Below are 138,732 nucleotides of genomic sequence, written 5' to 3' on the forward strand. Positions count from 1 at the left end.
AAAAAATCAGATAAAAATCATTGTTAATTTGCCTAGCATTCAAATTTAGTCCACAGGAAGTTTCTGATCAAACACACATCACCGGCTCTATTAAGCATTTGTCTAATGTATCTAAAGAGTGTGTTGAGGATGTTTAAGCATGCTTTGTTTATTTCTGTGCAGGTGAGTTGGTTAAGGAGCCAGTTCCCGTCATTAGACATTGAAGTGGACGGAGGAGTCGGCCCTGACACCATTCACAAGTGTGCAGAGGTGAGGGCCATAAGCACACCCATCTGAAATTCAAATTCATTTTTGTGTTTCTTTTTTAAAGTAAATTTACATTTTTGGTCACAGGCAGGAGCCAACATGATCGTGTCGGGCAGCGCCGTGATAGGCAGCGAGGACCCTCGCTCTGTCATCGCCATGCTGCGCACCGTGGTCGCTGAAGCCATCCAGAAACGCTCGCTGGACCGCTGAGATGTCGACACAGCAACACGACACAAAACCAGTGGAACAGACTCGGCGTGGACACTTTTGGGCTGGAGGTCAGGGGTCAGCAGGGCATTTATGGCCAAATGTCTGTTGATGTGAGCGAAGCTGCACCGTGCCGCCACAAAACATTTTGAGTTGTGTCTTTGAACTTTGAACAGTTAAATGAAATCGAGTCTCATCTCGGCTTTGGAAGAACCATTTCAAGACCGACGCTGAGCTCGTGCTTATTTCACATATATTAACAATCCTGAATATTGTTTGACTGTTTAACGTTTATATTGGTTATGGAAATAAAATGGTCCAAGGCACTGTGATTAGTACAGTGTTTTATATATACTGTCTCTTTGCTGTTGGGTTGATACCACCCATTCATAACTTGCTAATGTTTAAAAGTAAAACCAGAAGATTCGATTGTATTCATGAAGCATAAATAGATTTTTTGAGAAACACTTTATTTAAATGTCTCAATTTTTCCGTATTTTCCATCTAATCCTTTTTCATACACTAGATGGCAAGTCTGGACAAAAAGTATATTTGCTGGAGGGAGAGAGGGGGGGATCTCCGTCAGTGAAAGAAACCATTTAAAATGATCATTTGATTAAATTGTAAGCTTTTATTTTTTATTTGTGAGCATGGGCAAATATTTTTACACAATTCAAGATTAGAAAGGCAGCGCTGTAATCTATAACACATTAAATCCTGTGGTGTGAGCGGCGGCACTAACTGAGTTGCAGAGAATGGGCTACAGAACGATTTCCACTGTTGAGTAGTTTGGAAAAACAACCTAATGTATTTCAAGCTGTATTTTTCGACTTCAACTTTTCTCAATTCAAAAATAATTACAAGTTTTTGAAGTCACTCATGTGCAGTAGCGGCGACCCCGACCGTTTGATTGGAATATAATTAATTTAAGTTACGCGCAGGGTGCGTTCCCAGCAGTAAATGTGCAACGTCTGATTCGCTGATCCGGACTGCGTTTCCCTGAGGACGTCCCACAGCCACTAAAGACGTGTGTGCAGCATCCTCATCGCTTAAGAGCGCTGAACGGGTTCCTCCTGTCGCTGAGGATCACCCGTGACATACTTCCAACTGCAACCGGCTCGCTCTTAATAATGCAGCAAATGTCTTGGAGGCAATTCAAGGACCAGTTGAAATATTGATGCCTGAAATCAGTATTTTCAATCCAACATTGCACACGATGGCAGATAACGTCGTCACCTTTGTTCATCCGGTCACGTGTTTCGGGGGTCCGTGCCTTTGTGCGTCATGAGGGAAGGTCCCGTGACGGACTTGTGTTCCAATGGGTGACGACAGGCGTTTTGTATGCCGGTGTCACGCTCCTTAACACAGCCCCGTCGTCTGTATATAACTATGTGACTCACATGCTGGGCCCTAACTTATACATCAAAGTCATTCACGAGAGACCGTGGCGCCATGGCAACCACATCTGCAGGTACGTACATTCGCGTATGACTCGGTAATAGCTTCGGGGAGTCAGAGGTAACGGGAAGAATGGTCTAGATAATCGTCAGCACTTGGCGGTTCTCGCCGATCACGCGTGCGAATCGCCCACGTCTTTCGCAGCGCGGACACGCTCTCTCCCACGGAGAGCCGTTATTGCAAGTTCAGAAAACATTTTACGCCGAAGAACGAGCGGTACGGCCATCACGTAGAGCTTTTGATCCCCGGAGCGGCGCTGTGCCGACTTTGACAGAGTGCCACAGGTTGAGCGGCCACACGGCGAGGCCACTCCAATCACCAAACAGCAGGGACACTAACCGCTACGTCTGGCTTGAGGAAGGTGTCAAATCCGCAGCAAGACATTTTACACCAGCATTCGGATACCAGAATATTCACAAGCACGAGTGTTAAATCACCGAAAAGGGGAAACCTTGTATGTAACAAGCTGTCAAATATTCAATGGCTCGTCCAAAGATACTCTTCTCGTGCCCTTTCTGCTGCCATTCATATCGTAGCTTTTATTCCCATCTGTATTCTCTTGTGTTCCATGAGTCACCCATCCCCCTCTTCGGGATCATTATATAGTAGAATTAAAGCTTGTCTACTTTTCTCCTGATCCTCAGCACTCAATACACATTAGTGAGGTTGCTTTGGCTTCTCATGCTCATTCATAATTACTCGGCTTCCCACAGGAGACCTAGATGCATATTGCTGATTAGCTCACAGTTGTTAGAACCTTTACTTATGCATAAAGGCCTCACCCCATTGAGTGTGCATAGCCTTATGAAACATTAAAAAAACAACTTGCTTAGAATAACATTACAGGAGATGGCTTTGCCCTGCAGCAAGGAGGGCTACTGTACCGAGGACGAATACGTGAACTTTGTAGGAAACGGGCCAGAGGCTTTAGTCAGAGGGCAGCCCCGCTGCAGCCCCCCAGCACCCGTTTCCTTCACCGCTGTGCCAAATGCCTCCAGGCAAATACTACAAGGCTGTGAACGTATCTTTTCCTACTGATTGTAATTATTACAATTTGCTTGTATAGATTTTACTCCGCATTGGGTCCTGGGTGGATTCGAGGAAATGAAAGCCCACACTGTGCCCTTACATGCACAATAGATCAAAGCCGGGCTTTTAACAGAACAGGGATGTCGCTCGGTCCGCCACTCTGTTCCAGACTTAAATATCCTGATAACTATGAAGACATGAATGAAACCATAGATGTTCATTTGGTTGATTCTTTGGATCCTCCTCTAGCACCACAAAAAGCATTCGATTGATTGCTTCGGTGTCTTGTACTGACATTCACGTATATGTACAATTTTTATGTAGCTTTGTCACCTTGTTCATTAAATGGTCATTTATTCCCACTAAAACAAATAAATACAACGAATGCTTGGAACAGTCCTCGGAGAATAGAGAGACTAACTGTGGGTCCCGGGGGAGCGTTAACCTCTGCATCAGTGTACTGCATCGTAGGCGGAGGCACACACATCGGAGTGTTTATCAATAATGGATAAACAGCATTCCAGTGCGTATCTCAGTTTGTGTGTTTGTTATGTGTGATGTTTTTGATCCATAATGCATGATGGGAGTATTTTTATTGTTTTCATGTCAGTAGGAGTCCCGTGTGTTTTGTGCTCTGCGTAAGCATTAGAAATCAACACCAAACGCGTTTCCCGATGAACAGTCTTAACTAAAAGGCCCATAATTCAACTATTGATTATTTTCCCGCCCTGCGTAACTCACACAGATCACACACCCCTTGAGATCACTGACTGCTGCTGGTACATCGAGGGCCAAATGCAGTTCCACACTTGCATGTACCTGCATCGGTGCAGGTGGTACATCGGTTTCTCGGCTTTATCTAAATCCCGTAGAGGCAAACCAGCGCGTTACTCAAGAGGCCACGTTGCAGTTTGTGCATTGAACAAGATTCCTCGCTGTTCTTGTTGACTCACACGGTGAGTCACACCACACCAAGCAACGTGGAATCATACGAAGGTGAATGCAACGAGCTCCACAGGCCTGCACAGGCCTCCACAGAGTAGCCCCCCCCCCCCGGCCACATGCTGTTCATGGTGTAGCTGCGCCTCCCTCATCGCCAGAACAGAACGCACCCTGATGATACGTACGGGTAGCTGACAACTTGTTTCCCCCACGCAAGCCCTTATGGTGTTCCCCCCCCTCCCCGTTATTGATATTGATATCAGAGTGAGAGCGGGAGACGACGTGTCCTGTCCTTTCACCGCTTCCTCTCTCAATGGCAATAAATCCTAATCTATTTGTCTGACGGCCGCCCTGCTGCTCTGGATCGTTAAGTACAGTCTGCCCACGCGTGCCCTCTGGCGTCTGCATCGCCATAGATTGGTCAGTTCAGGGGGGTTTCTTTTATCAAGTTTTGACTGAGCTGACTGACAAAAACATCAGCAGTATCAGTGTTCCCGCCATCAGCGGCGGCAGCATCGATACGTCTGCCGGTGCGGCGACTCTTTCAGTCAGGAATCGACCGAAAAGGGAAAACCTGCATGCGTCACACCCCAGAAAACTCCTCAAGCACACTTTTCTTCCAGTGGAGTCCGTTCTCCCTCCGTGGCACCCTGATTAATTGAATGCTAGGGCGCATTTGTTCTTGGCTTCATTGGGCATGCGTGCATCAATATGAGTTAACAGCAGTTCACGGGAGAAGGAGTCAGAAAGCAGTTCATGAATGCCTCGGACTGCTGCTTAATGCTGCAGAATTATGTCGGTATGTGTGTGTGTGTGTGTCGTAGAGAAAAAGCAGAGTGAGCAAAGTCCATCGGCATCGGGTGAGTTATGAGTGGCGAGATGTGATTTGCTGAGGCTGTCAAAAAAGTGCCAGGTTAACTTGCAGGAGGCCTTCTAAGCATTATTTATCGCTTGACATGCTGACCCGATCCTTTTCTCTCCCACACAATCACACGCGCCACGCAGACCAAACCGAACATGGGGAATAAATAAACCCTTGAGTTGAGGCGCTCAGAAGTCCAAATACACTGTAGATTCAATAAGCCTGCTGCCTGCTGGGAATTAACCTCCAGTTTATGGTTAAAGCAGAACTAGATGATTGGGGAGAGTGCTGAAAGTGATTTAAGGTTATTTTGAGAAAACCCGATCGATCTGTTGTTTTTAATCACGAATTTCAAAGTTGGTTTTCCAATTGATCCTTAAATACAAATGCAAAATGCATAAAGTTGGAAGGAAAAAATAAGATGCACTGAATGCGTTTTATTGAAATAGACTGAAATTAGCAAAGTGCCTTTTTAATGGCCACGATGGCAAATATTTGATAGAATAACAAATGAAAAAATGAACAAACCATGATCATATATAAAAATACATCACTGAAAATAAAGCACCGCTGGCTGAACTGAAAACACCACCACAAACTACGTTACACCGACGCCTAGTTCCCGCACACAGCCGATACATGCAGCCCTCTAAACGCAGCTTCCACACGGTCACTTTCGGAGGAATGTTGGGAGGCAGCTGTGGATATTTATACATCGTCACAACCCAACAAAAAACACCATTCAGAGTTCAACTTCACAGCCCCAATGACGGCGGCAGCGCTGTGCGCTTTTCATTATTTAGGTGTACAAGATTATGTAATTTCAAACACTGAGGCCTAAGCAGCTGTTCAGTGGCACCATTTCCCAACCTGCTTCTCTGGGAATGTTCAAGATTTATGTAAATGCAAACCATTCAGCCAATAAACACGCTCCTGATTTAGCTTTTATTATAAATAACTGAAATGATGTTCTTGTTAGCATTCACTGCCAACGCAAATGATAAGATATGCAACCGTTACCGTCGAATGACAGAAGAGCTTTCTATCGGCTCCATTAATTATTCCTTCTGATACTCGGGACAGAAAAATGCACAGAACGACTTCCCTGCAGTTTGGATAATACACATTTTCACTTGCGGTTGCATCACGTAAAATAGCAGGAGGCTGCACGCTGTGCAGCCTCCTGTTGCACAGCGTGCAAGTGTGTGGACTTTCTACAATAGAAAGTCCACACACTGAGCATTGTCACCTAATGAGGCAACATTTTGACCAAAGAAGACGCAAAGGACGACTCCACCTCTAATGACGACTTCACGACATACGATCAAACCTTTTTTTATCTCACACACTAACAATTTAATTGTCAAAAATGTGTATTTTACAGAATATAATAACGGTCTTTAGCATAGTTGCTGGGTTACGCACAGTGGATCACTTCTTGCCAAATTATTTTAAGCATCATGCGTAAGTGTAGCTGGAGTTGTCATTTTACATTTTTTTTATCCTCTGGATGCTCGACAAAGAAAGACAGATTGTGGAGACTTTGCCTCATTAGGAGCGGACGATACGAAGCGTGTGCCGCACTCGTCTTCGGTCTCCCCTTGAAGACACGTGTAAAACACACAGCTGATAATGAGTTTGACCAACAGCTAATTCACGGCCATTTGCTTTGAAGACCGAAATTTGCTGCACGTGCGCACCATTTCAAACTCCCCGTGGCTAAACGGCACCAGCCTTACTCAGCGGAGAAGTGGGAGGTCCACTCGAAATTGACAGGTTATCTTGAAAAACAGTGAAAGAAAGTCTCGGAAATTGGTGGTTTGTGTCATGATGTGGACATTTTTTTGTTGACATAAATCTGTTTAATGAAGTGCCGCATAAAAGCAAACATTAAAAAGACAAATATGAGCTATAATATTAAACACAATCTCCACAACAGCCATTCTTGAAACGGGTTACTTCACAGGTTTCAAAGGGCATCTGGAATCGGCAGTTAAATGTCGTAGATGACAGGGACCGGGCTTTTGTGTTGACTCTTGGCTCAGGAAGTCGGTGTGGAGGAGGGAGGGGGGGGGGGGGGGAGGGGGGGCACGGCTTTGTCACACATACACATTGCTGAAAGAGCTCAAAGTTTACAAAACATCAAAATTCCTCCTGCAGTATTGTCATGCAATATACATGTCGACACGATCATTGAGAGCTTTTATGTCCAGTCTGGCAGTGAACGGGTTAGGCCCGGGTTGGGTAGAGGACTTCACGCCTCTCCTGGCTCATATATTCCAGGAAAGGTGGCACAGATTTTCAAAACCGTCTGCCTCGCATCGGGGGAGCCGACGCCGTCAGCGACAATCCGTGATTAGAAAACGTAACAGTTCGCCTTCATCAAACGTCCCACCTCGGTCTTACATCACATTTCACTAAATAAACGTGACTCAAGCAAAAAGCATTAAGTGAATTAGTTTTTCGTGACTTGTCTGTTCAACTATTGTAACACATGTACAGCCACAGTAATTTGCATTATAGGTATAGATATACAGTGTTTTGACACTGACCAAACTTGACAATCTGGTATGAAATGCTACAGACTGCAATGCGCCGGACAAATCTAGCATTTCTACATCTATCACATCGCCAACACACAGGCTATTGACATAATCTGCTTGGTGCAGTTGCCTGGCAACACAAGCAGCAGAGTTCTTAGAGAATATCAAAGCATAAAGAATTGTTTTCAAAGCTAGGCAAAGTATTAAAAAAACAACAAAAAAACAATAAATAGAAAAGTCTTTAAAATAAACACAAGTCAAGTCAAATCTTTGCCCCCAGTCGTCATTTTGTCTTATGTGCAAGTTACATTTTTAAGTGTTTCACTACACATTAACTTACACATATACCTATCCAGTGTGGCTCTAAACAAATCAAAGTCCTTTTAAAATACAACTAGCATCTTCTGATGTCTTTAAGGACCAGACGTATGGGTCATACTGGGAGACCTAAAGAGATGTGCAGTAACTTTAATTCTAGTCAACAACCCCCTCGTGTAACACAAGCAGGACAATTCAATTGATTCAACATGGGGCCTTTTGGCCTTCAAGGTCCATAAACCCACAGCGGGAGATGCGCACACATATTTACAAACTCCTTCCAAACCAAAATCAGCTTTCCGACTCGCTTCAAAACTTCACACATCAGCTGCAGAAAGCGCATTGGAAATAAGGAGGTCCTGGCACTGAAAAAACCCAACATAAAATAAAAAGCACATATTTCCCCAGCAGGCTGTTCATTTACACCCCACCTTCAGAGACGTCCCTCCCTCTCTTTCTATCGCCGTCTCCTGTGGGAGGGGGAGGAGGGTAGAGAGGAAGAGTCTCTCACTAAGGCCGGAGTGCCTGGCAGTGTTTAAGTGGCGCAGGAGGACCGGTTCCTGTCTGCCAAGGCAAATTCATTGTGGAGGCAGGTGGGCCGACGCACACCCTCACTTAGGACACAGACTTGTGTGTGTCCTTGCTTTTGTCTCTATGCAGGCTGGCAACCAAGTCGTCGGCCACGGACGGAGTCAGTGGGCGCAGGGAATCACCATGGCAACCAACGAGGTGGGCCAGGCTGCGGCTGCTCCCGGATCAGTGCAGAGACTTTTCTCTCAGTGCCAGAGTCGATTATAGAGTTCCTTCTCTTATATGTTCTTCCCGGATCGGACAACGACCTCCGGTGCACCGTTTTCTTTCTCGCTTGAAAAATAGACACTTATTCAGAGTAATAAAAACAAAACGCAGCTATGAGTTTCACAGAAAACTAAAACGAGAGAGGCTGCTGATACTTGCTTGTCCTTCAATTTGCACCTGCAGAGTTAATCGTGCTAACATGGCACACCCATTCTAGTACACGCACATGCACGCACACACGCGCACACATACAAACACGCACGCACGCACACGCACGCACGCACAGACAACGTAAGACAGACAGCCACCTGGGTAGGGATTTTTAAACAGACTAATTCAACACATCAGTGAACGACAGTACGGTCTGAAGGTGGAGTCCAGATACGCTTCCTCACGTTGTGTTGGTTGGATCCTCGATGTGCGAGAGGCGCGGGGGGGTGAGGGTGGTGGAGGGAGGGGTGGGGGGGTGGGGGGGCTCCCTTAGTCGACCGAGCCGGGGTGCAGGCTGAGTGCGGGTGGGTCCAGACAAGTGGGGGAGTAACTGAGGTGAGGTTCTTTAATCCACAGGAGGGGGGCGCCGTTCTTGCCTTCTTGGCTCTTGCTGTTGTTGCGGCCCTTGTAGCGCACAAGCAGCACGGCGATGAGGAGGATGGCGAAGATGGGGAAGGGGTAGAAGAAGACAAAGTAGAAGAGGGAGTCGTTGGAGCACACCACTGACTGCAGGGTGGACACTGTCGGCAGAGCAAAGACCAGGGTTAGGGTTTCCACGGATGCAAAAGAGGTACTTGGCAAACTAAAGAATTTGTGTATTCATTTTTTCCCGACTCATTGAACACGCGGAACGCACGTCTTTCACATCCTACGGACACCGGTGAAGGAATCTGTTGGGCATCTTTGGATCAGAGCGCTACTTCTGACGCCATTATTCACTCGGCTTCAATGCTTAACAGTACCTAGTCATCTCTGGCTCGGCTTTTAAAACACATGCTGCAAGTGGGGAAGTCATATCATCTGAAGATGACTCAGAGTACCTGAGAGCTCCCTAATTAGCCCATAATATTCTCTAGTTATGTACACCGCAACGCAGAGGACCCATTAGGATTGAGCAGTATGACAATAACAGACAAAACATCCAAAGACGCAGCAGTTAATTACATCTCGTGCTGTCTTTGAAGCTCCCCGCTCTTAAATGGCCTGTTCAATATTAGAAAGACACTGTTCATTTCTCTCCTGCACTCAGACGAGCTTTAAGGATTTGGCCAGTCAAGGACTTACCTTGTTGAATTACATTGACGATGGTGAAGCCGGAGTTGTTGGTGGCAAGGCGGTACCATGCCTTGCGGGGGTTGAGTAGCCACTCCTCTACATGGCAGTAGTATCGGCCCGCGTCCGTCGGCCGGGCCCCTTGGATGGTCAGGCTGTACTGGTCGGAGGTCATCCTTTCGAACTGCAGGCGGGAGTTTGGCCCCGGCTCCTCCCTGGGGCTGCAGTTTCCGTTTCCGAACACGGCATCGTGGCCGATGGAGAACACGCACTCCCTCTCTTCGTCGCCGGGCCGTTCCCCATCCTCCTCCTCCTCCTCCTCCTCCTCGTCGGAGCGCTCCACGTACCAGGACACGGAGAAGCGGGAGTCTCGGGACGACTGGGAGGGAATGCTGCAGCCCAGCCGGATGGAGGAAGACTCTTCCACGGTCATGTTTGACTCCGATTCCTGCACCTGTAGTCGAATCTCTGCAAGACGGAGAAACAAAAGGGGAGGGGGATGTGAGGGAGGGGGGGGTTGTGTTTAGTATTTGTAGGTGGTCCAGCAGTATCGCACCAAATCCCAACGTCCAGTCTAATTTACATTAATTGAGACCTTTTGTGAGCTAAGACGGGTGGTTGATTAACGGATTAGGGAGACAATTAAAAATTCCGCGGCATCTATTTTGATGAGCAATTAATTTAATACTAATTATGGCAAATGCCAAACATTTAACAGGTCGAACTTCTCCAGTTGGAAGTTTTCCTGTTTGTAATGAACCGCTCGTGAACGTCTCTGTGTTTTGGACCGTTGATCAGACAGAACAAGTGGTTTAAAGGGGTCATCTCGGGCTCTGGGGAATTGCAGCAGGCACTTTCACTTTAAACTTCACCAACACAAACAAGCGGAAAGCGCTTCAGCAAACAGAGACACCAAACCGCCAAAACATGTAAACAGGGGACACAAATAAATAAATCACACACTGATTCCCACAGATATCGACAGTTTTTCAGCTTCCAAGGTTAGACCCTACCCTGAGGCCAGTCTGTCTGTCTGCCTGCCTGTCCGTCTGCACGGGCATGCTACAACCCTTTAGGGCACAATGCCCCAGTTCTAATGCGGTAAAAAAGAAAATGAAAAAAAATGGCAGTGAAGACCTGGCTTTGCCTGGAATGCTGACAAGCACACAGTTTGGAATGATCCTCCTCAGAAAGGACAGCAGGAGGGCTGGCAGAGATCTCTGCCCATCACTCCTCCCAACAGGCAGATTTCTGGACAGCTTCCAGGCTGAATGCATTTTTTTGCACCTTTATAAATAGCTGTGATATTTATGCATCATTAAAAGTGGAAACCTGCATGTATACTGTACAAGTGATAAATATTAACCCAGACCCCTGGTGAGCTTCCACAAAAAAACAAAAAAAAGCACATGTTAACTTTTGATGTGAAATTAAACAAGCAGAGTCTCACAGAGAAATGTCTAATATACGGTGCACATATTTCCAAATCTATGCATTCGTATTGGTGCTGTAGCTCCGTTCATTGTTCAAGCAGTGACAGCTTCATCGTCTGCGCAAAACGCTGGCCTTTTCCTCGCCCTGCTGGCTTGTGAGCAGATGTTTTGCTCCTCACACTAGTTGGACAGATGCCCGAACAGAGATTTCACTCTGCATCGGAAACACGACACCTGAAACGGATGATCGATGCTCTCACAGCCGATGTGATAACGCAGCCGTAGCTGTGGAATAGACGTATATCTACCTACATTTGGGCTTGTTGGGTCGTAGTTTTTTAAATTATTAATATCAGATAATATGTGCTGTGGGGAAACTCAGCAGGCGTGTGCTTAAGACCATTGTCATGAGGTCAGACATCAGGGTTTGTGTGGCAGTAAGTAGATCATGCCTTTGAGCGCTCTGAACCTTTTTTGAGTACACAAGAGGATTAGGTTCTCCGCCCGAGTCAGCCTCCGTTCTTTGACGAGGCATATGAACTGGCGTGACTTTTTGCCACCCGAGTTCTGCCCAGGACAAAGCGAGTCGGCCTTGAGGAGCACATCTGGGGACTGTGAGAGCTAAGCAATTTGGAGGGGGGCGGGATTAGTTGACAACGTCTCGCTGATCTAAAGCAAGACTTTAGAATGTGGGGCTCAGGGGGAAGCTGCTGCTGCTGCTTCCCCGAAGACGGAACGAATAAACATTCAGAGTTGTGAAGCTTGCTCACCGGGCTGCGTGACCGTAACCTGCGTGTACCCGGAGGACTCCCGGGAGAGTCGATACCAGGCCCCGTCCGGGTCGCTCAGCCACTCCTCCACCAGGCAGTAGTACGTCCCGGAATCGCTGCTCTCCGCCCTGTTTAACGTCAGCACGTAGAGGCGGGCGGACGTCCTCTCGGCCTGGACTCGCCGCCGCAGTCGCTCCTCCTCCGCGTAAGCGCCGTACTCAAAGGCCCCCGAGCGCTCAATCCTCAGCAGGAGCTCGTCCGCCTCCGACCCGGCCGCGCGCCTCACGTACCACATCACGGCGTGCTGGGAGTCCTGGCTGGTCTGGGAGCTGATGGAGCAATTGATCCGGACGCGACTGTCCTCCAGGTGCACCTGAGACTGGTTGGTCTTTTGCACCCGCAGCTTGCTCTCTGCGAAGAATTAAGAGACGGAGGAAGCAGACGGTCATTCCTATGGAGGCAGGATAATGTGAGCAATGGGAACAGGTACACAATGCAATTTCTTATTTTGTGACGACGGGTTTATTCCTGCTCACAGCGGGGCAGGAAAAAGATAGTGGTGCGGGGGAGAAAAAAGGAAATAGGAGGGGAAAGGGGGAGGAAATGTTGAGTAAATCAAAGCTGGATGGTAGTTATGTGGGTATCAAAGGCGAAATGAAAGCTATGATGCTGAATAGCTGAGAAAACAAGTGTGAAGGAGGCGGGGGGGGGGTGGATTGTAATGTTCGGCTGTGGATATTATTAAGTAAGATACCAGAAAGAAAAGTGCAGGAGGTGTGATAGTCTGCCAGAATCAGAAGGAACCCATTCATATGAAGTCATGCAAGGACGGGAGGAGAGCAGATAGGAGCGGGAGGAGATGCTGTGACTGAGATGTCGGGCAGAAGCTGAGGTTGCCCCGAGTGCTGTGACGGGATTGGTTACAGCGACATCGGTTGTGGGATAGGATTAGCTGCAGGTACATCGGGTGTGACCGCGGACGGGGGCCTCGCCGTCAAATGGTTGGGAGGAGGATTAGCTCGGCACACAGAGGGTAGAAAACACACACACAGCCGCAAAAAAAGAAGAAGAAAAAAACATATTGTACAATCCTCAAACGAGAGAATGATATATGGTTTTACATGAACAGATAGGATTTCTTTCAAACAACTATAAACTTGTGTATTCACTTGCATATCTGACAGCACGTTTTGATTTGTAGTATTTGCACACCGGCAGTCTGTTGGCTGATGTACATTTGGGGAATCAAATTCCCTTAATTGATGGTCAATGCAGATTGTCATTCTTTAAAAATGAGACTTACAATACCTAATTTATGTCGGCCCCGATTGCTGAAATAAAACACACATTTCCCCAAAAACATATGCAGAGCAACCTATTAACTGTTTTCTTCTACCTTTGCACAGGAAACTCATCAAATGCAGCATATGATACAATTAATGTTATATAAATCAGTATAAACATACTTGGGATATTTCAAGTCCCAAAAGCTTTCACCAAAAGCTTCCTCATGAATTTACTCTGATTCACTCAATCGTGTATTCTTTTATCCAACTTTGAATTGTGATGAAATACAGTAAAATGTGAATGTATTTGAATTTGACAGCATTGCTGTTTCCTGTTTGTGTTTAGACAATGTTGGCTTCTCTCGCCGAATGAATGAAACATTGGCTTAACGTTGCTCGATGTAAGGCATCGCAGAAAAAGAAAAAAAAAAGTATTGTTTGGAGGAACAAAATCCCGTTGCTTAGGTTGTCTGACTAATTTCAAAGGGTATTTCAGCTTCGATCAGGAATACGTAAATGCGTAAAAGGTTTTCCCATTGATTAACTGGCACAAATATGACCCAATAAAAAGATGTACATTTATTTTCTCCGCATTTTAAACCCCCCCCTCCCCCCCCATCTCCGGATTTCATGTTCGCCACTCGCTCGCGGTAAGCTTTGCTACGACTGACTGCCTGCCTGCCTTTGGTCACAGCCATCTGCCCTGGAAACCCCACTTTCAAATGGTAGTGGTTTGTGATTCCGCATATTTGCACTGTGCAGACAGTATGTACACATTTAGTTTAGCCTTCAGAAGATGCACGGCTGCAAGGCATCGCCGGACCACCCAGTTTGAGCAAGCGTCTCAAATGAGCCATTAACATTGCCTCGGTACCCACTGACGACTTGGTAGGAAGCCCGACAATCTTCCCCCCATCCGGAATTACTGCCGAGCCTGCGGAATCCTGGCAGTGTTTTATTTTATTTTTCTACAGGAGAATTACCTCTGAACCTCCTGAAGTGGAACCATGCAGGATTGGATTGGCACGGGACAAAGCAATTCTCTGCCGCTTCCATTTGAAGTTTGAATCCGCAGCCAGGAGAAAAAACTGGAGAGCATGTTGCCGTACATCAGTGTTTACAAAAATAGTCTAATTATTCAAGCCCTATTATGTAGCTTGATGAGCCATTACCAGTTATCATAACCAAGCACTCACTCAAGCGGAGTAAGTGGCAGAAATAAAAGGGAAATACTGAAATGTTTTTACGTCTCCACTCCCTCCTCACTACTCTTACTCTGAAATGCCTCAATGAGAAAGAGAGCAGCGCCTTCACAAGCCAGCCTGTCGCACCCTCTGACGCGCCTCCGTTCCCTCAGAGAGGGAGATTTTCTTTTTTCTTCCTTCGGCTACAGCTGAGCAATCGTCCGCGGTCGCATCGAGTTGAAAAACGTCTGAAAGTCCCTTGTGGTGTGCAGAAATTTGAACACGAGGAACTGACGAGGGCCGATTGACGGAAGAGCTAGTTGAGTCCACGTCGCTCAGAAGGCCGTTCATCACGTGTGTGAATTCCCTAAACAGCAGGAGAAGTATTGTGCATGTGGTGCTTCACGCTGTCGGTAGCTGTTTATAGTGTCCTCACATGTTCTTTGTTATTGTGGTTTTTTTAATGAGCCTCAAGGGTGCATCCGCAGAGAAAGATGAATCCCTAATTGGAAACGGTATTTTGACTGCTTAGCCTTAGTTCATGTGACAGTCAAAACTTGGCTTTGGTGCAAATTAAAGTCTATTCCTATTTTATAAGCACCAACGTTTAATTCCTCCTCTTCAGTGTTGGTCAGTTTATTTGCTCCACAAAGAAAAGGGGGCAAATCCCATTCAGAATTGAGCAATTTTTAGATTACCCTTGAGGAGAAACATAGACAGCTTGTCAAAAAACCTCACATGCCTCTGGTTTCCACGGCAACCTTGTCTCCAAGAACAACGTGGTATGGCTGCGATGAGTCTTTTAAGGACCTTATTGGTTTAGTGAGAAAGAGCAGACAAAACAGAGCCTTTTGTTTTCACCTCAGAGAACGATTACACACAATTTAATTAAGTCACATTATTGGTCTGCATAATACAAAAGAATTACAATAACAACAAAGATATGATCATTAATAATATTACTGATAATAAAAACAATAACAATGAGCAATGGTATGAGGTGTATCCAGAAAGAGGGCCTCTTTCCCACCTTAAGAGTCTAAGCTCCGGCGGCCGTACTTGTGTTTCAGCAGTTTCCTGGACACGTAGTATCAATAAAGTACACACAGCCTCACACACATACACACACACGGACAAATCCACACAGTAAAGCCACTAATTGGCTCATTGAACCCTCGTCTCACCCCTTCCCATACGAGCCCAATTTGTCTTGTTTAATAGCCACAGGAACTGCGTAGTGGAGACAAAACTATCTTTATTCCTTTTATCAATCAGTGGAAGTAAGTACACAAAGGCTACAAACGGCGGCCCCGTTTTAATAAGGAAGACGGATAGCAAAGTACACCCCGAATGCCGAAAGCTGCCCCGGTAGCACACAACCGTTCGTCAAGCAGCGCAGATGAAAACAAGTTGGAGTCCGGGGAGAGAAGGAGTACACAGTGGAAGATGCTACTGCGGCATGTCAGCGCACACTAAGCACAGCTCACGCACGCACACACACGATTGTCACAAAATGGTAGGACTTCAAAGGAGCTGGTACACTGCTTGATCTTCTCTTATGTCAAGAGAATAGAGGCCAAGATTGTAAATCAAAGAACGTTATCCTTTATTCTCTGCATAGTGGACTTAATGACTTTTCCCGCTGTGTCTTATGCTGCTGATCCAGGTGAAGTCTTTTAACACAAGCTATAAACGTTGAGGTTGAAATGTCCACTCCACCCTTATCAACCCTCCTCCATCTCCTCCTTTGTCTTGGCTCTTTCCTCCCTCCTTTGTTCGAATGATCCGTGTCTCTCCTGATCTCAATCCGTCTAATTGCCTGACACTAACATGAATATTCAGCAGACTCACCTGTGGGTAGATGAATATGTATGAGGCCTAAATGAAGTGTGAACACTAGAGGTGCTGGCGGGGTCTCTGCCTAACATTTTGACTTAAATATATATTTTTTTAAAGCTCTAATTTGTACTTAATGACCACTGAGATGACATCCTGGCCGCCGGGCCACAGATGCAAAGCTCCCACTTAGTTAGAAGAGGCCAGAGTGGGCAACAGAGAGGGAGAAAGAGACAGAAAAGGAAGGTGATTCATTAAAAGGAGAACGGTGGACACGAGAGAGAGAGAGAGGGATGATAGTCAACAACACACGGTGGGAGAAAAACAGGATAATTGGGGGACATTTAACCACAGCGAATGGATATTCACAAGCACCTACCGACGGGGGAGCTGAGGAGTGAGAGCGAGTGTGCAGAGGGGGAGAGAAAGACGCCGGGGATGAGATGAGAGAGATGTAAAAGACAGAAAGTGAGAACACGCGGGCGAGAGGGGGGAGGGGGGATTTAGGGAAAGCAGCAGGAGCCGCTCCGGCTCCACTCCAGAGGACTTATAGTCTTAATGGCTGCCTGGTCCGCCTTTAGCGTTAGCATTAGCACAGACATGGGCTAATCCAGGGGCAGGACCGCAGCATGTCAGGACTGAGAGCTTTAGGCGCGCCCTGATTCCCTCCAGAAGAAGCTTACTTTGGGATCGCTGCTCCTTGCCAAACCCTCTTCAAGCACAAACGCTATGAAAACACACTCGCAACACGCCGGACGACCCCGGCACATCTGGACCGGAGTGATGGACAAAATAGATGGCGGCGAGTCGGAGACGTTGACGGATGGGGTCCCCCCCCCCTGAGTGAAAAGTGGCTCCTCTGCCAAACTGGGAGCCTAATTCCTTTGCTAATGAGCCCCATGTATCTATGATCCCATTGTGTCAGAGGGATATTGGAGTCCACATCCATTTCCAACTCCTACTACAATATCATTAAGGCGCCTCTAATTACGGGGATCCGCGCACGTAGCGGCAGCCTGGAACCCACCGAGGCAGAGCCACGGACACACACTTTTCTCTACAATCAGTTCTTACGCACTAATGCACTGACTGCCCTTTCCTTCTTCCTGCCGCTCCGTCCGTCTTGTGATTGCTGAGGAGATGCACCGGAGAGGGTGAGACAGGGGGTCAGGACGAGGGGAACTCTCGGAGATTAATGGCCCAAAAGAAGAGTGGCGTGGTGAGCAGAGAATAAAGACAAATCAGATCGAGCGAGAGTCGAGCATCTGAATGCATGCGTGTGTGCGTGTGTGTTTAAGGGGTCTGCCAATAGGCATAAAAGAAAATGATGCTCTTAAAAACTACAGAGCATAGCGTTCATTCAGTTAGTGCAGGCAGGATTCTGGTGTGTGTTGGTGCCTTTGTGTGTATTCAGGAGGCGGCACCGCTGAGCCTCTTCAGCACTGCTCCCACTGTTTAGCCACCGATTTACATGGAGACAGCAGCACTGTAGCAAGCGCTGAGTTACGACTTCAATTACAGCAGCAGCGAGACACACAAGCGAGCGTGTGCACACAGAGAATCGCATCGTGTCTTCTGCTCGGGCCGAAGGAGGAAATGAGGCCCGGATTGGATTGGATTTGACAGAAATATGTGCCCGTGTTCTTGCATCACAGAGAGGCTGTTAGCGGGTTGCCCTTGTGAGGAAGACGACACGGGGAAAAAAGGAGCCTGACCTTGAATGTCTGAGTGATTAATCAAAGATCTCTTCATGAAATTATTTTCTGTTTCACTGCGCCCCTTAAAGGCTCTCCCTTTATCTCCCACCGCGCCCCGGTGTGGTCGTGTGCAACAGACAAAAACCCGGCGAGTGAGCGCTTGTGTACGCGTGTAGAGAGGCGGGGGTTGCGTGTTGCAGGCGTACATGCGGCCCGCGCGCACAGCGCTGCCTCGGGGGCCGGCCTGTGGGCAAACGCAAACTATACATCAGCTGGAGCGGAGCGCGGCCAAGATTTACAACCCGAACACGGGCACCAACACTGTGATGAAGCCGCTTTTTGTGTGCAAAAAAGCGCAGCTTCCCTGCCCTTATTATTGACAGAATACCGATGATGGTGCAGGAGCTGTTTGACGAAAAATTAAAAAAAAAAAAAATTAATGGAGACAATTATGAGGAGAATGAGGGAGGCAGGGAATTATGAAATATTCAGAAACAAATCACTCAAGTGAGAAAGAAGCTGGGGGCGTGCGCGTAGGGAAACATGCAGATGACTGAGGGTGAAGGGGAAAGACGACATTACGAACAGACTCACGAGGGAGGGGGAGGGCCGAGTGTAGGAGGGCAGAGATGGAGCGGGAGGCGAGCACATGTGATAAGACGGGTCCTAATGAAGACAGGCAGCTCCCGTCCCGATGAGGCAGGAAACCTCCAATCAGCCGAGTGACGCCGGCGCTAACGACAACGGCCGGGTGGCAAGTACTTCCCCAGCCACGAACGCAGAGCACATGCGGCATCTGCTCGTGCCAGCTCGTATTAAATGGAAAGATACCCTCAAGAACTATCAGGGGAGGGGGAGAGAAAGGGGGAGAGAAAGGGGGAGAGAGAGAGAGAGAGAGAGAGAAGAATTTGAGGCTGGACAAGATAAAGAGGGGAAAGTAGGAGGCAAACATCCTCTAAGTCAAGATGGGGGGGGGGGGGGGGGGGGGAGGAATTTGCGAGAAAGTGGCGTGATGTTTGATCGTGTGACTGAAAGGACGCCAGGCGAGCGTAGGTGTGTGAGGAGAGATGAAGAGAAATTCTAAGTGGGACACCCCTCTCCTCTCCCCTCCCCACCGCTATCATCATTCCAGCTCAGCCAACAACCAGACGGTCCTAATATCCCACTCCTCGTGCCAGATGCACGCGCACAAATGTGCACGTGCACAAACTCAAATGATGAGAAAAATGTCTTGAAGTCCCAAAACAATCATTAATCTAAGCTCTGGTTCCATTAGGGGAAGATTTGGCATAATTAGTTTTGCGTGTTTTCTGTGAATGTGCGTGCGTGCGTGTCTGTGTGTGTGTGCAGTTTGAGTTATGAGTAAATTATATTACATTGTGTCGTAGAGACTGAGGTTTCCCTGGTGATCTGCCACGCTGAACAGTTTGCCATGATTGTATTTCAGACGGAGACAAAGAGAAAACTCAATCAGGTGGAATCTAATATCACTGTTCCTGTATGTGGAACGGAATAACGCATGTTTATGGGGGGGGGTTCTGTGGGCTTGAGGAGCTCCTATGCTGTGGGGGCTAATATTGAATTGAGTTCTACCTAAAAGATAATTACACTTTTGCTCTGCCAGGGATCCCTCCCCCCTCCACTGGAACATGAAGTAGAGCTGGACGTGCTGCAGGTACCTCACTAGTTTGGCTAAAAGTGTCGCTGACCTGCTCCCACTCCCTCTGTGCTTTTATCTCCGTCCAACAACTGTTCTACTCCTAATTCAAAGGAGGCCTGGACGTTGGATCAAGGGCTCCATTTCTGATGCTGGTACTCAATCTGCTCTTAAGAAGTTCTAACTTAATGAGGAGGGTCACTCCGCATTTGCAAACCTTACGTTGGGCGTGTATTCCTTCGGAATCAAGATGGCGGTGTTAATGGATGATCAGAAAAGCCGAGAGAAAGGGTTCTGGTTGCTGGTTTTCACGGGGGAGGTGAGCTCGCCTTATACATTGCATTGTAAGCATATGGAAGCTCTCAGAGGAACATCACAAGAAACACGGCTGCAGCGGGATTCATGCAGGAACTCGGGACACGTGTGTACGTGCGCGCATAATGCTGGTGAGGCAGCTCATACATATTGAGCAGGTACCTCTGGAAGCACGACTTAAAGCCTCTCAATTATGAATGTGGTCCGATGCGGTGTTCGCTCACACCTCATTACACACACGCTCCCATTTATCCCACTTGTTTGAGAAAACGGCTGAAAATGCTAGTTGCTAATTTAGCCAGAAGAAGGTATTCAGAACAACAGCGAGGAGAAAAAAGCAGATGGGGAGGAGAGGCGGGAGGCAGAGGGAGACGTCCTACACGCTGACATATGAATCATCCGGCTAAATGAAGGTCTGACAGCACCACTAAAAGAAAAAAAAAGAGAAAAAAACAGGGGAGGTGGAGGAGAACACAACATGATGGCGACAGGTCTCTGTGCTCCCCTGCGAGGTGCAGCCTTTGCACAGAGTGATAGCACTGTTATGGTTAGTGATTGGCTTTAAGTCGGCAACCGATGGCATCGTCACGGTTACTGATGGGATTACCAAGGTAACTGATCACTTTGTCATGCAGACCCGGGAGGAGGACCCAGTATTTATTCCCCTGCAAATTGTGTGTGTGTGTGTGTGTTTGTGCGTGTGCCCTTTTCCCAGGTTAGGGATAAACAATGTCAACGGCACAAGGAGGGAGGTAAATGAGCATTCAGGGTGATAAGTTGATCTCCAAATACGTCCTGAAGGGCCGGGGCGACTGTTTTCCCTGACCTCAACCATGCGCTCAGAATACACAGTCAGTCGAGCAAGTAAAAGCACTGTGTGAACTTAAGCACTTCTGTATGAGAATGTGTGTGAGAGTCAATATAGCGGCATAAGAGACTGATTAAAAGACTCTACTGTACTTGTGACTGCTTTCCACTGGCTCACTTCTAAAGTGTTATTGATCACCACAGTTTGCCTCTGGAGTGAATAGGGCATCTCACTTATCCTCACCTGAACACGGAAGGGACACGCAGACTTGCACAAACACAAGCTAGCACGTATCTATTGCCGCATTACTTATGGTTACCAAAATAAGGTTCCAGAAAAAGAATCATTTCAGGAGTTGAAAACCTTCTCGTTCTGCCCACACACCTTGCTCATATTCCTCCTCACCAGATATGGACTCTATTGGCATCTCAGGGACCATAATGCTTTGCTGCACTGCTTTCGCTGGACTTTTTTATTCATTTGCAGGATGAGTATTTGCCTCAAGCAGATTCACCTGAATAAATCAAGGATCATAGCGTTGTGGCACCCCAGACTGGGCTAAATTGGGGCCAGATGTGTGTTTGTGTGTGTTGTTGTTCAGCCACTAATTGGGCTGTGTCTGAATGGTTTTTTTTTTTACCCGTGTATGTGTGGAGCAGAGGGCCAATGAGGGTGGTGTCGACAGTTTAATGCCTCCACTGAGAGAAAAAAAAAAAAAAAAAAAGGTTCAAGGACAGCCTGCTCTCCCCTGATCACACTTTCTCTCTTTCGCTGTGTCCGTCCTTTGCTTCCCTCCCGTCTACCATTTTCACCCACTTTTTCTTTTTCCTCCTGTGGGATATTTAGCAATGCATTCACTGCGCTCCATTAGGAGATTCCACCCAACACACACACACACACACACACACTCCAATTAGTGTCTAAACCAGAGCCTAAGAGCAATTAGAGCAGGCAGACATCCTCTAAGCTCTTCTGAATTCCTTCAATGTGTGTGTGCGCGTGCGTGTGTGTGTCTGGCACACGGTGTTTATCCCCGTTTGTGTGCCGGTCTGTGTCCGTTCCAATTAGGTGCAGCTTTACCTGGCTGCAGGACACTGATGCCCAGCAGGTTGGACGTGCGGTTGGCTACTTTGCTCCAGCTGTTGTCGTAGTTCTTCCTCCACAGGACAGCGGTGCACTGGTACTTGCCCGCCTCGCGGCGCCCCGCCCGCGTCACCGACAAGCGGAAGTTGGTGTTGGAGTGGGAGCGGTCCACTGTGGTGCGGGTACCCAGCCCCAGCAGCTGCTCCCCCCACTGCAGCGTGCCCTCGCGGGTGAAAGTCACCAGGTCTTTGAACTCTCCCCGACCCTCGTCGCCAGCGTCCGGGCCGGCCGGCATGAAGCGCCAGGTGACGGAGGTGGGGACGCGGGGGTTGTGACGAGGCTTCACCAGGCAGAGGAGGTCAAAGGAGTCTCCGAAGGTGACGGACGGCGTACGGGACGAGGCCGACACCATGAAGGAGGACTCTGGATGGGGGGGGGGGGGGGGGGGGGAGTGGTGGAGACAGAACGTGAGGAAAACGGCATTTCTGATTGTATGTAATTAGAAAACACAGTGTGTGTGTGTGTGTGTGAGAGAGAGATAAGAGTCTGTTCTTTTGAATCCGGAAGGAAACAAATACAGAAAGACTTTACCCAAAGCGCACTGACTCTCAACAAGCAACATTTTTCTCTGATCGCATCTCAAGACAGACATGTAGCTTATGCACATGCATGTCGTACCTTGCGCTTCTGTCTCAGTCGCTGCAAAATGCAAAATGAAATGAGAGGGGGGGATTTCCTCTAAGCGCCGGTGTTCGATCTACGTCCTGCTCCTTGCCAAGTTTTAACCACTCTCATTAAACTAAAAACGTTCAGCCCAACACTGTATGTTTTTGCCAAGAGAAACTACACGGGACAGCGCCGAGGTCGGGTCCGTAACCCTGCTGTGACTGATTCAGGGCATTTCCCTGAATGCGAATGATTGAGCTTGAAAGTGAGCAGTACGCCTTCACACGGATAAAACAAAAGACAGAGGGAGGAGAGACGGAGATGTCGGAATTTTTGAATTTTTGCCCGATCAGATAATTTATTCCCGTGAGAATTCTGCAGATTTCTCCATTATATTCTTGTCAACACCCACTGCGCTTTGTCTCCGTCGCTCGCCCCTCTCTCTTCGCCCTCCACCACCCCCGGTGTCCTTCAGGGGGTATAATCAATGGCTTTCTGTCCAGACTTGGCTACTGATGGGACAGCTGCCTGGGGACATCATTCTCAAACAGACAATAACTCTCCCTGCGCGCCGCATCCATCCATCCATCCCTTCATCCATCCCTTCATCCATCCATCCCTTTCCCTCACTCTCTGTCTGTGACAGAAGTGATCCATTTAGACCATTTGCGTGAATAACTACGAATAGCTTTGTTTGGTCCACTGTACAAGGTTGAGACTACATGGACTCGTGCGTTGCACGCACTTCTCGCCACAGACACCCTCAGGGTCCCTTCAGCTGCACACGTGACTCTCTAGCAAGCATCTTTGTCTTCACCGTAGCAACAAAAAAAACACCATTCCCAAAGGATATCTCTCCCTCCCAGGCCCTCCAAGTCGTGTGAGCGAGCACAAGCAGTCCAGAAAGCAGGCTGTGATCTAAATTAAGGTGCAGCGGCTATATATAATATCTTTAGCTCAAGCCGGTTGAAGCACAATCTCAGAAGGAAACTGGAGAACCACTTTTTTCTTTTGCCCATTAAGTGCGAGGTCTAAAGAGGAAAGACAAAAGTGGCAGAAAACGAAGAGCTGAAACAGAAGGAAAATAGTTGCACGCGTCGACCAGAAATGAGGTCGGAAGCTTGAGTGAGAAAAACGATGACCAAAATCGGAGCCGAAGTAAAACCCACACATTGACCGTCACACGACAGCAGGCGTTAGGAGGATCCTTTGATCAGCCAGCACGGAGGAGATGTTGAGGAGTGTAACTGAAGAGAGACAAGCTGCTTTGCATAACGCGGCCCTTGTTCTTCAAACTAATGTTTCTGTTGTCGCCCAACTTAACAAATGGCCCAAAAAAAACACGACATCTCTTCTCTGCAGCACCGCTGTGTGCTGCTACGAGTTAATCCGTTGGTTGCGCGCGCGTGTGTGTGTGTGTGCGTGCGTGCGCGTAGTGAGTCCCGTGCTCCTGGTCTGCCAGCTTCTCACTGCTCCGCTCCAGTGACTTCCTCAGCCGGTACCGAGGATGTTCAGCTTAACTCGGCGCTGACAGAGGAGACCCACAGACTGTGAAAACACACGACCGCCGCATTTCCAATTCGAATACGCTTAACTAATCCACACACGTGTGTGCGTGCATCTATGACGGGTGCCGCGAAAGCGCTGCTCTCGACGTGTGACCAGGTAGTGTGAGAGTATGTGTGTGTTTGCATGTGTTCATTCACGCACCCGTGTTGCACTAACTTACCAACAGTCCTGACGGTGATCGTCTTGGTGGCCGACTTCTCCCCGATCTTCTCCCAGCTCGCCTCCGGTCCGGCGCCCGTCTGAAGCCACTCCGTCACTTGGCAGCGGTACTGTCCCTCGTCCCCGGGGAGGGCGTTGTACAGGGACAGCGAGAAGGTGTCGGCCCGCGCCTTCTCCGCGCGCACCTCCCCGTAGCTGGAGCGCTCTCGGTAGGAGGGACTGTGCCACACAGTGCCGTCCCGATCGATGGAGGCCAGCTGCAGGGGCGCTTCGGTCGCCTGCGTGTCTGTCCACTGCCAGGCGACGGACAAGGGGCCCGAAGTGGATTGGACGGAGCACGTCAACTGGATCACGTCGCCCTCGAGGACCTCGGAGGAGTTGCTCGATAGCGACGCGGTGATGTTGCTCTCTGGGAGGGAAGACGGGAAAGAGAGAGAAGGAGGTCAGCCTGAGTGGAGAAAGGACACATGAAACGAGACATTAAAAGTTCCTCAAAATCGCGAGTTGAATCCGGGGGACAAGAGCCATACTATCTGTGTTTTAAAACATCAACAGGGGGCAATAAAACGAACTACTGAGCCTGTTCCCCTGGAGTGGAGTGTCACACAGTACTGAGTGCGAAATGCGTATGCGAGTCCTCGCGCCACATCAAAGTGAGAGCCAGGGAGGAGGCCCTCGTGGGTTTCTGAGGGTTCAGGAAAGATCACATGACTCAGGATAAAATACATGGCCGGCTCTACTCAGATTCTCTGCTTTTATCACGTCAATGTCTCGTTGGCCACAAGAGCTCTCTTCGCCCTGCAGGGCCAGTGCTGCTGTCTCTTAAAGATGCGGTTTCTAACTCCCCCCCCCCGGCCAAGCTCTGCTGCTTCTCTGTGTCAGCCTGCCGGCCCTCTTAATAAGCGTTAGCTCTCTGTGAACATATGGAATAGTCTGGCTTTTTACTTCACACTTTTTTCTTACCTTTCATAGCAGTAAAATAGCTCGGGAGCAAAACGCTTTCCTTCTTTTTTACACAGATGTGAAGAAAAGATTGCTGGACAGTTTTACGAGTACATGTATATATATATATATATATATACTCCCTCATTCCTATAAAACTGTCTGGTTCTTGGACCGCTTTTCCATTCGGCACTTTTCTTCACCTTGAACTTTCTTCTAATTTTCACATTTCCCCGCAACAGCTCCTTCCTCTTGTATCTTTTGAACTGACGGATGTCATTTCCTCAGCGCATCCTCTCTCTACGTCCCCCTGCCCTTGCGCTCGTCCTTTCCATCTGCATGACAGAGATTTAGTGCGGCACACAAGCTCGCTCTCCCGCGCTCTCATTGCAAAAGTAAAATCATCCATCAACCCTGATTTGTCAGGAGGTGTTTACCTCTTCTCGCGGTCACCTTTGCCCGCCGCCGACTCATCAACTTTAACCCCCATGTCGCACCGCATTACCAATTCTCACCCAATTAGGGCGACGCAGCTTATCTTGAACGTGCGTGTTTGGCAGCGTGTGCGTGTCCGTTGTGTGGGAGAGATAGCCGGCATGAGGGAACCGTTTGTGCATCAAACACATGCCCGCCTGGCCCCTTCTGCTGTGTGTCATGGAAGTTCACGTACAATAACCACGGCCATTATCCTGTGCAAACCTCATAAACATTCTTTATGGGGCATTACAGGCTTTTGTTGGAAAAACAAAACCTCCCATACAGATCGGTTCCCCGGAGACTTCTGCAGGCTCATTGTTTTAGGTTGATTTAGAAGAGGAGGGGGGGGGGGGTGGGGGGCAGAGCGGTCAGGATAAGGTGGCTCTGGCTGCGTGAGAGGAGATGCTTCTCTGTGCTTATTATGTTTTATTATGCCGGTAGTATCTGCCTCCGCTCACTGTTCCAGTCCGAAGGGACGGGACACACTGTACGTACAGAGAAAAAAAATTCTCAGCAACAGATAAATGGACTGTGAGAAGGTTTTTGGAGTGTTTGATGGTATATTTCGATCAATCAGCTGCGAGCCTTAGCCCACCTGAAGGGGTCCGCCCCAGCTGCACGCATTCATTTAGCCCGGGGAACCACTAAGATGGCACTTAGGGAGCAGGGCGCCTTTCTCTGCTCCTTTTCTTTTTCCACGCATTCATTTCACGGCTGTTAGCTCAGCCTTCTTCAGTCCGGACTCCTCTCCTCTCCATTATCCTACTATAGTGCCCCCCCCCCCCCCATCCCCCCCCGACAAACAGACACACACAGCTCAGCCGAGGAAATGGGAAGGGCCGCGATGCCGCATTACCATCCCTTAGCAATCCACTCAAACAGGAAACACATCAGCATTATCCTTTCCCCCGCTTACTCTCAGTTAACAATAGCGACTATGCAGCTATCTGTTATAGGCCACCTTGGAGGGGGTGGGGGGGGCAGATAGGGGAAAATAGAGAGCAAGGCTGTGGAGGAGCACAGCCTACATGAAGATAAAACCGTTATTACGAGAAGCTCATCGTTCTTAGCGTAATTCACAACTAAGGAGGGGACGGCTAAGCCAGTGGCCTCGCCAACAGATTATTACTCACTGAGCGGCTGGACTGTGATCTGGACATTGCGGGACCTCTTGCCGCGCTCGATGAAGTCCCCCGTGGGCGTCTTCTCCCGCTCGATCACGCGGCAGATGTACTTGCCGGCGTCTTCCGGGCGGAGGTGCTGCAGCTTGAGCAGGTACACGTTGGCGCTCTCTTTGCGCACGGTCATGTGTCCGGCGGCCTCGCGGGAGACGTAGTCGGGGCCCAGGACGGGCACGGCGCTGGGGCCCACCACGGCCACCGGTGAGCTGCTGAAGACCCACGACACCGAGAAGAAGCGCTCGGGGACGTTCTGTGCCTCGATGGTGCAGTGAAGCTCCAGCGGCTCACCGGCCGTGAAGGACCGTCTCTCCGTGCTCACCTGGATGCTGAAGTCCCGATCTGAGTGGGGAGAGAGAGGTGGGAGAGGGGGGTGAGGGAGCCATCGCGATTAGCAAAAAACTGAAAAGAAATCCATGTTGCACACCATTGTGGCTTAGTAAGATAATCGGTTTGTCCAACAACCGGATGCACAACACCATTAAATACAGGGCTTGATTTCAAAGATCGCTTCGATTAGTTTGTCATCTTCTAGAGACGCTTTTCTCTAATGTTTAAAACAAGATTGATGTCTAAATGCAGGCTACATTGATGCCTTTTCTGAAAATTCAATATTCAAAGCTCAGAGAGAGAGAGAGGAAGAGAGAGAGAGAGAGAGAGAGAGAGAGAAACTAGGAAAGCTGGAGGTCACAGAGTGCATCGCTCCGGTAAAACGCTGATCTTTCAGAGATCTCTCCCCTCCCTTGGTTTCACCTCTGCAATAAAAAATCTAATTAAAATTCTCTTTAGCAGTCTGAGTCGGGCGCTATCCTCCTCTTCCTCCTCTTCCTCCTCTTCCTGCACAGTTAGAACATTCATTGCTAACACTGCTAGTGCAATTTCCTCCACTAGGCCACATTGCGTGGGTTGTCTGCGCATGTGTGCTTGTACGCATGCGCACGTGTGCGTGTGTGTTCAGCTTTATTTGCTGTATTAATTTCCAAAAAGCACAGCGTGTATCAGAGACTGCCGCTTTGCCTCTCAGTGATTTGGTCGCCCCGAGCTGTAATTATAAAGACTTTAAACAGACTCACGTGGACGAGTTCAAAGCCCGCCGTTGCTAAAGCGCTTGCTATGCAGAGGAATATAGCGGTGGGAGGGAGAAGGATATTGTTTACACACACACACACACACACACACACACACACACACACACACACACCACGTGAGGTGGAATACTCAGGGCACAAACAGCATATACTGTCAATCACAGCAGGAGATGTGTAATTGTTGCTGAACAATCATCAATAATACTGTATTGTTTTTTAATGGCGATCACCGTTAGCGCACTACATGGATTTATAACTATTCACTAGGATGCTTGATTGAATCCGTCCAGCAGCAGTGCACACGTAGATGTCCGTAAGGTGAAGGGAAAGGTCCATATTGCTTGCTCTACATACGAGGACAGCAAGACCTTGCGTTATAGGATTAATTGTGAAAGAATAACAGTAACAAGTCTAAAAGGGCTGTGACCTGATCCGACAAGGATTGGTTAGCACTCAGCATCGCGTTCTGTCCAGGCCGTTTTCAAGGGGAGGGTTCAGCTTAGAGGATGAAGAGAGGAAGGAAAAAGGCCCTACAGGTCATGCATGTGTGAGGGTTTAAAGGTGGAAACAAACTAGGAGAAGGACTAAGGAGGAAGTGGGCAATGGAGACAGTCGGCGAGGAGAAAGGAAAATGCCATGATGAGACATGCCAGAAAATGAGAGGTGATGTGAGAGAGAGAGGGGAGAGGAATGAGTGAGAGAGCGAAGGGTACATTAGGATTCCGTCCGTCGCTCCTCTCTCTGACGCTGGCTGGGGGTTATTAGCGAGTGACGGGGCCGTCTTGAGATCCACCATCTTTTATAATAGGAGCCTAATGGAGGAACTGCTGCGCCCTGAATTATCTGCCCGTCCGTCCGTTATATATGCACACCGCCAGGTGCAACATCTGATACACGGCTTCAGCCTGAAGGTATTGATGTTGCGCCCGCATTACGCATTAAGCAGGTACACGAGTAGCAATCAAAATGATCCACGGGCGAGCCGGAGCCCTGGCGCACGCCAGAGACCAACGCCGCAGCGCCGCTCTGATGCAACAACACCTCCATCCATTATGGATCACAGAGGCGACAGAGAGTGACGAAGGGGAGCGAGAGGGGAGCTCTTTGGGCCCTGTTTGTCTCCCCCCTGAAGTAGCGGCAACAAAAGCCTGTTCTGCATGGGACTTTTCCACTGCGCTTCCCGTCCGCCCAGCACCGCCCGGGGCACCATCAAGTCGTACCGGTCCACAGCGGACCAGATGCCTCATGGGGAGAGGTGAAGCGATTCCACTTTGATTGTGATTTACCGGCACGAGACGCCAGACGCCGCGCGCCGCCCTGGTGATTCGGCTAATGTCAAAGCGGTTCATCACACTCCATCTCCGTTTGTGGGAAGCACACAAAGAGGTTCTATGTGTGCGCGATACGGAGCAGTGGGCGTGATGGGGTCAGGGAGGGAGGGAGGGAGGGTACAGGAACACGCGAGGAGCCGTAGAGTCGTCTTTGTTTCCGGTCCAGGTCTTGACTCGGATAGCTTATTGGATCATCGGCCGAATCATTCGCCAACAAACCCCTTCTTTCTCCCTCATGTACGGTCATTGTACAAGCCTACGACACGCAAACCCTCCGTCTGCACGCCACCCCTCGCTCCCCCTCCCTCCCCCAGTTTGTAATTCCCCTCCTCCTTTCCATTAGACAATCGCCTCCTTCAGAGTTGGCGGCCGCACAATTCCTCTCACTAATTCACTTAGGCACGGACTAGAATGGTCTAATTGTTGAGAGAGAAAATCATTTTGGGCCACTTGTTGTCTGGAAAATTGTACACGTCGGAAGTCATTCAGCACATCGCCGCCCCGTTCAAACGCCCACGCTGCCTGGAGCCGCCTAACTTATTCTTCCGTGTGCTCGTAATGTTGCTCATCAAACAAGACAGAAACACAAAAGTCGGGGAGTCTGCGGAGGTTCGGCTAAGCCCTTTTTAGCAAGCTAATGAGCTTAGTGTGAGAGATACTGATCAGCAATCAGAGGACGACGGCTCCCGTGCACATGTGGGTGACGTAGAGCAGCATCCTTTACCTCTCTCTACCCCCCCCGCCCACACACACACAATCCCCCCCGTCTACTCACCAGTGGGCTGGACGCGGAGCTGCGTCTTGTCGCTCTGCTTGCGCGTCATCCCGAACCAGCTGCCGTCTGCGTCCTGAATCCACTCGGCGGCCTGGCAGTAGAGCAGCCCCTGGTCCACCGGCTGCAGCTTGTGAATGGTCAACCGGTAGGACGTGGCGCTGGTCTTGTCCAGCCGGAGGTCCCCCGCCGCCATCCTCTGCCGGTAGGGCCCCCCCGAGCGCAGAACAAAGTCCCTCGACAAGGTGACCAGCTCCTGAGGGGCCGCGGCCGGGTCCTCGGGGGAGCGCAGGTACCAGCCCACGGATAAGTGCGTGTGCTGCAGCGTGGTGTGAGACACCTCGCAGGTGAGCTGTAGCGTGTCGCTTTCCACCTTGGACAGAGTCTGCGCCGGTGCCGTCACCGTCAGCGAGTCAGCGATGACTGCAGAAAAGAAAGAAGAGGCGGCGGTCAGAACTCATGTGGTTATGGTTTAACTTCACACTGTACAATTGCATCTTAAACGTTTTTGACCAACGCATACTGAATACACAAGCAGCGACTGCAAACTGCCCGATATATTCATCCGCTCCACCTGCAGTACAACCAAGAACAGAGGACGCGCTTGAGAAGGGGACGGTCAGGCGCATCAAGACGCGACCATTTCAGAAAGAGATCTGAACACACTTTGACTGAAATAAACATATGTAGCTTTAAAAAAAAAAAACAAGAGTAAAGGGACTATTTTGGCATACGTACTTATGAGGTGTGCGTATCAGAGGGACTGATTAAAAACCATTGCCCAAGATTCCAAAACCTAATGAATGACAAGGAAATGAGTTGCCCTCCGGCTGTGATTGGACGTGCGTGGCTGGCTGCAGGCGATTGCCCTCCCATTAGCCTCCCCTCTGGTTGAGGCTGCATTGCGTGCCTTTTGGATGTTGTAAATATACCACAGATATACGCACGCACACACACGCACACGAGATCTCGCTGAAGATCCGCAATACGTCAGTGATTGCAACGGACAGCAGTCAGCCCTCTAAGCTAGGCTGCCATTGAATGAATTGAGCGAGTGTTGCCAGGAGGAGCTTTCTTGCTCTGCCATGTGGTGATGATGACTGTGAGCTCTTCTTAGAAGCCCGAGAAAAATTGGAGTGCTTTTGTGTGGGTTAATGCTAGCAGAGTGCTTTGTCGTGACGTTTGGCTATTGAGGCTCTCGGGGGATTGTCATTGTGAAGACTACAAACCAGTATGGGGTCTGTTGTTCCCTGCCAGTCGGCTGCTATGAAGAAACGTAGATTCGGCAACAAAATAGAAAAAGTTACTCCAGGCATCATTCTCTCAACAAAAAAAACAAATAAAAAAAAGCACACGCTACATGCATCTGCGTGTGTGTCTGGGTTTCAAAACATGAGCCAAAGTGAGAAATGGGGATCGCGAGAACAGAGAAACAGACACCTCCGATGAAACCAGAGATCAGAGAAAAGATGGAGGAGGCGGAGAGGAGCTCGGCTTGACATCTGGTTGTTGGAGGATAAGAAGACATTCAAAGAAATAAACAACCTTAATGCATAAGTGGCAGGAAAGGAAAACGTGTGAAATCAGGTGGGTCAGACAAAGTGTCTCTCTAATGAGATGTTGCATCGCGGGGTACGTACAGGCAGTCCAGGCGCGAATAAACACTTTAAAGCAAAAGCGGGAAGCAATCTCGAATATACCAACACTTTCTGACTGAATACACCCTTGTTCATTACCTTGAGAGATAAACTGTCTCGCGGCGAGGGAGGCGAATGGTAGTCAAGGGCAGCAATAAAACTATTGCGCTGATATATTGGTTTGCTGACTGTATGATGAAATGACTTGCGTGGGAGTCGTAGGCCTGTATTAGTGTTTATAAATAGAGCCCTACTGGTTCGGGCTGCGCAATCAGACCCTGCTAATGTTGGCAACAGTGGTGTGATAATCCCTCCACATTATTGGTACCTCGTATTCAGTGTAATCATATTTCTACCGATATGATGTCGAGTTATTGTTTTGCAAATAAAAGGTTTCCGAGCAATAAAACAGGACTGGTTAGTGAAGTGAGGATTTTAAAATGTGAGAATCATGCAGTCGGTCTGGATATGTGCGTGCATCCGCGGGTGGGCGCCTCCGTTTCTCACATTCTGCTGCAGCCACCTGCATGTTGCAATACGGGTAGATGAAATCAAGCATATTGATTGGTTGAGAGGAAGTCATGTGGTGTACTGTATTGAGCCATAATGCACTGTGCACCTCTTTGCATTGAGCTCAGCGTTCCATATCAGTGCGCACTCAGAATTTTGCGCGACCGTTTTGTGACGTATTGTCTTTACCGAATAGGTTTGAACTTTGATACCTTGGATGAGAATGACTTTTGATGAGTGGTTTGCCAAAGAGGAGAACTCAGGTGGACGTCATGAGCAATGCGAATGAATGAGATCTTGCAGGGATGTTTTCAGACGACGCACAAATAAACGTCGTCTCCTAACAAGTCATCAACGGACCCTTGATGCGAGGCTAACAAACGCGGTGTTCCCAATGCGGTTTGTTGTTTGCATAGCAACAGCCATGCATGCAGGGACTATTTTCTCTAGACTACTGAAATACAATACACAACGTTTACCATTTATAAGGTGGCTGGCAACCGTATATAAAAAAGCAATAATGTACTCGAGGCAGTACTGGATCGTCAATAATGTATAGATTACTGCCTCTCATACCTTATTGCTTAAATAAATTAATAATAATAATTTATCATCAATAAATAGGGGGGGCAGTAACCGCTGCAGGCTGAAGGACCTTTCACGGTTTCAGTGACTTTTCTCCAAAACACCATTTTACTGCCATCGTCTGCCTGCTGACTGAGTTTTCTTAACCGGCCCGAGGGAAACAGCGGGGGTTCTGCCCCGACCGCCCCCCCCCCACCGCTTACACATCACACACACACACACACACACACACACACACACACACACACACACACACACACACACACACACACACACACACACACACACACACACACACACACACACACAGCTGTACCTCTCTGAAACCCAAACACTGGTAAGCGGCAGACGACTTAGTGGGTTTTATTTCGTTTTTGGGCCAAATTGCGAGACGCGTCTTGTGTGACGACTTCGAGCCCATTGGCTTCATACGTCGGCCGCCATTTCTGAAGTTTGAATGAAGTGAGTTTTGCGACGCGTTGCTGCCATTTGCAGTCGAGACATTATATTGCATGACAACCTTTTTTTATGAGAATACAATCCTAATTAATTATTCTAACCATATCACGAGCCCTGTGTTGATGAGCAAATAGTTCTCTTGTAACATTGTGTGTTCGGTGTATGAAAGCAGGTTAAAACAAAAGGATCTTTTTCAATAACTAAGCATACTAGAGCCAGATTCTGCTCCTCGAGGACCCCGTGTTTGCCAAGTCCGCTCCAGCCAACAGAGAGAACGGCAGCCTCGCGTAGACACACTGTTACCACAACAACACACCTACGCTACAACCTGCCATCGCCATGGCAACCCTCCCACACGGCCCTATCTACACCCCCCCCACGCCCACGTCCCAAACCTGTGGTACGGTTTAAACAACAACCAGCCGATTCTTCGTGTCCCTCGGCAAGCTTCTCGTGAATATAATAAAAACTTTCACCTTGTCTCAATACAATCAGTCCCCTGCATACAGATGTGTCTCCATACAGAACCAGTGAGAAAGCGCCAGCCAATCTCCGCATTTCAGAGGGTCAGGCCGGAGGTTGTAAACACACGGAGATCCTCCAATAGCCCCACTGACCTCAATCTGGGAAGGATTAAGATCAGGATGAGATGGCATTCTCTGGCAAACACACAAACACACTTGGGGACAGTGTCTCGACTTATTCTCTCTTGGCCGTAAACCAATTTCAACCAAACCGTAGAACCAAACCCTGATGAACAAATCCTACCGAAAGACCAAAACCTTCTCCCGTTGCAGCAAGTGTGGCCGAGACCTCATGATCGGTGATGAAACGGTTACAAACCCCGCAACGAGCCATGCCGTTGCCCTTGGTAACATATTTCTTCATCACGATACGGATGGGCCCCGTTGATTAGTTTGAGCCACTCTCACACAAAACACCATCCTGCTGCAATAAATAGTTGCTGTGGAGGGTCGGTCACCATCGTTCTCCTGATTGTGTACCCTACGGCGTGATTAATGGAAACACACACACACACACACACACACACACACACACACACACACACACACACACACACACACACACACACACACACACACACACACACACACACACACACATCATTTCGGCTTCTTTGGTGTGAAGCAAATCTGCAGCCACTTTGCAAAGCCAAAAGCTGTGTGTGCAGAAGCAAAATCTTCCCAGCTCGTATTACCATAATATAAGAGTAAACACTTGGGAATTCAAATAACTATGAGAGCACATTCTATACATCATAAATATATTTGGGGATTTCAATGAATGAACTTCATTTCACTCCCAGAGGCAGAACTGCCAAACAAAGTCTGTCGAGGATGATGGTAATGCCTCTTCAGCGCCTTTTCCACCAATTCAAGAAAAAAAAACTGGAAACGTGTACAATTTAACTCAATGAGCCAGTTTGTAATTACCATAATATACATAAATACATTTCAATTAAAGACTGCAGAAGATGGAGTAATTTTCCCCGCTTTGCATCACGCTCGCAGAGACAAGCGTCTTAGAAGCAGAGCGGTTAAAGTGCTCCTCACCGATAAATCAGGTAATCTTTTGCATTTCCAGATGGAGGTGGAGAAAACACGCTAGTGTTACTGCGCTTTTTTCCTGAGCGACACACAAGCTGTCAATCCTTTATAAAGCTTTAACCCTGCGCTCTTCTTGCTCTACCTCATCTGCAATTTATGCTTTCATCTCCCGCCATTTGCGATCTTCTCGGCGGTTCTCATCCTTCGGGCTGGACTTTTAAGTCCAGCCACACATGTGTGGGGAACACGAGGACACAAAAAAACAGAGGGGGGGGGAGATTTTGCTAAGACGACATGGGGAGGAGGGGGGAGATGATGATTTATGCGTGCACAAAAACCTTTTAAAAATCTCTAAAGTGTGCTTGATTATCCAAGTTGCGGAAGCAAAAAGATTTTCCTCACATAAAGGAGGAACCACAGGAAATCAAACGGCTGGGTGTGTTTGTGGAGCCGCGGCTGTCAAACAACAATAATAGGTTTTTTTTTTCTTTTCTTTTTCTTTTTTTAAAACCAGCAGATCCAACCAGCCGACACGTTGCGCTCTCCCAGTTATAGTCGTGGGGGAAGATGATTACAGGAGGAACAGGGGGGGTTCACACTTACCCTCTGGACGTTCCCACCGCCGTAAACGTTCTGGCGAGAAGCAGCACCTGCCCAGCACATGCAGGCACCCACACAGATGGCTTTTTATTGTGTTTGAGCACGTATACGCCTGTGAGCCTATTTGAAAGTATAAGTGTTAAATGCAAATTCACAAAAAATGGGCAGCACGTTTCTGGCAGTGTTGTATATTTTGCTGAGAGTCTGGTGGTGGCTTAGCCTCAGTTGGAAATGTCAAATATTTGGCACTGGCTGCAGGCCAATCAGAATGAAAGAGTCAATGTCAAAGGTGTGTAACAACGGAGCTTTCCTCTGACATATATTTAAATTGCGTGTGCCTGCAGGCAAACTGTAACATACAGTAAGTATGTTACAGTTTGAGTGAGGCCTTTAAAATGATGATCCCACAACACGGCCAATAATGTGGGTTATCTTTCGTACGCGTCCCACTCCACAGCGTTGAAATCGTGCCATAACACCCTTTGTTCCGATGGGAAGCCAATCAAAAAGATTTTGAAAAACTTGCAAATAATTCCTTAACAAAAGCAATAGAGAGTCCAGATACTGGTGTAAAAGGGAAAAAGACGTATCTCTGCACAAAGAGCTAAGAGTCATCCAGGTTTCCTTCAACACTCCCGCACGCTGCATCGAGCCGTCACGTGCGTGCAGGCTGACGGACTCCTAGTGGGCAACTCTTTAACACGTGTGGCTCATTTCTACCGTTTAACCTTGAGATTGTTGTGACCAAAGAGCAAATAGTTGCCATTCTGACAACTTTCCAGTCGAAGGGCATTATCGAGTTTTACCACACATTTTGTATGAAACTGTATGAAATACCATCGAATAAGTTCAACTGAGAGGACAAATCGAAAGCAAGAAAAAAAATGATCAACAAGCGAGTTTACAGAAGAGGCAGCCGCATACTCTTGGCCCTGTATCATATGACATTCCCAATGCTTTTGCCCATCAATGCAGATGGTCAATCACAGCTGACACGATTACTGCTTTTCAGTGCTGCGGCCATAAATAGCTGCGTTTGTGCTTGTGCTCCCACGCAAATGAGCATTCGGCAAAGCCAGAAGGCTAATTATTGTTAATTACTCTGTGAAACTGAGAGGTGCTGAGGGGAAAACAGAGATCTTCAGCTCCACTTCACCCAGTCCAGCCTCACCGCGGCCCTGGACACATGCGGGCGCACGGGGTCAGGAAGCAATAGGACAAGAGACAAACAGAGGAGCTGTGCCCACATCCGTCTTCCTCATACTTATGATCCATTATCCTGCCATTCACATCCTCCTCTCCTTTGTTCTTCTCTACGAGGAGCTTTTGATGAGTCAGAATAAGGCATGAAGAGGTTCAACTGGGAAATTGGGAGAGAGGAGGGTGAAGTAGGAGGGAGAAGAACAAGGTGAGGACGAAGACAAAAGAAGAAAAAAGCAAAAAAAAATACAGCACTCTTTTACTTCATGCAACAACCCGCTTCCCACATTTGTCGTGATTCTTATGCAGGAAATGCAAAAATTCTCTTTCTGTAGCCGATATCTGGTGAGTGTACTTGTCATTCTTGCTTTGATGCCCTAAATTCATGCACGAACACGCACCCCGAATAACACAAAGCAAGCACTTTCCTCACGAGACTGGGGAATCAAGCAGGTCTTCATTCGAAACAACCACGAGCAACCAGTAACGCGAACTCTGATGAGCCGAGGTCTACAAACCATCCCCAAAAGGCTCAACTGATAATCAGGAAAGGACACGGAGTAAAAACTAGAAAAAGGGGGGGGAAGGATGGTGCCTTGGAGCCCCGGAGGAGACGAGAGGGAGTCCTCTTTAACGGAGAAGAAAAGGAGCGAGCGGAGCGCTGCGGTGTGGCTTCTAGGTCCGCAGCAGGGGGTCCATCCATAATAGAACACAGAGATATGATCGGCGCCTGGCACCTTACAGAGCCTCAGATACACGCACCACTCCTCACATCTGCCGCTTTCTGCGCTTTTGCATATTCATGCAAGGCAGGCATGAAGACAGCGGCGCATTGTACGGACCCAGTGGGGAAAACGGGGGCGCTGATTAGGTTGTGATGACAAAACGTTGTTTGTTAACACGACTTCCTCCTGTGAGTTTAGTTAGGTCTGTTTTTTGTGTTTTTCGCACCTTATTTTTATCAGCAATGTACAGAACCAAGTACCCTGGAGTTTCCATTCCCTCAAACGCTCGTGTGCTCCAGCCACTATTGACTAGGTCTTGATTCAATTCAGCTTTCCAAACTCTTTAAATGCAGCGCATCACTCCTGCGTCACATGGAGAGACCCCCCCCCCCCACCAACTCCCCCGCTGCACAGGCTGCCGATAGCTGCTGAGCTCGGCTTGGACAGGAGGGGGTTAAACCAACTGCCAATTAGGGATTAGGGATTTTACTTAATATGATTTCCATCCATTGAGGATATTGGGAATAAATAAATATTGGGAAAAGTAGATTTATTTTTATTTTAAAAAAACTGTAATTATCAATTAGTTAAATGTAATCGGAGGAACCTTTTCGATGGGAGGCGTCGTGCTGATAATGCCTCTGTACGCCTCGCGCTTAATGAGGAAAACAGCACATTCATTAGTCTGCATGCAGAGAGTGGTGTGTACTCACTTGGAATTATTTTGAGCCAGATGCTGTCACATATTTGACTTTGACACAGCTAATGTTTCAGTCGTAGAGGCATAAATGCCACTGGCAATTTTCACATTGCTGTTCGGAATGACAAGTAAATGTTTCATTAACAAGTCATATCCATCAATGTAAATAAAAACATGGGACTTCTTTGCGAGTGCATAATTAACCTTAAACAGCAGATTAGATACATTATTTGGTCATCAACAATTGTAGAATTTGTTGTCATTGCAATGAGTTTTTATTAAATGCTGGTCAGGTTTTTCCCATAACGTTGTGTTCTCTGTGCCGATGAATGCAGCTATCCAGTGTTTATAATATGAATATCAATCCTGCAGAAAAGGCCAAAGGTCGAGGATGATTCTGAATCTCATAACACCAAAGCATAAACCCCTTTATTCAAAACAACAACATTAAAACAAATGTGTCCATTATTTGCTTTTTAAAATGAGGCGCTAGCAGTTGAATTTTTCACACTTTCCCATTTGATTAAAGAGGCTTCCGCGTGGTCAGATCCGAACGCCGCACGTCCAGTCTTCTGGAAATGTGAGAAGAGACAAAACAGAAATAAGGGAATGGATTCGGGGCTGAGAGGATATGAGAGATCCTACAGACGGCGTTATGAGATTTTCCGTTAGTGGCGGTGAGGCCCCCTGCTAATGGAACATCAGTCCGAGTGTGTGTGTCCTGCACTATAAGGAAGGAAGGAAGGAAGGAAAAGGACTCTTGATTAAATAGAGTACTCTTGAAGCATCCTTCCCCGTCTCCTTTAGCCTCTGTGCCATTTTCCTCCTCAATCTACGCCTCCCTCCCTCCCTCTACACCTCTCTACCACATTATGTTCATGTTCTCCTTAATAAAAGGTAGCTTGTCAGCATCCAATTATCACTTACTCCACTTTTCTCAGCCTCCCCCCTGCAGCCTGTCCTCCCCGTGTCTTTGTACAGCGACTTGCATGTTTTATCGAGTGACAATCCCTCTCAATCCGGCTTGTATTCCACCTGTCAGTCAAACAATGACCCCGTTGCAGCGTAGATTTAGTTTTGCTATCTGAGGGGGGGGGGAGAATACAACTGGTAAAGGGAGCAACGTCTGCCCCGCGTGTACGAAAGGGAAAGCGGCGTCGCGCTGGGCCCCTGTGGCGATTACAGCTCATTATACCCAAAGTTAGAACGAGAGCCACATCACAGAGAGAAAATCTCTCCCTCTCTCAAACACTCTCAGCTAGTCCGGCTTGAGGGGACAGCTGCTCTCTGACACGCTCACAGAAGTAGGGTACCCGCAAGTGACCGAGGTCCTCTGCTCACAGACATTTCCTCCAGACTCGGCTGCACTGGCTCGTCACGCGCAGTCCCCAGAGCGGCTCCTGCTTATTGACAGAACGTTTGTGGAAGAACACACGCCGGGTTAATGAAAAATGAAAATATTGTACCGCGGCGTCGGATGGGATTTCGTTATGCGCCGAGCTGCGAAATGCATGGTTTAGAAGACTAATGCTTTCAAAATGATAAATAAAGCATCAGCAACAACAAGAAGCGGAAGCGGGAGAAGCAAAGGAAAGACAGATGGACCCGGCGAGTGAAGCGCTGCGTCGTTGCAGCAGGAGTACGCGCGGTCAAAAAGGAGGAACGCTGCGATAAGAAACGCACCCGTGGTGAGAAGAGGCTTTTAAATACGAGGCGCTGTTTACGCGGAAGGTGGAAGAGGACGATTTAACACTCAACTGAGACGCACGCGAACCCAGGCGGGCGCGCGAACACGCGCGCACCACCTCTCAGTGAGGCCCAGCCAGGAAATGAGCCTGAGTGAGTGCGTTGGGAAGATGGAGAGTAAGCGAGAGATTATAAAAAGGCAAAGCGTGAGAGGAGGGAAAGTCTGAAGAGAGGTGGGAGTATGAAAGACAAATCTTCCTAAGAGCATTTGAGGAGAGCTGTGCGCAAAGCTATCGCTCACCGAAATCCTTTACAGCATCAAAGATTTGCCCATCGTGCCTAAACACGTGAAATATTCCATCCACCCCGCCCCCCACCCGCTCTGCTACATTCCTCTTCTCGGCGTCGGGGTTTCACATCCTCCGTCTGCTCGTCCCCCCCCCAAAATAACTTAAATTACAGCAAATACCCGTAAAGAGAGAAATACATCCAGATGCCACCCCCGAGTGTGTCGGTTTGTCTTCTCCATCGCTCCTGTCCTGGAGGTTGTTAGCACATGTGCAGGTTTGGCTCAGACTGCCAACATCAGCATTAACACACACAAACAAACATGCAATGACCCGTCTACCTACTGCTCAAGCACACAAATGCACCATCACTCTCTCTCTATACACACACACACACACACACACGTCAACGTGTATTATGCTTCTAATAATACCGGAGGTGCAAGTATTGAAAGTAATAAGCTTCAGCTCTGTGCTGCACTTACTGTCCCTCCCCCTTATTTGTCTGTATAACAGGAGCTCCCACCGTCTCCCTTCATCCCTCCATCCGTCGCCACGGCCCCAGATGGCGAAGCATGGTGACCAATTAAAGACTTCCCTGAGGACGGCACCAGTAACGGCCCCAGCCATCTGACCAGCCCCGTGTGCGTGCGTGTGTGTGCGTCTCCAAGAAAACCTTACAAAACATTTCACTGTGTTTTAATCAGCACACAAAGCCTCGTCCTCTTGCTAGTTCCCCTTGGCTTCTCCACAACTAAAAAAAAAAAAAGAGCAAACGGCAAAATGAGTCCAGGGAACTCAGTGATATAAAACAGCCCTTTGTATTATGCATGAGCTCAAAGCGACGAGCTCTAGAGTACCACTTCGTGAGGGGACATTGCCGAGTGGCGCAGAGTGTGGAAGCTGGCCAGAGGTGCGCAGTGTTAGCAGGTGTGCGTGTGACGGTAATCCAAACAATCGACTGTAGCTAAGCGAGGTGGGCAGCACTCAATCGCCCGCCACCCGTCCAGCCGGGCAGCAGATAAGGAAGCAACTGTCTGTCTGAGCTGCCAGCCCGGAGGGCAATTAGGCATATGCCAACTGCACCCCCAGCTGACACACACACACACACACACCATCATTGCACCCACGTCCCAGGGTGGACCCCCTGGCACCGGGGCACAGGTGGCAAACATATGTCTGCTTTCTACCCCACAACTGAAGTTCAAAGTCCCCGCTAAGGCTTGTCTGATATTCGTGCGAGCGCAGCGTTGAATTCCGGACCACAGATTTTGGATCGCGGCGTGTCCCTGAGACGAAGCGCGAGGCCCGTCAGCTCGCCTTGTTGCCGCTTCACCAAAATGAGTTTAAGCTCCGAAGCGTCTCCACTTTAACTTTTCAGCGCAACACCAGCGCTGGAAAAGAACCCCCGCGGCCGGCCCTGCGGCCCGCACTCTAATCCATTAGATGTTTTAACTAAACCTCTGCTTTCCATTGCAAATAATGAGGCTGTGATTAACGACGTGGGCGCGGTGCGAATATTTAAACCGGTATCAACGGCCCCAGCTGACAGGCACATGTCAAGAACAGGACGGGGAGGGGGCGGCTTCTCTTGGGATTTACTCCGCAATGGATCTTACATGGAAAAGTATGGTTGCACTAAATAACGGACCTCTGCATCGTAAACAAAGAAAGTCCCTCCAAAAAAAAGGCGTTAAAATGTCCCACCTTCATCAAAAGAGGCTGTAAAGAAGTAATACGGACATTTACTGCAGCGTTTTTGTCATGTGTTGCCGTTTGATTACCACCCGATGGATATTGAACATTGTACCTGCTGCCTCATAAGCTGCCTCTTGATAGGGTTCAATAACCGGTGCAACTATGCAACAAATCAGCGTGCAGGCCAATAACTGGAGTGCTGCTCATGTGCTCGTGACCGTGGCCAGCTGCGTTGCACAAACAGCTACACCAGCGCCAACCACTAGTCTATTTTGCAAAAACAACGCAAAACTAAAACACCTGCCTGTTCGCCTCGAACAACACAAACAGCACTCGTCTCCACGGCCTTGACAGAGCGTGCTTATGTGTGCAAGGCAGCGTTTGTAACGGCTCCATATATTTTTAAATAACTCGGTGGAGGAACGAGATCAGTGCGTCTTCTTGTAGATTTGAATGTGTGTAAATGGATTCTGATGTGTGTGTGTAGTTGCGTCCGTGTCAAAAAAGTGTTCTCCATTGTATAGTTTGAATGAGGAAAAAAAGCTTCAGTCCCCCTTGTCCTCAGATAAGACTTCAAGGAAGCCGCCGACATCAAACCATGTGGCCGCCCGAGTGTCCTGGACCACACTTCACAACCGCATGAGTCCTGCAGGCCATTACACGGAAAGCTCCGCTCCGTTCCAGCACGCGATTTAACGACATGGGCACAAACACTCGTTAGAAGCGCATCCGTTCGCATCCATATTCATGCTGAATTCATATTCAAACTGTGGCCGTGTTCTGTTAATCTCACAAAGAGGAGGCAGCAGGGGCCCCCGAGGGTTAACGCTTAGCTAAGCTAAAGAAATCAACGTTTGTATAATGGGCTAAAAGTCTTTAGCCCATTATGTTAATAAACACATACATTCCCCCCCCCCCACACACACACACACACACACACACACATATATACGTATTTATCATTAGCCTAGCTCAGGTAGCGTGGGCGGGTGGATAAGTGACAACCATCCATCAAAAGGGAAACCACCAACACGTGTGTCTGTAGGCTCTTTGCACAAGAGCCGTGTGCAAAGCTTGGGAGCGAGGGAGAGGGGGGGGGGCAGTTTAGAAAACCTTCCACAACCTGAAGAGCAGTGGATATATTTTATGTTTCAACATCAGAGGTCCATTCTTTTTTTGGCAGACTGATCTTATTTTCAGTGAGTTGTTTTTTATTATGCTTGCTGTCACTGAATTGGGACAGTTTGCCACAGCGACACACAGGAGCCCGTGTGAGTCTGTAGTTGTCACTTGCTGTTGTTGATGATATTAGCCTTGGTGGTGTGTGTGTGTGTGTGTGTGTGTGTGTGTAAAGCGTCTACAGCGGCCGCCTATCCAGCCTCATTCACCCGGCTTTCCCCATAAATATTTATTAAAACTGCCTAAAATCTTCGTGAGGCCTTGTTAGCATTAGTGTGAACAATTCAAACCTGGAATACGTTTGCTTTGGTTCCACCCACACATCGAGGCCTTGAACACACCACGGGTTTCCTTACAGCACAGCGCGTCTCTCCCTGCAGGACCGCGGCGCATCAAGGTGTCGGCTTGGCCCCGCTCGTCATCGCGTTTCATTCACCTCACAGCCGCTTCTATTCAGCCGACGTCTGAAGTGATCCGCTCGGCTTTCAGAGCCGACTTTCAGTGCTGTTCAGTAGAAAAGGGGGCCTTCTGGTGAGAGCCTCGCTCCGACTCAATTATTCTGTATTCGCCTGACTGACAGCTTGCTTCACTGTGTGACTGTGATTCTGCACGTGCAGACGTGCGTGTGTGTGTGTGTGTGTGCGCATGGTGGGTCCTCGCCGCGGTAATGTCATTGAGCAGGAGGCTCTGGTCGCTGAAGTAGATGAGATGTGCTAGGAAATGGCAAGCCAGACAGAGATACAATCTCTTTCCATTTGGAGTCCTGCTCGGTCCGCGGCTTAAGGCCAGTAACGTGCGTGCACACACATGCGCACACACACAAAAAAAAAGAGCAGAGCTGGGAAGGTAATAGTAAATGAAACAGAGCGGTGATGGCGAGGGCCGGAGAGCCGAGACAGCTGGAGAGTCTCTGCGAGGAGAGACGAGGGGGAGTCACACACAGGCCTCTGCTTCCAATCAATGCCAACGGACGCAGATACACAACTTCCCTGGTCCATCCGTTTACTCTGCATCGCTCCTCCAGTAAATCGGACCAAATCTTGTCTTTGACCACACAATGCTTCCCCCCCTGTGAGTCGTCCTCCTTCCTCTGGCTTTATTCAAACGCTGGTTCAGAGGCTGCGTGCTTTATTTCACCCCGGGGCTTTTCTCCTGTGACGAAGCTCAACAAACAGCTGTATTGTACAAACGCATACACCTGCATGACCAACGGCAGCTGGCGGCCGAGGCGTCGGGGGCCGCAGCGGATTGGCTGCGGAGCGCTGGATCGATTGAGCGAGGAGGGTTCAGCCGATGACAGACAGAGAGAAGACGAGGGTCCCGGCGTCAAACCCGTGTGACAGATGGAATGTGAGACGACATCGCCGCATTGGGTCCATCTAATGAAGCGAGGGAGAGGAGTGAAACTCCCGTGTGGGAAGGAAAAAAAAAAAGAAGGCGAGGGGGGGTGATGGGGCACACAAATCCGACAGACACACACAGGCACAAAATAACGCTGATCTCAGCATGATTCAGCCCTTCTTCCTCGGTATTTAGGTTTGGCAGTGCACAGGCTCAACTATGCTGAAACATTCAAAAACTCCTGTTCTGTACCCCACATTCAGTCAAAAGTGCTTTTTGACCTTGAGCAAACTCCACTAAAATGAACGCTATGAATGTAATGAGGAACAGGGACTAAAGGAATGCCGCTGTTTGTTCTCAAAGCGATTGGCCAAAAGGGTTTCCTTCTTCCTCAATTTAAATCCCGACAGATCTCCAGTCTGCTCCTTCTGTCTCTTTCTTCCTCAGTCTCTTCAATTTGTGCTGGCTAATTGCATTTATAACTTGCACGGCCGTTTGTAAGTGCATTAACCTTAGGAGTCACATCAGGCAGACACTATTTAAGACGCAACCCCATTGCGCCGGTTGTATTGTGGGTAATGCCTCGGGGAGGTGTAACCAATCACATTGCAGTCGAGAGGAAGAGCTCATCATTTATTGGTCTCACACACACACTCCGTTCAGCGTCGCCCCGCTACCCATTTCCAACACTTCAGTCCCCATTCCTCTCTTTTTCAATTTCCTCATCCCTGCCTTTCCGCGCCATCCATCTCCTCCTCCTCCTCCTCGTCTTGTCTTCAAAACTTTTCTTTTCCCCCGGTGTCACACATGTGAAGATGAACAACGGTGTTCTTTTTTTCTTGTCCAGTGACGGTGGTTAACAGAAAGAAACGCTTTTGTTCTCCGGCTCCATCATTACTGTGTTACTACAGGAATGGAGGCCTGCTGCCAAACGCCGAGGCGGCGATCCGTACATCTGCCAGCCCGCTGACTCCTGTGGTGCTTTCTGGGACAGTGAGGGTACATGTGAGCTTCACGAGCGAGAGCGGCGTGATGCTCGGCCCCGGCGAGGGCTGGCTGGCTGTTCCGCTGGCTGTTGGCCGCGCTCGCGCGCAGGCTGGTGCGTAGGATAAGGACAGCCATCATGGCCGTGTCAGGCTGCTGTCCTTTTATTCTGCAATCTGATGTGTAGGAGGAAGTCAAAACACGCTAAACAGAAACGCACACATAAATGCTCGGCTCAGTCATTTTAGTATTTTTTTTGGAAGAAGGAAATCCTTCAGCATGTACAGTGACACTGACATGAAACTACGCCCGAGGCTGAAATAGCATGTCAAGGTGGGGCGGCACAGACTAGATGTTTTACTCCCAAACACGTTATAAATATCTGGCGCTTGAATGCTCCACTGTGTTGCCGAGCTAGTCACCAACTTTGTCGGTCTGCCTGCTGCTTGGTGCCGAGCACGCTGCCTGCAGCTGCTGAGAAAGAGGTTGATGAGACCAGTGAGGCTGCACCGAAACGGCTCAGCTGTGAGCTGTGAGACCATGACCTGAAATACGTGATGAATTGCTTTAGCGCTGAGGAGAAACGTAGAGTCGGGTGATGACTCCCAAAGGGTTTTGTTACTACCAGATGTCCCATTACACGCAAATTTATTCTGTATCTAAAAATATTGGTTATGGGCGACTCAAGTACGTGGGCCAACATTAATTACATGGATCCTTATTAGCTGCCTTCAAACCGTTCGATATCTTTTGGGGAAAATCACAGCAGAAATGTCAAGTCGAACCTTTTCTGCGCTGGGGAATAATGATGTTGCTGCATCTCTGCGACTCTTTGATTATTGGACATAAACCAGTATTTGTGCTCGGACTATTGCAGGCAACATTGGCACTTTACATTTTCACTTGATTTATCCAAATTCAGTATGACAAAGATGCACACTTATGTTGGCAGGCGACCAATCACATCCACTGTAGAGTCGCCTGATTCCATTTGACAGACGATGCAACACGTGAAAACACAGCGTCAGTATAATAGTAGTGAGTATCAAGGGGAACGTTGTTCCGGTGCCTCCTTCTCTGCTGAGAAGTTCCACAATAATAATCCTCCTTTGCCATTTGAAAGAAACCCATCCTTGTGAGTAAGACTTCATGTGGCACTCAGGACAGATTATTGTGTGGCCTTCTATGCCTACAATTAACCTGACCACCCACCATCTCACACACACACACACACACACACACACACACACACACACACACACACACACACACACACACACACACACACACACACTCTTCTGGCTGCCCTTCTATCCAATATCCTTCCTGCCATGTGTCCCCAACAATACTCCCCCTGCTTGTGCTTGTCCTTTGACATCCCCCCTTGAAGCACATATTTTCAAAGGCTGCATCAGCAAAGGTTTTCTTCTGTACAACGGAGCAAGAGCAAATGGGAGAAAGGGTCCGGGGGGGTTGATAAATGGGGACGGACGTACAGATGACAGAATGGAAGAGGAGAGCGGCAGAAGGGGGGGAGGAAGGACAAGGTATCATTGTTTGCCCAGCGAGATCCATAGGAGGGCGTGCAGCTGCTGGGGGTTTCACAGACAGAAAAGCGGGGGGGAAAGACCCCCGCCGCCTGCTCCTGACTATAAGAACCTGGGCTGAGTGGTTAGAGACAGAGAAATGCTCAGATAACAGCTCCCTCAACACCTCCGCTCACATGCATTTCTATAAATACTGCGCGCTATCTGCAGTGTTTTACTTGGGGCCCTGCGCCTGAGCCCCGCCCCACATTCAGATCATGCTGCTCGGCGAGAAAATGCAGCGCCAGAGGCCTTGAAAACAACACGTGTTCAATGAAAGCAGCAGATAAAATCTAGCGTAAAGCAACTTGACCAGCCTGACCCGGAGCAGACCTAAAGGAAAGTTTTACAACCTTGGTATTGCTCTGCTTGCAGGGACCCTCACTGAGTGCAATAGGGAGCAAATCATTTGAATTGCTACCCACCAAGCACACTTGGTTTGCACTTTGACCCCCTGAGAGAAAGGTGATTGTCAGAAAAGGCATTGAAGCTATGAAGGGAATGCAGTTTCTATCTATGTGTGACAGCGGAGTCTTCAGCACCGCGAGCCTCCTGGGTGCATCCATGTAGGTCTCTGGGAGAAAGTGGGAGGGAGGGAGAACTAATGCCGATGAAACAGTCACACATCCCGCCAACACACCGGACGCGTTACTGGAACGGCTCCGGGGCGAGGCCAGAACCCAGTAGGTGTGGGACGGAGGTATGCGAGCTTGTGTGAGTGTGTTTGAGTGAGAGATGAAAGAGATAGAACTTCTTTCACCGGGCAAAACAAAACCGGTGGCTCTTTGTGTTAAACTGGAAAACACTTCAGGACACTGCTTACAAAAAGTGCACATATCACAGCTAGTTGTCTGACGGGTTCTAGATATTGATTCTTAATTGTGCAACTCGGCTTTACGTGTACCGACACAATTCTAATGATACGCCGCATTTCACTTGACACCACACAGACTTTCATGGACCCCAAAGGCTCCAAGCTGAATATGTTATTGTACATTTTTTCTGAATGTGTAACATTAAGGCACAGCATACCAAGATAACCAAAGGCGAGGGTTTTTTTTTACTTAAAAAGTGGTAAAAAGCGAATCAGCGGTGGCATTACTACATTAGCAAATGAGTCACCCTGTGAGTGAAGCTTACGTGTACAAACATTCCATAAAACAAGGCCGGCGTGGTCAACTAGGCGAGGAGGAGCTCGGACGATGACTCACAGGGTGAGTGACCTCGTCCTCAGTTGGAGTCGTTCCACTAGATCTCTCCATACAGAATAGCCGTTTGCTGCTATGTGCATTCTTCTGGAGGATGTCCTTTTGATACTTTTCTTTCCTCCTTTCATACACCTAAATAGATGCATGTCGAGCACTTTGGAGCAAACAAAGTCACACGCCTCAAAACTGGGGCGGCATGATGTTCTAAAATAGAATCGCTGCTTGTTCGCGTTTTCTCTCGGCAAATAGAATCGAGCTTCCGTGTTTAGTTTTTACCACCACGTGCAACGTTCAACCTGGCGTGTACTTAAAAGGCAGCCGGAAACTCGGAGTCAACAAGTTGAATATGCAAACCAATATATTAACACCGCTAAAACTCTACGGGTCACATCCAAATTAGCACTTTGAATAACGTCTGCGTTTTGAAAGGTGTTGCAGCATTCGAATCAGTGAATACGCCTCTAATTAATCTATAAAGCAACCTTTCACTCGCGTTGCCTTCAGGTTCAACACCTTGATCAAATATAACCGCGACATTAACACCAACAGCCGTATGTGTCGTGTCACCAGATGAGCAGGCTTCAGCGGTCACAGGCAACCTGTCGGTCTTTGTGGCGTGACTCACCGGTGAGGTTGGTGCGCGCGCTGTAGGACCCCAGGTATTGGCCGTCCGTGTTGGGCGTGTAACACTCGAACAGACCCTGGTCCTGCGCCTGCACTTTGGTGATGTGGAGAACGGCCGAGTCGCCGCCCAGCCTCTCCACGTAGATCTCTTTAGTGTTGACCCGGTGCGCGTACAAGGCGTAGGCGTAGTTCGCCTGATTGGTGCTCACGATGCGGATCTCCCGGTCCAGCGCCGAGGGCAGGTACATGGACCACTCAAAGTTCTGCTCCATCCCTTCTTTGTAGCCCGTCACGTTGCACAAGATGGTCACGTGGGAACCCTCGGTCCGTACCAGCGGCCCGCTTTGGACGGTCACGACTCTCTGAGCCACGGCAACACCGGCTGCAGACGGGAGCGATGGAGAGGGGGAGAAAGAAGGGAGAGGGGGGGGGTGAGGGCCGGGAAGGAGCAGAGAGAGAACGTGGGTTACAAAAGCTGCGGTTTAAATATTTAGCATTATCAGAGTTTATGCACCTTCACATCTCCCAGGAAATACAGAAATAGCAGGACATGTGCTGCCGAGCAGTGTGCGGAGTGCTTCCTGGGGTCATAAGGTGTGCACGAACACACCCGGCGCAGAAAAGAACACGTTGTTTTTTTAACACGGCTAACCACTCGAAAACACTCACAAGAACTCTTTGTAACAGCTGTTGTCCGGTCACGCTCACTGCCACTACGCACGGCCCCGTTAAACCCTCAAGCACACGACAACACCGCAGCGATATGATATCACGCTGGAGGTGAGAGGGGGGGGGGGGCACCTGGGAGTTGGCGGAGAGGTCAGCGCCAGCCGCTAAAACACAAGCTGCACGTGTAAACGTGTCACACTAGAGGGTAGGGACTTTTGAAGCGAATAATAAAACACAATTTTTTTGATGCAAACATGATAACAAATAATTAAAGATGACATTATATCTGTATGTGTGGCAGCTGTGACCAGAAATGTAAGTGCAAAAATGCTAAAAAATGTTTGAAATCATCAGGAAAGAAAAGGTGGGTCGAGCATCAACTATGACTATTCTTTAACAGGTCAAAATCAAAAATGCTTGTTTACAATAATAAAAACTTGTGTGTGTTCTGAATTCAGTCTGGAGTTATACGAGTGATGGAACATTTCCTTTGCCAGAAAACCCCATGAAGGCCAGCAGCTGCAGTTCAATAACATATACATTAACGCGGTACTGCCAGAAGGCGGCACAAAAAAACTTAGCGCACAATCACAGGAGGATAAATGCACGTGAGCTCTGCTATCTCAATGAGTTGTTGTAAACAGAACAATCGATGAGCGGAGAGAACCACGGGCCACACACTGAGAACCGACTTACCAGTTAAACCCCTCAACAAGACTGATTACTACTTTTCTCTATGTTGCTTTGTAGCCTATATTTAGGTAGAACCCCTTGCCTTGACACACACACACACACACACACACAAACATTCACTATTCAGGGAACAACTACAAACATCCCTCTCATCGGGGCCGGAGACAACAGAGCACTTACACATACACCCCCAAATCCAGAGAGAGCGACAAGTACGCAGTTTCCTGTCTGCACAAGAAACTGGGGATTGCAGCTGTGCTGGTGTGTGTGTGTGTGTGTGTGTGTGTGCGAGAGAGAAAGTCTTAGATGGTGTCTGTCGGTACAAAACTTAATCAATGATTCACCAGAACAGCTTTTTGACTTATTCTCACACTTCCACTACGCCCCCCCCATCATTCATGCTTAATACTGTAAGTCAAATCACTCCCACGTATTTGTGGGTCTTCTCACGAGCTCGCATGGCTCTTTTGTGCGTCCGTGGATCAAAAGGTCTCGTTTCCCTTCCTACGCTGGGCGCTTCAGGTCTTTTGTTTGTTAATTGCTTTTTTTATTCATTCCCCTCATAAGCTGTTAGAATTTTTACAAATATGTGATGTCCCGGTGTGTGGCCTCAATTGGATTTAAATTTCTGTCCCAGCAGCATCACAAAGTGAAAACTCATTAAAGTTATCTCCTTATGGCTGGACTTCTCCCGAAGGAGCCCCAGAAAAACAGGCTATAAATCACAGAACCCGACTCATAAATGCCTCAAATGTAAAATAACCACATGTCAACCTGGTCTTAATGTGGTTATCTGCTAATCAGCTGCGTCCGAGCTACGGCAGGGAAATATCCTGCTGGTTCAGTGGATCGTAATGACGATGTCGAGTGGAGTTAATGCGGTTGTCAGAGACCAGGTGAGCCGGCGGACCCGCAGGTCGGGATCATTGTTAACGGTCCAAAACAGCAAGTTCAGACGTGAGACCGGAGTTGGAGCGAACGAGGCTTGAACTCATTTCAAAACAAACAAAAAGCTTCATCGTCGGGTTCCCAGGTTGGACTTCAGGCGATGCGCGACGCCCCTTTCGCTCTTTGCACCGAAGGTTTTCCTGCGTTCAGCCCGAAGCCGCCGAAACGTTATTCGTCATCACAACTAGACTACAAAGTGGAACCAGATCGATCCCAAAATCTTGTAAAAAATGGCTCACTGGGATTAGGTTCACTGCAATATCAGGAAACCCTAAGAGTTACTATGGAGACGCTGTGTGCAGCTCCTAATGCGCGCTTTAATAATTCTGTACCTATTACTAGTATTCATGCAGTCATAATATAAAACATCTACTGATTCTTAACACAAACATGATAAATACATTGACATAAACGTTTTGTCTTGTAAAAAGAGAAGCCATAATCATAAAACATTCAGCTGCTGGCACTAGGAAGTTATATATATATACATATCTGTTAGGAAATCCTTCCACAACACCAAGTACTCTGGATATGAAAAACTGCGATTGACAGAAAGTCTGTGGTGAAGTACGCCGACTGAAGCCGGCTGAGCATTTTATGCAACGCATTAGGTAAGAGGCGGCCGTCTCTTCTGACTCAGACTTTGGTTCCCTGTTTTTTATTTTTTTTTATGGGATGTCGGTGTGCTAATCGGGCGGCGCCCGGTCTACCCACATCCCGCTCGGATCAGGTCAGGCTACCGCTGCCTCACCGCTTCTCATGTTGCAGTTACTCATCCAGAACTGCTGGAAATGTGTTACTCATATTAAAAAAAAAAAGAAAAAAGAAAAAGCACCACTCAGTGTGTTGGTGCACAAGGAGCTTTTCCTCTACATGTCTGCTGTCATCCTCTTGAAACAAGCCTCCCGTACTTACCTCTGATTACCCTCACTCGCTTCCTACATGCTTCACCCATCATCAATCCTTCCCTTCTTCCTGGCCCTTCTCTCTCTCATATATATATATTATATATATATATATATATATATATATATATATATATATATATATATCCCCTGTCTCTTCTTTGTGACTCGCTGTTCTCCGCATCTTTTCAGACAGGATTTAAGCAGCTCTGTGAAACTTCAAAGTGCTCATCGCTCTGCGGGCTATTTAGAAAGGCTGACAACGACGCACCAAACCCTGCACACTGCCGGTCTTTGGCGACTTCAACTGATCGTCATATATTCCCCAATAATCCCGTTGCCCCCGACTCCCCCCCCACCGCTGCACCTCCGGCCGCGTCGCCCAGTCTCCCTAAAAAGGCCTCGGATTTTCTATTATTAACACTGATCTTACGTCTCTGCATTGGGTGGATGTCCTTCCACCTGTCTCCCCCTCCTCCTCCTCCTCCTCCTCCTCCTTCCCTCCCCGCACATGGCTTCAATCTTCTTATCGCTCATCTTTTGCTGCCAGTCGCTTCCCACGCAGTTTGTTGAGTGGACGGTGGAAACATCCGCCACCACGTCGGGTGATGGAGGATGACCGCTGACAACTTCTCTAACTGACCTTGCTGTTTGTCGGCTGGACCATTCAGAGCAATGGGAGCAAGTGACTCACAGCAAACACACACACACACACACACTCTGAAAGCTGCAAAGAGGATTATGCTAAGTGGAAGAGGGGTTAAATACTAATCCAATCATTTGTGGCCAGTGTCTTATTCTCAATGGAAACGGCGGGAGTCCACTACCAAGGATGCCTCCTCACACCATCGCTCCTCTACGACACATGATAATTATACACCAAGAGAGGTGTAGGAGAAAAAAAAAAGCCCTTCAGGGTGAAAGTAATAAAGAGGACACCGAAGGCGGTGTGAGGATGTGCTATTTGGAGAGATTTAAGCCGTCTATGACATGGACTCATTATGCTGTGTACTTAAAACATTTGTGTATGTGTGGACACACACAAAAGAGGCATTACCTGCCAGCTAAGGGGCCTCGACAAGGTATTCACACCGTAAGCATCAATACTAACAGAAATAATGAAGTGCATGCATGCAGGGGAGAAGACAGACACACTGAGTGAAAGAGTTATTCCACATGCATATGATTTAAGTGATTAAAAGAGTAAAACAAAATGCATGATGTTTGGCCAATAATTTTGTGGGAATGAACACACACAGCAGTGTATGCATGGACATTATAAATCCCCACACACTGCTGTGCTCTGCTTGGTGTTATAGTCGAGAAGTGTCTCTTAAGAAGAGCATTGGTAACATGTTTTTTTTGTTGATGAAAATTGTGGTTATTTTGCTTGAGAGATTTCTGTATTTGTTTTTCCGTCTGCCTTCCTCTCACTGGTTTGCAGTGTGCACGGCAAATTCTTTAAAAAACGGTAATTAACTCATTTCCATGGAGTTTAATTAGAATATGACGCCAGTTGTGGGGTTGTTTGCTTATGTCGCCTGGCCAATTTCCATCACATCTGAATAAACACTACTTCACTTGTTAATTAATATGAAACGTTAAAGACAAAATATTTATAACATTTTAGCTTAAAACCCACCTTCCTTTTTGCGAGTCGGCTTCCTCCTCAAAACTTTGGGGGAAAGTTGAAGACTCCAGCCGGTGAAATATGAAATAATTATGAACTTGCTCGGTAGATGTCCTTTCTCCCCAAGGAGGTTCAGACTCATCCCACAGATCTGACATCTTATGAACATCCTTAGACGGGGAGGTACGAGCAAAGGAAAGGATCGAATCGTGTGAGGAAAGCTAAAGAGAAAACGACAGCCGCCTCCAGGGTGCTGAACACGCCACAAACGCGCAGAACGCAGTGAAGATACAAGCTTACCACTGACGTGCACAGCGCGGACACGCGTGTGACAAAGAGAACTCAACGCGGCACAAAGATGAATAACGCAAGAGCGTGCCTGGCTGAGCACTTCTCAGCCCTGGTTAACCATTCTCTAAAATCACTCAGCATTTTCCTCCCTCCAGGCCCCCGAAAGCATTTGACCCTCTTAGCATCATTACCAGGGAGAGCACGAGTGCGAGGGAGACCGAGAGATTCGAAGACGAGGGGAAACTGGAGGGAGGAAGATGAAAGCAGCAGAAAGGGGAAATTTTATCCCTGCACGGGAAACGGACAATACGAATCGCGCCTGAAATCATGCAACAAGGGGAACCTGAATTTTTTCATTATATTGCACCATGCAAGATTATAATTGCAGTTCCTTTCATTTCTCTCTCCTCGCCGTCGTCATCCAGAATGTGACATAAAAGACTTTGAGCCCCTGCTGATGCAACGTAAGCGCACGTTGTCCTTGCTCACGCACTGCACATGTCGTCCTAATGCAAACCATGTAATGGGGCGGTGGGGATCCCCACGCTGCCCTCCCTCCAGATTTTGGGGATCTTTAAACAATAATACGCTGCAGGCGGTGTTAAATATTACAACGGGCCTCTCTTTCTCGCCAGCCTTTTTCCCGCTGCTTGTTTGGCGTAGTGCAGGGATCAGAGGGCAGGCGCCGCCGTCGACATCCCGCGGGCCTTTTGCCAGTTTTCCCAAAAGATTTCAACAATTCCCCCCCCCTTCACACAGGGCTTTACGAACGATGCCGCCCGCATGAGTCTGCTGCCAAAAGCTAAATGATTCTTTAGTGTTGAGCGGAAGAAAAAAAAAAAACGTCCAAGCTGTTGGATGCCATTCGGCTTCGGGAGACGGGAATGACACACATGTGTGCGAGTGTGCCGACGCGGATGCAAACGGCCAGAAAGAGAGAACAAGTGTTCCTACTTGGGTTTGGGGGCCAGACTGGCTGGCGGGCCGCTGGAGCAGCTGACAAACGGTTACTGCAACTGCCCATCGCGTCAACGCAGCCGCGATCAAGAGCGCCCTGAGTGCGGATCTGCGGTGCGTCGTGATTGCTGATGGTTGTAGGCCTTAAGAACAGGCTGGCGCCTGGTGTCAGCGGCGCACACGCCGGGATTACCAGATGAAAGCGGTTACGGGGAGTGGAAGGTTTACCCAGCAGAGTGCCGCAGCCGTTTCAGCGTTGAGGAGGACGCCCCATCATTCCAAATCAATGTCAATTCAATTTATTTTGTGTAGCTCAGAATAAAAAATTTGCCTCACAGGGCTTTCATTTCATACTTTTCAGAAGCTTGTAAAAGCAGGAAACACGATCAGAAGGCAGAGAAGGAATAAATAATAAGAAAAAGCGACGTGAATGTGGCACACAGTTATGCTCCCTGCCACTATTCTTACGGTTGCGAGAATGCAGAAGCCGTGTCTTTAATACTTCTTCTGCCTGCTAATTCTTTCTAAACCAGGACAGATTTGTTTTTTACATAAACTTGATGTTTTGAGAAATCGACTCGGTTAGTATGCTGAATATGAAGCTCCAGCCAACAGCTGGTGGTCCTCGCAGAAGAAGAAGTCGTCTAGCGTCTGCGTAGGAGAAACGTATCCTCCTCGGTTTGTCAGAAACCGTTTGGCTGACTTTGGACGGAGCGGACCAAGCAGTTTTTTCTCCATTTCAGGTCCTACAAGGCGCAGCCACGCTAACCGCCTGCCATCCTTCTATCCCCGATAGAGTCATTCATTCTTCTGTGACCGTTTGGGGTCTTCCGTGGCTCAGCGGTAGGATGCAAAGTCCATGTAACACCAGTCGAGTCCATGTCAACTTTGTCTTAGATCTCGATTTGCAGGACCCCCAACGTCTACAGCTCTTAACTTGGCCTCCTGCGGTGTGTCCCGCCTAGTTCATGCGCCCCCCCCCAACTCGTCCTAATTTATGCCCCCCTGGGCTACAACAGTCATGACCCCACCTGCACTGTTGCTCATAACAGCTGGTGAGAACAGGATAGAGGCAAAGGGGGGATTTAAGGCCAATTCATAGACTCTTACAAGCACGCGTAGGGAAACGGGTCTTTTCCACGTGTGCGGATTGGGATTTTTATTTTTTTTCTCCCCATCTGTTTTCCGCTGCTGGCAGCATTTGTCGATGGTCTCAACAACAAGGAGCCGATATTAATTCTATTCTATGTTGAACAGCTGCCTCTTCATCCTCCCTCCCACACGCTCAGCTGCTTCGCCTTCCTGTTTGACCACGAAAACAGCGTTGGCGTTGGAGTAGCGTTTCATGCCGAGTGACCGTTTGAAAACAGGTAATCAGCACGCAGGGATTCCTCCGAACCTTTGAAAGAACATTCTGGAAGCAATTTACAACAACAAATCTTTCGCGACGCAAGACCTTCTCATCTGGTGAAGCTACTGGTTATCAAACGCCGTGTAGCTTAATCTCTGTCCCTCAACATGAAGGTGAAGGAAGGTAAACATGATTACTTTCATTTACTTTATGGGGGGACTGATTACGCGGCTGAGAGTTAGTCCCCGGATGAGCCGCAACTGAGTAACTACACCACGGCTACAACGACATCTTGACGCATAAATATAATTAACCCCCCTAAAAAGATGGTCGTACTTCAAGCCAATGCCTTACCAACCTAATTATGAATGAATAATTCAAAAACACGGCGCAGTGAGAAAGAGCGCGAGGAACTGCAGCCGGGTAGCGATGTCGCTCTCGCCTCTTATTTGCCTCCGCCTGAGAAAGCCACAGTAAAAAGTGCCGTGTTTGAGATGGACTCATTGGACGGTCTTACGGCTAATGAGGCTGAACGTCAACAGGCTCAGTCAGGTCACGCACACTCACCATCACCAACCAAAATGAAGCTCGAGACCCTCCACATGAACACAAGACTTTCACTCACCAGTAAATCAGTAAAGACATCATGCTTCCACGATTGTCCTTATGAATGCTCCTGCCTAGTTATGATTGGGGTTTTGGGGGATTTGGTGACTATCACATCATGACTCGGAACATGTCAAAAATAATGATTGAAGTAGATGTGGTTTGCATATTGTCTGTTGGCCGCTGAGTAAACACTGTGCCAGATGGTTAGAATGTGAGTCCCTGTGTGATGAATAGAAGGTGTGGTTGGACTTTCGGGACGCAGGGCAGCGTTTAGGTGAGCAGATAAACGTGTTAATTATTCTTTCACAGAGAATTAGACCATTAGACCATTTAATGCTTATAACTGTGTGGAAGACAAAAGCGTTCCCAACAGGGGACGGATGAACGTTGTCAAATTGCTTTATTCATATCAGCACCGTAACCACGCACACACACACACACACTTTAAGTACATTAAGTGCCTCAATCTACTCCCTTCACCAAACACATTAACTCTATAAAGACACCTGCTACCCCACTACCCTCATCGTCCCGACCCCCAGTCCTAACACGCTGGGCGTGACTGACACACACACACACACACACACACACACACACACACACTAGGTGTGCGAGACAAAGAAGCAGGCTCTCAAATCCGCCCCAAACTAAATGTTCAATCAATCCCAGATTATACACAGAAAAAGATGAACTCATAATATCCTGTCAACTGTTACAGCAAAGTCGACTGAACGTTTCTGTTAATTGTTGTAAAAGAATGTGAGGCTATAAAAACACTCGGCTATCTTCGGTCATTATCCATTTTGCGCTTGTGCACAATTAAGCCCGACAGCTGTATCTACTTTATGTACAGTGGTTTGTCTTTGTACGGCTGGCATCTTGCTATCAGTTCCCACGTTTGCGCATTAGGCTGCAGATTGGAAAGGAAGCTAATTAACTATTAATTAGTCTGCTATAGAGAGACCTTTTTCTGCCATTGTCAGTCATTTTTCCTTCCAGGGAGTAAAAGACATGTGCTCGTAAATTCATGCATTTTATGCACAAGCAATTAAGACAAACACACACACGCGCGCGCACACACACGCGCCGCTCTTTGGTATTAGGTGTTGTGCGAAAAGGAAGTATACCAGAACATGATGGCAAAGTGAGTGAGGGGCTCTTCACAATTCCATAAGAGGATTTCTTTTTTTTTTTTAAAGGGCTGAGGTTTGAACATGCATTTCTTTTCACGCACACATTTGGACATGCACACCCAGCTGAGCATGTGCCATTGAATATGCGGTGTGCAGGTGGGGAGCGGTTGCCATAGTTACGCCGCCTGGTGTATACCCCACCAGCGTGGGATCTGCTCGGGTGGGGGGGGGATGAAGCGTAGAGCAAGGGAGCGTGGCTGCACCTCAGGACAGCAGCCCAGAGCGCTATGTGTGTGTGTGTGTGTGTGTGTGTGTGTGTAGGAGCAGCAGAGTGGAATTCTCTCGCACCAGCCAGTCATCATCAAAACAGACCAGCAAAGTGGCGGGGGTGGGGAGGACAGGGGTCCCAGGGGTAATGGGGCTGGGTCTTTTAACTGGGCGAGGAAGGTGTTGGTAAACCAGTCTGCGGCTGTAAAACGCTGATTCCCGCTTTGATGCTGTGAGGACAATGAACATACCTGGCTGGGACGTCCTAGGGGGCAATTTGTAATTAGTTCTCTTTGAAGACGAGGTGGGCTGGGCATGGTATTGTTCAGGAAAGAGTGGGGGAGGGAGGTCAGGGGCTAGTCACTGGAGGAGGAGGAGGCAGCTGGCGTAGGCTACCATTTGAGTGGAGAGAGGCAGACACACATGCAAATCATCCTGAAAGAACAGATAAAGGTTTATAATCTGGATGGCCTAAGGCGGCGGTTGTTGTGTTAGGTGACAACCCCTCCCTTCCACTCGGGGTCTGTGTCCTGTTTCGTAGCTCCAACTTGTCTTTCAGGTTATTGATCACACCCGAGCCTGCAGGAGCTCCAGCTATAAAGAACATTGAACATGGGTCTCCTCCTCTTCTTTTGCTGACACGGCTGCTCACTTGTTCGTTCGTTTGTCCACCCCTGGCCATTTTCCCCTATATTCTCTATATTAACTCGCCGGGTTGGAACCAGTCGTTATCATGAAACACGAGATACTGCGGGGCGCTGCGTGATGTGGGGCGGAAGAGACGTGCCGCCGAGGAGTCAAACTCAAGACACGGAGCAGCCGCTGCCTCTGCTCCGGCTCCGGGCCACTTTCCTGATTCACTGTGGCAGGCAGGAAGCCTCCCTCAAGAACTTAACCTCACTTCCCACAGACACTCATCTCCCCGTGTGGATTGAAGAAACACTACAGCTCAGATCTGGGTCACGGGGGAGGATCGGCATTTAAAAAAAGAAGAAGAAAACAAGACGCCGTATGAAAAAATTAGCTGTGATTATTCACAGCGGATTTTTTAGTTTTTGGATCCATTGCTCTGCTGGCCGTGAAGTAAATTCAATCTCCAGTCCTTGCTCTCCTCTGGAAGCTCCAACGGAGGAAAGCTTGCTTTCTTCCTTCACACCGACTTGTGACACGGGCAGAGGGGAGGGAGCTGGTGGTAGTCGAGTGCGAGTTTCTCCAGCGGACTGTGACGTCTGTATGACAAGGCAATTACTTGCCCTGTATGGGGGGGTAGACGCACGCCAGCAACCCCTATTTGACCGGCACCTGATGCAACGGACTCCATGAGCACCATCGCACACGGTTGTACTGATCCCATGACCTGCGAATGGCATGCATCTTCATCACCTATCTCGTCAATGAATAGCCACCAAAACCCTCCACACAGGCGGGGGGACGGTAGCCGGAGCCGACGGGCGTGTTTGTGCTTTTCCATTGTTTCTTGTCCGTCTGTTTAGTCAACAATGTTATGATATCAAAAGAGAACAACAGCACAAAGGGCCCTCTTGTCGCGGGTATACACAAAGACATGGTTTCCAGTGCTTATGATGCAAACAAGGGTGCGTGCAACCGAAAATAACAAGCAGCACCGCGATCAACGACAGCTGAACGGGCCTGTTGCCCCCCCCGCCAGCCCCCATAACAGAGACGTAGGTTGCTCGCTTTCTGCTGGGTGACAAGAGGCAAATCTAATGAGTGACAATCGCAAGCGCACCCGGCAAGCTGGGTGGAACAAACACAGCGCTGCATCAGCGATGCAAACATCTAGACGGTGACTTACTGCATTGGTGCTTCACGGTCTAGACTGCGCTCCCCTGTTGGGTCGGCCGAGGGCAACCGACACATGGCCAAAGCATTCCCAGGGTGGCAACAGCTGGCCCGAGCCGCCCCGCCAGAAGACGCATGGCTCGACCACATGCAAGCTGAAGAAATGTGGGCTGGGAGCCCCCCAGCTGTCGTCGTTATTTGGGACAAGGGAGAAGCCGGGGTGGGTATCGAGGTGTGGCGAAGGCAAACGCAGAATCCTCATCCGATTTGAAATGCTTGCGAGTTGATTTTTGACTTTGTACACATTGAAAATGCACCCAATTTAATCAGTGGGTCTGAAATGCAAGTTAGATTCTTCCATCTCCTACCACTTTCAGGAATGTTGAGACAATTGTCCCAGCACCACGTGGAAAAATAAGTCCATACTTAAGTGGCTGTAAGTGTTTCCCATCTTCCAACGTTTTGGAAAAAAGAAAATAAACCATTGTGCCTAAAATGGAAATGAGCTCTTAAGTACTTTTATGTTGCTTGATTGGGCCAATTATGGAGAACCAGCTCTAAACTCAAAAGTTTGATGGCGTTAATTCCACTACGTAAAACTTCCCCCCATTTAAATCAACAGCGCTGTAATGAGGCAGGAGAGCAGGCCGTTGTTTGAGCAGCTCGGCTGACTTGAAACCACTGATCAAAAAGAAGCATCACCGATCTGCCTAAAAGATGAAGGACTGAGAGGAAACTAGAAAATATCCACCTCAAACGGGGGGACCGAATGGAGGCGGATGAGGGAGAAACAAGACAACTAAATGGTCATGCCGCTTCTTCAACATTAAATTTACTGTCCAGGCAGGTGGTCAGTGGATTTAATCAATTTATTGAGCTGTGCGTTCTGTGACAGTGAACATAAAAACAAAAAAAACATTTTTAATGAAATTGCCTAATTCCTGTTATTCCCACGACAGATTGTCTGAGAGGTTTTTGTTGATATTCCTCCCAGACACAGTGCAAAATCAAAATGTGTCAATTTATATTCCATCTCCTCCAGAAACAAATGGAAACCCGTGGATGGGAAGAGGTGTAAAGAAAACAAACGGCTACAGCAGAGTCGAGAAAATGCTCAGCGAAATGATTGCAGAAATGAACAGCTGTCAGCGCGACTGTAGGTTTAATGGTTCATATATTACCCTTTCAAATAAGGAGGCCACACCCACGTGCCGCTTTGAGCCAATCTGCATGCATTATTTACCACCTCGTTCCCCTCCCTACCACCGACCATCTGACAAAGGAGTCTGCAAACGACTGTTATTACAAGTTTGGATATCGTGTGAAGAAGGTGAAAACCAGCCCGTTCCACAGAGCCGGCGGAGACAATGAAGCTATATAAAACTCCACGTCACGACAAACGCGTGAAGAAACTGCACGTGGCCGAATGCGCATCTTGTCAGACATTAAGCCGCACGTTCTCGGTGCGATGCAGAGCTGCTCTGAGACCAGCTTATAAAACAGGACCGGTGGCAGCTCATGTGAAGCTGGGCAACTGGAAGCAGCTCTGCTGTCAGCCCAGTTAATGGAAACCACTCGGGCATTTCACAGTCCAACCAGCCAGCCCCCAAACTTGTACCTTTCAATTTAGCGATAGAAACTTGGACGTCTTTGCTACTTTAGGTGGGCTCCCGCTTGCAAAGGGACTCTTACACATACAGACGAACCCCCCCCCCCAAAAAAAGAACAAAAAGAACTCTGCGTAACACCACACAGGGCGCACGACATCTTTGTCACTGTTGGCGGGGGCCGTTTGTAATGCCAATAAACATTTGTCGCTTCAGGCAACTCTTTTTTTATATGCTTGAAATCACATACCCTGGTGCCAGAGAGCAGCGCACACACACACACACACACACACACACACACACACAGACACACTGACACCTGGTTGCAAACTCAGCAGTAGATATAACCCCCAATATAAGATCTGCCTTCCAAAGAATTGTTTAAGAGGCACCTCTGGGTTTAAAAAAAAAAAAGATGGAGTCTCCTCCATCTAACAGCTGTCATCTACCTTTATTTTATTCTCCCTTCCCAACCAATTCAAGTGCAAACACAAAAGCAAGCGCACATCTCGTTCCACACAGATGCTCGTATGCACCCTCGGAGACGGATTAACGGGTGGATGTGTGAAGATGGCAGGTTGGTATGTGTTAAGCTGGTACCATTGGTACAGTACCATTCAAAATGTAGGACACAAGTTAAATGAGAATTGTGTCCAAACTTGACTGGTAGTGTATGTGTTAAGATAGCACATTGGTATGTGTTAAGATAGCACATTGGTATGTGTTAAGATAGCACATCGGTATGTGTTACACCCATCACAAGGTCCCGGAGCCAATGTGATGTCTTCTAAAGTCTTATTTTGTCAGTCCGGCCCTTGAGACATAGTTCACTATCGTGGTACACTTTGTTTGATAAGCTAAACTCACAACATATTGCCCCTTTGTGTCAAAGAAAGCAAAAGTATTTTCCAAACATCAACTGATTTCTAAGCTCATCTCGATTTCTCGGCGGCATAGGACCATTACCAGACTAAAATAATATCGTCAGTAGCGGTGGCAACATTAGAAAGTCTCCTCCGGCCGTTTGAGCCAGTGATCCACAGACACGCCACAGAATAAACTCTTTCCTAACACCTAAAAGATTTGTCACCACCTCAAACGGCTTCCTGTTTAAGCCAAGCATATGATTCATGGTTATGTAATATGAAAAGCCCTCCATTATCCAGCCTACACCGCAGATTGGATCTGCCGGTGTGCAGTCTTACTTTGTCCTACTGTACACGGACTAATACATCTCACATTTTCACCAGGAAAAGATGTATTAGCAGCCACCAATTCTAGTGATTGCTGAAGCGAAAAAAAAGGGGGGGCCTATAAAAGGCAAGATGCAGACTGGTTGATCCTCCAGGCCAAGTGGGGGCCAGCGGGCCACTTCCACCCCCACTCACGCCCCCCACCCGCCTTTGTGCCCCGGCAGCGCTGACAGGCCTCCCCATCCAGAAACAGAGAAGCCATCTGGTGTTTGTTTGGGACAGTTCGGAGGCAGGATGCACGATCAAGTGTGTCAGCAGTCGTGTGGCTGCGTTACTGATTGCACGAGTCACCCAGTGTCATCGGCTCTACATGCTCGAGCTCGCGTTTGTCTCCGAAATCCAATAAATGACAAGTACAAGTTGCAAACGCGTGAGACGAGGACACAATGTGGCTCTGTGTCAAGGGGGAACTGGTGCACCGCAAAAGCAGGTAGCCCACTGAGTTTCTTCGCACCCACGGGGATGACTTCCTATCTCCTATCGGGATGCGAGGGTGTGTGATCCAGATGTGTGCATCTGTTTATACAGGAATGTGTTTACGACAACAACAAAAAAAAGAGCAGGTTGTCCATTTAATCAGCTCGTTTGAGGTCAGACTGTATAGGGTTAATCTTTGGTTAGAGGTGCAATATCACATTAACCTAGTTCAACGCGCACGCACACACACACAGCTGTTCACAGGCATCTGCCATTATTGCATCGGTTATCGATGCAGCCGTCTTCCACCTGACTCATGATGACGAGTACCCCCCCCCCCCCCCAGCTAAGATGCAGGCCTACGGGTCTCAAGGCACAAGTGTGCGTTCTTTAAGCTAAACGCCGGGGGGAGACCGGCGGCACGGATGGAGGCTCCTTGGGTGACTTACCGAGCAGCGCGCAGGCAAGAAGGAGCGCACCGGTTGCCATCGTGCGTGAGAGTGTTGCCCCGCAGATTCCCTCGTTATATTCCCTTCAGACGAGGAGGAGGAGGAGGAGAAGTCGGCTCGGGTCCGACAATGTGGTCCAACCGATGTTTCTCACCCAAATGAAAGAAAAGGAAATTTTAAAAAAAAGCACGATCTGCGAATCCCGGGAGACCGGTCGAGGTTTGTGTCGGGAGTCAAATCCACAGCCGGTGATAAGTCCGGCGGTCTCTTAGTGTCCGGCTCACCGCTCCGGTGTCCTCCTGATTATAAACAAAGGGGGAGTAATAAGCCTCCCCCACTCCCTCCTCTCACCTATCGCGCCAGGACCCTAGGCGACCCAACCCACTCCCAGTTTACTACGCATCCGGGACTGCGGAGGCGACGCGCACTCGCAACCTACTCGGCGGAAGAAAGGAAACTCCGGCGTGACTCGCGCGTTTTATTCTTCTTTTTTTCGAGACGATACAGAAGATAAAGCTCGATAAAGAGGGTAAAGCCGGCGTGGAGTCCGGCTGAAGTAACTCCTTGCTTGTATTTGTCTTCTCTTGCCGGGGGAGCGAATCGCAGTCCGAGCAGGTCTCCCTGCCGGCGTCCTCCACGCGGATAAATCCCGGAGACTCTGATCGATGTCCCGCTATCGCCGCCGATGGGCGGGCGCGCCGGATGAAGCCGGCGAGGCTTCCGTGCTCCGACACGAATAAATCAGATTGATCCAAGAAGAGCTTGAAGCAACGCGAGGGTCTCCCGGTTGTGCGGTGCACCTGAGCCGGTGTGCGTCCTAATCCAGAACATTGAAATGCGCAAGAAATGAACGCTCAGCGCCGCACTCCGACCTCCCCCGTCAAAATACTAAGGCGGCTCTACTCATGAATATAAACACTACAGCTCTATTTAAATGTATTTCACAGACAGAAAGAACGGTTTTTGTTCCTCCCGAGGTTATTTCCCCGCTTCCTGTTCGGCGAGTGACTTTCCTTCGCCAAACAGTTTGAAAACTTGGCAGCGTGCTGCCCCCCCCCCCGCAAGACAAAGGCCACGCCCATCCAGCGGCCACGCCCAGTCATCGACCAGTAGGTCTACTGTGGGAGAGGGCAAATTTGCATTTTCCCAATCTCGTTTCTAGGGCAGGACGTTGGTGATGGGAATAAGTGAAGTGAAGCGGAAGGTATCGCGGTAATTTGGCTCCAAAGGCTTTCAATTTTCTCAGTGTGATATTTCCGCAAGAGTTAACTTTAACCACCTTTTGAGGCTGATATGAGTCGGTATGTCACAAAAATTCTGCACGTAAAAAAAAAAGTGCATACTAATGACAATGAAGAAATCCATTTTATGATACTAGACTAAATATTTATGATATTCACAACTGGCGCTGATCACAAAAGTCAATTCCTCATGCATTATTTTCCCAGCAGTCTGTGTGTTGTAGACAGGGAACGTCTCCCTGCATATTCTCCAACCCCACAACGCTAAACACACGACTGGCAATCAGCATAATGAGGTGCCACTCTGATGCAGAACGATAGGGAATACCAGAACGAATAAATGTATCCACCAACATTACAATTCTCCTTTTTCAATACACAAATTCCATCCCACTTTGACTTAACTTCCAGCTCATTAGTAGCTAAACCAAGCATTATTTTGACATACGTTGAGGTTTTTGGATTTGCACGACTCTGTGCTGCGATATGAGGAGGTTCTCCTAATAGGGTAAATGGGGGTTTGAAGGGAAACAGAAAGTAGTACAATGACATGAGACTGCTTTGGTGGGAAGATGTAAAAGAGGACAGCAATGTTGAATCCAAAAAAGCTCTAACCTAATGGAACACCAAGCTCCGTCCTTTGTAATACATGAATAAATGAGCGAGCCTTTGCACGTGCATAAAAGTATGCTGCCACGGACCCATCTGGTATTCTCTCTATCATCTGAAAATGTGAAAAGTTCCAAAAAACTTAATTTGCTGTGCTTATGGATTCCAACATTAGAGGTTTACAGGCCAATACATCAATAATAAACCGCAACCTCGCATCTGAAGAACAGTCAACCAAGTTGGTAATGAAAAAATAATAACACATTTTAGTCTCTCCTTTTGTCTTCAACTGTGTTGTGATGTCAACAGAAAAGAGAGAGACCGTTTTAGTGCGTTTATAGATAGAAAATAACGACTTTTAGCAGAAGTCAGAGCCAAAAAAGCATGTGGGCTTCTCCAAAGGCCTATCCGGGTCGAGCGCAGTCAAATTAATACAGAACGGTCTAGGTAGGCCATGTGCAATACACCTGCTCTACACATTGCTGCACCTAAATTTAGCTGAGTTCAGCAGGGACTCCTCATGGATGAGGGGTGGCACAGTTTGCACAAGCAGGCTGCTACAAGGCTGTGAAGATATGAACCCAGCACGAGGTTAGCACTGAGGATGAGATCACCTTTGACCCTTCCAGGCCAGTTTCGGCAACTGGCCAACTAATTTATTTGTTTAGAGAGAAAAAGGCTTTAGATTAATGCAAGTATAGTGGGTGCTGAGGATTTCGGTAGTGTGACGACTCGCAGGGACTGTGAAGATTAACTTCCTGTTCTTATTTCTGTAACCAGTGCACTTCCTGTATTTAGTTCCTCGCCCTTCTTTTCTCCCCACAGCTGAGTTTAGTTTGCAATTGCCTCCACCTGTATTTAAGCCTCAGTTCCCCTCTTGTCTGTGTCAGGTTATCTTTTGTTCCTTCCCGAGTTGCATGTTTTGTATTCTGGTATTAAGTGTTAGTTTGTGGTTATCTTGTTGTGTTACTTCTTTGCCAGGCCCTTTTCCCTTTTTGTATTTCTACCAGAGCGTGTGAAGTCCGCCTGTGCCTGTGCTACCTTTTGTTTCACATTACTTTTTTTAAAAGGGTCCAAACCTGGAAAGAAGTTTTACGTTGCCTCCTGACGCTTCACAGGTAGGTCTCCATGGAAACGGGTGTCTGCATTGTGTGCACTTCATAACAGGGTTCATCACCTCGTGTTGATCGCTGCCTTTTTTTCTTCCACTTTGTTTGTAACAGTTAAATACTGTTTCGGGTCCAATTTTGTTTGGGATTTCTTTTTATCTTGATAATTAAGTAGCCTCGCATCGGTTTCTGATGAGCTGGTGTACGAAAGGTTACATACGATAGCAGACTGAGACCCAAAGGGGGGAGAGAGAGAGAGATATTAGTTCACTTAGTTCACCATGCATACATCTTCATAGTAAGTCCCAAAAGTAAATGAATGATTTATTGGATTTCTTTGTGCATTTTGCTCTAGTCTCACATGGATGTCAGTTACACACCAAGGAGTTTGAAGTCAACACAAGCACATGCACATATTCAGATGCAACATCACACACGTAAACATGCAATGCAAATATGCGCAAACATTAAATTGATGCACATATTTAAACACCGGCGTAATTCCAAACTGCATTTTAAACCCAGCCGTGGAACCACAAAGACATGGAGTCACACGTGACACCACTTTGCTGATGATTCCTGACCGCAAGCTTTCAGCATGCAGCGGCTACAATGAGCCCGGAAGTCATGCAAATTATCTCTGAAACCAATAAGACAAATACAAATAAGTAAACAAACGCTATTTGTTCTGATGTAGTCAGAAAGCAGTAGAAAAACATTTGAAATTCCTCCTTGTCACGTATCTCAGGCTTCCCTGAGAGGAGCGAGAGAGAGGGATGAAGAAATAATCCATGTGGTTACAGACGGACAGAGGACAGATAGTGAACCATTTCATTGTCAAAGCAAAGTCATGTCGCATTATGTGGTTCATTGGAAATAGACAAGCAGGGTTGCAAGGTAAACGGTGTGGGCATTGCTTAAGGGGAGAACAAGAACCTACACTTGGCAAATCCGTCGACAATTCTCTTGGGCCGCGCACACGTCGCAGGCTACGATGCATCTTGTAAGAGGGCCATGAACAAATGTTAGAGGTTGTGATTACATGTCCCAAACTGACATGCTCTATTTAATTGTTTTTTGTTTTTTTACAGTCAACAGACTTTAGGACTTTAGGCAGAAGGAAACACTCCCGACCCCCGACCAGATTCATGAGGACCACTCTTTTATCTAGGATTTAATGTGAGCTGAGCCACTGCACAGTCAAAGTAATACACTCCAATTTATCACGCCACACTTCACATCAGCTCGGAAGATTACACACACCGCATTGTCAGGTAACCTTTGATTATATACAGCTGAGGCTGGTGCAGCCAGGAATGTAATTTTGTCTTGATGTTATGAAGTGTCACATACTGGGTTTGTTTTAAGCGACACCAAACTGATGCTGTTTACATTCAAAGCCACTGTCAAAGGGCTTTCCTTTCTGCAAGGTGCACAGGTTGCTACATTTTCCAGCCAATTAATAATGTATCACATGGGCTCTTAAAGTAGAGTATTAATATGAAATTACTTTTTTTTGCCTTTTTTTTTTGTCTGTCATTATCTCCTTCCATCCATTACCTCTGAAAGCCTCCCTCTCTTTGTCATTTCTCCCCTTAATGCTATTAGACCATGTACTCCTTTTCTTTCCATGAAAAAGCTGTTATGTAAATGATTGCTTCATATGAACTGCTACCTGTGTGTTCATTTTGATAAGTGCACGCATGTGTTTTGTAATTTATTGTGTAAGAGTTACTTTACAGGAGATCCATTGCCGACATGCATGTAAGCCTGTGCAGAGGATTTCAACCACACAGAGAGATTGCAGTAATTATTATACTCAAAGGAAAACGTCCACTCTTCTTTCTCCCTCTGCAGGTGGTGGTAAAAGTAATAACATGTTTATTTCCTATTATCTTCTCCGTCTTCAAGTTGCAGCAGAGCTGACGCTGCAAGCAGGACTGAGCGCCACATCCATTTTCCTAATTGTTAGCTGAGGGCCGACTCTGAGAAGCATCCTATATTTATTTAATTGCAAATGTTTACTTCTGCTAAATGTGGCAAATTACCACTTTTGAATAAAGTGATCAAGCACTTGAACATCTAGGCGACAATGGATCGTTTCACCAAGCCCGGGTAGGCTTACTGTTGGTATTATTACGCTGTGTAACTCCAGGTGTTAATACAGTGTCAGCAGCTGGGCCAAACTGGTGAACAGATACAAGTCACAGACTTGTTGTCAGCGGTGTGGACAAAACCTTCATTGGCCATGAAGAAGGGCAGCTGTGTGCATTTGCTCTTTCGTTGGCAGAACTAATTATCTGGGATCTTCATTGAAAAGTCATTTTAGAGAGGCTCATGTTGCATTAATCTCTCCTCGCCCCTCTGTCTGTCTTTGTCTTTCTTCTGTTTCCCAACTAGCAAGCTGAATCTCATACATTATTAATTTTCAATGTACTGGACAAAGTGATGTATGCACACACACACACACATACACACACACACACAATGTATCATTGTATCTCGGGGAATAACTCACGATGCCAAGGGCATCAAGGTGAGCTCAGACATGCTGTGAAGATTGTTTGACTTTACGCCCCAAAACACAAACACATTACACAACACAAACACATTTCATCATCATCCCTCTCAGGTTTCAGGCTTGTCCTTTTTTTTTAGTGTTGGGTAACAACAACAAAGCAAATGCTATCAACTCTGGGCTGAAAAACGTTATTTGCTTTTCGCGGTCACACTTACTGAAGCTTTTGCTTTGTGTGTGCCGAACAAGGTACCTCGGTTCCTCACCAAAGCTGACATGAGTCATGGCCGGGTGATGAAGTACGTGGGCAGAATAGCCTTTCGGAGTCACAGTTAATACACAGATTACTGAATCCAACCATTATTTAAGGTGCATGTGACATGTTATTCAACCTACAGGACTGTACCTCGCTGATTGTTGAGCCATATCATTTACCTTGACATTGTTGCACTACATCATTTCATTCATTTAACTACAGTACATACTTACATCACATATCATGCTGAAGAATATGTCATTATTGTGACAGGTTGTACAGTAACGGTTTATTATACTGTGGTGGCAGTGAAGTCTGGAGAAATTACAGGTTAGTTGGTACTGTCGGGTTTGTCCTTCAAAAGATGCAACCCAGCTCCATAAAACACAGTTCAGGCACTTTAATGTTGTATTCAAAGTATTAATCAATAGTTAGACATGCTTTTATCATTGGATTGCTTTAAAATCAAGATTTGTACTGGTATCTTTGATAATAATTTAAACTGTTGCCAGTGAGTTGGGAAAATTCAAAAGAAAACAACCAGATCAGGATGTGTTTGTACATACAAGAACATTAAAATCCATGTACAAATCCTTTCTGCTAGAACACTTTATTCATTTAAAGTGATGTATATTAACAAAGTTGCCTATTGGACTAAAGCCATTTCCCCAGTGGTAGCAGTCTGATTAGCTGTTGGGTAAAACCTGTGTCAGACGTGTTGTTTGAGTGCGTCAGCGGTATACAGTGAGAACAGATGTGTCTGAGTCAGGACCGAGAACTCGGTTGTAGTTGGTTGAATGGAGATTTCTGTCTTAAACAGTTCAGCTTTTTTCATCACTTGACTTATGCTTGTCTGTGTCACAAGGGGTAGGCAGCCCCTCACAACATGATCTTACAAGCCATAGAAATGATCGATCCATGTCGAATAGAAATGGAAAAACAACTTGGATATCAAGCATTGATGTGCGAGTTTTGCCATGACAGATGTTCCCCCCTGCTTCTGCTCTTTATGCCTGCTAGCAGTAGCATTACTTACTTACACCATGACTGGTGGTATCAATAATTTCACCTAAACCTTTGTGAGGAAGCAAATAATGCCGCTTTGCACATTTTTTAACTATTCTATAGAGAACAAGGCAGGGAACTTAAATTGTTATCAAACATTGCAATGCAATATGTAACGTTCTGTCCTGATAACCCTTGAGCAAGTTTCCAAAACTCTGAAATATTTACCAATATTGCAAAGTCATGGACTTGTTTGGTTGTGTCTCTGTAAAAGCGCTGAGAACACTGACATCATCGCTGGCAGTGAAATATGAAACGGACCATCTGAGAGTGCCACCCACGCAATTATTAAATCTACTGTAAGGTCAAATTGAGGCATTTGTGGCTATGACACACAATAAGTTCCACATTACATTTGGTGTACAGCGAGTGACTCAGATAAGGGCCGTTAAACTGAAAGCGTATTGTTAATGTTCTGCTTTGTTCTTGTAATAATAAGTGTTGAATGTAGCGATGTAGTAAATATGTTTTTCATCTGCCACCCTACCGATCTACTTGACTACCGTCCCTCCTTTCTACTTACTTACCAACCTACTTACCTACCTACCTATCTACTTGACTACCTTCCCTTATTTCTACCTACCTACCTACTGTATCTTTCTTCCTTTGTACCACAACTGCTCTGCTTGTTTTAGCCGAGCGCTACCAGGTAAAATGATGCACCATTGTTTTAATTTAGATCAAGGCAATCCTTGCACTGATACTTCATCAGACCATACAGATGGGAGATGAGAGTTATCCGATAAAGATTTCTGATCTGCTTGTGTGCGCCTGTGTTGTTTAGCAGAGGTAAAGCCCAGGGCTTCTTGAATGATTGGGTCAGTCCGATCTTATCTCTGCTGCTTGCCAAACAGAAGAAACACGAGCTGCTGCCTTGTTACCTCGGGCTGAGTCATGCACTTCACTTTCTTAAACAAACACACTTTCATGTTCATCCACACACGCACGCACACACACACACAGACACACGTGTACAAACCATTGGACAAAGAAAAAACCTGTACTTGCCATGAACACCATACCCAGAAGCAAATGCAATGTCATGGTAGCAGTACCATGCAAAACCCGTTCCCTGATGTGTCTTTGAGCCTTTTCTCCTTTTTTTCTTCTCACCAACATTAATATGGGCTTTTAATGTCCGTCCGTATTCATAAATAAAGGTACGCAGGGCTGTATCTATGCTCTTGTTGACTTACTGTCAACAATTATGCACAGCGAGAAGTTACAAAATATCAACATGTGTGAACCCGCAGATAGACATTCATGCACACTCCAATCGTGCCTCAAAATCAAAAAACAAACAAAACGGCTTTTAGAAAATCTTGTTTTTTTCTTAGTTTTTCCCAGATATAAGAACATGTAGAAACGTGCAGGTCTTGACATTTTTTTAAACCTAAAATACAAGAAGGTGAAAACAATTGTTGCGGTGTGTGTTGATTTTTGGCTTCAACCTTTAGTACTGAAGGCTGTTTGTAATGTTACTTTTCTGTAATAAGACTATAAGTTCAAGGACTTTTTAATGTTACAGGATATATGCCGATGAGCATTGTCCAAATTCAAACAATTAAAATTGGATATATTCTTTTATATGTTCTAAAAAATCACTTTTTAATTTTTTTTTTTTTGAAGAACACATAGCTTTGTTTTTGTCAGTGGCAAATATGGACCCCTTTGGCAACAATAAACCTGCTGTCCATGCAACCAATCCTGCGGATTGCATTGTAGATACATTAATGAACAAGTTTGTGAGGAAAAACCAACCAACACAGTTTTGGCCCAATTGGTCCGATGCCTCCATGATGAAGGCCTTCTGCAATCAACCTATCAGCAGCACATGGCAAGTAAAAAACTGCTTGCAGCCCTCATTTCCTAGTTAGTTCCCCCCCTTTCTGAACCAGGCAGGGCTGTCTGCAAAAGAGTTATAAATGATTTTGTACTCCTACCTATTGGGAATGCCCCTCACGTTAAAAACATGCTCGACACACAGAAACCAGAGCAGCTTATTACCACATCAAAGGGGCAACCACCCTTTCCCCATTTGTGTAAACCGAACAGCCAATTTTGATGACACAGTGCATTCAAAAAAATGAATTCATGAATATCCCCTTTCGCTGTGTTAAGGTCATCTAATTGAGTATGCTTAAGAAGTGCAACAGCCATTATAGTTTGGGAGCTTTCTGCTTATCACACATAGAGAGGTTGACGGGGAGAACATCATAGCAGGATGTGGAATAACTTGGAATAATTTGAGTTTGTTCATCCTGTGAAGTGTTTATGTGAGGGATACGTCGCTCACTGCACAGGTTCAGGCCTGTGTTCTCCGCAACCCTGGTATTCGACAGAATGCAGCAAAGCGTGAGGCTCAGCTGTGGGTTAAAGAAGCATCATGAAGCCTAATGGGCCTGCTGTGGCTAAAAGACGCTCAGGATGAAAGACTTGTAAGTTCTACCACGCTAAAAGCCGTATCCCAGCCCACAGCTGCTCGTTTTTAGAACACTACCAGCACAGTGTGTAGGATCCAATGCTGACACGAGGCTATGATAGAGCTCCATCATTATATAGCTTTCCTTGCTCAGCTCACATACAGTGCTGAATCTCCTGTGTGTGGTTCATTAAGAGGGCTGCATCTGAAGTTCAGTGACCGTAAACCAGGATCTCATGTGAGCTACAACGTTTTCACACAGGAAAGCATGGCTAAGTGTGACAAACATGCCGGTGGGCTACATGGTTGAGGTTCAACAGAGGTTTGCTTTTCGTGTTAACTGTGACGGAAGCAGATTTGGCTATCTCTGCCGTTAAACAGCTTATTAAATGCGAAGAAAATATTACAGTGTAAAATAAACAACTTGGCAACGGCTCCAGTGAGTTTTAAACTACCTTCATGGTCAATATATTCTCCATGTCAAACTGTCATTAGTCAGAATGAAAGGTCAGTTAGTTCACAGTTGGAAATTGTTAGGAAAGGTTTCCTGAATGATCTCATACTCTAAAGAACCATAAATGAATCAGCAATGAGTAATACTGCTGTATGCTCTCTATGGGTGAAACGTTAAAGCACAGCGCTCTCCTGGCCACATCCCAATCAGTGTTCTTAATCAGCTGCAGAAAAAGAAAATCTAAAGCTTTCATATCTCTGATTGCAGAGTTTCTAGGGATGTAAAGGGATTTGTCTTTGACTAGAAACCAAGATAATTAGAAAAGAGCGTTTTTCAATAATTTTCACATTTAAGTATTACAGTCACCCTCATCAATACAACCTCAGCAGCATGCAATTTAAATGCAGTAAAAATAGGCACATTGTGCTTCTGTCTGCTGGTTAATGTCCTTAATTCAAGGTTGCTAACCATAAATGAAATAAAAAGAGCTGCTTCCAGGATGGCAGCATTTGTACTCTATGTAATTAGCCCGAGACAGGCAGATGATGAATAAAAGAAGGGCCAGCATAAAAGTATCATGGGGCCCCTCATTACCTCTCTCCTGACTTTGAATCTGCCCATGCTCTCGACTGGAACTAAAATGATAGCGGTTCACGTAGACGTGGACCAGACAATTTCTGTGCCCCGAAGGCCCACTGCGTCGAACTGTAAGACCCTGATGATGTGTGACAGGCCCGCCTGCCTCACTTTCACATCAGCCGGCCGCTTAGAAAGAGAGAAGCTGCATGAGAGAAAGAGAAAGACAAAGTTAGATATAAAGTAGACTTCACGGTCGTCAAGTTTTCAAAAACTGATCATGATGGAACCAAAACAAAGGGCCAGAATATGCACAAATACAGATAAAAAAGTATACAATTTAGAGAATAATATGAGTCATAACTGGTTAATTCACAAGGAGTCTTTTTCACGTACTGTTACGACTTTCAAGGTGTTGGTTACCATGGTAGCCAGAAGGATGTGAAAGGGGGATGATAATCAGGTCCTCTACTTTAGGATAATGAGTATATGTTAAATGTCATCATATCCATATCTACATCAATATCTATCTATCTATCTATCTCTATCTATCCATGTATTTATCTAGCTACATCTCTTTCTATCTATTCAATTATCTCTCTCTATAAATATACATTTCTACAGTATATTAATTGGAATTGTATACCATGTATTGTGTGTTCTCTGTAACATGACTTGTATGGTCAAATTAAAGTAAGTCTGGACGTAAGCGGGGACATATTTGTGTGCGTCGCTGCAGATGTATACAAACACAAGTGCTGTAACTGAGCCAGGCCCTTGGTTGAACTGTACAGTGTTTGTCAGCTAATTAGCAACATGAGTTAGTACGACAGCAGTCGGGGAGCGCCTCGCATGCAGAGAAAAGCTGATGGGAGCTGATGGGCGCAGCAGAGCGTTGTTGCTGGTGACTGAGGAAAAGGAGTGTGTGTGTGTGTGTGGAGGAAGAGGAGGAGGGGGAGGAGGAGAAGGGGGGAATTATGACAGCATCTAAACCAATGCTAATGAAGACATCAGCTCGCTAGCCGTCAATCCTGGCATTATGGCGGGAAGATATTCAGTCAGTGCAGATGAGCCGACAGAAGTACCCATGCTGGTGAAGAGAATAGAAAAACCTGTGCATGGGAACGCATCTATTGCACCCCAGTAGGGATGCTGGTGTCCTTGTGGCTTTGCACAAAGCTAGTCAAATGTGCATAACTTACCTAAAGAAAAGAGCAAATACCATCAGATTGGCTCTGTTTGTTTGAGGGATGGCTCTGATTTGAGCTGTACTTCGTCTTAGTCGGTCTTGAACGCATGCAGGCAAATACAGTAATCCACAAAGTCTGCAATAGACGGGCAAAGGATGCTGCGAGTTTTAACTTTTAACTTTTTTTCTTTATACGTTTCTCTCATTTTGCTTATGATGTCATAACCTGAGAATGTTGGGGAAAGAAATTGTGATTATTTGGAGTGAATTTCCAAATGTGGATGTGCTAAATAAAGACACACAATATCTAATAAGTGGCAAATCAATTTACAAGAAAACAACAAGAGGAAAGCCTGCGAAGTGGGCGGCAACTGTGGTGGCAATATATTCCATGGTCTAATTTCTCTATCAACATGTGTAACAACGAGGTGGTTAAAGTTAAACCGACCGTGACATTTATTTCCCCTCTACTTTCCAGGAAAGCTTTTGGGATGCGAGACCCCGTTGGCTACCGGGAGTGAGGGAAGCCTTCAGTGCTGTGGGTGAAGCATTGGCTGAAATACTGGCTGATTAGCAGCTGGCGCTGCCTGTGCTGATGGAGCCCGCTGATAACACAGTCCTGTTTGACCGGCTCCGAAAAAAACAAAACAAATGTTTTGGAAGCAGCTGACATTTTCCCCCACGCTCATCCCTCGGCTAAGAGGCCTCTTGACTGCAGCAGCTCTGTCGGTATCAAGATCAGATAACGTCAAATTGTAGACACAGACACACACACACTGACACACACGCACACATTAGCACACAGTGTGAACCAGCTTAACTGTTGTCGTCCCCGTTTTTCTCACCGGGGGAAAGTTAACATCAACAACTTCGGTCAGAAATCGGCGTCGTGCTCAATGAACTTCTGTCTCCTTGGTGACGCCTGGTGGAGATGCTCCTTTGCCCGCGTGCGATCTGCTAGTCAAACTCCCACTGTAGTTGTTTCTGTCAGTATCAGTTCTTCACATTGGCCACCTGTTGCCCTCGCTGTCTCTTTGACAGAAATGCCCAATGATTTATTAAAGAGTGTTTCTGAATGATCGCAGTATGAGCGATGACAGTCGTGATAACAACTGGGAGTAGCTGCGACTCCAACACCACAGGAAAGCAGCAGCCTCACAGTAAAATCCCCTCTAGTCCTATAAAAGAAGTATCAATGTTGTGTTTGTTTTATCATTTTATTATCGCCGGAAAGTACGTCGAATGTAATCCCTAAACGAGGAATCTATCTCTTGTTTGTCAGCGGGACGGCAACGTTGTTGCTCTCTTGTTAAACGGAGCGGCCCGTGGAGGATACGAGAGAGGGAATGACGAAGGAGCAGCATTGAGCCGACCGCCGCAACATCATGTAAAATATCACAAAAGACCAAACAACAACAAAAAAACCCAGATTGATTTCCTTTTGAAACATTAACTTTTCATCATCCTTCCCTTTAGGTTTGTCCGTCTTATGCCACACTGCAAATATGATTAAAGGTTGCAGCGACAGCACACGAGCATGAGAGACTCACAGCGGCTACAATACCATAACAGGAAGCTCACAGATAGAGCAGCTTTGGGGTGTTCATCCGTGCAATTCCAGTATGTGAGAAGAGGGTTGCGAAAGAAAAAAAAATGTCAGCTCTGAGTTTGTTGAGAGCTCCCTTGACGCGGAGCAGAACAGGCTATTACTTCATATTGCACCATTTGAGCTGTTTTTATTTTGGACTCTCTGACTACTTCTACCAGCCGACACTGTCTCGGGGGATCGCAATCAGGCCTCAACAAGAAGAGGCAGACAGCTCTTAACAGTTTAAAGAGTTGTACACAGCGTGTGTGTCTCTTTACTCGAATCGTGGCGGGTTCTGACGAATGAGCTAATTCTCTCTGCGTTTGCGTCAACGGACTCTGGCTGTCACTCAAGCTCAATTTGCTTGGACTATTCTCATACTCTGCTAATCTGGGTGACGGGTTGTATAATGAGGTGTTTTGATCCTCAATTTATTCACACAGATGAGCTCAATATGCTATTAGAAGGCTCATATAAACATGGTGGCAAAGAAAGAAGTTTAAAAGTTTATTTCTCGGCGCTACCATTTGACCTTTGACGCCGAAGTGTTTCCATCTGTTTGAGTAACAATTGCTCCCTCTAGTGCTTGAGGGTTTTACGACTCATGCGGAGAGACTCGAGAGTAAAACCATGTTTCTTTTGGTTGATGGGAGGAGAGGCAGGCGTTCGTGTCAGGTCTGTAACTTCTCCTCAAGTACGAAAAGCGAATATCAAAGGCAGGACGGGGTTCACGAGGGACTTGAGAGTCGTTGAGGGGCGAAGCAAAGGGACGGAGCGAAGGTGAGGGGAGGTAAAAGTGCTTCAGAGAAGACTTTCAGATTTCAAGAGAGACCTTACATAATTTGTGCAGATGGTAGTTTGAGTGTCTCTATCCCCTCATGTCGCCCCTCTCGCTGCCAGGACACATTATCCTCTTGTTCCGGCGGGTTGAGGAGGACTCTTGATCCTGCACTGTGTGTGTGTGTGTGTTTGTGTGTGTGTGTGTGTCACTTTGAAAAACACACAAGCACCGCACACAGTCTCTGCTTCAGACAGTGTGAAAAGGAGGAAGCAGAAAAGACCACAACAGACCTTTTTCACACGGAACATCTTGAGTTCTCGTGTCTAAAGTCAGCTGCCAAATGCTGACAAGATGTGCAGACATGATATTCACCATGTTTTAGCAGCGTGTTATTTGCTTTGCGAATCATAAATGAGAATAATAGCAAATCATGCAGCAGTTGAACCATAGATTTGCACTAAGTTGGTGAATTCATATCCCGGTGTGTAAAGTGACTTGTGCCAATGCACCAACTAAATGCTGAGATATTTCACTCAAACTGTTGATGGTGATCAGGTGATCATGAAAGCCGTTAGCATTCATCTATTCTATTCATCTAATCCAATTGACTTTATGATTTTTTTCCTGGCACTCGCGGATACCGAAACACAATGCAAGTCAAACAATATGCAAATTGCATTTGTTGCTACATAAAGAAAGAGTTTGTCAGTCAGAGCATGTTGCTTGTTGCCCACAAAGTTAATCTCCTGCCGAACTCGACTGCCAAGCTGCTGTTTATGCTTGTAGAAAAGGTTTTGCTGTGAAAAGAAAAGTGGGTGTTTAATTCAAAAGGTTTTGTGAATTTCAACAACTCATAAATAGGCAAAAATATTCCCCACGGCACAGACAGTAAAATATTCAGATCATTATCACCATATTCATTTAAATTATGATTTTTGAACTTGTAAAATTAAATTGCAATGTTTTGAATGGGAAAACTAATTGAAAACGTTGCATGTATTAAAAGTCAATAGCGATCATCCATTGAGCACTCTGAATGTTTCCAACCAATGTTATGGCCGTTCATTCAATAGTTGTCCAGGCATTTTTTGAAAACCAAGCATGTCTTTAAACGTCATGGTGGCGCAAGTAGGAAGATATAACGTCATGAATTGTTTGGAACCTGGTTATTTATATGTGTCAACAAACCGGATAGTTCAAAAAATGTAGTTCAAGATTCCGTGGAACAATGGCAACATGGTTTTCATAGATGTTGTCCATTCATGGCATTAAGCTGATGCCAAGATGTGGGCGTCAGATCTGGATTGAGATCATAGCAATAGAGATAACCGGCTCACAGCATCCAGCTACATGCTGGCCGAGAGGGAACCAAAAGGTCCTCCATGGGTTTGGGGTATTTGGAGAAGGATTATGAATTCACCTTTTTGCCTCAAACACTGAATCCAGTGTCAGGACAAGATCTAATGAAGTTACTGTTTGGTGTACTAATGTTCAGACTTTTTCTGGCCAACAATAGGCCGAGGAGTTCTAACATGGCTGCCGTTGTGCCGTGTAGTTAGTCCTCTTACACCTATTCTCTGCTGCAAAAACACAGCCCTTAATTTCTAAATGCTGCATTTCTTGCTTTGCTCTGACAGGCATTGCCATGGAAACACAAGACAGTGGTATTCCAACAAAGTGAAGATGAAGGCTGTGAGGAGTCCACCAGATCCTGAAGGGCTGGTAAAATTCCAGACCAAAGACAACGTTACATGCGCATCATCTCTCTGGGGGTTAGAATAAGACCATTAAATCCATATCTTAACAGCATTCCTACCAACAAACAGTCAATGTGAAGAACAGTGAGGATTGTATACAATCCGTGTGCAACGAAGCTCAACCTTGAAACGCTGTACTTTCAGTCTGTCACATCTTCCTGAATACCACTGTAAGTTTTACCGAAACAGCTGATTTAGAGCCTTTTTTCTATGAGCGTAATCTGGTATAAGTGCCCGTTTCCTCAAAAGTGAGGGCAAGCAATGGATTCTATTCTTGCCTCTTTTACAGATGTTGGTGTTAAACATTGATGCGGGGATAACGGCTGGGAGGGGGAGAGCAGGAGACTCCAGCTTCCTCTCATTTATGTTTCCTCTCATCCCTCTCCAGCATCCGATTTTGTTGAGTGCGAACATCTGTTAAAATGCAACTGCATAATGGCAGCGATTGAGAACGTAACAGCAAAGCCCAGCCTGTGTTATACAGTAAGACGTCTTTTTCAGTGCTGACTTAAATCTTTAATATAGATTCTTAGGCTTAACTTGGCATTTCTTATTCATGTATAAGAAAAGTGGCGATTCCTACGTTTTTATGGATACAAAGACCAACAAACAACCTTGAAAGTAGACATTTAATCTCATATAGATGGTTTACTTTCAATGTGATTAAAAACAACTATGAAAACTGTTTCTCAGCTATATTTCATAAAGCTCTATTCCTCAAGCTCAGACTCCTTGGAGCATATCCATGCACATAACAAATTTCATCTATCATCAAATTAACTGTTTGCATTGACATATTTTATACCTCCACTGTATAAACTGTGGCTCCGTCTTCTCATGACGCACTCATGACGCCTCAGCACATTCGCAGACCAAAGTCATGCTGTGCTTTTGCAGAACCACAGACACTTCCTGGCTGATTCCTTTCTGCTGAACTTACAGAGACAAGTTTCCGATCTTACCGCACATCGTCTTTAGCTGCTCCCGCAGACATGCAATGCTTTTCTTTTTACAAAGCTGCCTTGTATTTTGCCACAAATAGAAAGACGGTCCATTACATGCAGAAATAACTTTTTATTTAAGCTGGTGATACATTTAATCTGCAACGGGATAAATGCCTGTTCAATTTAAAAGGTTTGAAGGATTTTATTAATTCATGAATGCTAAATTATTTCCAGCAGCACGCGCAGTAAAACATTAATACTCTTTCTTGAGAACACAAGCAATAGATTCATTGAGATAATAATTGTTACACTTTGAATAACTATTAAAAATATATGTTATGGGCCACTTATTGAACTATAAAAGCTTATAAAAAAGAATAAGAAAAGAATATATTACATGGCACATACAAAATATTCTTCTTCTCTCAGCGCCTCCTCTGGTCTCCAGGTTCAGTCATCTGCAATGGGTTTTCCTTGCAGTGGGTGCACCTCTGCCCACAGATTTTGATCTGGCTTCTGTCTTCCCGAGGCTTTGTTTTTGCAAATCACCAACAGTAGTAGGAATATGACCAAAAGTGAGCAGATGAGGACAACTATAAAACCCCCCATCCAGATAATTGCCAGGCATTGTTGCTCAGAGACGGCTTTGACATCTCCTGCAATGAAGATGACAAAGAATGCTCTCATATGCAGAATTTAATAACATTTTCAAGCATTGTGATTTGCTGCATCCCATTCAAATGCACTTACCTTCTGCATACACATGAAGAGTCAAATATCCAGAGTTTTCCACTGCATGCTTCCTCCAGCCATGAGAAAGAGATGGGAGCCACTCTTCTACCTCACAGAAATACAGGCCACCATCTTCAGGACTTGGCTTCAAGAATGTAAGGCTGAATCGGTTTTGCAAAGCGTGGCCAAATCTTAGCTGATCACCCTTTCCAACCCAGTCTTGTAGGGTGGCGTTGCGGTAAGCTGTGAATAGGGGGCGTTTTTCAGTTTCTGTTCCTTTCTGCCAAAACCATGTGACCTGGAACTCAGACTCACTACTGGATTGGTGGGTGATATGACAGGGAATGGGGAAATCCTGCAATCGGCTTATGTTCAACAACTTGTCTTCCTTTGCTACGGACAGGTTTTTTTCTGTGAAAAAGAACACGGGTAAAAATAATATTTATTCAACTTTATATTCACACAGAAAACCAGTAAATATGACATAATACTTCTAAGTATACGGACAGACAATGAAGTCATCAGAAAGAGAAGATTTTTAAACTAATCTGTAATACGAAAAGAGAAGTAGGGCATATGTACATTAAAAACCACATGCATAAAACCAATAGCACCACTAGAGCAAATAAAAAGCCCACGCCAACACTTAACCAATCAAAAACATGTTTAATTATGTTTAGTTAAATCCCCCGACGAGCTCCCCAAAAATGATTCTTTTCATGCTGAAGTAAGCTAAAATCAAAGAGAGAGGATAATGGAAATCACTGAATGAGCCAGTTTTAGCATTTTGTGTTCATAGGGCCTCATCTTTATCAGCATGAAGCTTGTTCAGAAAAGTGAGTTTTCAGCGGCCTATAAAATTGTATGGACAGCAAACAGTTGATGACGTGTGCTGGTAATTCTCAGTGAGTTATATTACACAAACTTACCAGGCTGACTGACGGTTAGCTCTGTCGTTTTGGACACCGGTGAGAGCTGATACCAGCCGCCATGAGGATCTTGCAGCCACTCCACCACCTCACACGTGTATGAGCCCTTGTCTGAGATCCCAACCTGCTGAATACTCAACTCAAAACTAGGGCCCTTGGTGCGCCTCATGCCGATTCGCTCCCTGTGGCTCTGCACTATCTTCGGATCGAACGTCACTAGGGCATCCTGGTCTGAGCTCACAATGGTCTTCTTTTCTCCCTGCTGCTGCAGCAGCCAGGTGACAGAGTAGCATGAGGAAGCGGAGGTTTTGGAAACAACCGAGCATTTCATTTCTATGCCGGTGTTGACATTTACAGACATGGCAGCGGTGTTGGTCAGCACAAGTTTGCTCTCTATGAAAGGGCAAAAAATATGAGAAATAGAAGAGAAATAGAATGAACAATGCAGCTTTCATCCCAAATTGCTCCAAAAGGTGACATGCAGCTTCACAAATCTCGTCGGTACCTGGGTTCTGCACCTCAACGCCCAGATGGTTGGATGCAGGCAGCTTCCTGTGAATCTCCTCCAAGAAGACAGACACCAAACACGTGTAGTTTCCCGCCTCCTCGTGGCTTGCACCATTGATGAGCAGATAGTAAATGACTTCAGTCACTTTGTTCTCCACTTTCAGCTGGTAGCGTTGCTGGTTTACAGACCAGCTGATGGAACCATTGGCGTACAGCGTCAGGATGTCTATGGTTGAGGCGCCCTGCTGCCGGCTCCAGGTCAGTGTCATTGGTAGGCGCGACCCTCTGACCCGGCACATCAACTCCGGAGTTTGTCCTACAGTCACCGCGTTGTTGCGACTCATGAGATTCAGTTTAACAAAAGAATCTGTGTGAAAAAAAAAAGTAAATCAGTCAGTGGTGGCGATTGAGAATGCAGAAGTTCATGATCATACAATTCACACGTGAGTGTGCAGTTGAAAAAGAGGTTGTGGGTAAGCTACATTTTAAAACCATGGTAACACTTTTTTACGCTGAGACAATTTTATGCCCACAAAATAGGCCTATACCTTAAATAATTTGTTCGCCAATATATCTATGTTAGCAACATAAAACATAGAACTTAAAACGGTCTTAAGACAAGAAATTGCATTTGTCATTATTTTATGCAAATACTGCATATGCATTGAGGCTAGAGTCAATGATTTAGTACCATTACAACAAATGTCTAAAAAGGTCTGAACAGTTTCTATTTAAAGTTGTGAAATTTAACCGTGTAATATCTATTACACACGACGCAACAAACGTTTCATTTTCTCTTCAACTATACTGAAAGCTAAAAGTTTGCTTTTTACATCCATCCATCCATCCATCGTCAAACCGCTTATCCTGCACACAGGGTCGCAGGGGGGCTGGAGTCCATCCCAGCCAACTTCGGGCGATAGACAGGGTACATCCTGGATTGGTCGCCAGCCAATCGCAGGGCTACACAGAGACACACAACCATTCACACATCTACGGGCAATTTAAAGTCCCCAATTAACCTGATCCCCAGAGCATGTCTTTGGACTGTGGGAGGAAGCCGGAGAACCTGGAGAGAACCCACTCAGACACGGGGAGAACATGCAGACTCCACACAGAAAGGCCACTGGGTGGAATCGAACCCAGGACCTTCTTGCTGTGAGGCAACAGTGCTAACCACCACGCCACCGTGCCGCCCTTTGCTTTTTACAATCCAGAAATAATTTCCACATGATTGCACACGTGTCTTGAGTTCCTCATTAATTTGGTGTGAATCATTGGTCATCACAGACAGAAGGAGATATTTCTCACCTGCAGGAGTCACAGTCACAGTGGCACTCTGAGACTGGCTCTGGGTCTTGGTATTGATGTTCCATTCAGTCACAGCACACTGGTAGACCCCTGAATCTGAAGGCCTGACTTCATCAAGCTCCAAGGTGAAGGTGTTGGTGGCAGGACGCGTCGCGCTGACTTTGCGGCTCTTGAACTCCTCCGCCTTCTCCGCAACACCCGCCTGACTTAGACTGATGACACTGGCAAAGACGGCCGTGGTTGTTGATCTGCGTTGCCAGGTGACAGACAGCTGACCTTTGACCCCGAGCACTTCACAGCTGAGCTCCAGCCGGTAGCCTTCGTTAACACTCCCAGGGTTTCGCATTTTAACTGACAGCGCACTTTCTGCGATGAGACATGGCATGACAGATTAATGATAAGATAAAAAACTAAACTGATTCCTAAAGGTAAGAAGAGTTTGTGTGTGTGTGTGTGTGTGGACACATTTGCTGACTCACCTGGGGCTGAGATGCTGACCAGCTGGGAGTCGGAGTGCTGGACTGCTCGCTCAGTGAAGCCCCCATCCGGGCCTCGGTCCAGAAGCCTCGCTCTACACACATACTCCCCCCGGTCCTCGGTTCTGACAGACTGCAAGGTGAGGCAGTACTCTCCCTCCCCCTTCCGGGCTGCCCTCAGCTCTCCATCTCCCTCTCTCCTGCTGTACTCGGGCCCGACGGACAGAATGCCTGTCGGGCCAACGCGGGCCAACTCAATATTTCCCCTGAGCCAGGCTACAGAGAAGAACCTTTTCTGCAGGTTGTGGAAGTTTACGTGGCAGAACAGCGACAGCTCCTGCCCCTCCTGCAGAGTATCCGCCGGTGCCGAGATACGCACCGTCAGGGACGACATGTCTGGCAACACGTCTACTCACAGCGAGGGAAGAAAAAAAAAGAAAAGAAGCAAGACAGTGAGACACGGAGACATATGAATCCTGTCAGAGAAGCTTTGAAGAACAAAGCAGAACGCTTTGACTCATATCAATACGTGCTGTTTGATGGATCAAATCAGTTATATGAAAGATGTTTCCAACCTCTGGCTTTAACATTCAGGGTAGTTTCCTTCCCATCGCTTTGAGCGATAATGTACCAAGAGCGGTCGGGATCTTGGATCCACTGCTGAGCCTGGCAGTAGATCCGGCCTTGGTCGGAAGGCTCCAGGTGAGCTATGTTCAGCTTGTACGTGGCCTCTCCCAATTTATCTAACTTTATGACTCCAGCCTGGTGCCGGTCTTTAAACCTCGGGCCCGGGTTTAGTGTGAAATCTCTGTCCAGAGAGATGATGGGGTGAGCGCTGTCCTCGTCGTCTTTACGCAGGTACCAGGCAAGAGACAGGTGGGTGTGCTGGACGGTGTTGGTGGAGGCATGGCATGTCAAAGTGAAAGCGTCCCCCTCGTTATAGCTCAGTGGGGTGGAGGCAGGTGATGAAACACTGAGGGAGTTGTCAATCACTGTGGAACCACAACCAAAACAGAGACAGAGACATTCGATGTCATACATTTTTGTCGTCTTAAGATACAGCGATGCAATTGCATTGAAAAGTATGTCTTGAAGCTCAAAAACTCAAAAACGGTGACTTCTTACCTTTTAATGCTGTCTCGGCGCTGTAGGTTCCATCATAAACAACTTCTGAGTTGACTACAGTACAGTGGTATTCACCCTCATCACCTTTCCCGAGGCTTTGTATCTTAAACAAGACTGAGTTTGGAGTGACATGTGTCAGGGTGATCTCCTTGCTCCCCACACGCCTTGCGTACACGGTGTAGCTGAAGTTCGGGTCCCCCGTGCTGATGATGTTGATCTCATTTGGATTTGGCGGATTCACAAAACGGAATTGAAAGTTTTTTTTAGCGGTGTCACTGAAAAAACCACTCACATTGCAGGAGATGGAGAGCGGAGAGCCCACCACGCGATACAGAGGGCCAGCCTGAACTTGGGTGTTCACTCTGGCGTCTCCTGTGTGAAGCACAGACAAAAAAAAGAATGCTGAAGTCAGTTGAACATTGAACCTTGATGATTGAGACCTTTATCATATGGGTGCTGCAATCTGCTGTTTGTAGACATGGGAAGCTAAGAGAAAAACTCCTGCGCACTGTTGCGCATGAAAATATTTATTTGATCACGTCAGACTGACCGTTATTTTCAAGACTTCCTACTAGCACCTTTTACACAACAAGGTGTGCCCAGTCTTTAATGTTATGTAAATGCGAAGTATAAAAGCTTCACAGTCTTCAATAAGCTCTGCAAATTGTATGAAATGTGAACTTTTTACATTTGCATTTATTTGTCAAAAGCATCTATTTTTTAGTAATTTGTTTGCAGTTAAATTGTTTTTTCTGAAATGAAAATAACAACATAAGTGAATCATCAATTAGGAATAAATTAGTTAATTCACAGAAATTCCTAACATCATTACCAAAAACAAACAAATAGATACATGTTGCTTAAAATGTACATGGAAAAGTGGCTATGCTTATTTGTAAATAATTGTTGTTATTAAAAAATAGCAAGTTGAAGTTGGACATTACGCCCGGCGCACTACTAACCAGCTTGTCTCCACTAAATCTCCTTTTCAAAAATCCTTTCTTTTATATTTTTTTACTTAGGTTTTAACAAAATGAGTCCCACAATCCAATTGCAGCCATTCAGTTACTACTTACCGCAGCGCAGTAGTCCCAGACAGAGGAGTAAATGGGTCCTCACCCAGGATGGCAGGAAACGCTTCATCCTGAACCTGCCTCAGAACTAACAGTGTTCACACCATTGGACCCGAGAGCGGCCCTCAGCATATGCCCCTGTGTGCGAGAACCAGCCTCTGTCCCTGCAACGATATGTCGGTGGTTGAGGCTTCCTGTACACTAAGAGGAAGTCTGAAATGTTTCCTGCAGGCCTCACACGTTATTGCGTTATTGTATTTGTAGATTTATTGTCGCTTTGCCGCTTAAATGCATTGAAATGCAAATGTTCAAGAAAAAGCGTCAGGTCTTAGATCTATCTTAGATCAATCTTAGATTGATTGATTTACGTCAGGTTTAGGGTTTACAGTTATAGATGAGTTGATTGGAAAATCCACATTATTATGTGGATCATTATGGGTTCATGTAGGTCCGTGTGGTTAGACGGAAACGTAAAAATGCCGCCTTCTGTATGACAATTACATCTCTGACAAATAAAGAAAAGGAGGATTATGGCTTTCAGCCCAACGTTTAAAGAGCAAATAAGGTTGGACTCATCTCAATTACGCTTGTATGTTCCCAGTGGGGCTGTAGTGCCGCTTAGTGGAGAAGATGAAAGCATGCATGTCAGCTGTGTAGTTTCACATTTTAGCATCCATCCTGAGTCCATGAGTCACTGCTCTGCTTTGCGTGTCTGTTCATTGAGTTAATATTAAATACGGTGTTGATAACGGAGGAGTCCGCAGCACGAGAGACGTCAAGGAAAATACAGGTAGAGAACTAGTTCAATGAGGACAGAATGATTTATCAATTTGTTCTGCATACTCTTTTCGGCCTAAACAAAAGATGCATTATGTACTGACCAATAAGACCTTCCGATTTGTAAGAAAACCGTGCAAATATTTGTGCAGCAGGAATCTACAATACAATACATACATGTGATGGAACTGGCCTTTGTGTAACATAATCTAGGCCTTACAAAGCTATATGACTGTGCAAGTGGGTCACAAGTAGAAACCCCTCTGAAGGGTCAAAATCCCAAAAGATTGTAACCGATGAGACGAAGGGCTTTGCTCACGAGCACTTCAGCCACCAAGACAATCAAACAGAAAGGAGGTTGAAAGAAAATGTACAGACACAAAACAAAAGGTTCAAGGCTTTATGCCTATTTATTTACAGAATGATCTACCTGGTGTCTGTGTTCCAGAGAAAGGAGGGAAGTCTGGTTATTTAGGGGAAATTAACTCAGCACCAGAACAGGAACTGTCTAGAAACAAGCGTTGCTAAATATGTTTGCTCCTTGCAGAACAGGAACAGGAAGTATGTGTCGGCGAAAACCCGACCCACATCTCAAAGTGACACAACGGTTACGGGCTAAATCGCACAGGTCTTTTTAAGAGCCGTTAAAAGACCCGTTCTTGCCAATTTGCTGACGTAAAAAATGGGCGAATCCTTGGAGAGGACCACAGAGGGGCCCTTGATGCCTCTTGCAGAGGAACCCGGCCGAGACGAGGAGGGAAACAGCCCGACGCGCTCCAGCGAGTTACGCTGGGAAGATGAAGGTCTACCCATGGAGCTGCAGAGAGGGATGGAAACCCTACGAGTGAACAGGGAACTGACCGATGTGGTCCTGTGTGTTCAGGGACATGAGTTCCCTTGTCATCGAGCCGTACTCGCCGCCGCCAGTCAGTACTTCAGGTGAGATGGAGCCACAGTTGTCTCAAAACACTGTACTGGCAGTGCTGGTTTTTGACCCCCTTTTTCTCCTCCGGCAGGGCCATGTTTTGCAGCGGCCTGAGGGAGAGTCGTGAGAAGCATGTGGAAATAAAGGGCTTGGACAGTGGCACGATGAGCTTTCTCCTGGAGTACACCTACACCAGTCGAGCCCTCCTTACAAACTCAAATGTCCAGAGAATACTGGAGGCTGCCAGTCAGTTTCAGGTAAAACAACATCTACTATCAATAAAAGTTAAAGAAGATTAAGATTAATGTTCAGCATTGGAAAGTGAATGCCAGTAAAAGAAAAATATTGCCTCAAAAAGTGGATTGTTATTGCTTGATAGCAGCATTAACATCAAGTACACTTTAGATTCAAAATCTTTGTCGAAAGTAAAGCATTTGATGAGATTGTCAACATACCCTCGAGAGAAAGAAAAAACACTTTCCCTTTTAGCGTTTGACACATCCAACCCAATTTGTTGTCAAAGAGTTTTATCAGATGAGGAAGTCCGTCCAATTCTATGCAAGTGTGAACTCATACACGATCATGTGGTTCTCCGATGTCAGTGAAAACACAAGGAAGTGTTTATCTCACATAACATCAATAGAATACATCTAATATCTTCTTACTACGTGTCATTGATTCCCTTAGAAGGGGCACGCGGTTTAACACAAAGAGACGGTATCAGCAGTACAAAGAGTCTGCATGCAGACAGACAGGGTCTATTACAGTGATATCAGCTCGGCGACCCTGCGGGCAGTTTAGAACTACATTTCATATCTTACAATTGTTCCCCTCAGTGGAACAAACATCAAACTGAGCCAGACACGAGTGAAAGAGGGAAGCGAAAGTTGCCTTGTTGTTTACGCTTGGGATCTGTTCTCCACATAGTCCTAAATTAAATACACAGCTGTACCACACCGGGGAGGGGGGGGGCAAGTTTCTTGTTTTGTTATTAAAAAGAGGTTTAAGGACTCTTACTTTTTGGGGGTTAGGACAGAGGTTAGAATAATAACAACTTTTTATACAGCCCCTTTTCTAATCCGAGTTAGAAAAGGGGCTGTCATCCGAGGGCCTCCTCACTTTTCATCTTGCTGGCCTCGTCTCTTGTAGTTCCTGCGCGTGGTGGATGCATGTGCCGGCTTCCTGACCAAGTCTCTGAACCTGGACAGTTGCATCGGCATCCTGAATCTGGCCGAAAGCCATGCCCTGCCGGCGTTGACCAGCGGCGTTCGAGACTACATCACCGCCCAGTTCTCCCAGGTGGTCCAGCAGCAGGACTTCCTGGAGGTGCCGGGGGAGTCGCTGGAGGCCGTCCTCCAGAGGGACGACCTCGATGTGAAGTGCGAGGAGCGCGTTTTCGAAGCCCTAATGCGCTGGGTCAGAGCCCGGCAGGAGGAGCGCTGTCCTTCGCTGGCCAGGTTACTTTCATTTGTGCGACTGCCACTGTTGGAGCCTGCTTACTTTGTGGAAAAGGTGGAGTCAGACGAGTTGATTCGACGCTGCAGCGAGGCGTTTCCTCTGCTGCAAGAGGCCCGCCACTATCACCTCACCGGCAGGGAGGTCAGTATGCAGCCAAGGCCAACAAATGCGATATCACATCTGAGATTATATGTATAACAAAATTCTGGTAGGATATTTTGGAAAAATCACATCACCGGTGGCAACAGTTGCCTTTTACCCTTTAACATTCGGCATATCTTTAGGGATGTAGAGTGAATACAAACAATCAATTTCATTGTTTTATGTGTTGTGCGTGCCGCGTACTTGTACGACGGGTTCACAGGTGGTCTCTGAGCGAACAAAACCCCGCGTGCAGCACTTTCTGTCAGAGGTGTTCCTGATCATCGGAGGCTGCACTAAGGAAGAGCGCTTCGTCTCCACCGTCACCTGCCTGGACCCTCTCAGACGCAGCAGGCTGGAGGTTGCCCGCCTGCCAATCACAGAGATGGAGGATGAATCCCAAAACAGGAAATGGGTGGAGTTTGCCTGCATCACCTTCCGCAATGAAGTTTATATATCTGGTGAGCCCCATTCCCCGTTCAGGTTTCATTCCACGAGGTATTAATATGTTTAGGAGATGTGCAGATGGAAGTGAAATGACTCCACCTTATTCATGTTCATCGTGGCAGGTGATTGTAGAAGCTTATCTTAGTCAAACATTAGTTTTACAACCAGGCAATTCAGAGCTTAGCAACTGAACCAAACAGCAGGAATAGTGTGTGCAGTTGCTGTTTCGAAGTTTAGGTGTTTCCCAAGTCAGGAACTAACACCATAGCTGTGGTTACATTAAACGTTCAGCAACGTCTAAGCTGTGAAAGTTCAGAGTAGCTTGTGTGAGTTTCCATCAGAATAAAACAGTGTCAGGCCCAATGTAGAATACTAATACTAACGATTCAGTGACCATATATTTGAATGCTTGCAGGAGGTAAAGAGACACAGCATGATGTTTGGAAATATAATGGGGCCCTGGACAAGTGGATCCGAATTGAGTCCCTGACGACTGGCCGCTGGCGACACAAGATGGCCGTTTGTGGGGGAAAGGTGTATGCACTGGGTGGATTTGATGGAGTTCACAGACTCAATAGCGTAGAGGCCTACGATCCCTTCCACAATCGCTGGATGAAGGTAAACATAGAATAATTCAATAAATAATAAAGGGATTTTGTGAATGTTACGTCAAATGTTCCTTGATACATCTGGAATTAAAAGTGTATATAATGACGATATCAGGCGTTGGGACAAACTCAAAGAACATTATCCCCTGTCTCACCAATTCATTCCTTATTTATTCCATAGATATTCAATTATTTTCTTATCATTCAACACTTTCAACACTTTGGAGCTCCATAATAACCATCAATTACTACACTGTTACGGTGGACATTAAGTGTTCTATTGTCCACATTACATTATGCTGATGCCCTGCTGGCTCTCCTCGCAGGTGACACCTCTCGCAGTAGGTGTGAGCTCCTTTGCTGCTGCAAGTTTTGACAGATGGATCTATGTGATTGGTGGCGGGCCGAACGGAAAGCTGGCAACAGATCAGGTTCAGTGTTGGCAACCGGGGACAGACAGCTGGGAACTGCGGACCCCCATTCCCATCGAAACCAAGTGCACTAATGCGGTCACCTTCAAGGACTGCATCTACATAGTGGGTGAGTTGCTCGTGTTGAATGGTGACTGAGTACATTTACTGAGGTATTTCGACTTTACATTTTCATTCCATGCATCTTTATATCTTTTCACTCTACTGCATTATTTTATTTTTCATTTTATTGATTTAATTGATGCAGGACGTTGCACATAAGAGACATTTCTTTATATGCGCCAGTTAGCCAAAAGGCTATTTTTTAATTTGTAGTCCCAAGACGCAGATGTTGTAAAGTTAAAACAGGAGGTACTTTTAAAAAGGTTATCCAATGTTGACGCTTCACAATGCGTGCACAGAAAGAATAAAACTCATTGTCAAGTAGGGGACAACCAACCATTTCTTTAAATGATCTTTAAACAAACTGTATGTTTTCCGTTCTCTAATGGTCACTGGGATGGAGTTGCATTGTAGTGCACCGTGTAGTGAAAATGCTGACAACTGAAAGCACTTTTCCTGAATGGGATAATGCTGCACCTCTTGTGAGCCGACATCCAGTTGTTCTTGTGATGATAAATCGGTTGAACAGAGTAGAGGTCAAGCAACTTTTACTTAAGAATCTTTTACATGAGACCAACATTAACATATTTATTAATGTTCGCCGACTTAAACAAGTTTTTTTTAGTATAGGCAGTGATGGCAAAACCAATAGATTACTATGGATTCTATATTTTGTCAAAATAGTTGCTCCATCACTGCATGGTGGATTTTTATTTGGAGTATGTGTATACGTACGTGTGGGTTTTATTCTTCAATGTGAGATGAACACAACATGCAAAAAGAAGTGTGGACAGAGACATTTGATTGACGAATGATTGCTTGTAATAAGATTAAGAAAACTTAAATATCGGTAGTTCTTCAAGAATGTGGTCATCTGTGTCGTGTTTCTTGTGAGAGAAACAAAATATGCGTATTTGTCTATACTTTTCCCTCCTTCTGCCCTCTCCCAGGCGGCGCCATGCATGCCATGTACTGCTACTCGCCCCTGTCAGACTCCTGGACCCTCGTGACCCGTCCAGGCGAGAGGGCGAGCTGCGCCATCGCTGCCTGCAACAACAAAATCTTCATCACGGGAGGACGGGATGACAAAAACCAAGTTATCTCCACGGTGATGTGCTGGGACTCCACCAAAGGGGTGCTGACGGAGGAGTGTGTTTTACCGATGGGAGTGTCCCACCACGGCAGTGTGACACTCATGAAGTCCTACACACACATACACAGAATAACACCTGCTTCAGAGGGCCAATGACATCGCCTCTTGCGAACAGCACCGGGAGGGTGACAATTTTTTTGCATGCGTTGCTATGTACATTTTATTGTCATTTTTTGCAGCTTTAAGCGCGTCACTATTTTATACGATGAAAATGTTATGTAATTAATTGCTAAAGCGGACTTTAGAAATACGTGTTTTATGGCTTTCAGTTCACACAAAGCTTGCTGAGGTTGATAAAATGAACATATGCATATTGTAATATCGCCTCAAGGACTTTTTTGGGAACCTTACAAAGCGCTTGCACTTTTCTTAATATGTTTTGATAATGTTTTACACACGAACACACAATCACACATGAATGTTTTTCCATGATTTTTCCATCATTTCCAGAAGACACATTCTAACAATAACCATAACTTCTATTGGCCTAATACAAACCCTCAAACAAGATGAATAATGATGATGAATCATACTAACTTGTCAAACAAAGCACTGAAAAAAGTTTAATAAATGAAAGACAAATAGTTGGCAGCCTGCTTAACCAGGTAGACCCGTTCCTCAAATCCCTCAAACATTTCTACCGGAAAAGAATTTCTCTCCGGCACATAAGAATAGAAAACCACTCACACGTCAATCAAACGGACAAGCTTCCTAAAAATTTTCAAAATAAAATGCACTAACATAAAGTCGTAACAAAGTTACAAAGGTCGGTAAAATCATAAAAATAAAATAACGTTGATTAGAAACGGACTTTTTCGTCACCTCAATGCTGAAGTTGATGAAATAAGGATATAATGTGTTATTGTATTCATGTACAAATTCTAAAGTTATTACCACACCTGCTGTGGATGTGTGGCCATAAAGGGTATTTTATTATGGAAAAGGGAAGTCATAAAGTCATTTCATCCTTCAGCTTACCTGCAGCTCCCAAAGACTCGTGTAGGAGCACCTGGACGTGAACAGTCGTCTCAGCCTGTTAAACCTGCTCGTAGATAATAATCTGTGGACTTTACCTTGTCGAGAAGGAAGGTCGTCCACTTTATTCACCCGTTTCACCTGAATCATTAACACCTGCTACGAAGTGAAAGTAAATGTAAAACGCGGCTGCACAAGAGATCTTTTTGTGCATTTCTTCCGAAATGGCTGCCTGGTATTTTCTCATCTGTTTCCTCGCCATTCCCTCGTGCCTAGGTGAGTTTACGCCTCGGTGATACTAAAGGTTTATACTTTTGAAAAGTAGTTTTTCAGTCCTATGACTTGTTCTGGTATGAATCTAATATCCTTCTGAAAACAATCCACTTGGAATGCAGTGATAGTCTGAGGACCAGGAGACTACCTGATACACCTGATCCTTTGACTATACACCTGTAGTTACACCTGTACACCTGTGCTGTAAAATGATCATTCTGTTGAGATTATATGAAGGTTGCAGTTTGTGTGCTTTTATGTTGGATTGAATTATCATTGAAGTTCTGACAAAATAATCTTGATTTATGGTTTGACTGAGGAAATGGCTCAGATCCCATCGTGTTATTTAAGTTATGTTGGGAGGTGGTGCTACATTGAATGAATCCGTCAATCTGTGTCCTTGTTCTTTCTCCATTTGTTCTCTCACTCCTCGGCCTTTATTTGGACTCCTTAGCTGACAATCTAGTAAAAAAGGCCACGTGGGTTTTCATTCGTGCTCTAAAACCTGACAATGTTTACTTTATTGCAAAGAAAGTTAGTCTCACGATTGAGAAGAAGGAACAAGAGAATATTTGACAATGTTGCTCATAAACAATCACAATCAATACATTTACAAAAATGTTTTGAATTGAATTTTTTTATTGATCAACTTTAAAACAAATCCCTTTGTCTTTAAATCAGTGATCACGGTGATAACAAAATGCACCATTAACATGTATTCATGTTAGAGAATATTAGAAAGAGGTCTTCATGGTGCTCTGCAGTACAACACTAACAGTGACGACTCTCAGGTGATTGTACATTTAAATCAACACCTTTTCAACACAGTGTGAGCAAATACTGAACATTAAGGATTGAAACAAATAGGATTCATCGCTGATTTATTTGTATTGCATTATATTAGATTGTACAGATGATCACCTATTAACTCAGTGTCCAGGTCAGTTGGGTTTCCATCACACACTTCAATGTTACAAATAATGCTGCATGTTTCTTTACGTCTCTGTTCTCCTTCACGTCTCTGTTCTCTGTGTCTAGTTTCTGGACAGTCTCCTACATTTGGTCTCAAAGGGGGAAAAGTCTTCTTGAAGCCAGACATCACTGGACATCCTGATGGAATTCTGTGGAAATTTAAAGGCAACAAAGTGGTAGAGTTTGATGGCCAACAGCAACAGGTGTTCAGGCCATATGAAAACAGGATCACTCTTAACTGGGTCACTGCAGAACTCAATATCGCTGACCTCAGATCAGAAGACAGCGGAGACTACGTACTGGAAGTAGAGATCAATAACGCGTTGCGTACTTCTTACTATGCACTGGAGGTCATGGGTACGTTTGAAAAAGCAAAGTGGTTAAAAGCAGTTAACTGATCACCAAAGGTACCTGCCGTTAAAAGACCAAACAAACAACGAAAAAAAGGATCTTTTCACGGTTCGCTTTTTTTACAACTTCTCTTTGACACTGATCAACAGAAAACATTGAAACAGTTCCACGCCTGCAATGAGAGACACTGTGAATGCAACAAATGTGCAGGCGGACATTTCCAACTGCAACATAGTTGTCAAGTTTTAAAGAGGAAGCTAAAACAGGGAGCATTCTGAATATCACTGCAGTAACGATAAACATTGTTAGCTTTGGAGGGTCTGTGAAGGCCAAAGAGGAAATTAATGCAGGCCAGCTCTGCAAGGCAAGGCAAGTTTATTTCTATGGTACATTTTAACAGCAAGGCAATTCAAAGGGCTTCACATTAAACATTACATTAATCATTAGGGTTAGGGTTAAGGTTATAGACACACTTTTATGCCCAGTCAAATATTAATGAGTTGCAACTACATGTTATCAAGAATCTAGATCTTTAAAAAAATGGTTTGGTTTTCTGTTGGTCAATGTGAAAAAAGCTCATTGAATTGAATGAGGAATTTTATCCAAACTTGACTGGGACTGTAAATTGTCAGTATTTGTTAGTAAATCAAACAGCAGTGCAGAAGCTGACTTGACTGAACAGACATGACTGAGATTACACACCCAACAATATCACAGAGATCCACACATCAATTCCACTGTTATCTCGTAATATGTTACCCATGTTTATTGTCATATTTGCTTAGTCTTTTATTACAAGTTCAGACTTTACTCCCATGAAAATATTGTTGAAGTCAATATACACTTTTATTCATTGTGAAAGTAGCAATTCCTGTGAATTTATATATCAGGATGAAGTCAGTGAGTAGTTGGCATTGGTGTCCTGTCTTCTGCCAACAGTCATTGTCGTCTTGACATCTTTTCATAATTAAACTCTAACTAGTTTGAATCATGACCCTGATGTTTTCCTATTATTAAACCTGATACTTCAACTTATTCATACATTTAGATCATAGAGGAACAGATAATCGTTTATTCATTAACTCTGTGTTTATTGATGTATTCACTAAGACAAAGTCAGCAGACCCACCATTTCCTGTAAGATGAACGACGGCGGCAGCTTGAACGTATCCGGAGAGCTGGTTTGCTCTGCAGAGCCTCAACCCTCACTGAAGTTTGAGTGGGGAGCTCGTGGAAACGTGCAGCTCGGCCCACAGCTGCAAATACCTCTGGGGGATGAACATGATGATGAAGTGTACAGTTGTAGTGTGAGCAACCAGCTGAGCAAGGAAACAACTACATTCACTGCAAAGGATTGTTACCCAGGTAAGATTTCAGCTGGACTCTCAGTTTTAAAGTCGCCCACCATTCCAGATGTTTAAATAGACACTTCAGACTTTAGACTTTTTTTCATACCAGTGGTTACAGGAGAAGAAGATGAGACAGGAAAAGGAGTAGAAGTGTTTCCTTCACCTCATCAATGATGTTAATATGAATAACCTAAGTATTGTATTAATAGATTTCTTTTCAGCTTCAACGTGAATATAAAAAATTAATTCATCCTTTGGATCAAGAGAGAAGATGTTGAGATTCTAGAATAATATGTCCAGTTTTACAGTACTCATTGAATGTTGTTGGTACTGAATGTAATGTAATGCAAAGCTGCTTTAAATATAAACTTTGGTTTCTGTGCAGAAGGAAGTTCGTCTGCAGTACCGATCACCATTGCAGTCATCATTGTTCTTGTGTTGCTCCTCGGGTGTGTGGCCATACATTGTCTTAAACGACACAATAAAGGTAACGAATCTAAATAATTACACCTTAACCAGAAATCTTGATCTAAAAGAGGAGTACTAGTTGATATACTGACATACAGTAAATATACACTGATGTATATGGATAATTAACATTTAAATGTAGTAATAAGTCACAACAATAAATTGGTATATGGGGCAAGTTTCCCTGTCATCCAGATTAAATGTTCCAACAGTGTGTAGTTAAGACTATTTAGCTGCAGCATTATTTAACATTATATTGACTCCTAATTCCCACATTAAATGCAACTAACATTTTCCGTTTCCTTCGACTTTTTCTGTCCCTATGCTCTCGGCTCCAGCATGTTTTGCAGAAGAAGACGATTTGGAAAAACAATCCCTATCTGGATGTAAAGAAGGTATGAACTTGTATGTTTGCTTCAACCAGCAATTGTTTGGCTTTGATTTGGCATAAAATACTTCCAAGTTGTTCATATTAAATGTCTGACAAACTGTCATTCAGTGATAATAATACCATTAATAAAATCATACTATTTATTATGTTAGAGATTATAATTTATTGAAACTATTATGAACTAAACCAGGTAGTATTATTTGTTTACTTTCCATGCTCTCGCTTCTTTTTTTTTACAGATGAAATGACTAAACAAGAGGAGATCCCAAATAAAGGTGACAGTAAAACCAGTTTTCATATTAACTTACACATTGCAGAAATAGTTTTATAAAGTAATGTGTGTGCTTTTCACTTTTTTAGGGCTTGTTGAAAGGGTGAAAAAACGTCTTGGATTGGAAGGTAACTTTTAGTTAACAAACATAAATGGTTTGCTAGAAGCTGTAACAATAACAACAACAACAACTGATGTTTATTTTCATTTGCAATAGACAAATTGTATTAACTCATTTCAGGCAGCAGATGTTTGTTGATGAAACAAACATCTGCTGTGTAACAGACATGATTGTTACACAGACACAATAAATCATAGGAGGCCTTTGACCGATATCTGCAGGAATATCTATTGCCTTACATTCCAATAATGTCGGTGTATTTTTAGCTTAAAGTCACATAAGAATTTTTTTGTTTTTTTCACTATATTTTACATTTCAATCTGTTTCAGGTTCAAATAAGAGGGAAGGTCAGAATAATGTAAAACGGAGTCTCGTACACAGAGAATCAACTCTTCCCTCTAAGCAAAAACTTTTCCAAGGGAATAAATATAGAAGGACTAATACGTTTTCTGACAAACAAAACAAAGCGACGGATTTGGACCATAAAGGTAAAAGCTGCAAAGAAATATGTTTATATGCAACATTAGGACAACCTGTGTTTAGTGCAAATTGATGAATAGACTCAGATGAACTCTTTTAGCTAATGATTAAATAACATACTCTCTACTTTCTGTTGGTTTCAGAGCCAGTGAAGGAGGCAGAAGCTCAGTCGACTCCTCTTGTTGAAGCTCCCCCGGCTGCTCAGGCACTTTCCCCTTTGACCAAAATCTCTCTGCATACGGCCCCTAAAGACCCGGCTGGTGGACTAAAGGACGTCGCTAACTCAGGTCAGGTGACCGGAGACTCTGCCCAGAATGAAGTCGGAGAATCCGAATCAGGAGAAGGGAAAAGAAATGAATCAGAGGACTCTACCGATCATAAACAGAGAGGTTCAACGGCATCCATAGGGACAGATGTCCACCTTTCACAAGGAGAAAATAACACAAGCAAAGAGAGCCAGACGGTAAATGTCAAACCTGTTTCTCAAGATGAAGATGAAAGTAAAACAAATACAGGAACCCAAGAAGAAGCAGAATCGCACCAGCATCTGAATTCAGCAAACTCTGAGCAACTTCAGAGCCCAAGAACCAAACCAGACCACAGCAACACTGATGCTGGTCCAGAGTCCTCAGACACTAAACCAGCACAACCAGAAGCTCCTCCGACTGCTCAGACACTTTCCCCTTTGACCGAAAGCTCTCTGAATACGGCCCCTAAAGACCCGGCTGGTGAACAAAAGGACGTCACCAACTCAGGTCAGGTGACCAGAGACTCTGCCGAGAATGAAGACGGAGAGTCAGACTCATCAGGAGAAGGGAAAAGAAATGAATCAGACGACTCTGGTGAGGACAAACCGATGTCTACCGATCCTGAACAGAGAGGTTCAAGGACGTCAAAAGAGCCAGAAGAAAATAACACAAGCAAAGAGAGCCAGAAGGTAAATGTCAAACCTGTTCCTGAGGGTGAAGATATAAGTAAAAGAAATGCAGGAGACCATGAAGAAACAGACACACAACAGCATCTGAATTCAGCAAACTCTGAGCAACTTCAGAGCCCAAGAACCAAACCAGACCACAGCAACACTGATGCTGGTCCAGAGTCCTCAGACACTAAACCAGCACAACCAGAAGCTCCCTTGACTGCTCAGGCACTTTCCCCTTTGACCGAAATCTCTGTGAATACGGCCCCTAAAGACCCGGCTGGTGAACAAAAGGACGTCACCAACTCAGGTCAGGTGACCAGAGACTCTGCCGAGAATGAAGACGGAGAGTCAGACTCATCAGGAGAAGGGAAAAGAAATGAATCAGACGACTCTGGTGAGGACAAACCGATGTCTACCGATCCTGAACAGAGAGGTTCAAGGACGTCAAAAGAGCCAGAAGAAAATAACACAAGCAAAGAGAGCCAGAAGGTAAATGTCAAACCTGTTCCTGAGGGTGAAGATATAAGTAAAAGAAATGCAGGAGACCATGAAGAAACAGACACACAACAGCATCTGAATTCAGCAAACTCTGAGCAACTTCAGAGCCCAAGAACCAAACCAGACCACAGCAACACTGATGCTGGTCCAGAGTCCTCAGACACTAAACCAGCACAACCAGAAGCTCCCTTGACTGCTCAGGCACTTTCCCCTTTGACCGAAATCTCTGTGAATACGGCCCCTAAAGACCCGGCTGGTGGACTAAAGGACGTCGCCAACTCAGGTCAGGTGACCGGAGACTCTGCCCAGAATAAAGTTTCAGTATACGACTCATCAGGAGAAGGGAAAAGAAATGAATCAGACGACTCCGGTGAGGACAAACTGATGTCTACGCCGACGGATTCGGACCATGAAGGTAAAAGCTCCAAAGAAATATGTTTATATGCTATAAACAGCAAGACAACCTGTGTTTAGTGCAAATTGATGAATAGAATCAGATGATTAAATAACATACTCTGTGTCATATTAAAAATAAATGTTTATCTTATTCCTCAGCCAATTTAATCGAAATAAGTTTTGGTAATGATATTAATACCATTGAAAAAATTGTACTATTTATCATGTGAATCTAAACTAAACTAGGAAGCATAATTTGTTGACTTTTTTTTTTCAGATCCTGAAATGATTAAACAAGATGGGTTCCCAGATAAAGGTGACAGTAAAACCAGTTTTCATATTAACTTAAACATTGCAGAAATAGTTTTATAAAGTAATGTGTGTGCTTTTCACTTTTTTAGGGCATGTTCAAAGGAGGATAGAACGTTTTGGATTGGAAGGTAACTTTTTGTCAAGGGTGCGTGAAAGGCAGGACTCAAATGCAGATTTTAAAGCAAAAAGACTTTAATAGTCAAAATTCAAAAAGCAAAAAACACACAGGAACAGGGGGCAAAAAGGCAGGCAGGAACGAGGCACATCCAGGACGATAGACAAGGCACATCGTTACAATAATCAATGACGCCACAAGTGACACAAGAGACACACTGCTTAAATACACTAGGGAGGTGCAGGTGCTTGGACACAGGTGGAAACGATCACACAATCACAGGGGATGACAGGACAGGGCAGGAAGTGAAGTTACCCGGGAACACGGGTGGCAGAAAATTACAAAATAAGACAGGACGTGAACCACACTGTGACAGTTTTAGTTAACAAACATAAATGGTTTGCTAGAAGCTGTAACAATAACAACAACAACAACAACTGATGTTTATCTTCATTTGCAATAGACAAATTGTATTAACTCATTTCAGGCGGGCTGATGTGTGTTGATGAAACGTTTTAAGCAGACAGGATTGTTACATTTTGAAATTAAATCTCGGTCCAGATTAGCATCAAAGACACAGACACAGTCGATCATAGGAGGCCTTTGACCGATATCCGCAGGAATATCTATTGTCTTACGTTCAAATAATGTCGGTGTATTTGTTAGCTTAAAGTCATCTAAGAATATTTTACATTTCAATCTGTTTCAGATTCAAATAAGAGGGAAGGTCAGAATAATGTAAAAAGGAGTCTCATACACAGAGAATCAACTCTTCCCTCTGATCAAAAACTTTTCCAAGGGAATAAATATAGAAGGACTCATACATTTCCTGACAAACAAAACAAAGCTGGGGGCTGGAGTCTATCCCAGCCTACTTCGGGCGGGAGACGGGGTTCACCCTGGACTGCCAAACGCAGTACTTTAATTTCCCTTTTCCGTTTTGGTTTGTTCACAAAAGGCAAAGATGATCATCAGGGAGGAGATGCAGATGCAGTCACGCACAAAGAGCCTCCACAGGAAAAAGAGCCACTGATCAACCAATCAGACCGTGTGGAGGAGAATGACCCAGAACCTGCTGGTGTGTCAGACCACGCCAGTGAGGACAAGAAGTCTAGTCCTGAATCTCCTGAACATCCAGGTTTGGATACTACAGTAACTCAGCTGCATTACAAAAGCCACTGGGAAAAACACTTAAATTAAGGGGGAATTAAATAAAAGCTAAATGTTATTTAACACCAGCAGCTGTTTTATTGACTCTGGTTTGCGGAAAGAGCTCTATAAAGTAATGCGTATTCTTCTCACTCTTTCTGGGATATTTTGAAAGCGTGAAAAAATACTATAAATGAAAGGGCAATGAAATTAGGCAAAATATGTACACAACCATTTTTCTACAGTAGAGCAGAGTAGCGTCCGTGCAACTCTGGATAAAACACCCGAGTTGGGGTTCTAGCAAATCTGTTCATAACAGCCCAGCTCTGTACCCAATGAGCATTATGGATTTTACTACTTATTTTTAACATGCTCCTGACTAGACTTTGTACTGTGTGCCTTATATTTCTGTATTATGTTATTGTATTTTGATACAGTGCATCAAATGGTGACATCTATGTTCAAACTGTACATGTTCTCTTATAAATTAGGTAAATATTAATCTTAACAATGATCTTGAAACAGAAACAAGTAAATAACGTGTCATTCCCTTGCTCATGGAGAAGAGATTGTCCTCAATCAATGAATAAGAATGTTTAAATACACCCGTGGGTCACTTGAAAAACGACTTAGAAACGGCAGCTCTCCTCAGTTTTCTTATTCATAATCTTATCGAAAGACTGATTCATTTTGAAACCAGTGCACTTTGGAATTTTATCCTTTTCCAAATTCTTAGTAGTCATGTGCAGTTCTCCCGCTTTTTAAAACCTGTTTTTCTGTTGGTTTCAGAGCCAGTGAAGGAGGCAGAAGCTCAGTCGACTCCTTGTGTTGAAGCTCCCCCGGCTGCTCAGGCACTTTCCCCTTTGAACGAAAGCTCGCTGAATACGGCCCCTAAAGACCCGGCTGGTGGACTAAAGGACGTCGCCAACTCAGGTCAGGTGACCGGAGACTCTGCCCAGAATGAAGTAGGAGAATCCGAATCAGGAGAAGGGAAAATAAATGAATCAGAGGACTCTACCGATCATAAACAGAGAGGTTCAACGGCATCCATAGGGACAGATATCCAACTTTCACAAGGAGAAAATAACACAAGCAAAGAGAGCCAGACGGTAAATGTCAAACCTGTTTCTCAAGATGAAGATACAAGTAAAACAAATACAGGAAGCCATGAAGAAGCAGAATCGCACCAGCATCTGAATTCAGCAAACTCTGAGCAACTTCAGAGCCCAAGAACCAAACCAGACCACAGCAACACTGATGCTGGTCCAGAGTCCTCAGACACTAAACCAGCACAACCAGACGAAGAAGAAGAAGAGCGCGAGACCTCCACTGACTCACAGGACACGGAGGGGCAGTCAGATGAAGGCGAGGACAAAACTGTTGAAGATAGAAATGAGGCCTAGTGTGGCTCTAAGGGAGAAAGGCAATGGCAGATGCAGTAGATTGTTTCTACTTTTTCCGTAAGATTTTTAAATAATATTCATGGTATATGCCTGAATAATAGCTCAAATGTTTGTTATGTTTTCTACTGAACTAAGCAATAACAAATATGAATGTATGTCTAACTTCTCAAATTAAAAGCATTAGTCTCTCATTTTGTGACTGTTACGTTTCCTCCGGTTAAGAGGGAAACGCTGACATCCAATGGGGGAATAATACAGGAACCGTGTGAGGCAGTTAAAGAAAAGTAGGTTTATTTACAAAAAAAAGAACATAACGGGTAGGTTGGAAAAAGGTGGGGGGGGGGAGAGTGTACTGTGGGGGTTGTGCCAAACAAAATTATCAAAGTACAATAAAACCAGGCCTAGCTCAACTCTGTGGAAAGAAAAAGGAAAACAAAAGACCTGACTCTATTCTACAAATGCTCAACATAACAGAAATACATCGGTGGCACCAACCCATAACCTAGTGGAATAACAACAGTAACGCTGCGTGTATGTGGGTGTGTACAGGGTACCCCAGCCTTACCTCAGTCCCACTTCCCCCGCCACAAACCTCAATGGAAAAAAAACAAGCCCCGAGAGAGAGCACAGTGAGAGGCTTTATAGTTGCCCTCCATATCGGATTGGCCGGAGTGTGGGCCAATACCGGGGTGCTCTGGAGGCAGGGCCAGCCAATACTCCGCCCCTCACCTGCAGGACAAACAAAAAAAAGGTGAGGGCAAGAGGCACAAATCTCTACACGTAACACCCCCACACATAAAAGTCCAACCAAAGGTTTGGACAATCATTTAGTTATAATGCACGAGACAGGGCATCGGCGAGTACATTTTCAGAACCCTTTTTATGCACAATCTCCAGGTTGTAGTTCTGAACAATCAGGGACCAACGCATTAGGCGGTGGTTACTGTTGTACATCCTGGAGAGGAAGACTAGAGGGTTGTGGTCAGTGAAAACCTTTATAGGTTTACCAGTGGAGACAAGATATACTTCAAAATGTTGCAAAGCATACAACAGTGCAAGGGTTTCTTTCTCTATTGTGGAGTACTTTAGTTGGTGTTTGTCAAATTTCCTTGAAAAGTAGGCCACAGGATGGTCGATGCCCTGGAAATCCTCCTGTAGGAGTACAGCTCCTGCTCCCACAGCGCTGGCATCAACTTCTAACTTAAATGGCACGGAAAAGTTTGGCGCAGACAAGACAGGGTTACAACTGAGAAGCCACTTGAGATCCTCAAAAGACTGTTGGCACTCACTAGACCAAGTAAATGGCTTCAACGGACTGGTAAGTGCAGTCAATGGGGCGGCCACCGTAGAAAAGTTTTTACAAAACCTGCGGTAGTACCCGGCCATCCCAAGAAACCGCCGCAACTCCCGCCTGGTGGTTGGCTCAGGAAAGGCAGCGATTGCAGTGATCTTTACATCCGCAGGACACACCTGGCCTCGACCAACCTGCTGACCTAGATACAAAAGAGAACCCCTCCCAAATTCACACTTTGAGAGGTTGAGAGTCAGAGACGCCTCAGCTAGACGTTTGAAAACGTCCCTTAAGGTAGCCATGTGAGAATTCCAATCATCAGAGTATATAACAATGTCATCCAAGTATGCCTTACAGTGTGGAACATCTCGCAAAACCTTGTTTACAAGTCTCTGAAAAGTAGCAGGCAGACTTTTCTTTAAAAAAAAAAAAAAAAAAAAAAAAAAAAAAAAAAAAAAAGCTTGTTACGTTTCCTCCGGTTAAGAGGGAAACGCTGACATCCAATGGGGGAATAATACAGGAACCGTGTGAGGCAGTTAAAGAAAAGTAGGTTTATTTACAAAAAAAAGAACATAACGGGTAGGTTGGAAAAAGGTGGGGGGGGGGAGAGTGTACTGTGGGGGTTGTGCCAAACAAAATTATCAAAGTACAATAAAACCAGGCCTAGCTCAACTCTGTGGAAAGAAAAAGGAAAACAAAAGACCTGACTCTATTCTACAAATGCTCAACATAACAGAAATACATCGGTGGCACCAACCCATAACCTAGTGGAATAACAACAGTAACGCTGCGTGTATGTGGGTGTGTACAGGGTACCCCAGCCTTACCTCAGTCCCACTTCCCCCGCCACAAACCTCAATGGAAAAAAAACAAGCCCCGAGAGAGAGCACAGTGAGAGGCTTTATAGTTGCCCTCCATATCGGATTGGCCGGAGTGTGGGCCAATACCGGGGTGCTCTGGAGGCAGGGCCAGCCAATACTCCGCCCCTCACCTGCAGGACAAACAAAAAAAAGGTGAGGGCAAGAGGAAGGAAGACTTTTTTTAAATTCATATTTCAGTTCTCCAATATTACAAATGTAATGGGAAAATGATATGTGACCCTTTTAAATGCTTCATTTGTATAACCAGTTTATTAGTTGCAAGTGCTTAGGTCACAAAGGCCCTGACATACGAACTGATGTCTCCCACTTGGATTAGATGTTTCCAGCGTCATAGCTGTAGAGATTGAACAAAGTGTTTGTTATGTCTATGACCACCTTTGTTTAAGCATGTTGGGAGAGCAAGGATACGGTCAAAGAACTGACGTGTCTCACATGGACGAGGTGTTCCCAGTACCCTGGCTGTAGATACTCAACAAGATGGTTAACGGTTTCTGTTGACGCCACCGATATCTAAATTTAGGTATAAGAACTGCCTCGATGTGTTGGGAAGAAAAAAGGAGGTTCTTGACAGTCTACTGACCACGTAGCTGTTGTGACCCTTTTTCCCTTGCAAGGAAATAAACGGAGAAAAGACATACTTGACTCAGAGCCTTTGATTCTTACTTAACGATTGTCTGTGCAAAATCTTCCACCACAATTTGGTGTCAGAAGTGGGATCGTTTGAAGCTCCGTCGGGACTCCGAGGACGTCCGGGAAGGGACCCCTTCAGGATCCACCAAACGTGATTCTGCCCTATACCTCATCACACTCAGAGAGAGGGGACCGGCGACCAAAAGAGACCTGATTGGCTTCAACACGATCCGATGAGGAAGATTTTCACACGAATCGGGTAAGAAGTTGATATTCTGATTTTCAAACGGGGCTTCCTGAATTATAACGGTGATAACAGATTACAAAGACGGGTATTTAGTACTTTGGGATTTTTTTAAAATTATTTTTTCTCTCTCTTCTTAGAAAATCCAAATTTCGGTTATTTGATTGGGCTTCTAATGATGATAACTTGTCTTTTTATCCGGTTATTTGAAAAATGTGTATAAAATTATAAGAGTAATTGTACAGTATTTCCGGTTCATCAGCATCCAACTTTTTACTGAGGAAGACAGGGAGCAATGTGCGCATTTACGATTGTATTCAGACTAACTATCTGAAAATCGCATAATTGTGACCCTTGACCAAGGGGGAAGACAGGGGCAATTTGCGTCGCATTATTGTGACCCTTGACCTAAAAGGGGAAGACAGGGGCAATTTGCGTATTACGATTGTATTCAGACTAACACTCTGAAAACGCATAATTGTGACCCTTGACCAAAGGGGAAGACAGGGGCAATTGACAATTGTGACCCTTGACCGAAGGGGAAGATAGGAGGGATTTTGAGAGTTCACTGAAATCGCAAAATCTCAGCCCTTGACCTAACAGGAAGACAGGAAAAATATCGGGGTTTTCGGACAGTAATCTGAGAACAGATATTTGCGCCCTTGACCTATATTTATTAACCAATAGTTCTGGTTGGGTTTTAACTTGTATTTTTCTTACGTAAAAGAAAATCAAGACTTATAGTGACGACTATATTTTAAGGAATAAAAAGTATACTTCACCACGCCTGAAAGATGGGTGGTGTACAGGGTAAAGGTAAAAAGGAAATGGGTTCTCCGGAGGGACCCATTGTGGATCTGATGAGAAGGAAATATGGAGATCAATCTTTAGAGTTTTTGCCCGAGTGGTCAAAAGATTTTGGGTTCCCTGCAAATGGTTCTTTCAGTAGAATAAAACTGAACATGTTACGAACAGGCTTAGAGGCAAAAGAGAAGGGTATAAAAACTCAGAGGGTGATAAAAGGCAAAGACTTGGAGGACATTGAGAAACAAAGTAAATGGTTAAAATGGTGGGAGGATGAATGTGAATGTAGAGAAAGGAAACAAATGGCTAAAGAATTGACATGCGCAAAAACCACATTGGTTGAAAAAACAGATCCAAATGTTATTGAACAAAATGACCGATGTGCTTCTTCTCCCTTGTATCCGAGTCTCACAGGGGCTGGCGGCCCTCTCCTCAACACATGCCCACCACCGTACCCTGCTTCATCTGCGAACCAGCAACCTTCGTCTGCATGGTCACAAGCTCCAAAAGTTCACTACACCCGGCAGAGAGAGGAAAAGGAAGCGGCAGTGAAAGCAGCACAGGAACGACTCCTTGGCGAAGAGGAGGAAAAGAGACAGGCTGCTCTCCTAACTCGATCTCGCTCTCCAGGAGCAACCGGAGGGGACACTTCTGCCATCAACAAACTGATAGCAGAGCAACCATCTACATCAGATGGTTTCCCCCTCTTTCGACCCAGAGGGAGTTCCCCCGGATGCAAAATCTGTGCTCCAAACCCCAATGATTCAAGTACCAGGACACTCAGGTCCCATACTTGTTTTCCGGCCTTGGACTGATACGGACATTAGAGCTGCAATGGCTCATCTCCCGCCGATACAGCACTCGGGAAGACTGTTTGCTGAAGCATTCATGGACTTCTGTAAGCAATTCCTGCCCAACTTTGCTGAAATTCGACGTGTTCTAATGAGTCACGTGGGTCCGACTCACTACCAAAAGCTCAACCAGCTGGTTGCAGGAGACACCAGTGCGGCCGATGTTGAATGGAGTTCAAATCAAAATAAGCCGTACAGAGACGCACTCACGGCTTTGAGCGACGGCATAAAGACATTGTTCCCTGACAAAGTGGATATGACTCCCATCAACAATACCAAGCAGGCAGCGGGTGAGTCCGTCCATGATTACTACCAAAGACTTCTCACAGTGTTTAATCTTAACAGTGGCATTCCACAACCCGCCGTGTTAGGAGACGCTCTGGGGACGTGGGAATCACACCTGAAGAATGCTTTCATGAATGGACTATTGCCCGACATAAAAATGATTGTGCAGCGTTCTGTGGCTGGAATGGAAGACTCGCGACTCGCGGATGTAAAGAAACATGCTGCGCATGCGCAATCCATGGACATAGAGAGAACTGACCACGAGGGGAAACGGCGGTCACGTCAGATCTATTGTAAGCCGAGTTTTCCTCCAGTGAACTTTTTTAATAAACAAAATGCCCTCTGGTGATTCTGTATTCACACGACAATATACAAGGAACACACTTTTCTATCTACAATTGAAGTAATGGATCGTTGTGACATGTATGTTCTCCTGTGTATTTTAAAATGTTGTATGCTCTCCTTTATTTTGGATTAACACCAGATTGTTTATGTTAATACATTGAAGAGATATTATTTGAAATATTCTCAATGTATAACCTTTTTTTTTGGTTGATCTTTAGTTATATGTGATTCCGGTGAATGACACTACAGCTGTAACGCTTTTGTATTTTCTTTTTCTTGCAGCATTGTTTGCTGATGATGGATGTTTGGAAAATGTTTTATTGCACTCATTTATATAAGAAATTGTGTGAGCAGCCATGGGCGTAACCATGGTTTAGACATAGGGGGGGTGGCTTTGCTTCGCCGGCCGCGCTGCCCCGCTGAGCGAAGCGAGGAGCACTCAGAGAGACGCTGAGGCCCGTCGGTCCCGGTGCGTTTTTCTTGACGAACGGAAATAAATTGAAAAAAAATAAGACATAACAAGAGACCGATCCATTGACACGCTTCCTTAAAGGAGAACGTATATTTTACATATTTTCTGCTGTATATTGTGTGAAACAGATAGGTATTTTCTCAATATTGTGGGTACACGACCCCCCCAAAGAATGCGTGGTTACGCCCGTGTGAGCAGCTTATTTCCAGTTTCTCGTCCTCTTGTTAGACGATGAAAACAGATAATTTCCCAGAAAATATTGCAGATTGATTGCTAAACTGAAATGAAATGAAAGAGAATATTACAGACTGATGTTTTTGACACCATTGAAGGGCAAATATGTAACCAATGCACAAAGAAACACTGATATTTGTAGGAGATGTAAGAATGTGTTGTAATAATGTGTTGTATCAGCAGGGGGCAGTGTTTATTTGCTCTTACTCGTCGTCATGAACTGATTAGACATGAGAAATAAGTTTTTATAACCCTCTTAGCATTGAAATGCTTGGAGAACATTCTCAGCTATCAAGGAAAGTTTAAGTAATACACGGTTGACAAATATCCTGGTTAGTTGTGGCCCGACAGCAATTAATTGTTGCAGTTCTGCATAATTAAAGGTGAATATAGTGAAAAGCTGCCACAGGTGCATGATTAGTTTAGTTCTGTGGTCATAACGAATACCGAGGGGATGTCGGAGTATTGAATTATTTGTAGGGATTGAAGGCTCTGCCTCCTCCGACGGTGAAGCCTGTTGAACTCACCCGTATGTAACAATCTGTGGACTTTACCCTGTCGAGAAGGAAGGTGGTCCACCTGATTCACCCGTTTCACCTGAATCATTAACACCTGCTACCAAGAGAAAGTAAATGTAAAACGCGGCTGCACAAGAGATCTTTTTGTGCATTTTCCCAGAAATGGCTGCCTGGTATTTTCTCATCTATTTCCTCGCCATTCCCTCGTGTCTGGGTGAGTTTACGTGTCGGTTGAAGTTAACATTTATACTTTTGGGTTCGACATGAAAAGTAGTTTTCAGTGTTGTGACTTGTTCTGGTATAAATATAATATCCTTCTGAAAACAATCCACTTTAATGTATAGTTGGAATGCAGTGATAGTCTGAGGACCAGGAGAATACCTGATACACGTAATCCTTTGACTACACACCTGTAGTTACACCTGTGCTGTAAAATGATCATTATGGTGGCTGCAGTTTGTGTGCTTTTATGTTGGATTGAATTATTGGTTTGACCGACAAGGAAATGGCTCAGATTGCATTGTGTTATTTTAGTCGCGACGTGATGCTACATTGAGCTGAATTGTAATCTGTTAATCGTGGTCCTTGTTCTTTCTTTACATTACATTACATGTCATTTATCTGACGCTTTTATACAAAGCAATTTATATTTCATAATTTTTTTAACCCAGCCGTAAGGGCGCAGTTAAGAGTTGGGTGTCTTTCCGTTTATTGCAAAGAAAAACAAGAAAGTCACGATTGAGAAGTCGGAACACGAGAATATTTCACAATGTTGCTCAAAGACAACCACAATCAATCAACAGAAATATTTTGAATCTCCTTTTTTTCTTTAAAACAAATCCCTTTGTCTTTAAATCAGTGATCACGGTGATAACAAAATGCACCATTAACATGTATTCATGTTAGAGAATATTAGAAAGAGCTCTGCATGATGCTCTGCAGTACAACACTAACAGTGACGACTCTCAGAGGTGATCGTACATTTAAATCAAGACCTTTTCAACACAGTGTGAGCAAATACTGAACATTTAGGATTGATACAAATAGGATTCATCGCTGATTTATTTGTATTGCATTATATTAGATTGTACAGATGATCACCTATTAACTTAGTGTCCAGGTCGGTTGAGTTTCCATCACACACTTCAATGTTACAAATAATGCTGCATGTTTCTATACGTCTCTGTTCTCCTTCATGTCTCTGTTCTCTGTGTCTAGTTTCTGGACAGTCTCCTACATTTGGTCTCAAAGGGGGAAAAGTCTTCTTGAAGCCAGACATCACTGGACATCCTGATGGAATTCGGTGGAAATTGAATGGCAACACAGTGGTAGAGTTTGAAGGCCAAGTGCAACATGTCTCCAGGCCATATGAAAACAGGATCACTCTTAACTGGGTCACTGCAGAACTCAATTTCACTCACCTCAGATTGGAAGACAGCGGAGACTACGAACTGGAAGTAGAGATCAATAACGCGTTGCATACTTCTTACTATGCACTGGAGGTCATGGGTACGTTTGAAAAAGCAAAGTGGTTAAACGCAGTTAACTGATAACAAAAGGTATCTGCATTATACAACTAGAAACCTGTTGCTACAGCAACGGCATGCCGTTAAATGGCTTGAAGACCCAACGAACAGAAAAAACGGATCACTTTTTTTACTTCTCTTTGACACTGATCAACAGAAAACAATAACACAGTTCAAAGCAAGGAAAGTTTATTTCTATGGGACATTTTAACAGCAAGTCAAATATTTACCTGTGGGTTGCAACTATATGTTGTCCACAATCTAGATATTTTTGAAGGGATTTGTTTTCACATTTAAGAGTCAATCGTTTCTGTTGGTCAATCTGAGAAAAGATTTTATCACTAGTATGAAACAATAAGGAGTGTGGGCAATATTTAAACCTTTTATAATGTTTCATGTTTTTAAATGTGTACAGTACCAGTCAGGTTTGGACCCATTTTCTCATTGAATTGAATGAGAAAATGACTGGGACTGTACATTGTAAATTGTCAGCATTTGTTAGTAAATCAAACAGCAGTGCAGAAGCTGACTTGACTGATGAGACATGACTGAGATCACACACCCAACAATATCAGAGATCAGCACATCAATTCCACTGTTATCTCGTTGTGTGGGGTCAGGACTTCGACTCAGGTGCAGAGCAATAAGGCACAGAGGTTCTTTGCAGGTTTGAAATCCTTTACTAGAAAAATAAACTAATGCAAGACAAAAGGGTGCACAGGCAAAGGCGGAATCCACACGCTCTTGAAGAAACAAAAAAGGAAGAGAGCCTGGCAACGAAGTAAAAAAACAAGTTTACCAAAAACAGCACTGGGGACTTCTAACTACAAACATACACCTCTAGGAAACACAAAAGATAACCTGACACAGACAAGTGGGGAACTGAGGCTTAAATACAGGTGGGGGTGATTGCAAACTAAACTCAGCTGTGGGGGGAAACTAGATACAGGAAGTGCCGTGGTTACAAAAATAAAACAGGAAGTTAATCTTCACCGTCTCTTCGAGTCGTCACACTCGTAATATGTTACCCATGTTTATTGTCACATTTGCTTAGTTTTATTAACAGGTCAGACTTTACTCCCATGAAAAAGTTGCTGAAGTCAATATACACATTTGTTCTTTGTAAAATTAGCAATTCCTGTGATTTTATATATCAGGATGAAGTCAGTGAGTAGTTGGCATTGGTGTCCTGTCTTCTGCCAACAGTCATTGTCGTCTTGACACTCTTTTCCTAATTAAACTCTAACTAGTTTGAATCATGACCCTGATGTTTTCCTATTATTAAACCTGATACTTCAACTTATTCATACATTTAGACCATAGAGGAACTGATAATCGTTTATTCATTAACTTATGATTTAACTCTGTGTTTATTGATGTATTCATTAAGACAAAGTCAGCAGACCCACCATTTCCTGTAAGATGAACGACGGCGGCAGCTTGAACGTATCCGGAGAGCTGGTTTGCTCTGCAGAGCCTCAACCCTCACTGAAGTTTGAGTGGGGAGCTCGTGGAAACGTGCAGCTCGGCCCACAGCTGCAAATACCTCTGGGGGATGAACATGATGATGAAGTGTACAGTTGTAGTGTGAGCAACCAGCTGAGCAAGGAAACAACTACATTCACTGCAAAGGATTGTTACCCAGGTAAGATTTCAGCTGGACTCTCAGTTTTAAAGTCGCCCACCATTCCAGATGTTTAAATAGACACTTTATACTTTAGAGTTTATTCCATACCAGTGGTTACAGGGGAAGAAGATGAGACGTAGAAGTGTTTCCTTCACCTCATCAATGATGTTAATATGAATAACCTAAGTATTGTATTAATAGATCTCTTTTCAGCTTCAACGCATGGGTACGTTTGAAAAAGCAAAGTGGTTAAATGCAGTTATCTGATAACAAAAGGTACCTGCATTATACAACTAGAAACTTGATGCGTTGCCATTGCAACGCATGCCGTTAAAAGACCAAACAAACATACATTTCAGGTTTTTTTTACAACTTCTCTTTGACACTAATCAACAGAAAACAACAAAACAGTTCCATGCCTGCAATGAGAGACACTGTGAATGCAACAAATGTGCAGGCTGAAAAGAAGAAGCTAAAACCGGAGCATTCTGAATATCACTGCAGTAACAATAAACACTGTTAGCTTTGGAGGCTAAAGAGGAAATAAATGCTGCAAGCGACAGAGAAATCTAAAGGGACAAAAACTGCTGCAGCTGACAAGAAAAACACAACCATCTATTTATTGTTGAAGAAGTCCAGTACAGCAAAACAAAGGGGAGTTGGTGAGGTCAGCTCAGTAAGGCAAGGCAAGTTTATTTATGAGGGACATTTTAACAGCAAGGCTATTCAAAGTGCTTTACATTAAACCAAACCTCATATACACACACTTTTACTCCCAGTCAAATATTAACCTGTAGGTTAAAAAATACATGTTATCCACAATCTAGATCTTTTTGACCTATATGCTTCATTTATTTTCACATTTAAGAGTATATTATTTCTGTTGATCAACTTGAGAAAAGCTTTTAAATCACTAGTATGAAACAATGTGCGTGGGCAAAATATAAACCTTTATAATGTTTCATTTTTTGAAATATGTACAGTACCAGTCAGGTTTGGACACATTTTCTCATTGAATTGAATTAGAAAAAATAACCAAACTTTTGACTGTAAATTGTCAGCAGTTGTTAGTAAATCAAACAGCAGTGCAGAATCTGACTTGACTGAACAGACATGACTGAGATTACACACCCAACAATATCACAGAGATCCACAAATCAATTCCACTGTTATCTCGTAATATGTTACCCATGTTTATTGTCATATTTGCTTAGTCTTTTATTACAAGTTCAGACTTTACTCCCATGAAAATATTGTTGAAGTCAATATACACTTTTATTCATTGTGAAATTAGCAATTCCTGTGAATTTATATATCAGGATGAAGTCAGTGAGTAGTTGGCATTGGTGTCCTGTCTTCTGCCAACAGTCATTGTCGTCTTGACATCTTTTCATAATTAAACTCTAACTAGTTTGAATCATGACCCTGATGTTTTCCTATTATTAAACCTGATACTTCAACTTATTCATACATTTAGACCATAGAGGAACAGATAATCGTTTATTCATTAACTCTGTGTTTATCGATGTATTCATTAAGACAAAGTCAGCAGACCCACCATTTCCTGTAAGATGAACGACGGCGGCAGCTTGAACGTATCCGGAGAGCTGGTTTGCTCTGCAGAGCCTCAACCCTCACTGAAGTTTGAGTGGGGAGCTCGTGGAAACGTGCAGCTCGGCCCACAGCTGCAAATACCTCTGGGTGATGAACATGATGATGAAGTGTACAGTTGTAGTGTGAGCAACCAGCTGAGCAAGGAAACAACTACATTCACTGCAAAGGATTGTTACCCAGGTAAGATTTCAGCTGGACTCTCAGTTTTAAAGTCGCCCACCATTCCAGATGTTTAAATAGACACTTTAGACTTTAGAGTTTATTCCATACCAGTGGTTACAGGGGAAAAAGATGAGACAGGAAAAGGAGTAGAAGTGTTTCCTTCACCTCATCAATGATGTTAATATGAATAACCTAAGTATTGTATTAATAGATCTCTTTTCAGCTTCAACGTGAATATACAGAATGAACAAGAGAGAAGATGTTGAGATTCTAGAATAATATGTCCAATTTTTATAGTACTCATTGAATGTTGTTGGTACTGAATGTAATGTAATGCGAAGCTGCTTTAAATATAAACTTTGGTTTCTGTGCAGAAGGAAGTTCGTCTGCAGTACCGATCACCATTGCAGTCATCATTGTTCTTGTGTTGCTCCTCGGGTGTGTGGCCATACATTGTCTTAAACGACACAATAAAGGTAAAGAATCTAAATAATTACACCTTAACCAGAAATCTTGATCTAAAAGAGGAGTACTAGTTGATATACTGACATACAGTAAATATACACTGATGTATATGGATAGTTAAAATTTAAATGTAGTAATAAGTCACAACAATAAATTGGTATATGGGGCAAGTTTCCCTGTCATCCAGATTAAATGTTCCAACAGTGTGTAGTTAAGACTATTTAGCTGCAGCATTATTTAACATTATATTGACTCCTAATTCCCACATTAAATGCAACTAACATTTTCCGTTTCCTTCAACTTTTTCTGTCCTCATGCTCTCGGCTCCAGCATGTTTTGCAGAAGAAGACGATTTGGAAAAACAATCCCTATCTGGATGTAAAGAAGGTATGAACTTGTATGTTTGCTTCAACCAGCAATTGTTTGGCTTTGATTTGGCATAAAATACTTCAAAGTTGTTCATATTAAATGTCTGACAAACTGTCATTCAGTGATAATAATACCATTAATAAAATCATACTATTTATTATGTTGTAGATTATCATTTATTGAAACTATTATGAACTAAACCAGGAAGCATTATTTGTTTACTTTCCATGCTCTCGCTTCTTTTTTTTTACAGATGAAATGACTAAACAAGAGGAGATCCCAAATAAAGGTGACAATAAAACCAGTTTTCATATTAACTTACACATTGCAGAAATAGTTTTATAAAGTAATGTGTGTGCTTTTCACTTTTTTAGGGCTTGTTGAAAGGGTGAAAAAACGTCTTGGATTGGAAGGTAACTTTTAGTTAACAAACATAAATGGTTTGCTAGAAGCTGTAACAATAACAACATCAATAACTGATGTTTATTTTCATTTGCAATAGACAAATTGTATTAACTCATTTCTGGCAGCAGATGTTTGTTGATGAAACAAACATCTGCTTTGTAACAGACATGATTGTTACACAGACACAATCAATCATAGGAGGCCTTTGACCGATATCTGCAGGAACATCTATTGCCTTACATTCCAATAATGTCGGTGTATTTTTAGCTTAAAGTCACATAAGAATTTTTTTTGTTTTTATCACTATATTTTACATTTCAATCTGTTTCAGGTTCAAATAAGAGGGAAAGTCAGAATAATGTAAAACGGAGTCTCGTACACAGAGAATCAACTCTTCCCTCTAAGCAAAAACTTTTCCAAGGGAATAAATATAGAAGGACTAATACATTTCCTGACAAACAAAACGAAGCGACGGATTTGGACCATAAAGGTAAAAGCTGCAAAGAAATATGTTTATATGCAACATTAGGACAACCTGTGTTTAGTGCAAATTGATGAATAGACTCAGATGAACTATTTTAGCTAATGATTAAATAACATACTCTCTACTTTCTGTTGGTTTCAGAGCCAGTGAAGGAGGCAGAAGCTCAGTCGACTCCTTGTGTTGAAGCTCCCCCGTCTGCTCAGGCACTTTCCCCTTTGACCGAAAGCTCTCTGAATACGGCCCCTAAAGACCCGGCTGGTGGACAAAAGGACGTCACCAACTCAGGTCAGGTGACCGGAGACTCTGCCCAGAATGAAGTCGGCGAATCCGAATCAGGAGAAGGGAAAAGAAATGATTCAGAGGACTCTACCGATCATGAACAGAGAGGTTCAACGGCATCCATAGGGACAGATATCCACCTTTCACAAGGAGAAAATAACACAAGCAAAGAGAGCCAGAAGGTAAATGTCAGACCTGTTTCTGAAGATGAAGATGCAAGTAAAACAAATGCAGGAGACCATGAAGAAACAGACACACAACAGCATCTGAATTCAGCAAACTCTGAGCAAACTCAGAGCCCAAGAACCAAACTAGACCACAGCAACACTGATGCTGGTCCAGTGTCCTCAGACACTAAACAAGCACAACCAGACGAAGAAGAAGAGCACGAGACCTCCACTGACTCACAGGACACGGAGGGGCAGTCAGATGAAGGCGAGAAAAAAATTGTTGAAGATAAAAGTAAAACAAATGCAGGAGACCATGAAGAAACAGACACACAACAGCATCTGAATTCAGCAAACTCTGAGCAACCTCAGAGCCCAAGAACCAAACTAGACCACAGCAACACTGATGCTGGTCCAGTGTCCTCAGACACCAAACCAGCACAACCAGACGAAGAAGAAGAGCACGAGACCTCCACTGACTCACAGGACACGGAGGGGCAGTCAGATGAAGGCGAGAAAAAAATTGTTGAAGATAAAAGTAAAACAAATGCAGGAGACCATGAAGAAACAGACACACAACAGCATCTGAATTCAGCAAACTCTGAGCAAACTCAGAGCCCAAGAACCAAACTAGACCACAGCAACACTGATGCTGGTCCAGTGTCCTCAGACACTAAACCAGCACAACCAGACGAAGAAGAAGAGCACGAGACCTCCACTGACTCACAGGACACGGAGGGGCAGTCAGATGAAGGCGAGAAAAAAATTGTTGAAGATAAAAGTAAAACAAATGCAGGAGACCATGAAGAAACAGACACACAACAGCATCTGAATTCAGCAAACTCTGAGCAAACTCAGAGCCCAAGAACCAAACCAGACCACAGCAACACTGATGCTGGTCCAGTGTCCTCAGACACTAAACAAGCACAACCAGACGAAGAAGAAGAGCACGAGACCTCCACTGACTCACAGGACACGGAGGGGCAGTCAGATGAAGGCGAGAAAAAAATTGTTGAAGATAAAAGTAAAACAAATGCAGGAGACCATGAAGAAACAGACACACAACAGCATCTGAATTCAGCAAACTCTGAGCAAACTCAGAGCCCAAGAACCAAACCAGACCACAGCAACACTGATGCTGGTCCAGTGTCCTCAGACACTAAACAAGCACAACCAGACGAAGAAGAAGAGCACGAGACCTCCACTGACTCACAGGACACGGAGGGGCAGTCAGATGAAGGCGAGAAAAAAATTGTTGAAGATAAAAGTAAAACAAATGCAGGAGACCATGAAGAAACAGACACACAACAGCATCTGAATTCAGCAAACTCTGAGCAAACTCAGAGCCCAAGAACCAAACCAGACCACAGCAACACTGATGCTGGTCCAGTGTCCTCAGACACTAAACAAGCACAACCAGACGAAGAAGAAGAGCACGAGACCTCCACTGACTCACAGGACACGGAGGGGCAGTCAGATGAAGGCGAGAAAAAAATTGTTGAAGATAAAAGTAAAACAAATGCAGGAGACCATGAAGAAACAGACACACAACAGCATCTGAATTCAGCAAACTCTGAGCAAACTCAGAGCCCAAGAACCAAACCAGACCACAGCAACACTGATGCTGGTCCAGTGTCCTCAGACACTAAACCAGCACAACCAGACGAAGAAGAAGAGCACGAGACCTCCACTGACTCACAGGACACGGAGGGGCAGTCAGATGAAGGCGAGAAAAAAATCGTTGAAGATAAAAGTAAAACAAATGCAGGAGACCATGAAGAAACAGACACACAACAGCATCTGAATTCAGCAAACTCTGAGCAACCTCAGAGCCCAAGAACCAAACCAGACCACAGCAACACTGATGCTGGTCCAGTGTCCTCAGACACTAAACCAGCACAACCAGAAGCTCCCCCGACTGCTCAGGCACTTTCCCCTTTGACCGAAAGCTCTCTGAATACGGCCCCTAAAGACCCGGCTGGTGGACTAAAGGATGTCGCCAAACCTACAAAGTGTTGTATACTATAGCGTGTGTCTGTCCACCTGTGGGGCTCTGCGGGTTGTTTGGAGCATGGCTGCAGGGTGAGCATGGGGAACAAACTTTCTTTTGACCGTCACTGGAATAATTATTGTTTCTAACGTCACTACGAAGTTTTATGCGCTGTAGATCCTCTCTTGACTGATGAAAGGCATCTATCAATGTAAGTGATTGGCGTGTATTCTTTCTGCTGGTGAAACGGAGTAAGATCAGATGAAATACTTCAGTGTGACGCGTCTTGAGTATTATCTCCTCATGTCTTAGCCTGCTGCGGCTTTTGGATAGTTTTTGTTGTGTATAAGCTGCTACATATCCCTGAATAACAGCTATGTTGTTACTTTTTTATGGTTTTCTACTGAACTAAGCAATTACAAATATGAATGTATGTCTAACTTATCAAATTAGGAGCATTAATCTGTCATTTTGTGACTTTATGAAAAGGAAGACTTTTTAAAATGTATCAGTTCTCCAATATTACAAACTTCAATCCGTACAACATGAGACATCCTTCGTCCCAGGATCCTCACATAGGTACACGAAAAACTCCCCAAAATACATCTATTGTAAGCCGAGTTTTCGTCCAGTGACTATGTTATGACAACACTTATTAAGCTTTTTAAGAAACAAAATGCTTCATTGAAGATGTTGATCACATTAAAAATCATTTTCATCGAGTTCATGAAGGACCAATGAAGTGATTCTGTATTCATAATGGTACAAGAAACACACCTTTCTATCTACAATCAAAATAATGGATCATTGTGACATGTATGTTCTCCCGTGTATTTTGAAATGTTGTTTGCTCTCCTTTATTTTGTATTGACACCAGATTGTTTATGCTAATTCATTGATTCAAAGTCATGTGAATGACACTGCAGCTGTAATGCTTTTGTATTTTGTTTTAATTTTTCTTGCTGATGATGGATTTTTAAAAATGTCTTATTGCACTAATTTATATAAGAAATTCTATCGTGAGGGGCTTATTTCCAGTTATTTGTCTTTTTGTTCGATGATGAAAACCGATCATTTTCCAAATAAATATTGCAGAATTATTGCTAAAATGATGAAATAAAGTACATTATTACAGGCTGATGTTTTTGACAGCTTCGCACGGTAAATCTATAACTAAGAAATACTGAGAGTGCATCAGCAGATGCTGAGATTTGTAGGAGATGTAAGAATGTGTTGTATCAGCAGGGGGCAGTGTTTATTTGCTCTTACTCGTCGTCATGAACTGATTAGACATCAGAAATGAGTTTTTATAACCCTCTTAGCACTGAAACGCTTGGAGAACATTATCAGCTATAAAGGCAAGTTTAAGTAATACACAGTTGAAAAATATCGGAGTTAGTTGTGGCCCAACAGCAATTAATTCCAGAAAAATTATGAAGTCTAAAACGCACCGATATGTGATGTTGCCTTTAGTTCAGGGACGATGTTTATGAGGGCCGATTAAATGCAGCGTGTGGGACTTTGTTGCAGTTCTGCATAATTAAAGGTGAATTTAGTGAAAAGCTGCCACAGCAAATGTAAATGCCTCAAAAATGCAGGTTCACTGCTAAAGGACAAGCTGGTGTAGATTTCTTAAGACACTGGTTGTGCCCTGAGAGAAAGTCATGCATGATTAGTTTAACCTCTGAGTCATATTGAAGTCTGTGATCTGCTACCACCTGACCTGTGGGTTCACGGCACAAGCAGAGAATGAACACTATCATATTTCTGTGGTCATAACGAATACCGAGGGGATGTCGGAGTATTGAATTATTTGTAGGGATGGAGGCTGTGCCTCCTCCGACGGAGGGTCACAATGTGGTTCCACTGAGACATTTCTGACATGCTGATGGCAGCGGGGAGGCTCCCATGCTGCCTCACAGCCTTCCAGCCGAGCGACTGTTTCAACATCGCCAACTTGTTTTTGCATAAAACCATTTCATCCTGTGATGATTGTGTCCCTTCACATTCATCCCTAATTACACTGCTCCCTTCACATTGTTTACGTCCTTTTTTGCCTTGTTTGCAATAGGAGAGAAGAGAGAAGGGAAGAATGGGCCCCCTCCAGAATGGCCTTTTCCTTTTTGTTGATTAGCAAGCTGGGTTGTTTAAATTGCCTCCTGGAGGGCTGACGTGAAATCGAACAATATCCTCTGGCTTTAGCGACTAGCCCCACAGCTTTACATTGGTTTTTATGCAGAGTTAGAACAGACCTTGGCACTGCTCCGCTGTGGAAGCGGAGCCCGGGGAGGCCGGATCGGGGCAGGTCAGGAGAAATCAATTAATGAGTTCTGTGAAAGTTCTTGGCTGTCCTTTTCTTTTTTTCCCTGCCAAACTTTACTATGCAACCTGGGTACCCGCCACAATTACATGGATCAATTGTTATATGTGGTTGAGACGTTACAATGTAATAATATTCCTTTCCTGATACCTCTATTAAGGCCTGGTTTGTCTTTGAACCCTTTTATGAGAAGTGACATTAGACCGTTGTTTGTCATGCTGTTATTTTACTACTACAAAGTTCCTTTCTTGGGCGAAACTCAGTCTCAGTGTTTCCGAAGCAGAAAGATGATTATACCCATGGGAGCAACCAACACAGTGGAAACATTTATTACTACTTATATATCTATGAATACAAATGGGACAAATAAATAGGTGTAGGCTAGAAGATTGGACGCTGTTTGACTGTCCCCAACTAGAAATGATCTCACTAGTCAGAAATAATTCAAATAACTACAAACGAGTTCAGCTTCCTTGAAGTCTTATAAACAAAGTCCGTGCTCAGTTCATTGTTGAGATTGATCCATCTTTAATTTTGTCGTCGCTCCACTAATGAGGAATTAAATTTGAAGATGTTATCAACTGGTTCGACTGGTTGTGTTTGAACAGCAGATCGGTTCATCAACCGCTGCCGTGTTTACATCCACTGACCACAGAATAAACACGGGTCAGCAGACCTGCCGGCTGAATGAAGGTGTGCGCGGCGGCACACTTGATTCCTTAACATCTGGACAGCTTAAAGCTAATTAGAGAGTCTCGGGCACATCTTTGTTTACGACTATGACCACTTCTTTGTGCCTGTAAACTTTCTCTGTCACACAACATCTTTGCAATAATTTCCCCCCTGAAACATCAATTGTTTAGCCAATAAGTAAATATTTTCTTCTGCTTGGCCAGGAAAGATCTCAGAGTATTTGCTTTTTGTCGGTGAAGTTTTTCCTGGGCTTTTGCTTTGGTGACGGTTCCCATGTGTATTTATCTAAACAGTTTAGCTAAGCATGAAACCGGGACAAACTACAGACTAGTATAATGTAGTAATGTAATGATGTCCAATCAATAGTTTGGTGCTCCTGTATCCGAATGAATCCCCTGACCTTTCTTTATAGCACCACTATCAGAAAAACCTTCATCATTTAACATTTATCACTTTCCTTCCCGTCTCAGCGTGTGTTTAATACTAAATTAGTAAGAACTTCCATGCTGATGTTCACATTTATCCCAAAGCACTATTTTCCTGTGTAGTTACAGACACAACAAGCCGATATGTGGACTGTGTTCTTATGCTATTTGTCAATGAAATCCGTCATTTGAAATTGCGAAAGGTCTCAGAGAGCGAGGAGTGTTTTGAGTGGCGTAATATAGATCCATCTCTATTTCACTTACAATGTCCCCTACCAGTGAGAACCAGCCTGTTTTAACGCTTGTCTTAAACAACCAGCACTGCATGACGCAAAGATAAGATCTGCAGTTGTTGGACACTCTTCCCTTTGTATGAGCAGACCTGTCAAAAAACTAATCTGTTGCCATTTCTTTGAAGTATGCGTTACCCGTTTCAAAAATTATATGAGCACCATAGACAGTCTCTATAAGAACCAGCACAGGAAATCACTTGTTTTTAGTTTTGTGTGTTCCTCAACCTTCTTTTCTCACTATCTTAGTCACCCAGTTTAGAGCTTTGTCAGTTCTTTATTTGAACAAGCTGGCCGTCAACGGGCCACGCTGCAGAACCTGACACAATTCTCTTGTGGTCGAATGGAAACGACATGCAGCACACCGCCTGCATTGTCTGATGTGAAGATTAAAGCCAATCAAAACCAAATTAATTCTCCTCAACTCTGAGCCGGTGGATGCCGGGACCACCAGAGGGGAACAGTTTGCTCGGCTATGTCATCAGAATCATTATCACTGATCTCAGTCTCCCCCTCTCCTCCTCTGAGTGTTTCACTGAAACTTCTCATGGCCGACAGTCGCTTCTCATCACTTGTCTTTGCCAGAATAACACAATGCATTCGAGTGCAAAGAGATTCTCTGGCTTTGAATCCACACGCCTCTACTCGACTCCAATAATAATCTTCACACCAAAAAGATGACGGTCAGCCACATTCCTCGAGCCTCCATTAGTGTGTTTATCGAATGAATGCATTTATACCGGACATGGGTTTATTTATTTTTTCATCTGACTCACTGATTGATCGTTATTGAAGAATTGACAAAATTCCATTTTGAGGTGCTGTAAAAAGGAATAAAATCAGTCAGGCTTGAATAATAAAGCTCAACTTGTTTCTTTTAGTAAAATAGATCCAGAATTTTGGGGACAAGTGTGGCTTTTTAACATCTTCATGAAAATGCGATGTTACCAAAACAACATGTAGAACACTCTGCCCGGCTCTGTTGTGGTCGATGCAGAGCCTGGATACGTCCAAATGCGCTCCATATGTCTGGCAACGCCGCTGACCCCTCTTTCTCAAACACTGCCAGGGTTTGACGCCGGACCAATGTGCGGTGACGTGTTTGTTTTATTTTACCCGCGTATCACAGCAGTAAAAATACCAGTGAAACCTAACAAGGAGAAATAGAATGACTACTGTGTAATTTTCTAGTGGATAAACCTTGCCACTGATTCCAATGGGATTCCCTGGGGGGAGGGGTTCTATATAGGTATATGGGGGGAAAGAAAAACTCTTGCTGCTAGAGCTCAACGTGTGAGACAGAAAGTTAGTGCACGTGAAGGCGAGTGTATTGTTCTATAATTCATCATTTGTTTCACTTCTGTTTCCCCCGATCTGCCTGTTGGGGAACCGCCACGGACCGTGTTGGTGGCACCTGGCATACGGCAGCAGAGAGTGCATACGTGCGCACGCCGGTAGAGGAGCGGCATGTATGTCATTGTACATGCTCAAACATTTGCGCATGTGTTTATCTGCACATGAAAACATGTCCACTTTTTGTGTGCTGATTCCTGCCTTCACCCGCGTGTAGTCGGGGATCTGGCCGGTTCCTCTCCGCCCACGGTGGGCCTCTCTCAGCCAGATGGACGGTCTCAGCCAGCGGCGGAGAGGTGACAGCTGGCTGGCCCGGCCCCTCCTGGCCAAAGGTCTGGATCCTGTCCTCTGACAGCTCCTGACAGCTCCTGATGGGTGACGAGTCTCCCGTCCCCCCCCCCCTAAACCCCCACACCCACCAGCTTGCATCATGGAAACTCCTTGTTTACTGAGAAATCGCTGATGTCTCACAGCGGACTTTGATGAAATGTAAACGATATGAGCCGCACCCTGGCGGGATGACGCCTGGATTCATAAGCGTTCTAGAGGAAGGAGACACCCTAATGATGATTGAATGATTAGATCTTTTCAATGGCTTTTTTACAGAGAAAGAGTAATAACTGTTCAAATCAAAAGTGAAGTAAGACAGCAGGTCATAATTCTTACTGACAATATAAGAAGTCATTTCATAAATACTCTCATAAATTAGACTAAGCTTGTGCTACTTGTACTCACTTCACTGAACGTAGCTGCTCGCTTCTCTCGCTCTCAGTCCACGCTGGCCTTGACATTTGGGTCGACTCGTTAGAGAGGCTGGAGGCCTCCGCCGCAGCGACCTGAGGGATGGTTGCTCGAGTCGGGGACCGTGCACAGGGACTCTGTAATGTGTGAGTCATTAACTTCGGCTTCCATGCAGCAGAAGGCACCGCTTCAGCAGGACGGAGATATTGGGGCTGCGCTAAAAAGCGAGCCTGCCGGGTTCTGTGTTAATGAGACAACGCTGCGGGGATGAGGAGAACACACACGGAGCAACCGGGAGACGTCTGCTGGCCTCCCGAAAGGTAATTCCCTTAAATGAAAAGCAGACTGCATGCTAGTCATTGTTGTACCAAGGGGGTGAGGATGAATAGTGATGGGGTTGCATTTCAACACACCTCCCCATGCTCTTATTACGCGCCCGAGATGAGGGCAGGCAGGGGTACCTTGCTCAGACACTCCCCGCCGAAGCTCTTTCTTACCCAATTATCCTTGACTAGAACGACTCGTGTAACACTGACTGTGTCACGCCGCTTTGGAATGGATGCTTTATCCTATGAAGGCCTTTTCATTTCTCAGAGTTTCTTTAACTTCCAAGGACGCCAAGTACTCTACATCTGGGAGAGATTAGGGACACATGGAAGAGGCTCATTTAAGGCTCTTGTTAGCTCACCTGGTGCTTTAAGTAGGACCATTAATATTGATCTACCTCAAATATGAACAACCTGGGTTCACACATGTCTGTGCGATGAGAAAGACGCACGTGTCCCTCAGCGTGCACCAGCATGTCAATTCCAGGCGTGCATCAGCCACCCCTATCAAACTGGCCCAAGCTGTGAATTGGAGCTAATAGGCTTTCCAGATGTTCTCCCCTGTATTTCATTGAATCCAACACCTCTGCAGGCCACTGTCCGGCCATAAATCACAGGCTGCGTGCTGCATGAGGAAAACAAGGGGATGTGGCGTGATGCATAAGTCACATGCTTGATTCATGAGCTCAGTGGGAATATCTTCACAACACCAGCAAAACAATTAACTGTTACTTCAACCCAGAGGCCAGAAAGTCTCTTAAAGGGGTCCTGGATCCCCTTTATAAGCACCGAAGTCCCAGCTCAAAGCCGTGGGGACAGCATAGCTTTATAAGAATGATTTGGTTTTATGTGGTATTCTTGGATGACGGTACAGCACAAGTCACTGTGCAGCCATAGCAACAGTTCATGGCTTCATTTGGTTCTGCAAGTGCACTTCAGCTCCAACGCTCTCAGATTAGCTGGGTTAAACAGATGTCCGATGAAATGGTCCTCTCTCATCCATCTAATGTAAATGCACCGTGTGACCAAGATTTCTATTCATCTCTATAAAGCACCAGGGAATGTTTTCAACACGATATCTGAGCCAGCATACGTCTGGGTAAGAATGACTAAGATGTCAATATCCATCTACGAGGGGCTGAACATTAATCCATAAAACACATGCATCCATTTGAACCTAATTGAATTCCCCAGTGTGTCATTTGTTGATCCTCCTCAGCTTTGCATCTTGACCTCGAGCTGCATGGAGCTTTATTGCATCGGCCCTTCATTCATCTGAATCCATATATAGAAGTCATCACGCAAACTCAAGGTGGTTGTATTTCGCTCCAAGTCTCCCGTCTTACTGCCTATTGGTTACAGAGGCCTTTTGAAAATCATGCCGTTCTAAATCGTTTTCCTTCCTGAAATGATATCACCAATGGTCGTTTGCGCTTCTGAAGACTTTTAATGTGCAATCCATCTGCTCTTTGGATCCATATAGAGGAAATGAGCAGATCCATAATCTATAACTGCACTGGCCTTGTAAACGCCATCTTTCCATATTTCAGGAGAACCGGCGGGTGAAAAAACAACGTGCATGAAGCTGTTTGCGTCAACAATCTGAGCTCTCCAATGCCGTAAATCATCAAACATCCAAAAGAGAGATAAAAGTTTATGAGTCGTTATTTTCACTGTCAAAATGTCTCAAATATCTCCCCACCCTTCCCATGTGATGGTGTGTGAACTTTAAGTTGAGTTCAACTATTTTCACACCCGGATAATACCATTTGTGATAAAGGACCAAACTATATTTTATCCACAATTATCGATCTATAAGGATCTTCCTCTCGCTCTACACACACACACACACACACACACACACACACACACACACACACACACACACACACATGCCATACACAAACAAGCTGTTGTCACTCAGTTTGTACTTAGTAAAGTTATAACTTGGGTAATCTTGAACACACAAGTAGAAGCCTGGTCCAGGGAGCCAACAAAGCCTGTAGCAGCTTATTCTATACAGATCACTGGCATGTGTTCTGCCTTGACCCTCAAGGTTAAGCTCTCATCCGAGGAGGGACGTGGAGAGGACAGTTGGCGGATTCATATGTCTGCTCTCAGCTGTAGCCACCACAACGATGTCTCTCGTTTCCCATCCACACCTCCACACGCGGAGAGAGAAATGAGTTCCAGCGATGCGGAAGGGAAACGCTGCGCTGATCCTCGGCCTGTTTGTGATCACGCCTTTAGATTCAGATTAAAGTCAAGTCACGAGTAACTCAACGGAGCACCTTCACATGGCAAACGGTTAAACTCAACGTCTTCTGTCCGCGTTGAGCTGCCGGGTGCGGCGGGAAGCGGAGAAAGGTGAAGAAACGTGTCGTTTCCATTTCAAAAGGGAGCTTTCGTTTTTTGGGATCGCTGTACATCGACAGCATGTGGCGAAGGGTCTGCCAGAGGAATAAAGGAGCTAATGAGAGGAAGTTGCCCCGTGGAGCCACAAGGCGGCTGGAGATCGAACGTCATGTCTCTAGGTTTGCAACATGGACCAGTCGGGATGCTGCGGGTCGGTGCAGATGCTGAGCAGGTGGACATGTGAGAGGGTGAAGCATCAGGTATCCACATTCCTCACAGGGCTTGTAAATGTCAGCACACAAACCGCTGTAGACATGACGTGCAAACAAAGGTGAATCTTTAACAAAAATAGGACCTAAACTGGATTCCATCGCAGTACGTGCTGTGAACTCCTGCCTCGCTTACTCTCCGGGACACGATGAACCGCAATATTCATCTTTAACGGGAGTCAATGACTCAGAGAACAAAAGCGCAGAGTAAGAACCAGAAATTACACTTTTATTTCACTTCCGGTTAGCGTTCCAGGAAAGAGTGACTTATGTGTGACTTGTGTGACTTATGACTTTCCAGGTCAATGGAACGGTTTGTTAGTGAACTTTTGATATCCAATAAAATATATCGAACGATTAAGGAAGAAACGAGCGGAGCAGATTTCTCTCTTAAAGAGTGGGCTGTTCCAAAGGGAATGGTATATCCACATGTTCCTCTCCCTGACATTCTCCTTTGTGTTTTAACAAGCATGCAGAGACACATAAAGCTCTACTCGCCTATCAAGAGCACAATGTCGATGCGAGTCTTCTTAAAGGATCCTCAGAGGAATTGTCCTCCTTGAAATGCAAATCAGACGGGAAGATAATGAATCGGAACTTAACCCTCACCGCGTTGAAAGTGGCTTGTCATTTCTTTTGTAATATTTCTACAAACTGTGGCTTTGGATAAATTGGGCGTACTTGTTGTTACATGAACCAACTATCCACTAAATTGATGCTTATTCATACTCAACCGTATCACGTATCATATAATCCTTAAGTTTCTTTTGTTCTTTCCTGTTTTGAAGCAAGCGTCCTCATTGTAACATAATTAATCATTTCTTTAGCGAGTAGGAAGTAATGATTAAGACAAACACTTTGAAGCTTTTCTTTTGTTGTTGTTTTTGAAATCTGGATCTATTATAAATCGGCTCCTGACAAACAAACACATGCCCGGCTTTCCCCAGATGTCCTTGGAGGCTCTCAAAGCTGAGGCAGAAACAATACCACAGCAACCATGAAAGGGAATAGTAAATCCTCTGCATGTCGGCTGCTCTCACCATGGCCATCAGCTTTAATAGGGTGGACCCAATGTACACATTCCTGGATTTGAAATGGAATTATTTGAACTTGCACTGGGGCATAAATCCATCCAATCCTACTCCTGTGGTAACTTGTTAACAGTCTACTGCTCACACGACTCGAAACCCGCTGAAGTATTTTTCAGCGTCTCTTCTTGTCATGCTTTTAAAATGTGATTAGTCCCCATTGTCAGATTCAAAGGGTGGCGGCTACAGTGTCATGGAGGGGTTATTAAATGGAGCTGCACAGGCCTGTGGAGCGAGCGACCTCTGTGTGAAGTGACTGTTGGAATTTCTGGTTAACAAGTTGATCAAACCGCTACAAAGAAACAAAAAAATAAAGAGTAAATAAAGACTACAAAGAGGCAAAAAATAACTAAAAAGAGATGCAAAATGGATAAACGCAATTAAAAAAGTGAACTTTGACTATAGACGCGAATCAACCGAACAGATGCCCAACGACTGAGTAGACGCAAAGCGAGCGTTTAATGTGCAGATTTCTGGAGAAGCCAGGCCCGAGATATGAGTCTCCATGTGCTTTAACTTTTACAAATGTGCCCCCTTCTTAACAACTGTGCCCTAGTTTGTCCCATCCCTTCCAAGGTTTCTAAACCCGCCCTTGGTCCCTCACAAAAACACGTGTTCAGTGGTGCTTTGAGAGGTCATTGCATGCTGCGTGGTGTCCAGACTCCTTGGCCCCGACCATGGCTCCATTCATTTGAATCAGAAAGAGCCTTTCTCTGGACGGTGTAGTCGCAGAGGAGCTGGACTCAACTTTCCTTTCCCTGCGCTTAACAATGACTCCAGGGCCATGGGACAAATATGTTTTTTTTACTGCAAACCTTATATAAGCTGGCGCTAGGATAAATGATTTTAATGTAAAAGTTAACATCCGCCTGACTTTGATGATACGAAGCACATGTGGAGTCACCAAGCCGTAAATTCAAAGCGAAACAATGCAAGATGTTTTTTTCTTGTCACAGAGGGACATGTCATCTTCCTCTATGAATTAATGTTGCCTTGGCTCTCAAACGGCTGCAGGACAGATCCTCAGCAGAACACATGCCCGCCGTTTAGAAATGCCGAAAGCACAATGCCGCTCCGAGCACGTCCCTCTGCAAGATCAGCTGCATGTGCTCCGACCTCGGTACATTGTAAAGGCGTCACAGCACGGGCCCCTCTGTCCTCCTAAACACATCCAGAAGGGAGTGATTATTTCTCAAGATGTGGAGATGGAGGACTTGCCAGTTCATGCCTCTTTATGAGTGTTTTTGGCATGACGGTCTGTTCGGCCTCGCAATGCTTTTGTTCTTCTTGTTAGAGGAGATGCTTAACCCCTGTGGGTCACGTGTGTCTGTCACCTTGGGCCGGGAGAAACAGCACCGCGGGCCTTCTGTGTCTGTGCCTCCTTTTAGCGAGTCGCACCGTATCAAGTGTCCCTAAATTAGCAACAGTAACGGCAGGTCATAAAACACGGCATCTCCTGTAATCCACAGTGACGCGACCATGCCCGCATTCGCTCATGTTGCAACATCGGGAATGCATTTTCATCTGGGCTTCTCTGCCATGTCCTTGCACATTTGAAAAGACCCAAAATGTCCTGGAATTTAAAGATGTAATAAATCAAGATGTCTCTTAGTGTATTGACTGGTTGGAATATTGGCTTGGAATATTAGCAGAAAAATTGTATTTTGTTAAAAGAAAGATGTATGTATTTCTTTCATTACATCGTAATTAATACCAATGACGGAGTTTGTCATTTAGATACGCTTTGATGGCTTAAAGCTCAAGCACTGCGTGTCCTACTTCATCTTCTTTCTTTTAAATCTGCATTTGGTGATCACATTTCATTGCTGTAAAGCTTCCTACACAACGCCTTACTCAGACAACACACAATAGAAATACAAATTGCAAAAGCTGCAATCGGATGACTGGGAACATTCAGGGGATTTAGCAACTAATGCTTTAAATATGAGATTTTCCATCCATAATACTGAGATTGACTGGTTGAAAAAAGGCATACGAATTGATGATATTTATTTAGTATCCGAGTGTTTAATGGAACCTGTGTGTCTACATTACTCACTTTATTGCAGCAGAGTTTCTCTGGATTCAACAAGAATGAATAATGAAATCAACTCTTCAAAGAGCGACTGACTTCCTGGATATCTGTCATTTTAATGATATTGTAGAAATACTATTGGCTCGTTCACAGAGTCAGCCACGCAATATTGGGCTTGGCAAATGTTTGTTTTTTCTAAACACTAAATGGGACCCTGGGGATATCACGCCTCATTCCACTTCTTCTCTCACTTCAAAGACACTGCTGGGACTCAGTCGACAGGTTTTCCTGAGCTCACTTATGAGCTCATAGGTGACCAACTACTAGACACAGATAATAGTATATCACACTAAAATATTCATCGGGGTACAACCGATTTATATTTCATCTTCAAAGGTACCAAAAGAAGCGTGGACAGGGTCCCAGCGGGGACAGGCGGAGCGACAAGGGGGAAAGACGACACACAGAGCGCCCTTTTTTGCGACTGCAGGTCGAAGCCCTCAGTGAAGCCGTAGGATGATCTAAATAAAAATGGAAACTTCAAGTTTCTGTTGAACGTGCTTGATTTCGCCTGATATTGGGGAGGAATCCGACCCGGTGTCACTCACAACAACCAGGAACGACAAAACAAATAGGAAATCTTCTTTTTGATGGTCACGTAGAGGCATCAGTATTCATTTTAGACTGTTTCCTGATCATTTCCTCACCGGAACTTTGATTTGATCCGAATGAATGAAACAAATCCATACAACCCAGCATGATTATACTTAATGACATAAAGGGTATTTCCTATGGCCACGTATTTGGCATCAGGGAGGAATTGATTCACACCTACAAAGCTCATGAGTTAAGACATGAAGAAAAATGTTACACAGTGGAAAAAAATACACTTAAAATGTGAGCCCCCTGTGAATCTCAGTGCTTTTGTTATTATGCTTCTTCCCGGTACTCAAACAAACCCATGAACGTGCTTGATTAAATCCTCGACTGGGAATGTGTTTATGGAAAGAAAGGAGATATTCTGAGCTTAAAACACCACTTCACGGACCTTTGTTTTCCCAAAAGTGGCTGCACTCGGTCCAGCCCAGATTGTGTCTCTGTTTGTTGGCTTTTAATATGTGGGTGCATCTTCCAACAGGCTTCTTTTCTAATCTCTGTCTTTCAAGGCCGTGGTGGATTTTTACACTGGCGTAAACTGACAGTCAAACAGAGATCCAGCAATTAAAATACTGAGTGCATCCAGGACTTCATACCTGGCATTGTGCTGAGAGTCTCTAGCACTAATGAGGCATCCTCCTTTCTCGGGTCACGAGGTGTTGCCTTGAAAACGCATTCTTGGCTTGCTGACAGCTTCCCACCTTTAATGATCCGTGTCTCCCACAGGTTGTTTTTGAGAGCGAGGTTGAAGCTTGTAATTTAGAGGAGCTATCCTCAATATTCAAAGCATTTCTATTGCAGCAGACAACCATCTTTGGAACCGTGAGCCTTCGCCCGGTACCCCCCCCAGCCCTTTGGTGTCCATGTACCCCTGGTTAGCTAATCGCCACCTTCCTGTACTGCACACGGCCGGGCCGAGTGACGTGAAACCACCTTAAATTAGAACTTCACTCTGCTGGACACCTGCTGATCTCAAAATAGTAGCTGTCAAGCGGCTGTTAATGGTTTGGATGTCATCACATGGTAATGCGGGCTAAAATAACTGTTCATTCCTCCGTCATTTACATGGTGGTCTTTATCCAAGAGTGAAAAGCCACAGTTTAAATCATGCATAAATGCATTAATGACAACAGTCTGTGATGTTGTTGGGACAAGAATGTTACAACTTTAAGTGGGATTTGGTGGGATTGAGACTGTTAGTCGGATGGGAGCGGAGACATGGCGCCAAAGGCAACACCTGTAATATGACAGGTTACAAACAAAGTGGCATTACAGTCACTTCCCATCTGCAGAAAAACAAAGCACAGCGGCCACCTTAATCCTGAAAAATACTCATGCTTTCCTATGCTTTGACACTTGAGTTGTATTTACCAAAACAGTGACAGTGATGAGATTCTTTTCATTTCATCACGTGCATTTAGGATGTCTTCAAAGGCCAAATACTGTCTGGTAGGTGGAGGCCAGTGGAGCTGGGAGCAGGAATGCTGCAGTGAATGTATGCAATGTAATGAGAAGCAGACAGGAGGAACTCTGAGCTGCTATTGTTGTGCACAGGTTTGCTCTGGATTCCTTTCTCACCCTCGCAGGCTCAGACCCATGAATATTTAATTAGGAAAGAGACTCCTTCTGAACATCAATCAGACCCTATCTTTTCCATTTCTGGCCTCAGATCTGAGCTTCTGAAAGTAAACAGCGGCTTCTGATGGGGGGCAGATTCTGCCCATGGCAATGCCCGTTAATACACCAGCCATGTGGACAAAGAGTCAATTAAAAACAGCCCCACAGCGGCTGGTAGACCTTCAAGAGAGGAAAAGCACCGGCTGTGTATTCTGTGACACTGAACTCGGAAGAAACGTATATGAAGTTTTAGTCAATTGAAATGGGATCAGAGTACATCAGAAAAGTCATAGTGAAGAAATTTAATCCCCAGTTCTTATATGAATGTTTAACTCAATTCAATATTTTCTCATAAAAAACGTTGAATAGGCTCAAATTCAAAGGATTTCTCTCTCTCTCTCTCTCTCTCTCTCTCCCTCTCTCTCTCTCTCTCTCTCTCTCTCTCCCTCTCTCTGTCCCTGAACACATATTTCATATTTGATAGATGCCAGAGGCCAACACTATTTCCTTTGCATGAAAAGAGCAAAAGTGTGTGTGTATTTGTGTGTGCATGCGTGTATGTGCGCGTGTGTGTGAGAGAGAGGCAGAGAGAGGCAGAGAGAGGCAGAGAGAGAGAGAGAGACAGAGGTGAACTCAGACGGGATCCAATACACAAACAGCAATGCAAAAAATAAATCTCAGAAATGAGTGATGAGAAAGAAGAACAACAGCTTGGGACACCTGTTCAAACACCGATCCTCCGCCGTGAGAAAGAGATGACTCACGCTGGCAGAGGATCAGTGGAGGGAGAAGTGTGTCATTTAGCAGCCCCGACATCTCTGTCAGTGAGCGATTGCGCACAACAGTCCCACGATGTTTTTCAACCACGACAACTGCAGCGTGGCGCGGCCTGCAGAGGGGCTGTGCTCCACACAACGCTGCCCTCCGCTAACAAGAGCCATGCACATCAGTCCCAGTGCTATTCTTGGCAGGCGGCACTGGTGGACTTCGAAAGACGGATCGAGCAGCGAGGCCACAGGACTGCGAATGGGAATATATATGTATATATATATATATATATATATATATATATATATATATATATATATATATATATATATATGGCAACCATTACTGTGGTTGCTTAATATAATGTTTGCTTTTGGTGTTATCTTTTACATGTTGGGGCTTCCTGTTCTTGATTTGGTATAACTGATTGAGTTAATCAAGCATAACCGCGTTGTGCCCTGAGGCAAACGGGTGATTATGTAATATGAACATGATAAAACCAACACAGTGAAGGGACAGGTGACCAGTGAGAAGTCTGAAACACTGTTTGATTAAAGGAATAGTTTGACATTTTGGGGAAACAGGCCCATTGGCTTTCTTGCCATGGGTTGGATGAGCGGATCGATACCACATGCATCTGTTTGATAAGCGTGTGGTTCACATGGCTCAGCAGCACAAAGATGAAAACAGGAGAAATGTGTCTGATTATCAGAAAATTCTAAAAGCTGATGTTAATTTCTTACTGAATGGATCCATTTAGAACTAAATAGACCAAAAAAACAGAGCTGTTTTTGATTGACAGGTCGCAACCACGCCGTTCGGAAGCGGTCCTTGTTTTCATTTAATCACAGTGTGTTTTTATTTCTGACCGTCACTTCTTATATACAGTTTATATCACGCACATGATTCTCATGAACGTTTTTATTCCGTCTCTGCTGATTCAATGTGGATTTCTCTGCACAAAACACTTTCAGTTCACAGGTGAATTTGCTGACTCCACAAATATGGAAGCTGCGGCCAACTTTTGAAGTTGTAAAATGCATCGTTTGTCTCTTGGGTAATTGTAAAGAATATTTTTTTTGTATTTGTGTGATGTGTCTTAAGCTCAACCTAAAGACATTTTTATCTACAATTCTAAAGTTTCTCAGTCAATTCATGACATTATTTTTTCGACATAAACAGATATGAGTTGTTCATTGTCAAACATTAAGTTGCCTTTGTTTGAAACCAGGCTCCGGATCCAGTGAAACGCTCTCCCGAAGGACACTTGATGACAGTAAAATATGGCCAGTGCTGAAGATAATCTGCAACGCATTAAGTACAATGCACAGGGGAGCAGATGAAAGGAAATGCCCTCATATTAAAAAATAAACTGCTGGGGAGGTGAAGGGTTCTCAGGAGAAATGAGAAACACTCTTTTCTCACCGGCTCACTGACAGTAACTATTGATGAAATTACTCTGATGTTTCACACAGTTTATTTTAAAGCTGGAATGTCCCAAATCTGATGAATTGCTAGCTCAACATTATGAAGTCTGTTTTTAGTCAGATCAACACAATATTTCATTGTCTCTGGAGCTTTGCTTAAAAGACTGTGTGAGAGCAGAGATGAACACAGAGATGAGTCGAGGATCTTTGGCAGAATAATTCACAGATGGGAGAATATCGAAGGCTGGTAGACGCACACAAGTCTCATTAAGCAATCGTTTGTTTCTGAATTTAAAAGATGACAATGTTTGCTGGTTTAGCACACATGAATATGACTGGGACCTCGCATCTGCCAAATGACAGCTAAAATGTTTTAGTATTGTGGGTGAATTAATCAAACATCAAGTCATTTAGAAAAAAATCATCCTATTAGTAGGTTCCTGTAGTCATCAGATGTCAGTATAATGGACTGAGTGTGGGAAATATGCTCTGGGTTTCTTCCATAAGTGATGGAAAGCAGATTGTCCCCAGCTAAGTAGCTGATAATGTCATTTATCCCAAAGGTGGGACGTGGTTAACAGGCACTTACCGACCAAGTGTGGAAAAAGAGAGATCCTCCTCCGTCGAGCCGTGCTGTGTAAACCTTCCTAACATGTATAGCATATGGGTTTTTTTCTCCCCTTGTGTGTCATAAATGTGTTGCAGGCTGCGCGGGCACAGTGGCCTATCCTGACACTGAATCACAGGGTTCCCTCAGCTCATCTAAATCTCAGATCCACTCAACACCTCAACACAAACGGAACTGTTTACGTTGCAAACGGACCTGAAAAAGCACACTTGGTGCATTTATACAAGGGATTTATGGGCAAGATGTTCCTGTTGTATTTTTTGTTTCTGATCCACCTTTAACATAGTTCACAGAGATGAACACCCACTATGTTGCAATACTAACTGTGCATACGCCTATTATCCCTCTAATAGTGTGACGTTTCTGTGAAATAGTAAAGTGGTATAAATGAGATACTTCTCAGCCGTCACTAGTCTCATGATTACATTAATGCAAAAGAAACCTCCTGATGTGTTTTACAGCCGTTAGGTTATCAATGTATTTATGGATGTTGCTTTATAGATCAGTAGTTGCATTTTCACCAGAACAGGATGTGAGTTTTTAAAAAGCTGTAAACCTTTATTACGGTGGTAGTGAGTTATTTAATTGGCTAATTGCTTATTGACTACTAAAGGGTTATTCTACTAAACAAGTCCTGTTTCAGGGCAATGATCATTTGCCATGTTCATATAGACGGCAGTGGAAAGATGACCGGAAACATGAGGTCCAGTGCCTGAAGCTAACCGGGGGCAACGCTTCCTGGTTGGAGCGGACCAGTGACCTCCACCTGACCAGGTGACCCTCGTAATGCATGAAGACAAAACAAGGACAAAATATACAAGCAAATGTTGTTCTTACCGCTTGTTTCTCACTTCTCCGAAAAGCATTACATCAAATATATTTACATGAATACATCGAGAAGTTTTATGAACCGCTAATGATCCCATTTCTTAACATGCAGATATCAGAATTCAAAATCGCCGGAATGCCGAGCGTATTTGAAGAATGCTCGGAATCTTTCCCACATGGTTCAGCTGCACGTCCGACGCTTTGTGGGACATTAGCGACCAAAGCTGAAGTCGCGGCGGGTCGTGCAGCTAGAGACACCGATGAGCAGAGAGCGGGCCTGAGCCAGGCCCTCTGTTTGACATCATGTCTTGTTAATGAGAGCCAGCTGCTTCCAACATCAGCATTCAACTTCATACCACCATAAAAAAAAACATGAAAGTTAGTGCCTTAAACATGTCCAGATTCCATTGTACGCCACGGGCAGAACGAGCCTGCTCGTCCGCATTACAATCAATGGTGCCTGTGATCATCGAGGGTGGAAATGAGTTCTTAGCCTTGGAGAACACACACACACCTACACACACACACACACACACACACACACACACACACATAGACAGACAAGACAAAATGCTGCATACTCACTGTATAAACATTGCGGCCTGCTGTGCCACGTGCAGGCTTTAAAAAAAATGCATTTAGATCAACATCTTCATACAAAATAAAAACAAAATATAAGATTATCCTGGCGCTTATTTATTTGTGGAGCCAATTGCTGATCCTTGTTCTCAGTAGCCTGTAGATGCTTTTGTGATTGCAGATATAAGCCGTTTTTTTTTACAGAGTAATCAATTTCATGCTCCCTTCTCAGCCCGTCCCTCGTTTTGATTTTCCACGCACAACCAATTCAGTCCAACAGAAATTTTGAAAAAAAAAAATATCTCAGTGCAGCCTTTGATTGTGAGCAATAATTACCTCTTCTGCCATCTTTCTGAAAACCAACAAACGGGAACAGTTCCTATTTTGGGTGTGAACCAGATGTTGATGAAGAGAGAACACTGCAGAGGGACAAATGGATTGACTGTTTAAAAGATAACCTTCAGTGATCTGGAACAATCAAGACGGACACGGAGCAGATTTTCCTCAGAGAAATTTCTAAACAAATTGTGCCACTGTGATTGAGCTGAAGTACCAACCAGATTTTGATTGTTTACTGTAAAAAAGGAAAAATTGTGCATTGACTCAAAACTTTTATCCCTCCCCAACAAAAATAACAAGACGACTCTTTTTCCCGTCACGCAACTTTATTTGGGCGAGCAGAGGCTCTGAAGCGCGTAGTGTTTACACATCAAATTATGCTGTCATAACTTCTTCTGCTACTGTAACGCGCCATCTAATGAACACCGGTGAGTTGCTGTGCGCAGCAGGAGATGTGTTCTGCTGCTGTGCAGCGGCCGGCCAGCAGAAGCGAAGGAAGCTCTGTTCTCCCCCGACAACATCCATTCCAACATCCTCCGTGTGGATTCCGTCTGAACTCGACCCCCTGACCCTTTGCCCCTTGTCCCCGGGCCCGGGACCCGCGCCGCCGTCCATCCTCCTGGGTACACGGCGACCTGTGAACTTCGAGGCCCCCGACTACCGGCCCCGGCGCGCTGACTTCACAGGAGAAAAGAACACAGCTAACGGAAAGTCGGCCCTCGTCGCTGCAGTCAGATTGTGTTGTGAAAAAACACCACCCAATTAAAAAAAAAAAAAAAAAAAACGTCAGCTGTTGTTGTAGTTAGTTCATGTAAATGGGATCATTAAGAGCTCCATTGTAAACTTCTGTAACAGACCACGATGAATAAACGACATAGCAGAATTCCTTTATTAGGAGAGGGTCACTTGGGTCAACATGTGTTTATTCTCAGGAAGGAGCATTAAGGGGATTAACACTAATCAGAGGGGATTATAAACTGCTATTATCCAGCTGGATGGTGCTTTCCTGCACCGAGTTCTCCACTTTGTACGCCTGCGGAGAAGGATGTTTGGTTTGGACGGAGGGATCTGGATAACGACTCCTCCGGTGACGTTTTCTTAGTAAACACAAACACACTGGACCTCTTGCTTACCTTTGACCCAAACTCCACAGCGTGGCCTTTGAACAAAGTGTGCTTAAGCTCAGGATAATAGAAGTGTTCACCGCTTTGTGAACCTCTTAATGTTTAGACTTGTTGACTCTGCTTCAGATTGGTTGAATTGGGGGTCTAGTTGTACCGAACTGAATTAGACTGGACCCAATGGTTAAAAGGAACTTTTGAGGTACTTTACCTGAATACTGCTTTATATCTCTATTCCACTACATCTCAAGGGGCACTATTGTATTTTTCTTCACAGTTTTCTGTACTTTGCAACTGCTACATGCAAAACAACATTGTTTTACAATGTACAATATGAAGCATTGTAATAGATTAAAATCCCCAGCAATGCAATAAAAGACCTACATGTTGATGAAATAATAACAATAAAAAGAGGATTCAATATGTTGCCTCACACAACACGTCTATACACTGTCCCAGACGAGCTGAATCAATAGCTTTCTAACAGTGTTAGTGCAAAAATGAACATTACGAGATTTGAGTTATTGGGCGGCTACAGTTCTGGACTGTATTTGATTGCACAGGTGTGTCAGTTGGTAACTTTGTTTGGACGAGAATAATTTGG

General features: G+C 45.1%; 6 protein-coding genes and 1 long non-coding RNA gene across 12 annotated transcripts in view; 5 read left to right on the top strand and 2 right to left on the bottom strand.

Annotated features, from left to right (window-relative positions):
- The window catches only part of rpe (ribulose-5-phosphate-3-epimerase), a 2,923-nt gene extending 1,594 nt beyond the window's left edge, over positions 1–1,329 (top strand). The window contains exons 5-6 of the mRNA XM_040202439.2: positions 163–249; positions 334–1,329. Of these exons, the coding sequence (XP_040058373.1) occupies positions 163–249; positions 334–456 (210 nt within the window). The 3' untranslated portion in view covers positions 457–1,329. The remainder of the gene's footprint in view (positions 1–162; positions 250–333) is intronic.
- A 5,254-nt stretch (positions 1,330–6,583) lies between these two features.
- igsf3 (immunoglobulin superfamily, member 3) lies at positions 6,584–64,544 on the bottom strand. Of its 2 annotated transcripts, none has more exons than XM_040202437.2 (9): positions 63,477–64,544; positions 48,496–48,876; positions 29,921–30,340; positions 26,682–27,068; positions 24,131–24,538; positions 21,733–22,158; positions 11,870–12,280; positions 9,679–10,134; positions 6,584–9,134 (listed from the first exon to the last, which is right to left on the bottom strand). In XM_040202437.2, the coding sequence occupies exons 1-9, from the start codon at positions 63,514–63,516 to the stop codon at positions 8,884–8,886; spliced, it is 3,180 nt and encodes a 1,059-aa protein (XP_040058371.2). In that variant the 5' UTR covers positions 63,517–64,544; the 3' UTR covers positions 6,584–8,883. The 2 variants fall into 2 exon arrangements, with proteins under 2 accessions (XP_040058371.2, XP_077946501.1); XM_078090375.1 differs by lacking the exon at positions 63,477–64,544 and adding an exon at positions 53,352–54,744.
- A 12,572-nt stretch (positions 64,545–77,116) lies between these two features.
- On the top strand, positions 77,117–79,723 carry LOC144388756 (uncharacterized). Its single transcript, XR_013452988.1, has 2 exons — positions 77,117–77,283; positions 78,922–79,723. It is a non-coding gene; the product is annotated as an uncharacterized LOC144388756 (long non-coding RNA).
- Positions 79,724–80,095: 372 nt separating this feature from the next.
- Positions 80,096–86,336, bottom strand: LOC120834441 (immunoglobulin superfamily member 3). Its single transcript, XM_040202429.2, has 9 exons — positions 86,142–86,336; positions 85,066–85,437; positions 84,516–84,932; positions 83,944–84,348; positions 83,465–83,830; positions 82,152–82,520; positions 81,647–82,039; positions 80,736–81,128; positions 80,096–80,641 (listed from the first exon to the last, which is right to left on the bottom strand). Exons 1-9 carry the CDS (start codon positions 86,206–86,208, stop codon positions 80,436–80,438), a joined length of 2,988 nt encoding a protein of 995 aa, XP_040058363.2. The 5' UTR covers positions 86,209–86,336; the 3' UTR covers positions 80,096–80,435.
- A 1,073-nt stretch (positions 86,337–87,409) lies between these two features.
- Positions 87,410–93,724, top strand: klhl6 (kelch-like family member 6). Its single transcript, XM_040202438.2, has 7 exons — positions 87,410–87,854; positions 87,932–88,097; positions 88,990–89,439; positions 89,663–89,900; positions 90,302–90,504; positions 90,821–91,034; positions 91,978–93,724. The coding sequence occupies exons 1-7, from the start codon at positions 87,598–87,600 to the stop codon at positions 92,274–92,276; spliced, it is 1,827 nt and encodes a 608-aa protein (XP_040058372.1). The 5' UTR covers positions 87,410–87,597; the 3' UTR covers positions 92,277–93,724.
- On the top strand, positions 93,290–102,816 carry LOC120834442 (uncharacterized). 4 transcript variants are annotated; one of them, XM_078090371.1, is made up of 13 exons: positions 93,290–93,431; positions 94,467–94,757; positions 95,862–96,116; positions 96,486–96,587; positions 96,907–96,963; positions 97,199–97,234; positions 97,320–97,358; positions 97,681–97,839; positions 97,975–99,666; positions 99,925–99,963; positions 100,049–100,087; positions 101,033–101,212; positions 102,013–102,816. In XM_078090371.1, the coding sequence occupies exons 1-13, from the start codon at positions 93,380–93,382 to the stop codon at positions 102,624–102,626; spliced, it is 3,555 nt and encodes a 1,184-aa protein (XP_077946497.1). In that variant the 5' UTR covers positions 93,290–93,379; the 3' UTR covers positions 102,627–102,816. The 4 variants fall into 4 exon arrangements, with proteins under 4 accessions (XP_077946497.1, XP_077946498.1, XP_077946499.1 ...); XM_078090372.1 differs by having other exon boundaries at positions 99,925–99,943; positions 100,047–100,087; XM_078090373.1 differs by lacking the exons at positions 99,925–99,963; positions 100,049–100,087.
- Positions 102,817–109,235: 6,419 nt separating this feature from the next.
- On the top strand, positions 109,236–119,378 carry LOC120814213 (uncharacterized). Of its 2 annotated transcripts, XM_078090369.1 has the most exons (10): positions 109,236–109,395; positions 110,400–110,690; positions 112,098–112,352; positions 113,874–114,128; positions 114,485–114,586; positions 114,906–114,962; positions 115,198–115,233; positions 115,319–115,357; positions 115,681–115,839; positions 115,975–119,378. In XM_078090369.1, the coding sequence occupies exons 1-10, from the start codon at positions 109,344–109,346 to the stop codon at positions 118,305–118,307; spliced, it is 3,579 nt and encodes a 1,192-aa protein (XP_077946495.1). In that variant the 5' UTR covers positions 109,236–109,343; the 3' UTR covers positions 118,308–119,378. The 2 variants fall into 2 exon arrangements, with proteins under 2 accessions (XP_077946495.1, XP_077946496.1); XM_078090370.1 differs by lacking the exons at positions 112,098–112,352; positions 113,874–114,128 and having other exon boundaries at positions 109,237–109,395.
- The last annotated feature ends 19,354 nt before the right edge of the window (positions 119,379–138,732 follow it).

The sequence above is a fragment of the Gasterosteus aculeatus genome, chromosome 16, assembly GCF_964276395.1.
Source record: "Gasterosteus aculeatus chromosome 16, fGasAcu3.hap1.1, whole genome shotgun sequence".
Lineage (NCBI taxonomy): Eukaryota > Metazoa > Chordata > Actinopteri > Perciformes > Gasterosteidae > Gasterosteus > Gasterosteus aculeatus.

Excerpts from the sequence above, each read along its gene's own strand:
- klhl6 (XM_040202438.2), top strand. The coding sequence starts at position 87,598 with ATGGGCGAATCCTTGGAGAGGACCACAGAGGGGCCCTTGATGCCTCTT. Across the intron at positions 88,098-88,989 it reads AGGCTGCCAGTCAGTTTCAG|TTCCTGCGCGTGGTGGATGC; the intron begins GTAAAACAACAT and ends CGTCTCTTGTAG. Across the intron at positions 90,505-90,820 it reads TCCACAATCGCTGGATGAAG|GTGACACCTCTCGCAGTAGG; the intron begins GTAAACATAGAA and ends CTCTCCTCGCAG.
- LOC120834442 (XM_078090371.1), top strand. The coding sequence starts at position 93,380 with ATGGCTGCCTGGTATTTTCTCATCTGTTTCCTCGCCATTCCCTCGTGC. Across the intron at positions 94,758-95,861 it reads CTATGCACTGGAGGTCATGG|ACAAAGTCAGCAGACCCACC; the intron begins GTACGTTTGAAA and ends GTATTCACTAAG. Across the intron at positions 100,088-101,032 it reads AGAACGTTTTGGATTGGAAG|GCAAAGATGATCATCAGGGA; the intron begins GTAACTTTTTGT and ends TGTTCACAAAAG.
- igsf3 (XM_078090375.1), bottom strand. The coding sequence starts at position 53,508 with ATGTTCATAAGATGTCAGATCTGTGGGATGAGTCTGAACCTCCTTGGG. Across the intron at positions 30,341-48,495 it reads CGCGCGCACCAACCTCACCG|TCATCGCTGACTCGCTGACG; the intron begins GTGAGTCACGCC and ends TCTTTTCTGCAG. Across the intron at positions 12,281-21,732 it reads CATCAGTGTCCTGCAGCCAG|AGAGCAAGCTGCGGGTGCAA; the intron begins GTAAAGCTGCAC and ends AATTCTTCGCAG.
- LOC120834441 (XM_040202429.2), bottom strand. The coding sequence starts at position 86,208 with ATGAAGCGTTTCCTGCCATCCTGGGTGAGGACCCATTTACTCCTCTGT. Across the intron at positions 82,521-83,464 it reads TGTGACTGTGACTCCTGCAG|ATTCTTTTGTTAAACTGAAT; the intron begins GTGAGAAATATC and ends TTTTTCACACAG. Across the intron at positions 81,129-81,646 it reads GCTAACCGTCAGTCAGCCTG|AAAAAAACCTGTCCGTAGCA; the intron begins GTAAGTTTGTGT and ends TCTTTTTCACAG.
- LOC120814213 (XM_078090369.1), top strand. The coding sequence starts at position 109,344 with ATGGCTGCCTGGTATTTTCTCATCTATTTCCTCGCCATTCCCTCGTGT. Across the intron at positions 112,353-113,873 it reads TGCAAAGGATTGTTACCCAG|ACAAAGTCAGCAGACCCACC; the intron begins GTAAGATTTCAG and ends GTATTCATTAAG. Across the intron at positions 114,129-114,484 it reads TGCAAAGGATTGTTACCCAG|AAGGAAGTTCGTCTGCAGTA; the intron begins GTAAGATTTCAG and ends GTTTCTGTGCAG.